Source organism: Cornus florida, unplaced genomic scaffold (assembly GCF_030987335.1).
Source record: "Cornus florida cultivar Cherokee Brave unplaced genomic scaffold, ASM3098733v1 CherokeeBrave_3.0.0_Hap2_Chr10, whole genome shotgun sequence".
In the NCBI taxonomy this organism is placed as follows: domain Eukaryota; kingdom Viridiplantae; phylum Streptophyta; class Magnoliopsida; order Cornales; family Cornaceae; genus Cornus; species Cornus florida.
Genome location: NW_026775580.1, coordinates 77,358,964 through 77,503,142, shown reverse-complemented (window position 1 = coordinate 77,503,142; position 144,179 = coordinate 77,358,964). Strand labels below are relative to the sequence as shown.

Sequence of the window (144,179 nt, the reverse complement as noted above, 5' to 3'; positions counted from 1 at the left end):
GGAGGTGAAATAGGAAAGAGAGATTGTGCAAAGTTAAATGTTAAGCACGAAGGATCAAGAAAGCTTTTTAAACAGTTAAGCAGAGGTTGTATATTTTAGATAACTATTTTTTTAAAAAAATAATTTTATCTTTTTTTTTATATTTTTTTATAAAGACAATCTCAGCCCTTCTTTTATAAACTTACTATTATAAAATATGATAACATTATATTAAAAGATATTATTGTAAAATTAGCAATACAATTGTTTTTAAAAATATTGTTACCAAACAAATTTATAAATAATATAGTTATAAAAAATATTTATTATAATATGTCACCAAACACCTAATATATTTTTCACCAATCACAATTTTTTGATAGCTCTCGTGACAAAAACACTTCTTTTATTCTAACAACAATGTCAAACGGGTTCTTAAAAAAAAAAATTTGTTTAGATGTGTTTGGTAACATTAAAAACACTTCTAATAGTTATGGATTTTTAGCTCAATAAATCTTTTGAGTGAAGCCTTCTACGTACTTAGAATTGAGAGGTAGTATATTTCAACTAATAATTTTTTCTTAGACAATTTTGTCCTTTTTTATTTTTTATTAAGACAGTTTCTTCGATTCTTTTATAAGGTTACTATTATCAAATATAGTATGATTTTATTAAAGGAAATTATTGTAAAATAATAATGTTGAAAGTGTTGAATCGCATTTTATGCTATTTATGTTTGGTTGGAAGGAATGATTAAGAAATGATAGAAGAAACGGGATTGAAGAATTTTTCTGTTGGAATGAAGGGAACAATAAGGGATGAATCATCCCTACTTTCCCATTTTTTTACTAGCGGAATAGAGGAGGGATTGAAAGAAAAACTCATTTACAATTATGTAATACCAATTATAACCTTCAATTATTTAGAAAATCACTTATTAAATCCTATTAAAATTGTCTCACACATAAATAACAATAATGAGGTCATATTGGTAAAAAAAAACATATATAACTCTCATTTCCCTTCCTTCCGCCATTGAGTGTTCTACCTCGGGACATCGACATCCGTTTACGCTGCGCGTTCCCGCTGGACTGGATATCATTTCTTGCTACGGAGCCCGCAAGGATCTCAAATGGTCCACTTGCACTCCAATGATATGGATTAATTGCTCATTCATTCTATGATTTTTCCAATCCACCAACAGAAGAAATCCATGTTCCCAACAGCAGATTTCACGCGCCTGCCTCCCTTTTCATAATTTCATTCTTGATCCAACTCACCCTCTTCTCGAATCTAAATCCATCTCTATGGCCCTTTTCGTGACCTTTAAGCCACTTTCGCGGGGGCCTTCCACCACTTCGACCTAATGCGGACGCGGTTGGGGGGAAGAAAAAAGAAAAAGAAAAAGCACCACGGCCATCCATTCTACCACACCACTCATTTAATCAAATAAAAAGTGTAGGTTACACATTGCATTGTCTAGGGCTTCATTTGGATAATTAGGAAGGAAAATAAAAGGAAAGAATGACATTAGTTATGACATAAAAGAAAAACAATGTTGACTTGTATTCATGTTTGGATAAACTATATAGAAAAAGAAAGGAAATGACAGCATTTTTGTTTGAAAAGAAAAAGTAAAAGAAAGGAAAGAAAAGATACTATTTCAATCAATTCACTATGATGCTCTAATGTTAAGATGGGAACCAAATATCTTTAATTTTACTTTTATTTTTGTAAACGTTAAGATTATCATGCCCTCATGTTAACCAATTAATTATCATTAGTTTAGTTGAAATCTTTAATTTTATTTTTATTTTTGTAAATGTTAAGATTATAATGCCCGTTAACCAATTAATTATCATCGGTTTAGTTGAAATAATAGAAAAATGAAACGGAGAGGGAGAGGGGATGAGGCATTCTAAAAAAGGAAAGGTATATCCCTCACTTTTTATTTGGTGGAATGAAAATGATAATCGAAATGATGAAAGATGTAACACATTTTTTATTTTTTTATTGGAAGGAAGCTAGGAAATGAGAGTTTATATATAAATATATGTTTACCAATTTACTCTTGTTATAAGTGTGATAAAATTTTAATAGGGTTTAACAAATGATTTTGTAAGTAGTTAAAAGTTAATATTGGTGTTACATATTTGTAAGGTTTTTTTTTTTTTTTTTTTTTTCCTCAGACGGATAAAAACTTTTTAAAGACATGAGTTAGGAGGGATGTTTTCCTCCATCTTTTTCTTTCCTTCCAACCAAAATAAAGGAAGTTTTTTCTATCCACACTCGCTTCCATTCTTCCTAAAATCTTCCTTCCAACGAAATTTATCATTTCTATCTAATCTTTTCACTTTTAAAAGAATAACAAATGAGAGATTTGGAGGGTTAAGCTATCCCTCTAAATTTCTCTTTATCTTTTCTTTTCTTTTCTAGTGACAAACAAACTTAAAAATCACTATCCCTCCCTTTCTTTTCTTTTCTTTTCATTTCCTTCCAATTTCATCAATCCAAATGAGGCTTAGGGATGATCCTCATCCATCCCTCACCTCTAGATCTATGTACATATTTCCATGTATTTATTTGTCAAAGAACATTAGAAAATAAATAAGATGGTTGTTTTAGTACAAAAACATTTCGGTTTGGTTAGATGGAAACTAAAGATTAAAGTGAAAGTAAAAAAGATAAAAAGGAAAAGAGTGAAGTTAATAAAAGGAAATAAAATTTTCATCGTGTATTTGATTAAAATTGATTTTTTTTTTTTTAAAAAAAAAATATTATGAAAAATTATGATTTTATAGTTTAAATAGCATATAAATTACCATAAAAGAAAAGTATTATTGTAAGTTTATAAAGCATTATTGAGAAATCAAAATTTCGATGAGTTTTTTTATAGGAAAATTTTATGAGAGAATTAGGTAGTTATGAACAATAATTTTTTCTCAGAATTTTCTCTTTCTTTCTAACTAAACTTTTAACTTGTTAGAAATTTCATTTATTTTCTTGCTATTTTCATCTAACCAAATTGCTGGAAAACATTTTATTTTATTTATCGGAAAACATTTTATATCAAACAAAGTGTAGTGTAAGTTACTCTGTCGTAAATCTTGACGTCTTAGATTGGATTCTCAAGACACGGAATTATCTGAATTTGATATGTGTGATTTGTGAGTTATTGTAAATTGTTGATATAGAAATTTGTACGATCCGGAGCCGAGGGTGTTTGCTGCAAGACAAGAGAGAAGTGACAACCGGCGTGGTGCCGGCCGGCTGCACTCCAACAGTCAAGTTAGTACTTGATGATTGAATATCCAATAAATGATTAAATATAGGATTTATGGCGTACCTTTTTAGGTTGACTGATGACTTCTTTTATAGAAGCATTCACAATAGTAGTCTTCTATCATGAAACAAATTTACTTTCCTTATCCATTACGGATTTAAGAATCATTGGAAAGGGTAATAGTTGTCATCTCTATCTCCTTAAGTTTATCCATACTCTTCGAGTCTCCATGTCACTTGGAATTCTTATATAGTCGAATATTCTGTAGACTTACCGTCGTCTTAATCCTTATCGTAATCTGTAGGCTTAATCCTTATCGTAATCTGTAGAGCCTATCTCAATCTTATGAGATGGTGTGTTAATTTAACAATTTTCTCCTATCCGCGGGTAATTAAATTATATATTCATCAGTTGCCCCCCGTTTCGGAGGATTGCTTGTCAAACCACCGGAACTTTAATTCTCAAATATTACATAATAATAGATATTTAGAATTGTAGAGCCGTTCACCCCATATTTTTACAATAAGTTGGTTTGATTATTACATAGTAGAGCCTTGCCCATTAGCCAGACTCATATTGCCACTTCGCGAACATAGTCGGAGGTCGAGCCTAACTCAAATTTAGCCTGACATAGTCAGGGGTAGAGGCTGACTCAAATTTAGCCTGATACAGTCGGAGGTAGAGCCTAACTCAAATTTATCCTGACTCAAATTTTGCCTTACACAGTTGGGGGTAGAGCTTGACTCAACTTTAGCCTGACACAGTCAGGGGTAGAGCCTGACTCAAATTTAGCCTAACTCAAATTCAGCCTGACACAGTTGGGGGTAGAGCCTGACTCAAATTTAGCCTGAATCAAATTTTGTCTGACACAGTCGGGGGTAGAACCTAACTCAATTTTTTTTTTTTTTTTTTTTTTTTTTTTTTTTTTTTTTTCTTTTAGGACTGTAGATGTCTTTGACATAATTTTTCGTAGTGCCACATTGGCAGCTCGTATATGTGGCAAGCTGCCATGTTGGCAGTCTACCTTTCGACACATAGGCAACTCATGTGGGTCTACCAGTGTGGTTATCCTATTCGAGGATTGACTCCTAATCCTATTCTCTGACCAACATGTCATCTGCAATTCCACCTTGCAGAAGTAAATTCCTACGCAAAATTGCCCGCTGAGAGCTGATTGTCCCTCACGAAGCAGATTTCTATTAGAACTCTACCATAAATCTCTTCCTTATTTGTTTACGTTCTTCTTCTATAAATCGAACGGCTTGAGTAGAATTAATTCAAATTATTTCCATCTTCTAGAAAACCAAGTAGTACCAGTCGTATTGATATTATTTTATACTTGATTTTATTGACATATTTAGTCGGCTCGTCCCTTTAATAAGGAAAGTAGATTAATACGAGTTTCACTCAGCTCGTCTCTTTTAATAAGATAAGTAGATTAATACGAGTTTCACTCAGCTCACCCTTTAACAAGAGAAGTAGATTACTATGAGTTTCACCCAGCTCACCCTCTAACAAGGGAAGTAGATTACTATGAGCTTCACCAGCTCACCCTTTAATAAAGGAAGTAGACCATTTAACAAGGGAAGTAGATTACTAGGAGTTTCACCCAACTCACACTTAAACAAGGGAAGTAGATTGTTATGAGCTTCACCTAGTTCACCCTTTAATAGGGGAGTGGGTAACCTTTCGTCTCTTTACCGAGGGAAGAAGATAAAGTTGACCTTTCGTTCCTTTACGGGAGGAAAGAGGTGTAGTCTTAATGAGGGTGACCCGTTTAATACGGGAGGTAGTCGTCTCGTCCCTTTAGTAAATGAAGGAAACTTGAATTATCTCACCCTTCTGTGTATAGGAAGTAGTCATATTATTGTCCTTTTAATGAGAGAAGAATGTGTTGTTGGCCCCTGGTGTCTTTAATAAGGTGTAATTGGCCTCTCGTCCCTCTCGGGCTGGGTTGGAGCCTTTTCTTCCATTCCCAGTCGTGAATCTGCATAAATGACCCTTACGAATAAGGTTTTCGATCTGGTTTTTGAGGTCGAAACAATCTTCTGTGTTATGTCCATGGTCCTGGTGGAACCTACAGTATTTATCTCGAGACCTCTTTGTTGGATCAACTTTTAACTTTAGCAGCCATTTCAATGATGAGTTATCTTGAATCTGTAGAAAAGACCTGTTTTACAAATGTGTTTAGAGGGGTGTAGTTATTATACCTGCCTGGGCTCACCAGACGACGAGACGATCTGTCAGCCTGGCTGCCTAAGAATTTCTTGTACTTCTATTCATTTTCCTCCTTGTGCTAGGTGATGGCCTCTTTTTATCCGATCTCTTATCTTCACCATCTTTGTTTTTTTGGGCATTCATAGCATCCTCAGCGTTCATGCGCTTCTGCACTCTAACTATCAATCTTGCCATACTCGTAGGGGCTTCCTTTGACAAGGAGAATAGGAACTTAGAGGTCTGTTGTCCTCCCATAAAAGCTGTGAGGGAAAGCTTGTAATACCCCTAATTTTAAAAGGATAGTCTCGATATTTATTTATTTGTTTTAATTGTATTTTTAATTATTTAATTGATTATTTGACTATTTGCTTATGTGTTTAATTGAATTAGGTATTACTTGATTATTTGATTATGTGTTTATGTATTATTTGTATTTATCTATATATTAATTGTTTAATTAGATTATGTACTTAAATGGTGTTTTAATTAATTGTAAATTAAATGTTTTCTTTTCTTTTATTATTTTCTTTTATGGTTATGGTTAGTAGTAATGGGCTAACCAATTGGGTCCCATGAACTACTTGGATAGGATATTGGATGTGTATGGGTTATTACCTATGGATAGTTATGTATGTATATATATAGATATATATTATATACATATATAAAAAGGAAAGTAATTTATTAATTACTTTTATGGTAACTTGGGTAATAATATTTAATCTGATGTATATGTTTTATATTTAAATAATAAAAATATACATAGATTTGATACGTGTTATGTTTTAAGTTACTTTATAATATTATGGTAACTTAAATATTATTAGATAATCCATTAATAAATAATGGAATGTGTATAATTTATTTATTTAATAAACATATACATAAATTATATACGTAACATATTTTACTTACCTTTTTAATATATATAAAAGAGAAAGTAATTTATTAATTACTTTTATGGTAACTTGGGTAGTAATATTTAATCTGATGTATATGTTTTATATTTAAATAATAAAAATATACGTAGATTTAATACGTGTTATGTTTTAAGTTACTTAAGTATTATTAGATAATTCATTAATAAATAATAGGATGTGTATAATTTATTTATTTAATAAAGATATATATAAATTATATACGTAACATATTTTACTTACTTTTTAATATTTTAATATTTATTTTTTTTAAGTTGACTTGGATTGGGAAAAGTGTTAGGATTATTTTATTTAACCTATAAATATATAACTATAGGTTGTAAAAGGGGGATAGAAATATTCACGTGATATATTCTAAAGAGAGGGAGTTAGAGAGGGAAGGAGGAAAATGAAGGAAGAAGGAAAAAAAAAAACCCTGTAGAGAGAAGATCAAGGAAGAAGAAGTTTAACTTTCGATCCGAAAGTTTAAGGCAAGTTCTTCTTCTATCTCTTTCCCTTTGATTCGTGTTTTTGTACATGCCTAGGAAATTTCAGGATTTATTAAACACATAAAATTAAATAATTATGCATATTTAATTGGATTAGAATATAGGTTTTATGAATTTAGTTCATATCTGTTCTTGTGTTATGAATTGATAAATGCATGATTTTGATTTGATTTCCGGTGTGAATTTTTACATGTTTAAATTATGTATTTTTCATATCTGTGGAATGATGGAACGTAGAAACATGCCTAGGATTCCTGAACATTAAATAAGAACTAGGTTTGGGTTTAAATAAATTTAAATAGACTCAATCATAATGATGCTTGCTATTTGAATGTTTTAAACAAACGAATGAATTTAATCTTTTAATATGTTTTAGCAATTGAGATTAAATGTGTAGGATGAATTGGATATGGAGAGTGCTTATTTGACGGTATAATAAAATATCATCATATGTATAAGATTCAGTTTATGTAGGACATATAATATAGGAAGTTTAAATAAATAATAACTCATTCCTATTTTGAGATAACTTGATATCATATTATCATAGTTATTTCTGGATTGTTTGATATATTTCCTTAATCGTTACATTAATTGTTGGATTGTGTGGTTTAATGCACCGGTATGGGACGGTGGCATTATAGGGACGAATTAACTTATCAGTTAAGTCCTACCTATTTTATATAAGGGAATGGATTAACTAAAATGTTAAGTCCTACTTATATTCAAGTCAGGTCAGCTGAACAAGTTGAATGACTTATGGAGGATTAATTTATTATATAAGGGAACGGATTAACTAAAATGTTAAGTTCTACTTATATTCAAGTCAGGTCAGCTGAACAAGTTGAATGACTTATGGAAGATTAATTTATACTGAATAGGATGGTTACTAGATTTTATATATATAAGTATGGTGCCATGATATGAGCTTGAGTCTCAGGATCAATGGTTAGGATGCGTATATCGCCAGGGATGTGTAGCTAGATATAGTGTAGTTGTGTACCCTGGTAGGTCTAGGTACTCATGCCCACTATATGTGTATTTTGCATGTTGCCTACTATTCAGGTTTAGACAACCCTATAGTCTAGTGAGGTTCCTTTAGTGTGTGTATATATATATATATACGAACTACTAGTTACTGTTGGATTGACTAGGATGTATATGTGTATCAGATCTCTGCTTGGACTGTAGTAGAGTAGAACTTGTTTGTGGGCTTGACCCACTATTATTTTTCAGGTATTCGTCAGGAGTAGAGGTTATTCGTGCTGAGTGGGGATCAGTCTACTTCATTCTTCCGATGCTACATAGGAGTTCCTTTATGATTCAATTTCCTGATTTAGACAGTTATTGCTGTCATTTGTTTAGTTTGGATTTTCTAGGGTCCACGCAGTATGAATTCCCGAGTTGTATTTTAGAGAATCAGTTGTATCAGAAGAGTTTATTAATTAATGAAAATATATTCTGAGCTTTATTATTAGATTATCGTTTTAGTTTCTTATTAGCATTTTATTTATTCTTCTTTATTCTTTTGTACTCTGTGTTTGTTTATTGCCGATTTTGTTTTTGATATCCTCGGGTATTCGGGCGGGGGCCTGGCCAACCCGCATTCGGGAATCCGGGGGTATCATAAAGCTTGTCGTCCACCTCTTTTACCTACAACATTTTAGTGTTAAAACGACTTATGTAATCATAAAGCGGTTTTCCCTTCTGCTGCTTCACATTCAATAAGTGTGTTGTTGGTCTTTTATGTCTCTGCCCAGTGATGAAGTGTCCTATGAATTGTTTGCTCAACTCATTAAAGTTTTCAATAGAGCCTGGCTTTAATTTATTGAACCAGAAACGAGCCCAACCCTTTAGTGTGGTAGGGAAAACCCTGTACATAATCTCGTCTGGTACAGCTTGCAAATACATAAAAGGTTTGTAAGTCTCCAAATGATCGAGAGGGCAGCGTCCCATCGAAGCTCTCAAGAGTTGGCATCTTGAATTTGCTAGGTAGAGGATAACTCATAACAGTTAGGCTAAATGCTAGGTTGGTCTTCTCTACCAGATCGTTCACTGCGGCCTGGCTCTTCCCTTTCATCGCTTGCATGACGTCTTCGACCCTAGTTCTCAGATCTTGCATCTTCATTTAAGGTTTAAACCTGTTGTTCCAGCAATGCGTTCCTGATCGTTTAGGACGACGGGGGGTTGCCTCGTCGAGTCCCCTTGATTAGAAGTCTATAACGCTTCGTCCTCACTAGGAGCCAGACCAGATCGCAATCGAACCATGCTTTGTTTAGAGAACTAAATTCGTTTCCCACAGACAGTACCAACTGTTGATGCAGAAATCTATACGGTCCGGAGCTGGGGCTGTTTTTTGCAAGACAAGAAAGAAGTGACAACCGACGTCGTGTCGACTGGATGCACTTCGACGGTCAAGTTAGTACTTGACGATTGAATATCCAATAAAGGATTAAATATATGATTTATAGCGTACCTTTTTAAGTTGACTGATGACTTCTTTTATAGAAGCATTCACGGTAATAATCTTCTATCATGAAACAAATTTACTTTCCTTATCCATTACGGATTTAAAAATCATTAGAGTGGGTAATAGTTGTTATCTCTATCTCCTTAAGTTTATCTATGCCTTTTGAGTCTGTATTTCACTTGCAATTCTTATCTAGTCGAATATTCTGTAGACTTACCGTCGTCTTAATCATTATCGTAATTTGTAGGCTTAATCCTTATCGTAATCTGTAGAGCCTATCTCAATCTTATGATATGGTGCGTTAATTTAACAATTTTCCCCTATCCGCGAGTAATTAAATTATATATCCATCATAAATATTCAAAATTTGCAAATCATCTAAGGGTTCAAAGCACCTAACGAATGAGTTAATTTTTTATAAAAATAATAGTAATAATAACATTTAACTTTTTTTTCAATTGCACTACATTTATCATTTTGTTTTTTTTAAAAAAAAAAAGAAAAAAAAAAGTGAATTACATTAAACCTCCTTTTCTATCTGTATTTTTCACTAAACTCCTCTTCTTTTATTTTATTTTTTTTTTCAATCGAAGAGGTTTAGGTTGAGTATGAGATGATGTTGTGAATCAAGTGGAGCCCGCGAATTATGTCCGGAAGGCGAGTAAAACATAGTAGCGCGGGCCATGGCTTTACAGCTAATGAACCACGTAGTTTCTCTTGTCCTTCAACTACACATAAACTTAATTCCCTCAACTTTATGCCATGTTTGGAGGTATCACTTTGCATACAAGTACATTCTCTATACTTTAATTGCTTCCAAAGTTAACTCCCACTATACTCTATCCACTTTCTATTTTTATATTTTGTTTTGTTTTGTTTTATATAAATTCTTAGAGTATGAGCCCAAATAAATTATGTTATAAATTTATTTTAACCAAAAACCAACTCTTAGTTAATAAGGGTGTCTTCATCATTTAGATGAGATTAATCTCTAAACACACACACCCTTTGTGATTGAGTGGTATCTTCTTTATATTTTAAGATTGAGAATACAAGTTTTTATATGAGCAAAATAAGTAAGTACGATTTGTAACAACTTTTATCCTGTTTAGACACAATATTGTTCATTTTTGGCTCCCCTGGACCATTCTATTACTACCATAGCTTAATTTTGGAGTTTTGGTGGGTTTACGGCCACCGCGGTTTGAAAACACATTGTGTCATAGAAGAGTGATGAATCTACATATATCACTCGTCCCATTCATACCAAACAATACATAATTATGCATATGTAACTCGTTCAGTGTGATAATACTACTAACACACACCGCTCACGAGGTCGCCACAATAGGGTCCTTTGAGGCCCAATGTCCCGTAGGGATATGTTATTGCTTGGCCAAAAAAATGAATAAAAATAAATTACAAGCACAATGAATCCTCAACCACACGTGTCGAGTTATGCCATACAAATATGGCTACCTCTCTATGATTAGTCATTCAGATGCCCATATAAAGAGGTCTAGTGCATGAATCAATGGTCCCGTAGTGATGGGTACCTTACGGTGATGATTATTAAATTTTGAAAAAATATATATTTTTTCAAATAAGAATACTTGTAAATGATTGGTTTAAAAATAAATATCAAATTTAGGAATTTGAATGAGTGACTTTTTATCAGTTGATTTGGTGGTTTAAAGATCAGAATTGTTTGTCAAATTCTTTCTTTTTTTTTTTTCTTTTTTTTTTTTTTAACACCAAGAATTGTTTGTCAATCTGAGACCAACCTTTTGTTGACAAGTTAGAGGTAACGGCAGCCTCAAATCAGTCAAAATCAATCATTATTCATATCATATTTTATTTTGTTTTTCCATGGAAAAGATAGATATAAGCAAGCATGACCTCACCTGTCGTTACCTGAGGATAACGCTTCTTCCTCTTCTATATACACAGTATACACACAACATTCCATCAAAAATATCTTCATTATAAATATCTTTCATTATATTATATTATATATAAATATATATATATATGAACAATGTTTCAACTTGTTAATATGACTCAATAAATTTATGATAAATATATAAATTAAATATAATACCTAACTTTTGTTTTTAGATATGTATTTTAAATTATAATTATAATTTTAAATATTTATTTTAAATTTATTAAGACACATTAATAAGTTAGATGAAACTCAATCTATATATATATATAGATTGAGGAATGAGGATGGGGTTTCAGGTCTAGTAAAAGCAGAGAAGGATCCTCTTTGAGTCAAATATCTGTCTTTAATTTTGTGGTCTAAATTTCACCACGTCATCATGCAGTCAAGGTCCATGTTAAGAATTTCTAACTCACATATCGAGTACGTGTCATTATTAGAGTCAGCTGCGAAATCGTCAAATTTGGTTTTCTTACATTGATTATTATTATTATTATAGCACTAATAATTTTTATTTAAAAATGATTCTCTCTATTTCACTTGCAATAAGTTCAAGAAAAAATAAAATTATTATTTTTATTTTTAAATTAATATATTGAGTGATTTATATGTGCTCAAAACATACGTGATTTACACAATTAAACAAAATACTCTCCTAAACTGAAAAAGTGAACAATTTAGTTATAGTAGTTCTGAAATTAAACATATTGCCCCCTCCAGACGCTGGAATTCACTTTCTGGTCCGGTTTGAATGTGCAATTACATATATACCCCATATAATTAACATTTAAAAAAAAACAAAAAACATAAATGGCAAAATTCACTGAATACCCCTAAAGACTAAAGTGATGGCTTTCCAAAGAATTTCTGGGTGTTGCCACAGTTCCATTCGTTCATTTAGGGAGATTAGAGGTGGCAAATTTGATTTGGGTTTCTGAAGATGCAAGAGATTCACTCATCTTTCTCTTTCTAGAATTCTTACACTTCAACAAAATGAAAATTCCAAAAAATCATCCTCCCCTTTCTCTACTCGTAATGGTCTATAGACCATTACAAATACTCTAACCAACTTATTACATAAGGCTCCTATTCAAGGGGTTTCTTCCTTTTGGGCCTGACTTTCAGTGTTGCATTATGGGCTGGGTTCAACTGTTCGGTCCGATCCTTCGTTCGTGGGTGTTGGGCTTATTACGCTACCCTTTTTGCTTGGGCTCAGACCTACCATCCAACCTGATCATTCACTCGCGGGTCGGGTCTAGTCCAATCCGTCTTTGATATCCTCAATTGCCCCCATAATTACCTCCTAATAAATAAGGGGGTAATTATTATTCGGCGGCCAATCATGACGTTGACGGCTCAAGAAGACCTCGTGGGAAAATGGACGGTCGGATCTAAAACCGATGCTTCGAGATTCCAAAGAAACTCCTCGTTTTCCTGGCGCTTCAACCTTCGGGCCCACTCTGTCCTTATAAGTATCAGAGACGTTCCCTCAAACCTTTTTTACTGTCTCTATCTTGCATCGCTGTTAGCCAGATCTTCGTTCGCCCCTTTTTCTTTTAGTCAAATCAAATCAAATCAAATCTCCTCCAGCGAACCTCTGCGAAAACTCCTTTTTCCAACAACCTTACAGTAATCTACGTTTTCTCCTTCTGAAGTTAGTTTCGTTTGCCTTTTTCTTTTGCAAGATCATTTTTTCTCCCTTAAAATCCTCATTCATATTCACCATGCCTGTAGATCTAGATGTTATTCGCATGAAACTTCATCTCCCTGTCGATATAGAAATTAGAAACTGCCCTAAAGATGTGGATATCAGGACTGGTGCTGGCCTTCTTCCTGGCGAAGTCTTGTTTACCCAGCTTTAGTTGAATATCATTAGGTTCCCTTTGCATCCTTTCTTTAACTATGTTTTCAACAGACTAGGGATCTCCCCTTTGCAAGTTAATCCAAATTTTTTTAGGATCCTATCCGTTCTACTACTACTGACTCGCGACAAAGGTCTAGATCTTGATATCATAAATCTTCTTCTCTGTTACAAGGTTAGTAAGATCCGACTTGAGGAACCATTTTACCACCTCTACCCGATTGAAAAGATGTCCATATGTAGAGACACAATCAAGTCTGAAAAGGGTTGGAGAAACAACATAGTAGGGGTTAGGGGAGCCTGGTCTTCTCCAGCTGCAGAGGGTTATCCAATCCCGAGCGCCTTTGGCGTGTGTTCTATCTCTTCGTATAAGAAATTCAAAACACATAAGAACGATTGTCCTTGTGAAATTTGTGTTCCTCGCTTTTGTACTTTTTTGTGCCGTTCCTTAGGCATTCCTTGTGATGACTTGAGCTACAGTGTTTGCAGGGATATGGATAATTACTTGAAGAAGTACGTTCTGAACGACGTTCCTTTTTGCTCAGACCTCCTTACCTCAGACAACCTTCTCGCAATTTCAGCCCTCGGTAACGCAATGAGCCAGCTCCAGATTCCTTCCTTTGGCAGGAAAAAAAACCCTCCCCGAGTCACTATTGCTGCTGCTGCGGCAACCTCTTCTCCTACCTCGACTTCTTCTTCGGCAACTATTTCTGACACCATTCCTAACGCAGTGGCTGCTGATCCTGCCGTTAGCGTTCCTTCTACCAATCTGAATGCATCTCCTCAGGTCAATACTACTTCTGTTGTTACTGTGGGTGCTCAGGATAAAGAGAGAGGCAAAAGGCCTCATCCCGACAGTGCAGTCAACCTTGATGATGCATCTCTTACAAGGAGGATCCAAATCTCTGGGCCGGGTACACTCTTGCATTGCCTAGTCAGTTCTCCTGCCCCCTCTGGGCCTGTTACAGCTGCTACTTCTGCTTCAGCTTCTGCCTCTACAACGGCACCATGGACTCCTCGATTCGCCTGAACGGATGGGACATTCGCGAAGCCGAACGAGACCATGTTCAAGGATGGTTAGACCGTTATGGCATATTACAGGAACATGTGGACTCCTAAAGACATTGAAGCAGCCAAAGGTCTATCTCAAAAGGAGGTGTTCAGCCGCTTTCCCTTATCTACCATGGAGGTAATTTTTATCTCCCAATCAGCAAATCTTGACATAATCTTTATGCTTAACCTCTTCTGACCATGCGATCAGTTTAACCAGTGTTCATGCATATCTCTGCAGACCCTATTCGGTATGATGGCCATGCAGAAGTAGGTGGAAATAGGGAACACCAAGGCTCGAAAGTTCTCTGACAACCTCGAAGTGGCCCATAAAGAAAATAACATCATCGCCACCAAAAACACAGAACTGTTTGTCCAGCTTGGCAAAATTGAAAAAGAGAGCGACGCTCTGAAAAGGGAAACCGATTCTCTTCAGGATGAAAGGGATGCCCTTCAACTTGAGAGGAGCGTTTGGCAGACCGAGCACAATTCGCTCAAGGATGAAAAAGCAAAACTCCAACGCCTTCTGGCAACGAGTAGTCCGCTTGGATGGCCTTTGAGAAGAGAGTCCTGGATGAGCGTGATACTCTGCTCAACACCATCAGCAAGGTGAATGGTGGCATGCTAGCTCTTCACGCTCGGTTTTCAAGGGTTGGAACTCTTAGGTATGCTCAGGGGTACCGAGAGGGTTTTTCCGACCGTGTTCCTACCGACGGACAGACCGGTTCCACTCCGGACGAAGTTAATAAGGATCTAGAAATTAATCCTCCAGGAGTCTATGTTGATCCTGACTCCACTCCTACTGAACACATTTTTGATGAGTGTCAGGAGATTGCTTCCTCCAGGGTCACTCCAGCCCCCTCTGTCGTTCAGCCTCTGGATGTTCTTCCTCTATGTACTATGGTCCCTTCCTCAACCGCTACTGAGATTGGGCCCCAACAGAACGATTCAGTTGTCAATCTCGACTCCCCATCTCATGAAGATAGGACGACCAATGAGAGTGAAGAAGCGAGTCAACACAATCAGTAGGCTGACAGAACAGAGGCAACTAGCTAGGACTCTTCTAATACTTTAATTTCTTGTTTTTTTGTAGTCATGTCATCTGTATACTTATCTTTTGTAACCTCAGAACATATCATGAATGAGATGACAAAAACATTGACTTTATCTGTGCATGGGTGGTAACAACCAGCTTCACATTTATCTACTTTGCTGAAGTGTCTGGCGCTCAGCTCATAGTGCCAGCTGCCACTTACTTTTTGTTTTTGAGCAAGTGCTTGGCATTCGGCTCATAGTGCCAGATACCACTTACTTTTTGTTTTTGAGCAAGTGCTTGGCGTTCGGCTCATAGTGCCAGCTGCCACTTACTTTGCTTAAGTGCCTAGCGCTCGGCTAGAATACCACTTGCCACATGGCTTTTTATTTCTTAGCAAGTATTTGGCGTTCGGCTCATAGTGCCAGCTACCACTAACTTTGCTTAAGTGCTTGGCGCCCGGCTAGAATGCCACTTGCCACTTGGCTTTTTATTTCTTAGCAAGTGTTTGGCGTTCGGCTCATAGTGCCAGCTGTCACTTGCTTTGCTTAAGTGCTTGGCGCTCGGCTAGAATGCCACTTGCCACTTGGCTTTTTATTTCTTAGCAAGTGCTTGGCACTCGGTTAGAATGTCACTTGCCACTTGGCTCTGCTATTTTTACTTAATCAATCTCTTAAAGAGGAATATTATTTTTATAAATCTCAGAAACTTGTACATTCGCCTGTATTCAATTGAAAATGAACAAAATTCAACGTTGAAACTCAACTTTTTATTGATAATACCTCTTCAGAGAAGTAGCATTCCAAGGCTTGTTAACCAACCTTCCGGCCATGGTCTCTAGGGTATATGCGCCCTTTCCTATGACTTCTGCAATTCTGTATGGACCTTCCCATGGTGGTATCATCTTTTTTACTATCCCCACCTTCTTTTTTAGAATCAAATCACCTGGTGTAAAGTCTCTGTGCTTTACTTTTTGTTATGGCTATTCGCAAGTGTCTGCTGGTAGGATGCGAGCCTTACTGCCGCTGCATCTTTCTTTTCCTCCAGCATATCGAGGTTAAACCTCAACATATTGTCGTTATGCTCTCGGCTCTATGCCAAGCTTCGAACAGTCGGAACCAAGTGCTCGACCGGTATAACTGCCTCAGTACCATACGCCATGGCAAATGGGTTTTCTCCGGTCGATCGCCTTGGGGTCGTTCTGTAAGCCCATAGGACGTTCAGCAGTTCATCTAACCATTTTCCTTTCTTCTTTTCAAGCTTCTTCTTGATACAAGCAAAGATTGTTTTATTTGTGATTTCTGCCTGTCCATTGGCCTGGGGGTGACTTACTGCCGCCAGCTTTCGATTAATTTCATATTCCTCCAACAACTCTTTTACTTGCTTGCTGTCAAGGTTGGTCCCATTATCCATGACAATTGACCTCAGAACACCAAACCAGCAAATAATATTACTCCAAATGAACCGTCTCACATGAGTTTGAATTATTCTCGGGTACGGCTCTGCTTCCACCCACTTAGTAAAGTAATCTTTAGCCAGCAGCACATACTTGTTCTGAGCTCTTGCCCATACCCCATTGTGTGAAAGGCCATGGTGTGGCCATTACGTGCAAGTCCTCAGGTGGTTGGTGAATCAGTGGTCCGAACCTTTGGCACTTATTGCACCTTTTGGACAATTCTTCCGCATCTCGTGACATGTTCGGCCAGAAGTACCCTTGCGTCATTGCTTTGTGCGCTAAAGACCTTCCCCCTGAATCGTTTCCACATACACCTTCACGAATAGCTCGTAGTATCTGCCGAGCCTCTGTGGGGGTGACGCACTTTAAGTACGGCCCAGAAAAAAACCTTCGGTATAACTGGTTATGCACCATGGCGTATTTTGCAGCATTCGATTTGATTTTCCTAGCCTCATCTCGCTGCTCAGGCAGAGTACCATCCCTGATGTAAGTTATGATCGGATCAATCCAACTTGGCTCATATGGAATAACATTCACTTGCCAAGGATCTGGGCCCAAAGGTTCTTCAAAAATGGATGGCTGGTTTAATATTCCTACTGGAATCACCCTTGCCAATGTTTCTTCAGAACCCGAGGCACTACATGCTAGCCGGTCGGCATCTTCGTTATACTCTCTCGGTATTTGAATGAATTCAATTTTTTCGAAGTATTTGGCTTCCCGCATAACAGTAGAATGATAGGCCTCCATTGTTTCATCTTTGGTTTCATACTCGCCATTCACCTGCCGAACCACTAACTACGAGTCACTAAAGACAGTCAAATTCCTGACCTTCAACTCCTTGGCAAGCTTAAATCCTACCAGCAGTGCTTCATACTCCGCTTCATTGTTGGTGGCTCTGAATTCAAGCCGGAGTGCTTGACTCAAGGACGTACCTTCTGGTGTCTGTAGTTTGATCCCAATGCCTGCCCCCATCTGATTTGAGGATCCGTCGACGAATAGTTTCCACAAGCAACCACGAAGGTCTTCCTCCATGTCTTCTGAATCACATTCTAGTAAAAAATCTGCCACTGCTTGCCCTTTGACTGCCGTTCTGGGTTCATATGCTATGTCAAATGAGCTTAACTCTATGGCCCACTTTGTCATTCTTCCTAAGAGGTCTGGCTTGTGCAGGATTATTCTGATAGGGAAGGTGGTTAGAACGATGATATGATGGGATTCAAAGTAATGCCTGAGCTTTCGTTTCGCATGCACTAGCGAGAGTATTACCCGCTCGGCTTTTGAATAACGTCGTTCGGCCTCAGTCATCGTTTTGCTAACATAGAACACTGGATATTGCTTCCCCTCTGGACAACGGATCAGAACGCCACTTGTCGCGATGCTGGACACCCCGAGGTATAAAAATAGTTTTTCTCCTGGTTCTAGAGCTGACAGAACCGGAAGATTCTGCATATATTCTCTCAGACCAGTTAATGCTAGGCGTTGTTCATCCCCCAAACTTGTCTGCCATGATTTCGTATTGTGTCAAAAAATGGTTTGCAACGATCTGACAATTTAGAAATGAATCGGCTCAATGTTGCGATCCGTCCCGTAAGAGTTTGCACTTCCTTAACTGTTGTCGGCTCGACATTCTTAGTCAAAGCTTCTGCTTGGGCTGGGCTAGCTTCTATGCCTCTATGATTAACCACGTGTCCCAAGAATTGACCAGAACTCACGCCGAATGAGCACTTGGTTGGATTGAGCTTCATTCCGTAGTGCCTCAACACGTCAAATACATCTTGCAGATGTTTCAGATGGTTAATTTTCTTCTTACTTTTTACTACCATGTCATCAATGTAAGCTTCCACGGTCTTCCCTATTTGAGCCTTGAAAATTTTGCTAATAAGTCTTTGGTAAGTTGCTCCGGCGTTCTTCAGTCCGAATGGCATGACTTTGTAGCAATAGGTCCCGCGCTCGGTAACGAAAGAAGTTTTCTCTTCATCAGCGGGGTTCATGGGGATCTGATTATAACCTGAATAAGCATCTAAAAAGGTTAAACACTCATATCCAGTAGTAGCATCCACCATTTAATCAATTTTCAGCAGCGGAAAGCTATCCTTCAGACAGGCTTTGTTTAAATTGGTGAAATCAATGCACACTCGCCATTTCCCATTCTTCTTCTGCACAACAACAACATTTGATAACCAGTCAGGATAATACACTTCTCTTATAAATCCCGCATCAAATAGCCTGTCAACCTCCTCGGCTATGATATGGTTACGCTCTAGAGCAAACCTTCGCTGCTTCTGCTTTACAGGTTTTGCATTGGGATTTACGTTTAAGGAGTGACAGGATACAGAAGGATCGATTCCAGGCATGTCTAGGTGGCTTCATGCAAATACATCGGCGTTTTAAGACAAGAACTTAACTAACTCCTGGTTCTCCTCCACGGCGAGTTGTTCCCCCACTTTGGTTGTTCGTTTCGGTCTGAACCGATCGATCTGCACATCAACCAGGGATTCTTCGGTCAAGTCCACTGGCTCCTCCTCCCCACTCTGCTTGGGGAGAGGCTCCTGTAATTGCTATCTCGGGCTTGTCGAACAAATGGGAGCTTTCCCTTTTCCAGCATACTTCAGTGTTACTGAATAACATTCCTTAGCTGCAACCTGGTCCCCATGAATGTCAATCACCTTAGTTCCGTCTGGCCCCAGGCATCTCATTACTTGATGCAGAGTGGAAGAAACACCTTGAACTCTGTGGAGCCACCCTCTACCTATCAAAAGGTTGTAAGAAGGATGAATCTCGACAACTACAAAGGTCTCCATTAGAGCCCTCTCTGCAGCGTGTACTGCTACCTCCACCATACCGATGGGCTCCACTCGTTTTCCACCAAACCCTAGCAAGGGATTTCCAGTGGGCTTGAGTTGATCCGGTTTGATCTCGAGTCGATCAAATGTGTTCCTCGGCATGACGTTCGCACTACTTCCAGGATCAATCAAAACTCTGCATACCAAACATTCGGCTACTGTCAAACTGACGACCAAGAGGTCCTCATGAGGGATCTGAACACGCAATAGATCTGTTCTGTCAAACTTTATCTGTGTTGATGCGCTCTGTTGGTGCAGATTGTTAACACCGCTTATCCTCCTCTTCATCCGTGCCTGGCGAAGGCGTGTTCGAAACAATTCTTCTGACTCCTCAGTAGGCTCAGGCCGACCGTGAATTGCATTGATTAGTCGAACTGGTTGCGTATTGTAAGAGTTCGACTTCTGATTCCTCTTCACGTGCTCCATTGGTTGGTTCTGTTCCATTGCCGGGCTTTGGATATAACTGGCGAACTCCCCTTTGGCTATCAGCATCTATACCTGTCCCTTAAGTTCCTGCATTCATTAGTCTGATGGCCAAAGTCAAAATGAAATGCACAATGCTTAGACTGATCCCTCTGTTCGAGGGGTTGTCTGATCGGTAAAGGAGATCGGAACTTATCTTTATTTTTTTGGTACAGCCTTGCTAAGGTGACTTTCAACGGAGTAACCAGCTCTTCCTCCCTGGGCCTCTTCTCAGATTTCTACGAGGTCTGACGCTGTGGCTGAATCTGCTTTTGTCTGATCTTTGCTTTGGTTTTCTCCTCTGTGGATATGACGGATGTCTTCCGAGCGTTAGCTGCCTCTTCTTCTTCCAAGCGCACAAATCCATCAGCTCTTTCATTAAGTTCATCCATAGTTTTCGGCGTATTCACGACCAAGCTTGTGTGGAATGGAGTGCCACGAGTCATGGCCAGTATAAACGCTTGAACCGCGGTAAAAGGATGACATTCAATCACCATACTCTTAGTAAGGTTAAACCTAGTTAGGAAAGCCTGGAGATGCTCATCCTCATGCTGCTTCATTGTGAATAGGCTCGAAATGTCCTTTGTTGGACGCTTATTTCCATAATATTAGCTTATGAACCGATCACACAAGCTTCGGAAGCTGTCCACTGAGCCCCTCGGTAGGTTCTTGAACCAATTGAGCGCTGGTCCAGCTAGACTTGTAGGGAAGCACTTGCACATCAATGAGTCATTCTCAGTGTTCAGAGCCATTTTCAACTGGATGTGATACACATGATGATCAATCGGATCGGTCGTTCCGTCGAACAGAATGAAAACGGGCATGGAAAATTTCCTCGGACTCGGAACATTCAGAATCTCATCGGTGAACGGTGAATCAACCGTTCGAGCTACTGAGTGGAGCGCTTCATTTTCTCTCTGGAACCCCGCGGTTGCTCACTGATCTACAGATCTTCTCTCTGAGCCGCGATAGTCGAACATCGTCATGGAAGGCCGATAAGTCGGATCGAATGATCTGTCCTCAACAAACTCTCTGTGCCATGGAGGCATAGCTTTGTGACGATCAAACTCCATTGCTTCACCTCAGCTGAGCGTTTCTTGATGTGGATCAAAAGTCATGGCTTCGTTTCGCCTGATCTGCTCACGCCGTGGATCCACGTGAGTTGATCCTTCACAATCATCAATACGACGAGGATTTGGCGGCAAATCGTTTGGCCGGACTTCCTAGCGGTGAAGATCTGTCAGATTGTTCCCTTCCTCCTCGCCGTGATGTGCCACATCAGTACGTGCAACTTGTTCTCCCGCCGGGAGCGGTCGCGGAATCACCGGAACTTCTTGACGCTGCATTTCAGTCCTTAAATCTGCATTCTCTCTTCTGAGAGCTTCGATCATGCTCATCAACTCATCAAGCTTCATATGCTGGACATTCTCTACCGTATTGGAGTGCTCATCCCCAGTCATCATTCCAGAACGGAGTAAAGGCATGAATCGTAAATTCTAAGTTAGATCGGATTCTCGCTGACGCGAATCACGACAGATCTAAACTCCAATTTTACGGGTTTTGCTTTCTCTTCGATAGATCAGAGTTTTTTCGGCGTCTGAGCTTGTCGGATCGGGCCGCGATAGAGTGAATCACGGCTGCGTAAACCTAACGCCAATCTCTCAGAATCAATCAAGAATCCAGAATCTCTTAAAAGCCAACCGCAATATCTTAGATCTGGACTAAACTTCTACAAATCAGGTTTCGTCGTCATCAATCAGTCGGAATCAACATGACGTTGATCAAACATGAATCAGCCTTTAACGTATTCCCACAGACGGCGCCAATTGAAGATGTAAGAGATTCACTCATCTTTCTCTCTTTAGAATTCTTACACTTCAACAAAATGAAAATTCCAAAAAATCATCCTCCCCTTTCTCTACTCGTAATGGTCTATTTATAGACCATTACAAATACTCTAACCAACTTATTACATAAGGCTCCTATTCAAAGGCTTTCTTCCTTTTGGGCCTGACTTTCAGTGTTGCGTTATGGGCTGGGTTCAACAGTTCGGTCCGATCCTTCGTTCGTGGGTGTTGGGCTTACTACGCTACCTTTTTTGCTTAGGCTCGGACCTACCATCCAACCTGATCATTCACTCGCGGGTCAGGTCTGGTCCAATCCGTCTTTGACATCCTCAGTTTCAGTGTGAGAGGGGACAATTTTCTCGAGCTGTACTCGACCACCCGCATCGTGGAAGCAAAGCCTCTTGAGGCCGAAAGTCTTATGACGCGGTGTTTTTCACCGCCGTGGACGGTGATCGTAAAAGGTGCAGAAGCGATAAGGAAGAAGTAGAACAGAAGCCAGTGAAGAAGGAAAGGTCATCGGAATCTGACACTTCTTCATTAAGTGGTCAAACAGCTTGTCCGTTCACACCTTGTTGGAAGGTGGTTTGGGATCAGAATGTCGATGGTATCTTTAATCTCTCCCCATTATCTCCCCACCCACCGTTATGTTATTCTGAGCTCATGGTCATATGAAATTGTAATTTTGAAGTGTAAAATAATTTTCTAAAAATGGCAACCTTTAGTTATTCACTACATTGATATATTTTGCAAAATATCTACGTTGATTAAGTTTTCCTCTTTACTTCTGGAATTAATAGATTAAATTATTTAATGAAAGGAAAAATATAAATTGAGGTTTTTGAATCATCTCCTCTAAAAATGACACAGGATTGCACTCAAGAATTGATATGTTCTAACCCTAACATGAACTAGAACTAAATCTATTTGAACAATTTTACTACGCATAAGAATTGGAACCAAATTAGACAGCGAGAACTACGTTGATTTGGCTGTTAATTAGATCAGTAAATGGCTATGGCCATGTGTATTTGTGTGTGTGAGAGAGTGGGAATAGAGAGAATGGAGTTGGAACATCATTGTAGTACCATGCTTGTTTGTGGGTCTCTGTCTGTTTGTAGTGATCAGCATAAATAATTATTTCTCACGAAAAAAAAAAAAATTCTGACAGACCCAAATCAAATTAAAATATTAGGCACAAGCATCAACTATGGCAATCAATTGGACATTAATTAAAACACTATAATAGATGCATATATATATATAGAAAGAGGGAGAACAAAATGAACTGAGAGCTGAGGAACATACAGGAATAAAATAAAAGGAAGGCCAGAATGATGAATTGATGAGGAAAGAGGAGTGAATTGCAAAACCCTGTTTCAGATTTAGCATGAAACCAGTTTACTCAGTGGTTGGCTGGTTTTAGAAACCAGTTGTTTAGCTCTGTAAGTTTTTCATCATGTTCACAAGAAAAATATTAATTAATCTAATTTTACTTTTTTTAGAAAGTTTTATTTTGAATTTACAAATGTTATTGTTAGTTGGTGATCATGTGTTAGAGTTTTAGCAGAAAGAAGAACTAGATAATTTCATATAGTAATGTTTGTTGCGGAATTTGATGGTTCTAGAGAGAAGAAGAGAAGTGGAAGGGAAAATGGGTTTCATCGGAAAAAAGAGAGGCCAAATGCTATATAAGATCAGAGGGTATAATGGTCATAATGAAGGTCACTTTTGGAATTAATAGTCAATATTTAATCACGTGCAAAAGCTTATGAGTTTTTTGGTGTGGGGGGTGGGGGGGGCTCAGGGGGTATTTTGAATAAGTCCAAAATGCATAAAATTGTTAATCAATAGAATAACAGTTGTATTTATTTGATAATTAATAGTATGAATAATTCAGTAATATATATTTATATAAATATAATTAATATAAAATAAACTTGTATAATTAATATTAATAATTAATATAATACGTACACTCAAGCATAATTAATTCATTAAAAAAATGTGTAACTAATATAATTAGCAGATATGAGGCGTCTTTTTCTCACAATCATTTTATAATGAGATACGAGACCTCTTATTTTATTGTAATCTGTTGACACTTATTTTTGCAAAATTTGTGTAGCATGGCAACTAATTTAGGGATATGTAGCAATTGTTTTAGTGATAATAACATATTCTTAAAGTGGGATGTGGTGCGATAGTCCAGTAATAGAGCATGTGTTGCTTGTGACTAAAGGTCCAGGTTCAAATTAAAAAAAAAAAAAAACAAAAATGTTCTAACAGTGGGTTTAAAATCACTGGACCACCTCATTTACAATTATTCATATTCCAATCATGTTTCATAGTTAATCCAAATTTCCTAGTGTAGTCCAACTCCTTCTTAGTTAATTTTTCTAGTTCAGGTTTTTTTTTTTTTTTTTTACTCACACACACATGTCTCTTCTGAAACTTGAACCCCTAACCTCCCTTTAAGAGGTAAGAAGCCGATCTTACCTCTTAATTAGTTTCCTTTTGCAGTATCATTATATTTCCGGTAATTATTATAGCTTTCTATTTCAAGTCCAAATTTACAATTTCAGTTTCTCTTTCCATTTTCTTGCAATTACTTCTTCGTCCTTTTCACTTAAGGCCGTTTGAACTCAATTAGGAGGAGTTTCATATCTCACACATTGCCTAGTCCGTAATCTTCACAAAAGAGACTCAGTTTGACTACTCTTTACAGTTTAAACCAAGCTCTTTGATTTTGGCACGCCCACACTTAGCAAATTTCTAAATAGACTAGTCTTACGAATTTAAGGGATCATCAATCAACATAATCACCTTATAGTTAAGTCGCCCGAATATTATGCTATTCTCTTGAAATTCATATTACGTTGAGAAGAGTCGTTACACCTACAACGAGTTAAATTTATAAACTAATCTATACCCCCACATGAGATGCATGACAAGATTAATGTGCCTTAAGAAATGTATTCCAAAAGAAATGGCAGATCATAGACCATGTAAAGAGAATGATACTTGAACTGCACATAATCTGTTCATTATTTATCTTATAAGTCACTTTAGAAAAGTAAGATTTGATTTAGTGAGAAGATAGCAAATGTAAAGATTGTTTAAATATAATATGATAGAACTATAGTAATTAAAGATTAAAGTACAAGGAATGAGGAATTGTAGAAGTTCTAGAATAGGAAACAAATTATAGATTATTAAGAAAAAAAAAAAAAAAAAAAAAAAAAAAAAGAACGTGCAGTTACATATAAATAACCAGGGTATAAATCGATACTTTTTTGGCATTGTTAATTCCATTGTTATGTATATTGCTATACACCACAATATTCTTCTTCTTTTCTTTTTCTTTTTTTCTTTTTTTTTTGGTAAATAGTGTTGTAGAAGTCAAGGTTTTCAATTTTCATAGACGAGAAAATCAAATTTGGCATTATATATATATATATATATATATTTTACCCATAAAGCATTTTAAGAGACTTGAACCTTTATAGTTAATCTATAGATATATTACTGTTATTTAAAGGCCAATATAATTTTAAGCTTTCATATAAAAATTTTGTTTTCATAATGTCATGTTGGGCACTTTGAAACTAATTTATTTTTATTTTATTTTTACAGCAAGCTTCAATTACATGCACATACTTTTACTAGAGTGATATGTACAAGTAGAAGAAAGCTATAAGTGGATATTCTTAGGATAAATTAAATTGTACTAAACTAGTTCTTTTTCAAATTCGTCAAAATAATAAACATTAAACAGTTTATTACGTATAATTTGCCCAAATTTAGAAATCTATATAATTTAGTCATATTTTTATCACGAAATGTCCTTATCATCATTGGGCCATAATATAGAAGGGTATTGGTAGTATTAAACAATGGCTTCAAATACCTAGAATATGACAGTTTAACTGTTGCTTAATTTAACGGATATTTTTGGATCTTATGTCCATCTTTTTATATGTCAATTGTCAGATGCTAACCAACCTATTTGAATGGAAACTAAATTCTAAAATTAATCATCAGGCAATAATAATACAAGCACTGCAACACTCTACTTAATTTATATATCATTCTCATTGGGTGGAAATTGAGGGAATTTGGACTGATTTTGAACTCATTATGAATGGGGCGAGCCAATACTGATTTAATAATTCATTATCAATTCACTTATGAGTGATAAAAGAGTAAGGTATTAAATAGAGTAATTAACACACAACCAATCCAATTACTCAATTTTATTTTATTTTAATATAAATTGTCAAATTATTTTAATTGTTGAATATCAAAAAATATATTTCTATTTTTTTTTTTTCCATTATACAACTTATTTTGAGAGTTATCACAAAAAAAAAAAAAAGAGATATTGAATGGCAGAGTTTTCACCAAAAAAAAAAAAAAAAACCGGAGGAGAGAGAAACAACGGAAGAGAGAATAAGAGGAGAGAGAAAATGAGGAAAAGAGAGGTAGAAACACCTACATTTCCAATAATATTATTAATATAATGATTGTTGACTAACAAAAAATAAATAAATAATTGTTTTAACATTAATTTTTTGATTTCAAGTATATAATTTTTTGTTTTTTATGACAGAAAAAGAGAGAAAACAGAAGAGACAGAAAAATAAAAAATAAAAAAATTTGTTTGAGCGGGTTAAGATGGATACCCACTATTAACCTACCATTAACCATTAAATTAAATGGGTAGTCACTTTTTACTCATTATTAATCCACTCACTTAAATTTAAATATCTAAATAATATAATTTTTTTTCCTAATTAATAATATAATATTAATAACCGAATTTAGACGATTTAATAAATTTAGACTTAAATTCACACTCCTGCTCATCTTCAATAACATGTTCTCTATTATTTTTAGGCTACACAAATTGCTAAATGATGCTAGTGAAAAAGTGATGAGACTGTGACCTGAAACATGACCAAGAAAGAGATTTGAATCCATTCAAATGATTCTTTCAATTTTATGATGATTTATGATAAGTACTCCTAATTGGGGATTGTAGGATAGATATGTATATGTGTGTGTGTGTGTATATATATGTTCTTGTTGTATTAATCTTATAATGAAATTTATGTTAAATGTAATTTGTGTGGTTTAAATTGATTAAAAAGTTAGTGGAGTTCCTCTAGGATGGAACTTTTGTCTTGTTAGGGCCGACGGTAATTTTGAGTGATGCTAATGGACCAACCACCACTAGTCAACTTTAAAAAGTGACCATTGTATTAGGACAATTTATGACATTTAATAGGAAAAAAAAAATGGTGCCAAAAAAAAAAAACCAACTATTTAATATGTGCATAAAAATTAATATGTGCAAATTACCCCTCCTATTATATGTTTGACAGTCAATTTTAACCAAAAAAAAAAATTATTTTATAAAAATCCATAAAAACTGAAATCACTGTTTTTTTTTTTTGTTCCTTTTTTTCTTTTTTCCTTTAGGACATACAGAGGTGGAAATTTTTTAAGTAACCATTTTGTACCCACTTTGGAGACTTTTTATATACTAATGTTATTTAATCTAGATAATTTTGGTGTATTAATGTGATCAGAGTGCGCAGTGAAAGCGTAAGACATGATGGTAAGAACGTAAGGTGTGATGGCAGGAGTGTAAGGTGTAATATGTTATTGGAACTCACTTAGAAGTAGATTATATCATATCAGAATATCAGAGAAGTTTTAGGAATCTATAAAGCTTTATAGAATTTTATTAGACATTTCATTTTCTTTAATTTCCTGGAATGTTTTGTATGTCCTAGAAGGTTTCATATTCTTTAATTTCCTGGAATGTTTTGTATGTCCTAGTATAACCTTCTAGGGAGTTAATCTTGTCCCTTCGTTAAGATTGATTTGGCTCTACCCTCGTTGAAGGAGAATTTCTATATATAAGGTCTTGACTATGATTAAAGTAGGTGTGTTTTGGAAGTTGAGTTGATGGATCAGGCTTTTGTTGCGCTGGACCTGGCCAATTTAAGAGGATCTGTTTTGGGATCAGCGCTCCAATCATTTCGACCTAAAAGGGAAAGTTCGAGACAACAGCAGCGGCTGTGAGAGAAGAGAGAGCGCTATAGAAGCTGTATTTGAAAGGGGTCTCTCAATCGATATCGATTGGAAGTCCTAATTTCCAGTTCTAAGATGTCTAGATTTACTAATCAATCGCGTGTTCTTACATTTTGGGATCAGCGCTCCAATCATTTCGACCTAAAAGGGAAAGTTCGAGACAACAGCAGCAGGTGTGAGAGAAGAGAGAGCGCTATAGAAGGTGTATTTGAAAGGGGTGGTCGATTCGATACCTACATGATTTCCATAAATAAATGAGTACCTTGTAAATTTAAATGCAGAAATTTATGGAAAATCGTTACCTGATGAATGTTTGCATTTATGTAGATAAGGGAGCAGAAAGGAGCATTTATTTTGAAAGAGGAAAGGGCTTCAGGTGTATCAACATGTCGTCCTCGTGTTATTATGAGTATTTTTCATACTCAAATAAGCTGTTAAAATTCAGAGTTAGCGTAGGCAATTAGTGACAGTTGTCATTTATTCAAGAATGCTTAATATTTAAGCAATAACATGCCTATAACATAAAACATCAGCATACGTCTCAAGTTATACATAAGAGGGCTTAAAATAATATATATGATGGAACTCTTACCCTCACTATTATTTTCGTTCAAAAAACTTCCATGAAAATTAAACACCTCCTAAACTAAAAGAATACTATCAAGTTACCACATACCCTCGACCCATCCATTTATTAGGTTGTGAAATGACAAAATTAACCTTATAATTTAATATTAAATTAAAAACTAATATTTATTATTGTGAAATTACAAAAATACCCATCTTATATTAAATTAAAAACTAATATTTATTATTGTGAAATTACAAAAATACCCATCTTCTTCTTCCTCTTCACACGCTCTAGAACTTTTACCCCTCTCTAAAGTCAGTCTCTCTCTAGCAATGCAACCAGGCCTCCATTTTTCCTTATCTTTCTCTCTCCCACACTCTCTCACTCCTCTTCTCTGATCTCTTCACATCTTATCGTGGACTCTTGAAACATCATTGTGAAAGCATTAATTGCTTGATCTGATATACCAAATATCATCTCATTCAGAATACAGACCGCTGTGCTAGCTTGGCTCACTAATTGACCTGAACCAATTCTATGATACCAAGACTGCCAGCTTTCCTTATTGTATTCCTTCATCCTGTCAAAATTCTTATCTATAGAATGACAGGAACTGTAGATTGCACTCTGATATGACTAGAGATCCAGATGGTTGAAGGGTGTAGTTTGGGATGTTTTAGATGTCATGGGAGTTTGTCTCAAGGACATTCTTAGACATTGTTTCATTTTGGGGCCAGTCCCTTGTGAGTTCCCTCCTATTAAGGTTGGAAGTGATTTGAGGGTTTCCCTCCTTCGCAATTGTACCTTTATTGACATATTTATAAAATTTTCCCGTCATTTAGGAAAAAGAAAAAAAAAAAGAAAAAAGAGTAAGCCCCATTTTCTGTTATTTACTAATATACTTGTGATTATTCATGAAAAAATAAATGCTTAATAGGCAACAAATAACATTTGGTACAAACGTCTACAATCATGTAAAATATAGCTCGACATCTCTAACAAGTCTGCTACAAAGCATGTCTATCCTAAGGCAATACATTTTGTGGGTCGTTGCACATTACCTTTTTTATATCTTCCCTGCACATTACCCTTTTTATATCTTCCCTCATCGGCATTTTCATTTCAAATATACTGACTTGTACGTTAGCAAATTATTCAGCCTTAGACATGCACTTTGTGGTTTAAATATAAATTTTTTGATTGATTCTACTTTTTGGATCAGGGTCACGTTTCAAGAGCCGTGGACTTTCAGCTATGCAAGGCCAAACTTCTCAAAGGTCCATGTCCTTTTACTGTGAGGAAAAAAGGGGGTTTCATGGATTCCGGTGAAGTACCATATCTGCAGGTATTAGTTTATTCCATACATCTGAATATGGAGAAAAACTTGATTGAGTCTTCTTCTCAAATATTTGTTAATCATCCCATATTCCCTCTATATACAATTGGCTCATTCTATTTTTTCAAACGTTCAGAAAAATCCCATGGAAAAAAAGGCTATAAGAAGAAATCAGATAAGAATTTTGGCAGGGTTGAGCAAAGCTGTGTACTTGTTGTCAGCTCGAGTATTGCACTACTGTTTACTTTTTGTTTTTATCTGCAATCTAGATTAATGTATCTTGTATTGGCAGGTAAACTTAGTTCATTAAAACAAGTAGAACGTTTAGGGTTTACTGCTATAAAAACAAATATTAATGCCGTTAAATATTAACAAAACATTTCAGTGACATGCACTTATGTCAAGTGATTGAAATTAGCGGTGCACAGATGGACTGACTGACCGGAGAATGGAATTAATCTATCTTCACAGTTTGTTTCCGTTCAGTGCTCCATTGAGTTGATCTCGTGCTGCAGTCCAAATTTTAAAGAACCAGTAAGTTTAGTTAGGGTCTGGGTCTGAAAACAGCTCTCTTTTAACAATGTCTTTAATGAAATTTTAATTATCAAAAACAAAAAAAAGGGGAGTGCTCCGAAAGGAAACAAAAGCCGTCCAAGACGACACTGTAACTTTAAGCTATCAAAAAAATCCAAAAGACAATCCACAGAATTACAATTTCCACCCATTGCCCCAAAAGAATAAAGAAGATAGAATATTGTACTTAAGAGACTCCTCTCCCTCAAAGGATAATAAATACATTGTACTCGACATGATAAGTTCTCTCTTCTATTAGCAGCATTTCCTTGATATTTATGTATCATCTAAATACTTGTGTGTTACTATCATAGTGGCTGTGTGGGTTGTGGTTGTGCATGCGTTTGGCCAAAAGGTCCAACATTTGCAACCATTATTGTGGCCCCAAAATGTCACAGGTCCTCCTAAAGCGCTTTATAAGTTGCATTATTTGTGGTAACTTTTATTTTTATTCAGTACATATACACAGAAAATAAAATTTGGAATTATAGTCGTAGAATTAGTTATGGAAAAAGAAATTTTCGTTATCTGATGGTATGGTTGCATGTATGTAGACAAAGGAGCAAAAACGGGCAGCTATTTTGAAAAGGGCGTCAGGCATATCAACGAGTCCTCCTTGTGCTATGGTGAGTATTTCGTATTTGAATAACCTGTTCGAATTTAGAATCAGTGTAAGAAAATTTCTAATCAATTATTTAGTAACATATTTACAATTATTCAAGAAAAAATAAATGCTTATTATGTAACAAATAATGATACAGATTTGGAATAAGCTTCGACTATCAAGTACATGTGTAATGGAAATCAAAATGTTGGATGCTTGTAGCCCAGTATTGCTTCTTTGGAATAAATGTGAAACACGTGTATTGTTTGAAACTGATGCATATGAGACTCTCAAAGTCATTGTTAAAACTTAAACCAAGATCACTCACTTCAAATTTATGTTGTAAATCTTTTGGGGATCAAGTCCACCCTTGTCGCCAAATCCAAAAATAACAAAGTACTGCAAATTTCAGTGCTAATTTGCTTCACTGAAACCCCAGAGATTTTCTAAATTGAAAATACAAGGTTGACCTCAGATCCTTTCTTCTTCTTTTTTGATGAGTAAGACAATTGTATAGAAGCGCAACCTCAGATCCTTTCTTGACCCTCAGATCCTTTCCTTTTTTCTTTTTTTTTTTGATGAGTAAGACAATTGTATAGAAGCGCAACCTCGGATCCTTTTTTCTTTTCTTTTTTTTTGATGAGTAAGACAATTGTATAGAAGCGCAACCTCAGATCCTTTCTTGACCCATCAAGCATCAAGAAGTCAAGGATTGTATCTATCGTGAAGGAATGCATGATTAAAGAACAAGCCCCAGTTTCTGTTCTTACTCTTCTTGTAGGCTCCGTGTCATGCAGAAGATTTTTGGGGGAAATGTGTGAGACTTAACAAATCCAGTGCTTTATAAGTTGTATGGCATAGAGAAAGAAGGGGCATTGTGGCTGTGTGTGTTTGGCCAATAGGTCCAACACTTGTAACAATCATTGTGGCCCTTAAATGTCACACGGCCCCTTAAAGATGATTGCAATTGAAGGAAATGAACCATCCGTCTCACTAGTTATCTACGTGTTCACTGTTTCTCCGTAAATCAGTTGGTAAATTATTCAGTCTTTGACATGTACTTTGTGGTTAAGTATCGGTTTTGTGTCTTAATCTAGTTTTTGGATCAGGGTCGTGTTTCAGGTGCCAGGGACTTTCAGTTGTTAAAGGCCAAACTTCTCAAAGGTCCGGGTCCTTCTACTGTAACCGTAAAGAAAGGAGGGGATATTATGGATTCCGATGAAGTACAATATTTGCAGGTATTAGTTTATTCCTTACATTTGTATAAAATGAGGAAACTATTTTGTTCATCATCCCTTATTTTCTCTGTATACAATGCTCATTCTATATTTTCAAACGTTGAGTTATGTTTTAGCTTTTTGAAAAAACCTATGAAAAAAAGCCTAAAAAAAAAAAAATCAGATACGAATTTTGGCAGGTTTGAGCAAAGCTGTGTACTTTTTGTCAGCTTGAGTATTGCACTATTGATTACTTTTTGTTTTTTCTGTGATGTAGCTTAATGTATCTTGTATTGGTAGCTACACTTAGTTCATTAAAACAAGTAGAACCTTTGGGGTTTACATATATAAAAACAAAAATTAATGCTGTAAAATATTAACAAACGATCTCAATTACATTCACTAAGTCAGGTGGTTGAAATTAGGGGTGCACAAATGGACTGACTAACCTGAGAATGGAATTAATCTGATCTTCATGCTTTGTTTCCATTCGGTGCTCCAATGAGTTTGTCTAGTGCTGCAATTCAAATTTTAAGCAAGAAATGACCCTGACTGAAATAAGGGGGTGCACAAATTTGTAAAATATTAACAAACCATCTCAATTACATTCACTAAGTCAGGTGGTTAAAATTAGGGGTGCACAAATGGACTGACTAACCTGATAATGGAATTAATCTGATCTTCAATATTTGTTTCCATTCGGTGCTCCAATGAGTTGGTATAGTGCTCCAATTCAAATTTTAAAGAACCAATGAGATTAATTAGGTTATGGGTCTGAGGTGAGCTTATCCGCATGCGACCCTGACTGTACAAATGGACCACCACCAACTTATATCCATGCATCGCCCTCTCCTCGTGATTAATTTAATTATTGCAAGTTATAGGCAATGAGGACCTTCTCGAATAATATAGTGACTTAGGATATTGATTAATTATTGCAAGTTTTAGGTAATTGTTGCATAAGGAAATGGTCTTCAAATAAAAAAATCTCTTTTTCATTTTCTGCTTCTAACGTTTACCATGTCAATGTCTAAGTCCTTAGATGGTTAGGATAACAAATACATTGTACTCTTGACAGGATAATTTTACTCTTCTGTTAGCAGCATTTTCTTGATATTTATGTATCATCTAAATACTTGTGTGTGTTACAATAATTGTGGCCCCAAAATGTCACAGGTCCTCCTAAAGCTTTATAAGTCGAATTATTTGTGGTAACATTTATTTTTATTGTGTGCATATATACATAAAAATAATTTTGAATTATATTTGTATAATTGTTTATGGGAAAAATTTACTTAAGCTGACAACAAGTACACAGCTTTGCTCAGCCCTGCCAAAATTCTTATCTGATTTCTTCTTATAGCCTTTTTTTCCTTGGGATTTTTCAAAAATCCTTAACATAACTTAACATTTGAAAAAATAGAATGAGCATTGTATAGAGGAAATAAGGGATGATTAACAAATATATGAGGAGAAAAACTTGGTTGAGCATGGTGCATGGTTCTCCGCACTCATACCAGGGGTGGGACCCACTTTTTTGTGAGTGCGGTTCACCATGCACCGGGCTCAATCAAGTTTTTCTCCATATACAGATGTATGGAATAAACTAATACCTGCAGATATTGTACTTCATCGGAATCCATAAATTCCCCTTTTTTCCTCGCATTTAAAGGACGTGGACCTTTGAGAAGTTTGGCCTTGCATAGCTGAAAGTCCACGGCTCCTGAAACATGACCCTGATCCAAAAAGTAGAATAAATCACAAAATTTATACTTAAACCACAAAGTGCATGTCTAAGGCTGAATACGATGTTTTATATTATATGCATGTTATTGCTTACATATTAAGCATTCTTGAATAATGACAACTGTCACTAAATAATTGGTTACAAGTTTACCTACACTAACTTTAAATTTAACAGGTTATTTGAATATGAAAATACTCACAATAACACGAGGACGACTCGTTGATCCGCTTGAAGCCCTTTTTCAAAATAGCTGACCATTTTTGCTCCCTTGTCTACATAAATGCAAACATGCCATCAGGTAATCTTTTTGTTTTTATCTGTAATATAGATTAACGTATCTTGTATTGGCAGGTAAACTTAGTTCATTAAAACAAGTACAACGTTTAGGGTTTACTGCTATAAAAACAAATATTAATGCTGTAAAATATTAACAAAACATTTCAATGACATGCACTACGTCAGGTGATTGAAATTAGGGGTGCACAGATGGACGGACTAACCTGAGAATGGAACTAATCTATCTTCATGATTTGTTTTATCTTCATGATTTGTTTCCGTTCAGTGCTCCATTGAGTTGATCTAGTGCTGCAATCCAAATTTTAAAGACGGACTAACCTGAGAATGGAATTAATCTATCTTCACGATTTGTTTCCATTCAATGCTCCATTGAGTTGATCTAGTGGTGCAATCCAAATTTTAAAGAACCAATGAGATTAGTTAGGTTCTGGGTCTGAGGTGATCTTATCTGCATGCAATAAATGACCCTGACGGTACCAATGAGATTAGTTAGGTTCTGGGTCTGACGTTATCTTATCTGCATGCAAGAAATTACCCTAACGGTACATATAGACAACTACCAACTTATTATCCATGCATCGCACTCTCCTCCTGATCAATTTAATTTGAATGATTATTTATTGCATAAGGTAATTGCCTTCAAACTTAAGGATTTGATGTTCAATTATGAAGGAAAAAAAGAAACTGATGTTATAAGGAGATTAATCTGCACAATTCTTCTCTTTCTTTCCATAAGTTCCATCTTGGCTTCACATTGTTATACAATTTTAACTTTTATCATTCTGCTTGTTGCTTGTAAGTTCAAGGAGCAAAGGTGCATAGTTCCTCATTGGCAAAACCAGCACCCCACCTCATAGCTCAAGAGGAGGGGATGCTACTTGGTTATGAGGTCATCAAGCTACTAGATTAACTTGAAATAAGTTATAAAACATCCTTTAAAATGAAAACATCTCTCTTTTTCTGCTTCTCACCTTTACCATGTCAATGTCTTTTGTCCTATGATGGTTTAGGAAAATAAATACATTGTACTCCTGACATGATAATCTCCCTCTTCTGTTAGCAGCATGTTCTTCATATTTATGTATCATCTAAATACTTGTGTGTTACAATCATAGTGGCTGTGTGGGTTGTGGCTCTGTGTGTGTTTGGACAATAGGTCCAGCATTTTTTTTTTTAAAGTAGACATATATTAGAGAGCGTTCAAAAGGGGAACGCATCCCAAGAGCTATACAAGGGCTGAAGCCAAGGAATCATCGTGGCCCTAAAATGTCACATGTCCACTTAAAGCTGATGATTGCAATCGAGGGAAATGTACCATCCGTCTCACTAGTTATCTACGTGTTCACTGTTTCTCAGTAAATCAGTTGGTAAAGAACCAATGAGATTAATTAGGTCCTGGGTCTGAGGTGAGCTTATCCGCATGCAAGAAATGACCTTGACTGTACAAATGGACAACCACCAACTTATTATCCATGCATCGTCCTCTCCTCGTGATTAATTTAATTATTGCAAGTTATAGGCAATGAGGATCTTCTCGAATAATATAGTGACTTAAAATATTGATTTATTGTTGCATTAGGTAATGGTCTTCAAATGAAACCATCTCTTTTTCATTTTCTGCTTCTAACGTTTACCATGTCAATGTCTAAGTCCTATGATGGTTAGGATAATAAATACATTGTACTCTTGACAGGATAATTTTACTCTTCTATTAGCAGCATGTTTTATGTATCATCTAAATACTTGCGTGTGTTACAATTATTGTGGCCCCAAAATGTCACAGGTCCTCCTAAAGCTTTATAAGCTGAATTATTTATGGTAACATTTATTTTTATTCTGTGTATATATACATAAAAATAATTTGGAATTATATTCGTATAATTATTTATGGGAAAAAATTTCGTTACCTGATGGCATGCTTGCATTTGTTTGATAAGTAAAGGCATGTTTGCATTTATGTAGACAAGGGAGCAAAAACGGTCAGCTACTTTGAAAAGGGCTTCAGGCGGATCAACGAGTCGTCGTGTTATTGTAAGTATTTACGTATTTGAATAACCTGTTCAAATTCAGAATCAGTGTAGGTAAATTTGTAATCAATCATTTAGTAACATATTTAAAATTATTCAAGAAAAAAACAAATGGACTATCATGGACTAACAATTAGTGATACAAATTTGGGATAAACATGGACTATCAAGTACATGTGTAATGGAAATCAAAAAGTCGGATGCTTGTAGCCCAGTATCGCTTCTTTGGAATAAATGTGAAACGAGTGTATTGTTTGAATATGATGCATATGAGACTCTCAAGTCATTGTTCAACAATCAAATTGGAATGACCACTCTTTGCGGCTCAAGTCTACCCTTGTCGCCTAGTCCAAAAATAAAATGTATTGCAAATTTCAATTCTAATCTGTTTCTCTGAAACCTCCGAGGTTTGTAAATTGAAAATTCAAGGTCGACCTCAGATCCTTTCTTGACCCATCAAGTATCAAGAAGTGAAGGATTGTATCCATCGTGATGGTAGGGAGAATTATAGAAGGGAAGGGGGGAGGGGGAGGTTGGATTAAAAATTTGCATTCATCAAATTTAAAAGTTTGAGTAGGCCATTGTTGCTCAATCGCTTTTAAAGTCAACTTTTGGAAAAGAATATAGATCTAGTTGACGGAAAATGATTTGTTGTTGAACTTATTACTTAATCCAAAACTAGATTACAGCTACTCGACATTCTAATTTCAACACAATTTAATAGTCTAACACACAGTTGATTCATTATCGTGGCTAATGCATATTGTTAATTTTGCTGGTAAATTGTTGAGTAAGTTGTTTTCACTTTTCCAGACTGTCAAAAGACACGTCTTATTCCCTATGTGCAACTATAAATTGTCTTTTTCACATTTCAATTTTTTAAAAAAGATAATATTTCTTCAATATTCATTTATTGAATAATTTTCTTTGGATTCACAGGTTGCTGGGAGGCCCAGCCCTCAAATTTTCATTACAACAGGTACAGACACTAAAATATTTTATAATAATAATTGCTTTATCAAAATTTCAATCATTTTAACCTAGGTGTTGATGTGTTTTAGACGTCAAAATTTGTTTAGGTAAATGAACATACTGTTGCACAGGAAGGATCCTGATTTCATGCGAATTCATTTCTCTTCGGCTTTATCTAGAACGTTCCGTGTATGTATTCAAGGATTGAATGGTTTTTATATTGTGCTGCTGGCTAGTAGCTCTTAACCTAATATGTGTACTAGATCTTTTGAATTTGCTGATTGGGGCAGTCAATTCGGTAATTTTGAAATCTCTTTTTCCTGGATACTCTGACTTGAAACATGTTTCTGAATTGAATTATATACTGAATTATATACATGTTTCTAAATATTTTTTTATTGTTTTCCATAAAAGCTTAACCAAACGCGTTTTTAAAGCTTTTATTCTTCTACTCAAACACCTTTTATTCTTTCATTCGATGAACAAAACACCTTTTATACTTCTACTCAAACACTCCATTCCAGTCCACTTCAATATATTTTACAGTAACATTTTTAGTTAATAGGAGTATAATTTTTTCATTAAAAAATTTAGTAAACACATAAACCTAACCCTAGCCCTAAGGTAGCCACTATAGATTAAAGAAACCCCAGTAAACCACCCAAAATGTCTAACCAGAAAACCAAGAAAAAATACATTAAGAGGAATTTTTCTTCAAAAATAAAAAACTAAGAAGAAATAATGGGCTCTTCAATTGTTATTTAAAAAAAAAAAAAAACTCAAAGGATATTTTCTTCTAAGAAGAAATAATGGGCTTGTTGAATTGCTAAAACACATCAAAGATTTAGAAATCAGAATTCCAAAATTAGTAATTTTTAGATTCTAGAAAGAAACATTTTTTTTAGGGAAACACAAAGATAGAGAGTAGAGCGAAGTATTGAGAAATCGGAGTTCAACAACCATGCACAAAAAATAATAAAAAATAAAAACATACCTTAATTCGATGGGAGAGAGCAGGAAAGAGAGAGACAGGAGAGTAGATCTGAAGTGAAAGTGAACAAAAAAAAAAAAAAATGCTTCAATTGGAGGTTGGGGATTGGGGGTGGGGGAAGAAAGAGAAAAGTCAGAACGTAGAAGACAGAGAGGAGCGGCGGTGTGGTTGTCAAGGGGTGGGAGAGGATAAGCGGTGCATAACGGGTTGTTTTTACCTAAGAATCCCAAGCCCGGCCTTTGGGCTTTTAGATGGCAGGCTACGGGTTTAGAATGGGCCAGTTTGGAACGGGTTGTTTTTACTAAATACTTTTTTATTGTTTTCCATAAAAGCTTAAACCAAACACGCGTTTTTACGCGTTTGGTTAAGCTTTTATTCTTCTACTCAAACAGTCAAAACAACTTTTATTCTTTTATCCGATGAACAAAACGCCTTTCATACTTCTACTCAAACACTCCATTCCAGTCCACTTCAATATAACACCGCCGCCTACACCACCACAACACCACGACCACCAACCACCACTTTCTATATACTTTCACTCTCATCTGCAACACCCAAACAAATCACCATTAGAAAAACCTTAATCTTTGCCGCCGCCACGGTCAACGCGGTACCATCAAAACACCACCATAAAATTCAAGTTATATACTTTCACTAAAGGTTATGTAAGAGATTGTTCTGTCTTCGACAGATCAGTTAGGGCTAGAGCCGAGACGATTCAAAAGCAATCAATGGGAGCCGAGACGGTTCGACAGATCGCTGCAAATTGGATTTTATGCCGCCGAGTTCGCTACAGCTAGTTCCCCAACTTTTTTATGGAGGAGGAGAAGAATATCGATGTGGCAACAGTGATTTGCAGCGATTGTTGTGTCATGATCGATGTGGCAACAACATTGATCCAACTTCTGGGTTGGTGTACATATATATATATATATATATATTTTTTTTTTTTTTTTTTTTTTTTTTGAGAAATTAAAGATCAGGAAATGTGTTGGTTTGATTTTTAGGACAACAAAAACGAGGACTTCCACAATCTGCATGAGACTCCGGCCGAACCTCGACCCGCAAGCAGGGCCGGCCCTGAGTCCCTGACCCAAGGCGGTCGCCTAGGGCCTTAGAATTTAAGGGGCCTCAAATTTTATAGGCCCATGAATGATGGGCCACCAAAAACAAAAAATAAAATAAAAAATTATAACCAAATTCAAATTATGTAAAGGGCCTCAAAAAAACAGTTCGCACTTTTATAATTTTTTTTTTTTTTTGTGCATGTGTAAAACTTGGGCCTCATATTTAAAATTCATCTAATGCCTCTCAAAAAAATTTCAATTTGAAGCCCGGCCCTGCCCACCAGCATCGTCACCGGCGACAAAACCAGTGAGCTAGAAGACCCAAGTGCGGTAAAGCTTAAGCATAGCTCGAAGCTAGCAACCACGCGCGAGGTCCACGACCCAATTCAGTCCGGTGGCTTTCAGGGCCGACAAGCTTCAGTTTTAGCTCCGGTGATCTGCTTAGACCAAATTGCAATGATCAAACCGCAAAAGGCATTTAGAGACCTCACCTTGTCCAGAGTTGCATTCGATGTGACGCCAACTACAACAGTTAGCTCCATTTAAGAAGAACATAACTGAGCTGAGCAGAATCTTCAACATTGTCAAGATTGGCAAGACCACGTAACTTTGGTGAGTTCAAGAGACGAACAATTCTGAAGACGGCTTCTTTCATCGCACTAGGTGCATGAAGTGACACTAATGAGGGAAAAATATCTTTAGATGTGTGTGTATATATATATATTATACAGGAAGATATAAAGGGGGAGGAATATATTTGGGTTAATTGCTGTGACACCTGTTTACAGTTCCAGTTTATTGTTCTCATATTAAACCTTACCCAATTTTGCTCTCACACCCACTTTTTAAAGAATGAAAAATGTGAGTTTTTTATTATACCCTGACTTTATTTAATCATGAAAAATATATTGCAGAAAACAAAATGTGAAATGACAATATTACCACCTGTACTCTACTGTTGTGAAACTTCCCCATCCTCTAAAATGGTTCCCAAGGCCGAGAGAAGAAGACAGCTGCCAAAGGAGGCCACGTCCTAATAGAAGAAGAAAATGTCAGAGAAGAGTGGAGGACCAGAGACCGTGGGGATTTCTCAATGAGTTTCAGAACGGCGAGCATGGGGATTTCTCGATGTCCGGTGAAGTGAAGTACCAGAGATTGATTGGGTGTGAGGACCAGAGAGTTGGCAGTGGCGACAAGGATGGCAGGGTTTGATGACTATTCTGGTGATGGGTTGGTTGACAGAGGCCAACCACATGTTGTTGCCGACGATGATGATGACGGTGAAGTGATCGGATTTAGCAAGAAGAAACCCGGCCAAACCCGGACCCATCCATCGTATAACGGCGTGCCCATACCTCACAAGATCTACAACGTCGTCGAACACCAGTAGCCGCTGCTACAACCGATTTAGGGCCTCTCTAAGCATAAATCCAGTCATCGTCCCATCAAATTATAATTAACAAATGAAATTCATGATTTGACTAATTTTGCTGCTGTTGTTGGTACTGTAATGAGTTGGAATTAGAATTAACAAATGTAATTCATGAAGTGAGTAATCAATTGTGCTAAATTAGGTGAGAAACGTATGTGAATTCTAACTTGATCTGTATTAATTTTTACAATAAAATCGTTCGGTGCTCTTTTATGATATTTTAGTCCTTGCTACTTGGGGACCGATTAGTGTTCTTCAAAACTATTTTTTTTTTTTGTTTTCCTTCCGCTTTTGAATTTGTAATTTTGCTTTCATTTTGTTGGAATTAGGTAAGGATAGCAGTTGACGTAAGTACCTTCCACTTTTTGAGCAAAATCCTCAATCCTCGTGCATCAAATACAGATTCTCGTTGTCATCGGTGGCGCGTACAATTGCTGGAGACAAATGATAGAGATGGATCTTGAACAAAATAGTGGATGTGGCGACCGTAGAAGTCGTGAATCGTGATCATCGGTCATCCCCATGGTCGTGATCTCCTCTTTCAGCCCTTTCCTCTCTCTATTCCTTCTCTTTGAGCAAACCATCAAAAGATTAGAAAGAGAGTATGAAAAAAATGAAATCTTCTAATTCATTTGTTTAGGCTTGTTTGGATGCAAGGAGAGAAAATAAATGAGAATTATAAGAGAAAATAAATGAGAGAAAATTATAGTTATAATTTATATTTATGTTTGGGTAGATAGGAGAGAAAAGAAAGAAATTGACAATATTATTGTTTATATGACACAAAGAAGAGGCAAGAAAGAAAAGGATAATAATAAAATTATCATCTTACCCTTTTTCTTACAATATTGGTGGAAGTAATAACAGTTTACTTTAGTAAATCTTGTTTGCTTTAACGTTGTGAAAGGAAACTTATTTTAAGTACTGGTCAATGTTCTCTCTCTCCCTGAACTTGACTTTCATCGCATATCTATAGCCATATACATAATTAGTGCTTAAATTGGATTATTTTCAAGATTGCAAATCTCAGCCAGCTTCAAAACCCAGAAATCCCTAGCATGCTCATTGGACTGGAGAGCCAGATCATTTACATAGATAGCAGCCATTCATATACATACATAAATACATACAAATGCCCAAAAATGCTGAACAGATAAACATGAATCATAGGGCCGAATTCATAAACAAAGCTAATTCACTCTTATTAAAAAAATGTATTGTTACACTTGACCTGGAAAAATTAGCATCATCTGGATGTTAGATATTCATAACATACTGAAATTGTTGAATTACATACAGAACATAGCCACCTAACCTCCAAGACACCAACTCTCGAAGCAACAACATCGCCCAACCTGCCCATTCATCCTAGAAGCTTCCATTCATAACTAATTGAGTGATCTTCGGACAAGGCAGTCTAGTGATAATCTCGTTCTTCAGCCCAGTGCAATAGCAGTACAAACTATAAGCCCATAAGATGGGCTCTTCAAACTCGGTCATTGAATGGAAATGACTATAAATACTTGACCATGCCACGACCCTCGACACTGAGTTTTGTAGCTTGAAGTTGCTTCTTCTTTGGTGCTTTCAACTGTTGCAATTTCTTGTTCATCTGCCAATAACATGAAATCAAACCTTCGTATCTACAACTTGTCTCGGATAAGGAAAAACTAAAACAAGAACACATCTTCAAGAATAGCACACCATACAGGTAACTTGGAAAAATTAGAACACATGATCCAATAAAACAGACTACAGGGAACATTGAAGAAAATTAGAACACAATCTCCCAAAACATACACACCACAGCCTAGGAGGCCAAAAAAGAATAAACATGCCATTGTGGTTTAGTCTTTAAAAGAATTTATCTCCAATTGGATCAGAACATCTTCACTGTTATGAAAAAATGCAGGACAAATATCCGAGCATAGCTTGGTTGAACTAAGCTTACAAGCAAAAGCATGATCCAATACCATCTTAGAAATCCTATAGCACATTCACAACAAAAAAAATTTAATAAACAATTCAGTATATTATTTTTATTCAGTTACTATAAAGATGTAAAATGAATCATTTTTATAGAAGAAAGGGTTTGTATGAAGAAAAAAGAAAAAAGAAAAAAAAGTCCAAACAGATATTCTTATTCACTTGGGTCCGACAGCACCCAATTGATGATCCAAAAATCAATTAATATCTCTCAGTCTCTCTCTTTCTAGAGAGTACTGCTACTTTTTGTATTAGTGAATTCTTGAGCTTCACTTTCCAGAAATAAAAAAATAAAAAAAAAGTAAAGAAAGAGAAAAAAAAGATATTATTGAGCTCGTCTCTCACTCAAGATCAGGATCCTAACTTGTTCTTAGCCTCATTGCCTCCCACCTTTTTTTCATCTTATCTTTTAGGGTTTCTTCTTTAATTTCTTTTTGTTTCACAATGTTAAGTTGGTTCTCTTTGCTACCTAAGCTTCATCTTTACCCTTTTTGAGTCCTCTGCATTCACACCCATCTCAACAACTTCAATAACCCCAATTATCAATTTTTATTTATTTCTTTGTTTTTGTTTTTTTTTTTTTGGTGCTTTGTGTAGTATATATCTACAACTAAAATCTTGTGTTAACCAGTAGGCTGTATAAAAATAAAAATAAAAATTCAATGTGCTCAAATCATTTAATATTGATGACAAATTCAATGTGCTCAAATCAACCCATTTTTTTTTGATAAGTTGTGCTCAAATCAACCCATATGATGGTAATCTTTAATGAACCCATTTTAGCTCATCTGATAAAAGCACACAACCACCACATACTACTGTATCACGGCGAGCAAAGAAGAGCGAGAGCGCTAAAGACTTTAATAGAGATAGGAACTTAATCCACTAATTAACTGAAATCCAAAAATTGATTAAGACAGCAAATTCATATTAACCAATTTCTTCAAATTTTCAAACTAAAATTTCCATTCACTAGCTTCAATTCAAAATGCCAAATTGAATATGAGAAACACCAAATAATTACTAATTAATTTACTTATAAAGAACAGAGAAAAAAAAAATGAAAACAAGTGAGTACCTTATATTTGCAAAAGAGAAGTCTTCCAACTGAAATCTAAAAGTGGCGAGCTGCTCTTTCACATGATCAATTCGTATATTGATTCTGAAATCAGAAAAATAAGAATCAAAATTGATGAAGTCAGATTCATGCGTTGGCGCCAAGCCCTTATGCCGAGGTTCCCCTATCTCGGCAACTCAATCTAAGCCGGGGATGGATAGAAACAGAGACGACGAGCGGAGCGAACGATCAAAGTGATCAACAAAGGATCGACCAAATGTACAAACCCAAAGACACGCATATATATACTTATATAAATAGAGAGAAATAGATTGGAAACAAACCTAGCAGCAACGGCAGTCTGCAAATCGCCTAGCACACCTTCGCGTCTCCAATGGAGGATTCCAGACCTAGGGTTAGCGTTTCTTCTTTGAGCCGTGTTAAAGAGCCGAAGCCGGAGACGCGAGAGAAGAGGAGATGGAGACGCTGCTGCGCCCTAATTTTGTGTATAGAATTTGGAAGGCTAATTTTGTCTTTTGATTGCTTTCTATTCCTTTCCCCTCAAATCTTCTCAATTTCGAGGAGTTTTGATTTTATTTTTTTCGAAGAAAAGTCTATCCCTCCAAATTCTTTCAAATCATTTAATTTCTCTTTTATTCCTTCCATCCAAACACACTTAATATTATCATTCCTTTTTTTTTCTTTTCAAATCCCTCTAAATCTCTGAATCCAAACGAGATCTTACTGATTTTCTAAAAAGCTTCTTTCTGGGAGAGGATTTTGAGAGAAACCCAGTTGTTTACTGGTCATTATTTTGCTTCTTTCAGTCCCAAAGCCTCTGTTTACGGCATTGCATTGTTGATAAAGGGAAAACACATTGGTTTATTGGACTTTTCCTTCATTTTCCTTCAGTTTCTCTCCTTTTAACTCCTGGGTTCATCTGATTTTTTTCTTTTTCTTTCAATCCAATGAGTCTTCAACACATCAAGAACTTGAAGATTCCAAGCTCAAAGACTAGTTTAGTCCTCTTTTAATCATGCACTCTCCGGTATTGATCTGTGAGAATGGACCGGTGATGAATCCGCCATAAGAGCAGTGCATAAGAAATAGAGGAAACGATTTTTAAGAATAATAATGTATTTGAAATAATTGAGGGTAATTTAGGTATTTAATTTTATCATTTTAAAAAGAGGGATGTGAAAGCTAATTAAATCAAACCTCACAGGAGTGCATTAGCAACTTTTGCTCAGGTTTAATATGAAAGCAATAAATTAAAATCTCAGGGAGTGTGAGAGTACTTAACCCATATATTATATAGGAACATATAAAGGGGGAGAAATATATTTGTGTATAAAAAATGGGACAATACTTGGGTCCAACCCAAGTTGTTCAAAAATATAAATAAGATTAAGTTGGGTATTACCCAACTATTCGGGTCTGACCCGTTGCTCTAACATATGTAAAGGGACCAAAATAACCCTATTTTCTCCCTCTTCATTCTTTAGCTAATCTGCGCCTTCTTCTTCCTCCTCTGATCTGTAGCCGCAACTATGCTCAAAAGCCTAATCTTCATATATAGAGACACACAAACACACAGTTGTACGCACACAGGCAGGCATATAAAGAACCAAGAGGAAAGAAAAAGAACCCATAATTTGTTCATACCCTGATTTTCTCTCAATTGAATTCAGAAACTCTATTTTTTTAATTCAGGCTTTGTTCCATTATCTACAACATCAACAATTCCATCAAACACACTGAAGCCAATTTCGCATCCAAACACAATCAACACTAATTACCACTACTGCTCACCCACCAAGCACAACCCCGTCACCAATTATAAACAAGAACAAATTAATCCAAGATCGTACCAAATTAGCATTCCCGTTCGCCCAAATCAGAGCTTACCTTCGCCCAAATTAGAGCTCATCTGCCAATTATAAACCCAAACACAACCATATCACTAATTACCGCCAATAACTCCCTCGTTGAAGGGATACCCATCATCGCCATTGGCCGGTGACATCAACGGCTTTGATACGATTTTCGGTATACTCGACAAAAAACTCTACCGACTCACTTTCCACAGGATTGAAAAAGCCCCCATCTCGGATAGAGGACATGTAGACCACGAGATCGTCGTCGCCAACACTCGAAGCGATGAACCCAAAGCCAGTCACATGATTGAATCATGAGGGGATGAATCGGGATAATTTTGAATTCATCCCTCTCCCTTACTGTTTTTCCCTCTCCTTCACCTTGCTTAGCCAATAGCCCTGGAGGGGTTTCCTCCACAACACACTCAATTTCATTGATTTAGACGAGCCACCAGTAGAGAGAAAATGAAGAGGGAGAAAGAGAATATAGGGTCATTTTGGTCCATTTAAAAATGTTAGAGCAACGGGTCAAATCCAAATAATTGGGTAATACCCAACTTAATTTTATTTTTATTTTTGGGCACGTGTCGTATATTCATTAGTCCACGTAGCCAGGTTGGATGAACTTCATCCAACCTGGGTTAGACCCAAGTATTGTCCTTAAAAATGAAGATTGGTTATATATAGAGCCAAAGATAACAGTTGGAAGGGATGGGATTGACGATAATAAATTCATTCTAGTATATATATGTTGTATGCTGCCAAATATGATCACCAGAGGGCAATTTGGATTTTTTATTTTTTTTACATAGTTAAAGAGTGTCTATGACCAACATTGACCATAAAGGGAGATGGAAACTGACGTGTTTAGAAAAAAGTAGGGGTGTGATTGAATTTTTTCAAATGTGAGGGTCTATTTACCTAAGTCACACAATCATTTTCAACATGTGTCGCTCTCATGTTTCGAATACGCTCCCGCTCTCACGCTCCGCGCATTTTTTCTCTCAAATTCTCACTACTTATAACTTAATTCTGTCGCTCTTAAATTCGCTTTCGCTCCTGCTCCCGCTTTATGTGACTTAACTCCTTACATTATTGACAAACTACAAGTAGTCTAAATAAATTAAACCCTAGCCTATTATATATTTGTATAATGATTTGTGATGAAAATACTTTCAAACATGTATTAAATTTAATATGGTACTCCTTCCGTCCCAAAATAAGTGTCATACTTTTTTTATTATTATTATTATCTGTCTCAAAATAATAGTTCACTTTCTTTTTTCAAACAATATATTTCATATCTTTCCATATATGTCCTTTAAGTTTAAAATTTCCAACTTGAATATTCAAAACTTAAAAAGGTAAGTTAGTAATTTCAGACAGACAATGCATGTCTCACATGTCCCCTTAAAAATTACTATTCCCCATGAGTGACACTTAAATTGGGACGAAGGGAGTAGAACTTTTTCATTCTCAAGAGGAAGGGGAGGGAATCTAAGTCGTATAATTCTTCTCAACGGGTATCGTTCTTACGCTTCGAGCGCGTTCCCGCTCTTACGTTCTCCGCGCGCTCTGACTCAAATTCTCACTATTTATTACTTAATTATGCCGCTCTCATGCTCACGCTCTCAAATTCGCTCTCGCTCCCGCTCGCGTTTTGTGTAACTTAGAGAGGGATTCGATGTATGTGTGAGTTGTAAGGTGTGTTTTTTGTCATGAAAAAAAAAAAAATTTGATTATAAATTTAATATTGTATGTAATTTTAATTACTATATTTCTTTTTGGGTAAGTATATTTAACTATTTACGTAATATATTTTTAGTCTAACAAACCTAAATTTGAATATATTAATGCCCGTATATATTCAAACACTCGATATATATATATTTATAGGGATTTTTACCAATACATGGGCTTAAAGCCCAAATACTACAATATAATGATGTCAAAGTCTTGAACCAACAAGAAAATGGGAGGACCACACAAACTATTTCTTGATAATGGAAGGGCCACACAAACTATTTCTCTAAAATAAACTCATTTTCTATTTTGGACCACATAACAAACTATATTGTTATAATGACCCAAAACAATATGCTATTATAACATAAAAGCTTTAAAACATGAAATAAATATACGGAAAGATCCTTGAAAAACTATTTAATATTTTTCTAACTTTTTAAATTTTTTACAATAAATTAAAATTTCACAGTAGATTAATATGGACTTATTGACTTCTTTAAACTAAAGATCTTATATATAAATTTCATTTAACGAAATAATATGGTTCTGATACCAAAATTAAATTCAATCGAACCAGATTGAAGCATGCAATAACATAGAGATAAAATTAACAATTAAATCACATAAATGACTGCCGAACCTGATAACGCTATGACAACGCCTTGTAAAAACATCTGAACACCAGCAAGAACGGGCCAACAAGCTAACAGTTCGAGTCAATTCACAGAAGAAATTGCTAAATTAAAACTAAGGCTGCTTGTGTATTGGTTGGATTCAAGAAAATTCTAGGATCTACAGTGTCTAACTAAATAAAATCTATATATTTGATCTTTTTGTCGACTAAAGTCTTTTGCTCGAAAATACTGAAAATATTAAATAAGGAAAAGGAATTTTTGAATAAGAACAAATTTGATGATTTATTTCATGGGAAATATATACATAAATACATATTGTTTATACATGGATACACTCTCACACAATATTTTACAAAAGGAAACACAATGAAATAAATCACAAAAGAAAGCACACTAGGAAACTATAGTTGAAGGTTGTAATGCTTAATGGAAGCTAAAACTTAATGGCTCTAAACTCGATATTGCTAAGACTCGATGATCTTCTCTTAGGCTGAAAGCCTCCTTTTATAGAGTGATCTGAGAGATGGATCAACACTTGAGATTGCAGATGCTGCATAGATAGCTGAGATGTAAGATGCTTTGGAGATAAAGTTCTTTGAATTATTGTGGGGCACCTTTATTTTTAAATTGTTGTATTTTAGAAATTTGTGGCTTCAAAATCTGTTTTCGGTAGATTCTTATCTTCAAAAGTGAATTATTCTGTGGACTTTTTGACTCGAAGCGCTCTCTGGATTCTTCTGGCGAAATCATTACACTTCTAGCATATTAAATAGATTTCTCTCTTCAGTGTTGTCTAGTGAGCAGTTGTTTCCATCTGACGGATTATCTAACTGAACATGCAGTCCTCTAACGCATTATTCTTCTTTATCCATTATAGCAGCAACTTCTGGTGAGATTTCAACTTCTGGGGGAGATCTGATGACATATGGAATTCTGGTTTTGATAAAAATCTCCATATTAATATTATGATCTAAAAATCTGAAACCATGGTTAAAACTTGGGTTAAGGTGTCAATAGGCTTTGTAGTACATTAAATGGTCATATGTGGCTTCTTTGATATGTACACGAAAATCAATTACAAAAGAGGTATGTTGCAACTAGTTTTGGACTTTAACTGGTTCTGAATTAATGTAAATCCTATGTTGTCTGAGAATTTCAACTCCATCTTTTACCCATTATGGGGGAGTGCTATGGATTTGAAGGAGAATTGGACTTTCTGGCATGTAGTTTTGGATATCAACCATTCTTTGAATCCATCATACTTTGCTTCTTTAAGGATTAATTTTTTTATGTCTTCAGGAAAGAACTCGACTTGTTGTCTAAGGATTTATCTGTAAATCGGAGATAAGATGGGTAGTAGATTGGCATATTTTGTTTGTACCTGTATAAATTGAACTTTCTGAAGATTTTCATCTTCATTAGTCCTTTATTCAGAAAAAGGTTAATTTAGCTGTGGGATTTGCTATTGCATTTTGATAGGCTAAATTTAACTTTTTAAAATGAGATATGAGAATCTGGTGTTCTTCCTGGAGATTATGATATGCTTGGTTAGATGCTACAAAATATTCACTTAAAGTACTTAAATTTCTGACGATAGATCTATCGGGTGCATTTATTTTAAATCAAAGATTATCTAAAATAAGTTTTTGGCCTGGAAAAAGATTATGTCTAGCGCGAAACTGTTAAGCTGGGTTATGGATAATCAAAAGCGGGTTAGAAGTGCCTGGTATAAGGCTATAAATGTTGTTGTTACTTTTCTCCATACCTGCAAAAATTTAACAATCAATTAGTAAACGGGATAACATATCTGCTAAATAATTGTCCCTTCCATTGACATATTCAAATGTGGGTCTAAAACCTCTTCCAGTAATACAGTCAATAAAGGAAATCTATCTTTTTGCAGACATCCGCTGTTATTTTGCTTGTTTGCACATTTAACTATATTATCACAATCTGTTCTTATAAGAAATTATTTGTTAAGGAATATTTGAAATATTTCAATAAAGTTAATTACTCCTAAAATTTTTAGATTTGCTAATGGTAAAGTATATTGTGCTTTATTAAATGTTCCGCTTGTATGGCGACAAATTTGTTCTTCTTCTCGAGAAGATTCTTTTGTAGGTCTTTGAATAATTAAACATGACCATCCTTGTGCAGATGCATCTATTTGAATTATTTTGTAACTATTTTCAAGTGAGAGTTGTGAGGGTTATAACTGAGTGACTAGAGATTTAATTTTCTTAACGAGTTCTGTGTCTTGAGCATTAAAATATTTTTGACTATTTTTTCCTAATTTAGAGTATAATGATCCTACTAATTGTCCTAATTTTGGAATAAAATTGCGACCGTAATTTAATAATCCTAAAAATGCTTGTAATAATTTGGTTTTTCTAATTTATCAGAAAAATTTAAAATCTTTTGAACAATATGTGATTGTAATTCTACTTTTCCTCCTTTTATGAATAAGCCTAAAAATTCGATTTCTTGTTTTTCTAATATCATCTTTTTACTACTTATAATGAGTCATTGAGTTATAAACTCGTTTGGTATAATTTCAAGATGTTTTTTTACGTTCTTCTTTAGTTTGACTGAAGACTAAAATATCATCCATGTAAACACAGCTGAATTTTGAATGTTTATTAAATATGGTATCCATTTTTCATTGGAATTCTTGTGATGCATTTTTTAATCCAAAAGGCATAACAAACTATTCATAATATCCTTCATGATACATGAATACAGTCCATTCAATGGATTCGTCAGCCATACAGATTTGTCAAAATCATGATTTAAAGTCAAATTTAGAAAACTATATTCTATCTTGTATTCTATTTATTAAAACATCTTTATTATATCATTTAATCTTTTATAGTTGATGACCATACGAGTTTTTCCCCTCTTTATCTCTGCATGATTTCTGACAATAAAAGCTGGACTCCTATGTCTACTATTGTTTTTTCTTATTACCTTTAATAATAAAAGTTCTTTAATCTGTCTTTGGAATTCTTCTTGGTCGTCTAGGGTATAAGGATTATCTTGAATTTTTATAGTTATAAAATAATTTATTATATTTAGTTTCGGTTCGATTTTATTTTTATACCAGTGTTTTTGGGGATCCTCTCCTAAAATCTCATTAGTTTCAACTAAACTTAAAAGATTATCTATATTTAGTTTAGGATTTTTAAGTATAGCTTTGTTATTAAGGAAAATCTTAGGTTCATCTAAATGACTGAGAAAACATTAATGCTTCGGAAACATCTTCTAAAAATTCGGTTACATCAAATAAGTTTTCTGTAGTTTCTTCTGTCATAGGTAAAGTATTGACATACGTAATAGTTCCTTTTTCTTTCTAAGGAATATAAGGAGGATGGAATAAAGGTTCCTAATTTTTTTTTTTTCCCTAGTTGGTACTCACACACACTTGTCTCTTTTGAGACTTAAACCCTTGACCTCCCATTGGGAGATAAAAGGTTGATACCGTTAGGCCACTGGCCCGTTGGTATAAAAGTTCCTTTTTTAAAGAACTGTAAACCCGTAGGGATATACATAAATCGTCCGGTGAGTGAATTTATGAAATTTAATCATAAAATAAAATCATAAGTACTAGAAATATTTTTAACTACATAAGTTTGTGGTAGAATAAATTTTTCATTATTAATTAATATAGGAATACTTTGAACACAATGAGTTATTGGGAGCTTTTGATTATTATACTGACTCATATTAACATTATAGTTTAATTTTATTAATGATTCCTCTGGTACTAGATGCTTTTGAATTATGTTTTTAGATACTCCAGTATCTAACATAACAGATGTTTGGACTAATTTTTCTTTAAATTATAAGGTTACTGAGAATTGGATTAGACTAGATGATTTATATATTGAATTTAAGGATTCAATTAGTGTATTTTTCTGCTGATTCTCTTATTTTGAGTAACAGTCGTGACATAATAAAGTTTTACAATGATCTCTACAATAATGACCTTCTTTAATAGATGCACTACATTATTTGCAATCAAAATATGAGAAATGAAAATTAACAAAAGTATAATTACATGACGGATTGCTTATAATGTAAACAAAATCTTCAATTGAATGAAGCCCTTGCTTAAAGTCTTCGTCATTATCGAATTCGTCATATATGCTTTCAATACTATATATGATTTCATTATCATCATCGGAATCATAAATACTTTCTAATTCAAATAATTCTTCTACTTGTTTTTCAATGTCTTCAAATATATTGATTTTTTCTTATATTCTTTTGATAGGATTCTGTTTGTATCTATAGGGCAGTTTGGCCTTATATGATCTGGATCTCCACAAATAAAACATTTGTAATTTATTTCTCTTGTGGGTAGTGTGTTAACTTTATTATCTTTGTTATCTTTATTATCCTTTTTTTATTGTTATCTTTATTTATTTTTTGTCTTTTGTACAAGGGCGCTTTCTAAATTGTCTGGGGTTATTTTGAAATAGGATTTTCATTTTTTTTTTTTTTTTTTTTTTTTTTTTTACGATAATTCTTGTAGGTTTTGCTTTTGCGTAGATTATATTTTTTAGATTTATTACGCTTATAAGTATAATTTTTCTGAGACATACAACCATACTGTGGTGGAAAGTCTATTTGCCTACACGTATAATAAAATTGTTTCTTAATTTGTTTAAATTTTTTACGTTGTCTACATTCTGCTTTTAACATGTTATAAACATGGTTTACTCTATCTCCTATAGTTAATATATCTCTTTTGGGATTTTCTAACCATTTTCCCCATATCTTAGTTCCTACACTTCCTCGTAATTTTTGAAGATACTTATCGATTAAGGTTATATCTCATGTTTTGTCTGTGGCTGCATAATACGCGAAAAACTTATTAGTGTAATCTCTTATATATCTAAAATCACAAATCTGTAGTAATTCTAAATTATGTAAAGTTTCGGTTTGTTTTATTTGGGTTTCGTCTGATAATCTATCTTCTCCTACTAATATCTTTTTATTAAGCTGGTAAAATCTTGAATTGTAAAATTATCACGTAGGAGGGCATAATCATTAGGATAAGTTACTTTATAAGATTGCCACCAATCATGGATTGTTCCCTTTAATAAGGTTTCACAATAAGTCAGGGCTTGTGTTTTATTATCAAAATTGGTTAGAATAGATTGCCTAATACAATCTTGTTCTCAATTTTCGATTACTTTTCCCCAATCTTGGGGATCGTGTCGTGATATATCTAGTATTGTTCCTGCTTGTTATGCTGGTATATTATTGCAACGTCTACGATTTTATGTCCATATGTACATATCTGGTATATTTATGTTCTCGACATAAGTTTCTAGTATGGGATGTCCAGCGGTATAATCGTCGTTTATTGTATTAGTACTTCCTGTGGCATTGGCATTGGCATTGGGCATTTTTATTTCGCCTGAACCTGTAGGGTGGTTTTGAGAAGTCGAGGTTTCTATTTCTTTCCCTTCTCTATGCTCTACTACATTTAATTATTCTTTTAAGGTGTTTAATTCATTCTTTATGTAAAAAGATTCAAATCGTACTGTTAAAATATTTCTTTTAACGTCTTAATTATTTCATTGTCCTGGATAAATGCTTTTTCACAGTTGATACTTAGGTTATGAATATTTATCGTTCAGATCATCTATTTCTAAATTATCAAAATCGTACATAATTTTATCTCGAATTTCATCTTCTAATCTATCATAGAGAACATAATTACTAAAACGTATACTGGCTTTTCCAATATGTTTTACATATATTTTATTATTTTCAGGAATCTTCTAGATTGTCTTATTAAGATTTGATAATTCCCATTCGGTTCCTTCGTAGGTTTCACTACTTACTTGTCTAACTTCAATCATTTGAACATATATATATATTTTTCCTGAATGTTGTTATATATATATATATATATAGATAGATATATAGGATATTCTACAATTACAAATAGAAGATTAAAACCTCCAATAAAACAAAACAAAATGGACTAAATCCATTAACCAAACGCAGCAAACAAAATTCAGACTAAAAAAAAAAAAAAAAAAAAACTTCCAGCCCATTAAGAAGACCAATTGTTACACTTGAAATTTCTTGTGACAAAGCACAATAGAAGCATTAATCTTCAATCAAATCCAAATAAACCGGCCTGCATAACCAATTGCACAACTCTACAACTTGAGTGCCACTATAATGAAAACACAGTTATCATATCTTGTAATGTAACACTGAGATATACAAGCACATCCCAAACTATGGCTTGAACCACATATGTAACATCACCCTTGAATCCATTATACAGAGCTGAATTTCTCATAATCCAAATCTTCCATATTGTAGCAGCAAAAAGAGCACACATAAACTTAGATTTGGTATTGTGTACACTGGTTTGTATCACAAACCAATCTATAATGTTATTTAAAGAAGTAACTCTCGGCCACTGTAACTGAAGTAGGTTGAACAAGTTGATCCAAATTTCCTTGGCATACACACACTTGCAGAACAGATGATCATTGGTGTCTGTATTATCAAAACAATTATGACATATTGTTGTTAATGTAAGTCCTCCTTTCTGCAAATTCACAAAGGAGAAATTTCCATTATGAAGTATGATACTAATTCCCACTGAAACTCTTGGTCTGTAACCAGTCCAACACAATTGACACCATTTAACTTTCTGCTTGTTGACTCTACACACATTCCATATAGATTTTAAAGAAAATCCTCCATGCTACCAAGATATTCTGTCACTACCAGTATTCAAAGAGATTTTGTGAATACCATTCCTCACTTTAGCATTGTAATGTGAAGGGATACACTAGTTTCCATCTGCAATAAAATTAATCACAGTACCTTCTCTATCAATTTGTCTGAACATTGTAGCACCAAGCCTTTGAATCAATGTCTGATTATCACACCAAGGATCAGTTAATAACTTGAAAGTCAAACCATTCCCCATCTTGAAATCACTATTATCCAACACAATCTATCTCTCTTCAAGCATTTGTTTCCAAATTGGTGAATCTCCAACCCTTCTAATCACATTCTAAAATGAAGACATTTTTAAATAAATAGCCTGAAGCCATTGTATCCACAATTTATTCTTTTTCTGTAGGAAATCCCAACATAAAGTGACTTTTGCAACAAGATCAATGTCTTTAATTTTTCTGATATTGAAACCCTCTTCAGCCACGGGAACAGTAATTGAACTCAATTTTAATTGAGACATTTTCTTCAAATCTTGTTTGCCACTCCAGAGAAATTGTTTAAACCTCTTCTCCAACTGGTTTTTAATCCCCCAAAGAACTTTGAAACCAAACAACCAATGATACAAGTAAGAGTAAAGGACTAATTTTATCAATTATACCCTCCCAGCCAAAGATAGATTGAAAGTATTTCAGTGATTTAATCTAGCATTTACTTTGTCCAGCAAACTACTGAAAGATAGATTTAATTCAGCCTTGACCACCATTAAAAGGTCATCAGCATAAAACACATGAGAAATTTGCAAGCCAGTACTCACCACTGATTTACAAAGCTTTATCCTTCCATTATCAATGCACTGGTCCATTATTGTACTGAAGTATTCAGTCACAAAAGCAAATAATAAAAGAGATAATGGGTAACCCTGTCTAATTCCTCTAGTAGCAGAAAAATAACCTACAGGCACACCATTGCTCATAGCAGAAATCTTTGGAGTGATAATGCAAACTTGAATCCAAATGATCTACTGATTACTAAATCCACGAGCCTTCAATCTGCTTAAAATGAATCCCCATTCAACTGAATCATAAGCCTTCTTTAAATCAACTTTCAAAGTCATGTTAGCTTCACCAAATTTCTTTCCAAAATCCTTCACTAAGTCAGAGACCAATAAAATGTTGTTATGTAATTTCCTATTTTTAATAAAAGCCACATGTTCTTGACCAATTAAATTGGGTAACACTTCACTTAATCTATTGGCCAGAATTTTGGCAATAATCTTATAAACCAAATTGCATAAAACAATAGGTCTATAATTTATAATTTTATCAGTATGATTCATCTTAGGGATCAGGGCAAGGAATGTGGAATTAATACCTTGAGGAAATTTGTTATTGTTGAAAAAGAATAGCACAACTTTTAACGCATCAACCCCAACCACAGTCCAATATTTCTGAAAGAACCTAGCTGTAAAACCATCTTGTCCTGGTACTTTGTCTGGATTGAATCCCATGACCACTCCCATGATTTCCTCAACTGAAATACTACTATCCAGAACACAACTTTCCTCTTGAGATAAGTTTTTCCTAGCAGGCATGTCCTCTTGCAATATGCCCCCTCTATGATTATAAAGATCAGAATAAAGTTGGACTAACCATTCTTTAATGGTATACAGATCAGAAGAAACTTCCCCATCCACATTCACAATCTGAATAATAGCATTTTGCCCCCTTCTTTGTTTAACAATGTTGTGGAAAAAAGCTATACACCTATCCCCTTCTTTAATCCATTTAACTCATGATTTTTGAGCCCACATAATCTCTTCAATGTCAAGCACATGTTGTAAATGACTAGAAGCTTTTGATACCCCTTGGATCCGAGACAAGGGTTGATCAGGCTCAGGCCCAAATCCGAGGAAATATCAAACAATTAAAGTATTTTAAAGCGAACACAGATGACAAAATGAAATAATAAAGATGGAATAAAACTGAAAGAAACATTAATTATAAAACCCTCCATGCATAACTGAATAATAAAACTCCAATCATCCAAAACTTCAAGGTTACAACTTGGGAATCCACTGGTGGACCCCTAACCAAAAGTTCAACTGAAACAGAAACTGGAAATAGATAATTCTAGAAACGTCGAGAGAAATCCAACGTAATCAGATGAATGTGAGACTGTCCTCAACAAGCACGATCAAGCTCTAAGGCTGGAACCGTCCTGTACCTGAAAAGAATAATAAAGGAGTGGGTCAGACCCACGAGCAAGTTCTAATCTAACTGCAATCCATACAGTGACCCGATACGCAGATACACCGTAGACACCTCACAATATCTATCTAGTCCATACGTATAAATATATCCACACTAAGGGACATTCACTAGTCTATAATAGGGGTCTCAACCTGAATAGAAGGCAACATGCGAATACGCATCCAAAGGTGGGCATGAGTACCTAAACCTAACAGGGTATACCTCAACCTTTTATAACCAGTTACGCATCCACCGCATATACGCACCCTAACCAACGAGTCCGAGACTCAAACTCAGCTCGTGGTACCATAAACATATATATAAAGTCCGTCCAAATCCAGGATATGTAGTTCAAATATTTAATAAACTGGCATACAACAAACCAACTAGTTAGACACTCAACTTATTCAGTTGATGTGACTTAACTACCGTCCATTAATCCAGAAAACCACTTAACTTAGTTGCAATTGATATGACTTAACCAAAATTAGGATTCAATATTTATAAATCCACTCCTTTAATCCGTTAGGTTAGGTTTAGGCGTTTTGAGTTAAACCGTTCCTAGTATGTCACCGTCCCATACCGGTACATACCATCCTCCATATCCAGGTAAATTACAATGTATACATAATGAACAAGTAATCTACAGTTCAAAACCACTATCCAAATAATTACAGAAAAGTATTTAAAGTTTCAGCAATTTAAATCCAAGAATTTAACCATATAGTTGCAGGAGACGATTTAATAAATCAACAACTAACACCCAGAGCATGCATAGACCAAATTTAATATGTCAATGACTCCATCATGCATGTGAATAGGTTAAATAATCCTATTATTAGCCAATAAATTGCTAAAACAATTTCAGAAGATTGTTTAATGTTTCAGTAATTTAAATCCAAGCATTAACCATATAGTTGCAGGAAACGATTTAATAATTCAGCAACTAGCCTCCCGAGCATGCATAGATCAAAATTAATAATTAAATGACCTTATCATGCATTTGAATGTATTTTAAAACAAGTTTTATAAACACATTACATTCCATCAAATTGCTGAAATTTATTTCGACAATTAATTTAACTTCCATTTGTTAACAACATAGGAAGTGACTTAATTTTTACACTGTTTGTTTCGACAAATTAGAATTAAACTTTAATCAATTTAGGGTCTTAATAACACTCAAAATTCATTCCTTAATCCCTCTGTAAAGTTTCAGATTCACTCAATTAGTCTCCATGCTCCAACAGTGTTAAACAGTACGTAGAAAACTAAAAAAAAATAACAAAAAAAAAAAACAAAATTGAAGATGGAGCCTGCTCCAAATCTTGGGAATATGTTCTTTCAGCCTAGAGCCGGCTCTAGGAGTCCTTAGAGCCAGCTCTACTTGTTGTGGGAGCCGGCTCCCACATCCATGGAGCCGGCTCTCACCTCCTTTGAGTGCCTCTGTCCCCGTTTTGCTTCTTTTCAGTCCGTTTGCTTCCTCTCTGATCAATTCCTACCACTCTGTTGGTTTCTAAAACTAATCTTAGGAGTCTTAATTGAGTCTAGAAGCATCCCCAAGGTTGCTTACAATAAATTTGGAAACAATTACAGAGTTTAAACAAAACCATTAAACTAACATGCTTGGAAAACAACACTGGAACATGTTTAAGAAAATTTCAGTTCTCTTCCAAACCCTCTGTTCCTCTTCACCACTAAACCTAAGGATCTTATATCAATCCCAATAACATCCCCACGGTTCATTTACAGAGATTAAAACAATTCCAAAGACTAGAGTTACAACAGAGCAACATGCTTAAAGAACACAAAACTATAACGAGCCATGCATGAACTGTAACAGAATGGTTTTCAACATAAACAGATCATTCATATGACATATATTAAACATATATCTTCCAGTTATTGATTGATTAAACCTTATAGATTATCTAGGTGCACAGAACACGAGCCAGAGAGAAGGAGAAAGAGAAGAATTTGCCTGTGATTTCAATTATGAAATCCCTGTGTCGTCTCTAAGTTTTCCAGCAATTCCGAACGCCGTCAAGCTTCCTATAACTCCATCTCTAATCCTTACTCAACCTCCTTGGTCCTCTCTGTACAATTCATTTTTAAGCCTCACTCTGTTTTCCCACAACTGCTCTATGTTTCTCTCTCTGTATCTTTGGTATGTGAATAGGGTTTTTCCAACCCTTGATACAGATTATAACCGTGTATATATAGGCGTAAAAATCCTAAACCCTAATCCTTGTTCAATTAGAGACAGAACCCTAATTCTAAGCCTAGTCGGCCCATCTCTGTTACCATATTGCGGCTTACCTATACGTGAATTGCAACCCAGAGCTAACTGTAACTTAAACCATAATTAAATTTTTAAAAAAATCCAATTAAATAGTTAAATATACTTAACCAATTAATTCCAATTAAATAATTCAATTAAACAATTAAAAACACTTAAACAATAAATGCCAATTAAATAATAAAAGATTGATTACTTAATTCAATTTAAATATATGTCACATAGGTAAACAATTAAATCAAATTAATAAATAAAAATAATTAAACCAAATAATCACGCAAAAATACAATAAAAATAATAAATAAATGCCGAGACTATCCTTTTAAAATTAGGGGTATTACATTCTTCCCCCCTAACAAAAGGAATTCCGTCCTCGTAATTCGCTCTTACCTTCTTCCAATATTTCAGGAAACTGCGAGCGAATGCCATCCACCCGTTCCCAAGTGAACTCAACCTCATTGTGATGACTCCACTGCACACGAACCAAAGGGATAACCTTATTGCGAAGGATTTGATCTCGACGGTCAACAATACGACATGGTGGCTCCAAATAAGTTGTATCCGGCTGCAACTCAATCTCCCCAACATCTATATGCTGATACCGATCCTCATCTCGCATAAATTTTCGCAACATGGACACATGGAATACGTTGTGTACGCGGTCCAAATTATCCGGCAGTGCCAACCATTATGCAACAGCGCCAACTCGATCCGTAATCATGAATGGACCGATAAATCGTGGAGACAACTTCCCTTTCTTCCCAAAGCGCATAACACCCTTTATAGGAGACACTTTGAATATAACCTGATCCCTAACCTGAAACTCCAATGCCCGAGTACGACGATCAGCATAGCTCTTCTGCCTACTTTGGGCAGTACGCATGCGATCTCGAATAAGAGCTATCTTCTCAAAAGTATCCTTGATGAATTTAGGACCCAAGAATCTGCTCTCACCAACCTCCATCCAACAAACGGGCGATCGATACGGCAGCCCGTATAACGCCTCAAAAGGTGTCATCCCAATAGTCTTTTGGAAACTATTGTTATAAGCAAACTCCACAAGTGGCAAATAATCCTCCCAGTGTCCTTTGAAGTCAAGAACACACGACCGTAGCATGTCTTCCATGATTAACCCTCTCAGTCTGTCCATCAGTCTGAGGATGATAGGCAGTGCTAAGGTGCAATTCCGTACCCAAAGCTTGTTGAAAACTCTTCCAAAAACCAGACACAAAGCACGAATCCCTGTCTGATATAATAAACAATGGAATGCCATGCAGCTTCACAATCTCTGAAATGTAAAGCTTTGCCAACTGCTCCGAGGTGTAGTCAGTGCAAATAGGTAAGAATTGCGCTGATTTGGTCAACCTATCCACAATGACCCAAATGGAGTTATGCCCCTTGAAATAATTTGGCAACCCTTCCATAAAATCCATAGATATGCTTTCCCATTTCCACTCCGGAATTGGTAGTAGCTGTAGAGCTCCTGGCGGCCTTTGATGATCAATCTTAACCATCTGACAAGTACTACACTGAGAAACAAAAAAAGAAATGTCCCTCTTCATACCTGCCCACCAAAACTGCCGCTTCATATCCTGATACATCTTATCGCCTCCTGGATGAACAGAGAACTCAGAGTGGTGATAAACGCCGAATAGTGCATATTCAAGCGCCCTTAATTGCATTATTTAAGTCCATTGTTTGTTTAATTATGTGGATTACCTTCATATGCACATTTTTGCGTATTTTCAGGTTCATTGGCCAAAAAGAAGCAAGAAGGATGCTTTGTGGAGTTTTGAAGATCAAAGGTCACAATGCTGAATTTCTAGCAGCAGTGGAACCTGGACTTTTCTCGCCATTTTGACCTTGTAAACTCAAGAACTAGACTTCCCTTATAACATGACATATTTAGAGCTCTGAATCAGCTTTCCAAATCTTCAAGCAGTTCATCATTCAGAGTTCGGACCAGAGAGTTATGATCTTCTTATCATAGGTGCTTAGAACTGCCTGGCAGCAATGAATTTCTGCCTTGCTCTTCAGTTTTGACCAACCATCCTTGAGAATTGGATCTTTACCAAAACATAAAGTTTTTAAAGCTCTGAATCAGTTCTCCAAATCTTTAAACGGTTCGTCATTTGGAGTTCGGAACACAAAGTTATGGCCGTTTTACCAAAGTAGGTCCGGGCGGAGCAAACCAAGCATAAGGCATTCTGGCCAATTTTCGAGTGCTCGAGGCCTTATTTCGAGTGCTCGAAATTAGGGCAGATTACTTCACGAGATCAGCAGTGGAGTTAGGACTTTGTTCACCATTTTGACCTAGAAAGCTCGAGAACTGGACTTCTATCATAACATGAAAGATTTAGAGCTCTGAATTAGCTTTCTAAATCTTCAAACGGTTCATCATTCGGAGCTCGGAGCAGAGAGTTATGGCCTTATTACCAGAGGTGCGCAGAACTGCCTGGCAGCACTGAAGTACTGCCTTTCTCCCCATTTTCGACCAACCAGACTTGAGATTTGGGTCTTCATCAAAACATGAAGTTTTTAAAGCTCTGAATCAGCTCTCCAAATCTTTAAACGGTTCATCATTCGGAGTTCGGAGCGCAAAGTTATGGCCATTTCATCAAAGTAGGTCTGGGCGGAGCAAGTGAAGCATGGAGCTTTTTACACTAAATTCGAGTGCTCGAGGCCCTATTTCGAGCACTCGAAATTTGGGCAGTTTGCTCCACGAGACAGCCCACTTGTGCTCTGAAATTACCAACTTTGGATTTTCCTATTAATGAGGTGGTTGGGGATGTTTTTTGGAGGAGAGAGAGGGTTTTGTTGGAGGACAAAAGGCAACCAAAAGCCACACATTTCATATACTTGAATTTTTGGAAGATAGAGGAGAGACAAGAGAGCAAGAAAGGTGTGTTCTTGGAGCTAGAAGAGGGGAGCTCGAAAATGGAGGTCAAGGCTTTGCTTCCTCCTTTCTCTAGTGCATTAATGGGTAACTAAACCTCCATCTAGGGAGGTGATGAAGCTCTACCTTGTAAGCATGTCTAGTTTTTGATTTATTTTGGGGAATGAAATGTATATTTGGCTAGTTCCATGGTCTAGAGCATGTTACAAATTGTAATGAAGATTTTGAATGTTTGAATGACTATATTGATTTACATACTCTTGTCTTAGATTATTTAATCTCATAGTTGTATGGCTTATAGTTTCATAGTGACAATAGAACTAAGATTATGGAACGGTTTTAATGGCATGGTTTTGAGTAGCTTGTTAATCCATAGCTTAAGAATTTCTTTTGATGAGTTAATCTTGTGACTTGATATCATGTGTTTCCACCAATTGATTAATTGTTTGACAATCTCTAGCTTAGTGAGCATGTCTAGGGTTGCATCTTAGTTTAGGTAACTCAACCATGTGAAGCTTTGATAGGTTGTTCTTACTCTTTAATTAATTGAATTTCTTGAAGATATTATAGTAGTCATGTATTATTATATATCAAGGTCATTTCTACATTAATTCCCCAAATTAATCATATAATTAGCTTGTGTAGAGGTTTGGAGTGGACTCACTTTCCTAGACTTCCTTCTCTAAATCTTCTCTTTTAATCTCCTTCAATTTATTGTTTTAGGCATTCTGAATTTGTAGTTTAATGACAAACAAAACAAACCCTCCATGAACACCCCTTCATCATTCTAGAAAGATTCTAGACACTAAGGTTGCCGTAAGACTAGCGCAGTCCCAGTGGTTCGACTTACCCGACCAATAGCCCTATTTTACAATGATTCGTGCTATTGCGAAGGTTGATGTATAGTTGATCAACCGATCAAGTGGGGAGTCTCAGTCATCACATCTTTCCTCAAACCATCCGCAGAAGGTACCACTAACCGTCCCTTGTACCTCAAACCCCCGTCAGCCTCAACATAGTAAAATGGAACATCTCTAGAAGCTATCTCTGCAACTTTGTCAATGCACTGATGATCCGTGAGTTGTGCTTGTAAAACCTTGTGAATGATGGAAGGTGTAACCACCATGCAAGCAATAAAAGCATCCGATAATTCATCCACATTCTTCAAAGCATTCCACTTAGTAGTGAATAGAGCAGAAAGACTACTAACAGGTCGACGACTGAGTGCATCCGCCACCACATTCGCTTTCCCTGGATGGTATTGTATATAAAAATGAAAGTCTTTTACAAACTCCAACCACCTGCGCTGTCTCATATTCAGCTCCCGCTGAGTGAACAAGTACTGCAGACTCTTATGATCACTAAATAATCTGAAGGACTCACCCAACAGATAATGCCTCAAAATACGCAAGGCAAAGACCACTGCTGCCAATTCCAAATCATGTGTTGGATAATTAAGCTCATGAGGCTTAAGTTTCTGAGATCCATAAGAAATTGGTCGCTCCTCTTGCATCAAAACACATCCAAGACCCTGCAACGAAGCATCCGTGTAGACAATATACTCTATCCCGCTCTGTAGAGTAGCCAGAACTGGTGCAGAAGTCAACTTCCTTTTTAGCACATCAAAAGCTCGCTAACAGTGCTCATCCCACACGAAATGTACACCCTTCTTGGTCAGATGAGTGAGTGGTCCTGCTATCTTGGAGAACCCCTGGATGAACCGACGATAATATCCTGCCAAACCGAAATATTGGCTGGATCAACCGCTATCCCCCCTTCTGACACTACGTGACCCAGAAACTTCACTTCCCGCTGCCAAAATTCACACTTCTAGAACTTGGCATATAACTGGTGCTCACGAAGCGTCTGCAAGATTATACGAAGATGTCGAGTATGATCGTCCTCCGACCGAGAATAGATCAAGATGTCATCAATAAAGACAATAACAAACTGATCTAAATAAGCCCGGAAAACTCTATTCATTAAGTCCATGAACACTGCAGGTGCATTAGTCGTCCCAAACGGCATAACACGAAACTCATAAGAACCATATCTCGTGAGAAACGCTGTCTTAGGAACATCCTGCTCCCTACCCCTCAGCTGATGCTACCCAGAACGCAGATCAATCTTGGAGAAGTATGTGGCTCCCCTTAACTGATCAAACAAGTCATCAATCCTGGGCAAATGATACTTGTTATGAATCGTAACCTTGTTCAACTCCCTGTAATCTATACACAAGCGGAGCGAACCATCCTTCTTCTTCATAAATAATACGGGTGCTCCCCAGGGTGAAGTACTCCTGCGAATGAAACCCTAGCTGAGTAGATGCTGAATCTGATCCCTCAGCTCGCGCATCTCCATCGGTGCCATCCTATAAGGTGCCCTAGCAATAGGCGTAGTGCCTGGAGCTAAGTCTATCACAAAATCAATCTCGCGACTAGGTGGCACCCTGGAATCTCCTGAAATACATCCGGGAAATCCTGTACAATTGGTATGTTATCCAATGATACAGTAGCCCCTTTATCCGTTTCCTCCTCCACATGGAATAAATAGGTGCTACCGCCCTCTTTTGAACGTGGCATAGCTACTACATACATATCCTGACCAGGTATGGTAAAAATAATAGATCTAGCAAAATAATCAACTTGGGCATGGTAGTGAGACAACCAATCCATCCCAAGTATCACATCATAAGTGTGCATGTCCAGGACCAATAGATTGATTAGAAATCTGAGCCTGCCAATATCTAATGTCACAGGCCCATCACTCTCATGTATAATGGCTGTATTGCCAAAAAGGTGTAGAAATACCCTGAGGTCTATTGCATACATGTGTCACCAACCTAAATCCCAACTGTTCCGAATACTCCGTAATGCAAAACACGTAAAGTAAACAAAATACTCCGAAATCTACTCAGAGTTAGAACGTCGCTCTATTTTGAGCATCTTCCTTCTATGCCAAACCTACCATATTAAGTTTACATAAGTTCTTTTATAACTCCTTGGTAATCATCCTATTGTAAGACAATGAACTTATAAGCAAAAATTTGTTTGCTTGCCCAAAAACCAATCACCCTGTTGTGACTGACTTTTCTTCCTTATCGCAACGTACATATTCCAATACAGTTTAATAAAACCATTCATGTATACATCACAACACAGCTTCCAATAAACACAATTGAAATAGCCAAAACCACAAGTTTACTTTATTAAGAACTTTTCAAACCAAAACTGTCAAACAAATAACCGTAAGGTGTTCTTTAACATAATCCTAATGTACGTAATTAAATCCGTACAACATTCTTACTAATACCTCCTCCACTACTAGTAATTAAAAGTACTCTTAAAAGAGCAGTCATCCTTGAACTCCGGTGCCCTCCATCTCGGATGCTCCGGTATCTCCTCCATCCTGATCTTCTTCGGGGTCTTCCTCTCCACTTGGCTCAGCTTCGAGCACCACCGAAGTTGTGTTAGGTCCACAGTATGGTGGCCAATCCCGCACACAAGAAACTTTCTTTGACTTATACTCCGAAGCAACGCCTATTGGAATCAACTCCCTAGTCTCCAATTCCGTCTTCTTGGTCAGCCTTTGTAGGGGAATTACCAGAGTAACCTTCCTCGGCCTTGGGCCCTTCTTTGCTTTCATCGCAGCCCTCACCCTCCTCCTAGTGCCCAACATTCTGCAATTACAGAATAAACTTGACATTAATAACCTCTAAACGAACCGTAAAGGAATACGACGAATCCTAAACTTAAGCTCTAATCAAGAGGAAACGTTACGCGGAAGACTTAATACGAAACATCCTAGAGACACTTGAACCTGGAGTGCTCTGATACCAACTATGACACCCCTCGGATCCGAGACACGGGTTGATCAGGCCCAGGCCCAAACCTGAGGGAATATCAAACAATTAAAGTATTTTAAAGCGAACACAGATGACAAAATGAAATAATAAAGATGGAATAAAACTGAAAGAAACATTAATTATAAAACCCTCCATGCATAACTGAATAATAAAACTCCAATCCTCCAAAACTTTAAGGTTACAACTTGGGAATCCACTGGTGGACCCCTAACCAAAAGTTCAACTGAAACTGAAACTGGAAATAGATAATGCTAGAAACGTCGAGAGAAATCCAACGTAATCAGATGAATGTGAGACTGTCCTCAACAAGCACGATCAAGCTCTAAAGCTGGAACCGTCCTGTACCAGAAAAGAATAATGAAGGAGTGGGTCAGACCCACGAGCAAGTTCTAATCTAACTGCAATCCATACAGTGACCCGATACGCAAATACACCGTAGACACCTCATAATATCTATCTAGTTCATACGTATAAATATATCCACACTAAGGGACATATATTAAACATATATCTTCCTGTTATTGATTGATTAAACCCTATAGATTATCCAGGTGCACAGAACACGAGCAAGAGAGAAGGAGAAAGAGAAGAATTTGCCTATGATTTCAATTATGAAATCCCTGTGTCGTCTCTAAGTTTTCCAGCAATTCCGAACGCCGTCAAACTTCCTATAACTCCGTCTCTAATCCTTACTCAACCTCCTTGGTCCTCTCTGTACAATTCCTTTTTAAGCCTCACTCTGTTTTCCCACAACTGCTCTATGTTTCTCTCTCTGTATCTTTGGTATATGAATAGGGTTTTCCCAACCCTTGATACAGATTATAACCGTGTATATATAGGCGTAAAAGTCCTAAACCCTAATCCTTGTTCAATTAGAGACAGAGCCCTAATTCTAAGCCTAGTCGGCCCATCTCTGTTACCATATTGCGGCTTACCTATACGTGAATTGCAACCCAGAGCTAACTGTAACTTAAACCATAATTAAATTTTTAAAAAAATCCAATTAAATAGTTAAATATACTTAACCAATTAATTCCAATTAAATAATTCAATTAAACAATTAAAAACACTTAAACAATAAATGCCAATTAAATAATAAAAGATTGATTACTTAATTCAATTTAAATATATGTCACATAGGTAAACAATTAAATCAAATTAATAAATAAAAATAATTAAACCAAATAATCACGCAAAAATATAATAAAAATAATAAATAAATGCCGAGACTATCCTTTTAAAATTAGGGTATTACATTCTTCCCCCCTAACAAAAGGAATTCCGTCATCGGAATTCGCTCTTACCTTCTTCCAATATTTCAAGAAACTGCGAGCGAATGACATCCTCCCGTTCCCAAGTGGACTCAACCTCATTGTGATGACTCCACTACACAAGAACCAAAGGGATAACCTTATTGCGAAGGATTTAATCTCGATGGTCAACAATACGACATGGTGGCTCCAAATAAGTTGTATCCGGCTGCAACTCAATCTCCCCAACATCTATATGCTGATACCGATCCTCATCTCGCAGAAATTTCCGCAACATGGACACATGGAATACGTTGTGTACGCGGTCCAAATTATCCGACAGTGCCAACCGATATACAACAGCGCCAACTCGATCCGTAATCATGAATGGACCGACAAATCGTGGAGACAACTTCCCTTTCTTCCCAAAGCGCATAACACCCTTCATAGGAGACACTTTGAATATAACCTGATCCCCAACCTGAAACTCCAATGCCCGAGTACGAAGATCAGCATAGCTCTTCTGCCTATTTTGGGCAGTACGCATGCGATCTCGAATAAGAGCTATCTTCTCAAAAGTATCCTTGATGAATTCAGGACCCAAGAATCTGCTCTCGCCAACCTCCATCCAACAAACGGGCGATCGATACGGTAGCCCGTATAACGCCTCAAAAGGTGTCATCCCAATAGTCTTTTGGAAACTATTGTTATAAGCAAACTCCACAAATGGCAAATAATCCTCCCAGTGTCCTTTAAAGTCAAGAACACACGACCGTAGCATGTCTTCCATGATTTGATTAACCCTCTCAGTCTGTCCATCAGTCTGAGGATGATAGGCAGTGCTAAGGTGCAATTCCGTACCCAAAGCTTGCTGAAAACTCTTCCAAAAACCAGACACAAAGAACGAATCCCTGTCTGATATAATAAACAATGGAATGCCATGCAGCTTCACAATCTCTTAAATGTAAAGCTTTGCCAACTGCTTCGAGGTGTAGTCAGTGCAAATAAGTAAGAAATGCGCTGATTTGGTCAACCTATCCACAATGACCCAAATGGAGTTATGCCCCTTGAAATAATTTGGCAACCCTTCCACAAAATCCATAGATATGCTCTCCCATTTCCACTCCGGAATTGGTAGTAGCTGTAGAGCTCCTGGCGGCCTTTGATGATCAATCTTAACCATCTGACAAGTACTACACTGAGAAACAAAAAGAGCAATGTCCCTCTTCATACCTGCCCACCAAAACTGCCGCTTCATATCCTGATACATCTTATCGCCTCCTGGATGAACAGAGAACTCAGAGTAGGGAGTCTCAGTCATCACATCCTTCCTCAAACCATCAGCAGAAGGTACCACTAACCGTCCCTTGTACCTCAAACCTCCGTCAGCCCCAACATAGTAAAATGGAACATCTCCAGAAGCCATCTCTGCAACTTTATCAATGCACTGATGATCCGTGAGTTGTGCTTGTAAAACCTTGCGAATGATGGAAGGTGTAACCACCATGCAAGCCATAAAAGCATCCGATAATTCATCCACATTCTTTAAAGCATTCCACTCAGTAGTGAATAGAGCAGAAAGACTACCAACAGGTCGACGACTGAGTGCATCCGCCACCACATTCGCATTCCCTGGATGGTACTGTATATAAAAATGAAAGTCTTTTACAAACTCCAACCACCTGCGCTGTCTCATATTCAGCTCCCGCTGAGTGAACAAGTACTGCAGACTCTTGTGATCACTAAATAATCTGAAGGACTCACCCAACAGATAATGCCTCCAAATGCGCAAGGCAAGGACCACTGCTGCCAATTCCAAATCATGTGTTAGATAATTAAGCTCATGAGGCTTAAGTTTCTGAGATCCATAAGAAATCGGTCGCTCCTCTTGCATCAAAACACATCCAAGACCCTGTAACGAAGCATCCGTGTAGACAAGATACTCTATCCCGCTCTGTGGAGTAGCCAGAACTGGTGCAGAAGTCAACTTCCTTTTTAGCTCATCAAAAGCTCGCTGACAGTGCTCATCCCACACGAACTGTACACCCTTCTTAGTCAGATGAGTGAGTGGTCCTGCTATCTTGGAGAACCCCTAGATGAACCGACGATAATATCCTGCCAAACCGAAACCTTGGCTGGATCAACCGCTATCCCCCCTTCTGACACTACGTGACCCAGAAACTTCACTTCCCGCTGCCAAAATTCACATTTCTCGAACTTGGCATATAACTGGTGCTCGCGAAGCGTCTGCAAGATTATGCGAAGATGTCGAGTATAATCGTCCTCTGACCGAGAATAGATCAAGATGTCATCAATAAAGACAATAACAAACTGATCTAAATAAGCCCGGAAGACTCTATTCATTAAGTCCATGAACACTGCAGGTGCATTAGTCGTCCCAAACGGCATAACACGAAACTCATAAGAACCATATCTCGTGAGAAACGCTGTCTTAGGAACATCCTGCTCCCTACCCCTCAGCTGATGCTACCCAGAACGCAAATCAATCTTGGAGAAGTATGTGGCTCCCCTTAACTGATCAAACAAGTCATCAATCCTGGGCAAAGGATACTTGTTACGAATCGTAACCTTGTTCAACTCCCTGTAATCTATACACAAGGGGAGCGAACCATCATTCTTCTTCACAAATAACACTGGTGCTCCCCAGGGTGAAGTACTCCTGCGAATGAAACCCTAGCTGAGTAGATGCTGAATCTGATCCCTCAACTCGCGCATCTCCACCGGTGCCATCCTATAAGGTGCCCTAGCAATAGGCGTAGTGCCTGGAGCTAAGTCTATCACAAAATCAATCTCGCGACTAGGTGGCACCCTGGAATCTCCTGAAATACATCCGGGAAATCCTGTACAATTGGTTTGTTATCCAATGATACAGTAGCCCCCTTATCCGTTTCCTCCTCCACATGGAATAAATAGGTGCTACCGCCCTCTTTTGAACGTGGCATAGCTACTACATACATATCCTGACCAGGTATGGTAAAAATAATAGATCTAGCTAAATAATCAACTTGGGCATGGTAGTGAGACAACCAATCCATCCCAAGTATCACATCATAAGTGTGCATGTCCAGGACCAATAGATTGGCTAGAAATCTGAGCCTGCCAATATCTACTGTCATAGGCCCACCACTCTTATGCATAATGGCTGTATTGGCAAAAAGGTGTAGAAATACCCTGAGGTCTATTGCATACATGTGTCACCAACCTAAATCCCAACTGTTCCGAATACTCCGTAATGCAAAACACGTAAAGTAAACAAAATACTCCGAAATCTACTCAGAGTTAGAACGTCGCTCTATTTTGAGCATCTTCCTTCTATGCCAAACCTACCATATTAAGTTTACACAAGTTCTTTTATAACTCCTTGGTAATCATCCTATTGCAAGACAATGAACCTATAAGCAAAAATTTGTTTGCTTGCCCAAAAACCAATCACCCTGTTGTGACTGACTTTCCTTCCTTATCGCAACGTACACATTCCAATACAGTTTAATAAAACCATTCATGTATACATCACAACACAGCTTCCAATAAACACAATTGAAATAGCCAAAACCACAAGTTTACTTTATTAAGAACTTTTCAAACCAAAACTGTCAAACAAATAACCGTAAGGTGTTCTTTAACATAATCCTAATGTACGTGATTAAATCCGTACTACATTCTTACTAATACCTCCTCCACTACTAGTAATTAAAAGTACTCTTAAAAGAGCAGTCATCCTTGAACTCCGGTGCCCTCCATCTCGGATGCTCTAGTATCTCCTCCATCCTGATCTTCTTTGGGGTCTTCCTCTCCACTTGGCTCAGCTTCGAGCACCATCGAAGTTGTGTTAGGTCCACAGTATGGTGGCCAATCCCGCATACAAGAAACTTTCCTTGACTTATACTCCGAAGCAACGCCTATTGGAATCAACTCCCTAGTCTCCAATTCCGTCTTCTTGGTCAGCCTTCGTAGGGGAATTACCAGAGTAACCTTCCTCGGCCTTGGGCCCTTCTTTGCTTTCATCACGGCCCTCACCCTCCTCCTAGTGCCCAACATTCCGCAATTACAGAATAAACTTGACATCAATAACCTCTAAACGAACCGTAAAGGAATACGACGAATCCTAAACTTAAGCTCTAATCAAGGGGAAACGCTACGCGAAAGACTTAATACGAAACATCCTAGAGACACTTGAACCTAGAGTGCTCTGATACCAACTATGATACCCCTCGGATCCGAGGCACGGGTTGATCAGGCCCAGGCCCAAACCTGAGGGAATATCAAACAATTAAAGTATTTTAAAGCGAACACAGATGACAAAATGAAATAATAAAGATGGAATAAAACTAAAAGAAACATTAATTATAAGACCCTCCATGCATAACTGAATAATAAAACTCCAATCCTCCAAAACTTCAAGGTTACAACTTGGGAATCCACTGATGGACCCCTAACCAAAAGTTCAACTGAAACTGGAACTGGAAATAGATAATGCTAGAAACGTCGAGAGAAATCCAACGTAATCAGATGAATGTGAGACTGTCCTCAACAAGCACGATCAAGCTCTAAAGCTGGAACCGTCCTGTACCTAAAAAGAATAATAAAGGAGTGGGTCAGACCCACGAGCAAGTTCTAATCTAACTGCAATCCATACAGTGACCTGATACGCAGATACACCGTAGACACCTTACAATATCTATCTAGTTCATACGTATAAATATATCCACACTAAGGGACATTCACTAGTCTATAATAGGGGTCTCAACCTGAATAGAAGGCAATATGCGAATACGCACCCAAAGGTGGGCATGAGTACCTAAACCTAACAGGGTACACCTCAACCTGTTATAACCAGCTACGCATCCACCGCATATACGCACCCTAACCAACGAGTCCGAGACTCAAACTCAGCTCGTGGTACCATAAACATATATATAAAGTCCGTCCAAATCCAGGATATGTAGTTCAAATATTTAATAAACTGACATACAACAAACCAATTAGTTAATCACTCAACTTATTCAGTTGATGTGACTTAACTACCGTCCATTAATCCAGAAAGCCACTTAACTTAGTTGCAGTTGATATGTCTTAACCAAAATTAGGATTCAATATTTTTAAATCCATTCCTTTAATCCGTTAGGTTAGGTTTAGGCATTTTGAGTTAAACCGTTCCTAGTATGTCACCGTCCCATACCGGTACATACCATCCTCCATATCTAGGTAAATTACAATGTATACATAATGAACAAGTAATCTACAGTTCAAAACCACTATCCAAATAATTGCAAAAAAGTATTTAAAGTTTCAGCAATTTAAATCCAAGAATCTAACCATATAGTTGCAGGAGACGATTTAATAAATCAACAACTAACATCCAGAGCATGCATAGACCAAATTTAATATGTCAAGGACTCCATCATGCATGTGAATAGGTTAAATAATCATATTATTAGCCAATAAATTGCTAAAACAATTTCAGAAGATTGTTTAATGTTTCAGTAATTTAAATCCAAGCATTAACCATATAGTTGTAGGAAACGATTTAATAATTCAGCAACTAGCCTCCCGAGCATACATAGATCAAAATTAATAATTAAATGACCTTATCATGCATTTGAATGTATTTTAAAACAAGTTTTATAAACACATTACATTCCATCAAATTGCTGAAATTTATTTCAACAATTAATTTAACTTCCATTTGTTAACAACATAGGAAGTGACTTAATTTTTACACTGTTTGTCCCGACAAATTAGAATTAAACTTTAATCAATTTAGGGTCTTAATAACACTCAAAATTCATTCCTTAATCCCTCTGTAAAGTTTCAGATTCACTCAATTAGTCTCTATGCTCCAACAGTGTTAAACAATACGTAGAAAACTAAAAAAAAATAACAAAAAAAAAAAAACAAAATTGAAGATGGAGCCTGCTCCAAATTTTGGGAGTATGCTCTTTCAGCCTAGAGCCGGTTCTAGGAGTCCTTAGAGCCGGCTCTACTTGTTGTGGGAGCCGGCTCCCACATCCATGGAGCCGGCTCTCACCTCCTTTGAGAGCCCCTGTCCCCGTTTTGCTTCTTTTCAGTCCGTTTGCTCCCTCTCTGATCAATTCCTACCACTCTGTTGGTTTCTAAAACTAATCTTAGGAGTCTTAATTGAGTCTAGAAGCATCCCCAAGGTTGCTTACAATAAATTTGGAAACAATTACAGAGTTTAAACAAAACCATTAAACTAACATGCTTGGAAAACAACACTAGAACATGTTTAAGAAAATTCCAGTTCTCTTCCAAACCCTCTATTCCTCTTCACCACTGAATCTAAGGATTTTATATCAATCCCAATAACATCCCCATGGTTAATTTACAGAGATTAAAACAATTCCAAAGACTAGAGTTACAACAGAGCAACATGCTTAAAGAACATAAAACTATAACGAGCCATGCATGAACTGTAACAGAATGGTTTTCAACATAAACAGATCATTCATATGATATATATTAAACATATATCTTCCAGTTATCGATTGATTAAACCCTATAGATTATCTAGGTGCACAGAACACGAGCAAGAGAGAAGGAGAAAGAGAAGAACTTGCCTGTGATTTCAATTATGAAATCCCTGTATCGTCTCTAAGTTTTCCAGCAATTCCGAACGCCGTCAAGCTTCCTATAACTCCGTCTCTAATCCTTACTCAACCTCCTTGGTCCTCTCTGTACAATTCCTCTTAAGCCTCACTCTGTTTTCCCACAACTGCTCTCTGTTTCTCTCTCTGTATCTTTGGTACGTGAATATGGTTTTTCCAACCCTTGATACAGATTATAACCGTGTATATATAGGCGCAAAAATCCTAAACCCTAATCCTTGTTCAATTAGAGACAGAGCCCTAATTCTAAGCCTAGTCGGCCCATCTCTGTTACCATATTGCGGCTTACCTATACGTGAATTGCAACCCAGAGCTAACTGTAACTTAAACCATAATTAAATTTTAAAAAAAATCCAATTAAATAGTTAAATATACTTAATCAATTAATTTCAATTAAATAATTCAATTAAACAATTAAAAACACTTAAACAATTAAAAACACTTAAACAATAAATGCCAATTAAATAATAAATGATTGATTACTTAATTCAATTTAAATACATGTCACATAGGTAAACAATTAAATCAAATTAATAAATAAAAATAATTAAACCAAATAATCACGCAAAAATACAATAAAAATAATACATAAATGCTGAGACTATCCTTTTAAAATTAGGGGTATTACATTCTTCCCCCCTAACAAAAGAAATTCAAGTACCTCATCGATCACATCTTTATTTTCTTCTAACAAAGCAAAAGAGTTGTTTGTAGCAACTAGCTTCTCTATTTGTCGGCCTTTCACAGGCATTTTGTCAGCAATCTTGTCCACAATCCCACCATCAACCTCTTTTCCTTTATGTTTGATCACCCATTTTTACAGGGTTTTTTTAGGTTTGGCCTGCTGAACTTTCATTGGACATTTATCTTCTGTGTGATCCATTCTACTACAACATTTGCACACCACTTGGGATGTCAACGGGGGTGAGTTTGTGCGGGTGTACACCCCCCCGCCCCCGTAACCGTTTAGAAACTCCACCCTTGTCCTCGCCCAAAACAGCAAAAACGGGGGGACTTTCCACCCCATCCCCGCCCCCGTTTAACATTTTTTTCCCCGCGGGTACCCGCTCCGTGATAAGCGCCGAATATTGCATATTCAAGCGCCCTTAATTGCATTATTTAAGTCCATTATTTGCTTATATTATGTAGATTACTTTCATTTGCATGTTTTTGTATATTTTCAGGTCCATTGGCCAAAAAGAAGCAAGAAGGATGCTTTGTGGAGTTTTGGCCATCAAAAGGCACAAGGCTGAATTTCTGGCAGCAGTAGATCCTGAACTTTGCTCGCCATTTTGACCTTGAAAACTTGAGAAATGGACTTCCATCATAACATGACATATTTAGAGCTCTGAATCAGCTTTCGAAATCTTTAAGTGGTTCATCATTCGGAGTTCGGAGCAGAGAGTTATGATCTTCTTATCATAGGTGCTCAGAACTGCCTGGTAGCAATGAATTTCTGCCTTGTTCTTCAATTTCGACCAACCAGACTTGAGAATTGGATCTCTACCAAAACATAAAGTTTTTAGAGCTCTGAATTAGCTTTCCAAATATTCAAACAGTTCATCATTCGGAGTTTATAATGCAAAATTATGGCCATTTTATCAAAGTAGGTCCGGGCAGAGCAACTCAAGAATGAAGCATTCTGCCCCATTTTCAAGTGCTCGAAGCCCTTATTTCGAGCACTCGAATTTTGGGCAGATTGGTCTCCGAAAATGCTCAATTTCAGCCACTTGCTTCTTGGTTTCCTCAATTGTAATTTTCCTCTTTAATGGTTGGTTGGAGATGTTGGTTGGTGGCCTTTTTGGGTGGATAAGATGTCTACAAAGGAGGGGAGTCACACATATCTTAGCTAAGCTTCATTTTACAAGATAGAGGAGAGAGAAGAGAGAGAGAAGGAAGTGTTCTTCAAGCAAAAAGAAGGGAGCACGAAAATGGAGTTGGAGGCCTTGCTTCTTCCTTTATCTAGAGCTACCATGGGTAACTAACTCTTCCTCTAGGGAGGTGATGAAGTCCCTCCCTTGTAAGCATGTCCTAGGGTAGTCTATTTTAGAGGATTGAAATGTATATTTCTATGGTCTTTTTCATAACTAAGAGCCTTTCATTTGTTGTAATGAATGTTTATATATGTATGGTTCATTTCTTCAAGTTCATTATCTTGATTGTTAGGTGATGTCTTGTATGAATCTTATTGCTTGAGTTTTCATGGTGAGAATGGGAACAAGGTTATGAAATGGTTTCATGGCATGTTGATAGGTGACTTTGATAGACCATTGCTTAGGAAATCCTTTGATGGTGTATGCTTAATCTCTAGCTCCATGTGCTTCATCATTTTGTCAAGAACTTGATAGTCTTTCATTTAAGTAAATGTGTATAAGCTACACCTTAGTTAGGTAGTCTAAGCATGTTTATCCTTTTGATAGATTATACTTGTTTGAGACTTAATGTACTTCTTGATCAATTACATGGCAACCATGTGTTGTTATGTAATTCTTGACCATTATATGTTATTTTTTCCCTTAATTAGTTCTAATCTAGCATGTGTATAGGGATGGAGACAGATTCATCTCCCTAGTCTTCTCTACTTGCATTTCACCTCTTTACATTCCTTGCAATCTACTAGTTTATGCATCTCTACATTTCTAGTTTAGTGATAAACAAACAAACCCTTATTACCCCTTATCATTCTAAGAATGATTCTAGACATTTAGGTTGCCTTAGACTAGCGCAGTCCCAGTGGTTCGACTTACCCGACCAATAGCCCTATTTTACAATGATTCGTGCTATTGCGAAGGTTGATGTATAATTGACCAACCGATCACCCCGCCCCGTTTAAGATCAAAATTTCTCTTACATTTAATTTTTTTTATCAACTAAAATTATATAATTATTGAACAAATTCATTAAAAATGGAAAATAAATAGTTAATTCAACATTAAAAACATTCTATAACGGCAATTTCATAAAAGATAACATACCAAAACTAGACAAGTCAAATTACATTGTTCCAATGTGAATATATATACTAAATAAAATAAGGATAATTAATTAATTACCTATTGGGTGACGGGTAGGCGCAGCTGAGAGTAATGATGTGAATGAGAGAGTTAAGAAAACCTAGAGTTTCTAATAGGAAATATATATATTAATTAAATAAAGGTACTTAAGTAATTTCCATATCTAAACGGAGCGGGGCGACCTCCCCCCGCCCCCGCACCGAACCCGTGCGGGTTTTTGTTATATCAAACCATCCCCGCCCAAATTAGCTAAATGGTCCCCCAAAACCGCTAAAAACGGGGCGGGGCAGGGCGGGTAACCACGGGGGCGGGTCAAATTGCCATCCCTACACACCACAAGTTTCCATTCATATTTAAAAGCGATAGCACAGTTAATACCATGAATGTCGACCACCATCTCTTCAGGTAGTGTTTCCTTGACCTCCATCTCTACCATGGCTCTAACCTAGCTTAACTATTTCATCGAATTGTGCTTTAAACTTTAGGTTATATTGTTTAACTATTTTCCCATAAATAAAGTATTAATTAATAGGTTTTCGTATTGACCTGCCATATTATATCCTTTTGTAGATATTGCTATCTTAATATGTTTACTAAATTCTCGAGTGGTCATTGTGTAATTAGGATACATCCTACAATGCCTGCGTTAACTGCTAAATCTACTTTTGCGCTAACTATTTGTGTTTGTTGATGGTTAGTCCATTTATCATCATAAATACAAACAAGTGCATTAGTTCCTACTTCTGATCTATTTAATCCTACTATGCCTATCATTATAACACCTAAATGCATGAGATCGATCTAATTTAGTTTTTTCTAATTCATGATAAGCTTATGGTGTTGTGAGATCTAATACTGCTTGGTTATTAATTACACTTATTATTCTTTGGCCAAGATGATTATATATTTTACTTTAGAAATCTAACAGATTATTGGAATAAAGATTAACTTTATTGAATACTTTCTTCATTCATTTTTATATATAATTTTGAGCATCTTGTTCATTATCATATAAATCTTCTACACGCATTATTTCTTTGGCTTTTCTAAGAATAATGGCCATTCTTTATATGGCTGTAATAGATTTATTCGCTTGGTGCTTTTTGTCAAGAAAGGATTAGTTGATAATTTTAAATATTTCATTTTATTTGAGAGCTCAACTATTTCTTTAGAAGATTCTCTAGGAATACTTTCTTGAAATGCTTCTAATTTTTCTTTAAGTTTATTAACTTTTTCAGATAGCTGGAGTAATAATTGGATTAAAAAGTTATTTTGTCTAATATATATATTGGTTGATTTTACGTCTGTAGTAAAAATTGTAAATCCTATAGGATCTTTATCTATTTTATAAAGCTCAGCTAATGTTTGTAAGTAATCAGGATTAGTAGTACTATTTAAAATTATTGCAATAACCTTTGGAGATCTTCTTTTAATGATTTTAAATAGTCTATAATTATTTTTTTATTTTCTGCAATATCTTTTATATCATTATTTATATCTTTAATGGTAGAAATTATAATTTTATTGTCTAACTTTCCAGGACTAGTCATTTGTTCAACTATTGTTTTAATATAATCTAAGTTTTCTCCGAGTTGTTTTACTGAGGTATCTAGGTTATTAAAATATATTATGTTCATAAATCTAACTAAAATATTTGTCGTCTAGCTTCTAGAATATTCTGTATAAGAATTATTCTAGATCTAAGTTATTCTATTCGTCGTTAAAGGCTACGGGTTGTATTTCCGGATTCATGTGAAGTGTAATAGTTTCTAAGTACTATTTGAAAGTAATCTAGAATTCCTAAAAGTTCTTCTTTGGATAAATTGTGCATAAAAAAAACTTTAGGGGTGAAAATATAATTTTATCTTAGAAAAGAGATTCAAATAGAAAGACTTCACTTTTGGTTCATGATATAGTAAATATACAAACTACGTTCATGATATAGTATTATACTTTTACTGCCACCACTTATATGTAAAAGTCCCTATATTTATATGAGATATCGGTGTAAGAATACAAATACATATAAAAAGAGAAAGGTGGAGAATTAGAGGAAGAGTAAAAGGGACTTTTCGGGTAACGAAGGGAAGGATTCAGGGAATCAAATTAAATAAATTTTAATTGTTTGCCTGTTTAGTTTTATGCAAGTCTGATTATGATATTAAAATAGTAATTATAAAAAGTGGGCTTTCTTTTACATTATTTGGTTGCAAAGTTTGACACGAATACAACACGAGTTAAACGAATTTGAGTTGACTTTAAACGAATTCGGGTTGTAAACTGATCGACACGATTAACTCATTTAGTTAATTGATGTGTGTTTTCAATAATAAACCACTCCCAATAGAATGAAGCATTGTAAGATAGGGCTATATTGAGAGTGTCAAAACTCAAGGATTGTGGTGGATTGTTAAGTTTAGTTTCATTAGAAACTTCGCTTCGGGACTATCGGTGGGGTCTAATTTGTGGTCGTGAGCGATCAATTTATGAATATAATTAAGATTAGGTTCGACAATCTTAAGATTTCCGGAACCAGAAGCGTTGGTGATGGGACTGAGAATGAGCTCAAAGTTGGCAAGGGGGAATTAAGTGGCACCGTCGTCGGGGAAGGATGAGGTGTGGGCTCTTATTTTCGTTATTAATGATATTTTCTAAGGTTGGGATTATGAGCTAATTGAAGGTACTTGTGGAATATTCATGTGGCCTAAAAAGAAATATGCCTTTAAATGGTTTTGATTTGTTGTTATTTGGATGGTAGTTGGTGGTTGTGGTTTTGGTTTAGAGAGAGAGATAGGGGTAAAAGTTTATGAGAGATGGGTTGAAGAGGAGGAAGAAGACGTGGGTAGTTTTGTAATTTCACAAATTATTATTATATTTTTCAATTTAATATTAAATAGTAAGGTCAAATTCGATATTTCATAGCCCGGTTAACGGGTCAGACTTGAATATTAGGGTAATGTGATTACTTTTTAAAGTGCATGAGGTTTTCTGAAATAAGTTGGGTGTTTATGATAACAAATTAAAAGTTATGGAGTTTTTTTAAAATTAGTGCTAAATAATATAAATAAATATAGATATAGATAATAATATAGGTATAGATATATATGAATGTATTGTAAACCACAGTTTATCTAATCGAGTTGCAAAGCCCGGTTCAAACTTTTTCGAACACGATCATGCCAAGCTCAGATACCAATGTGAAAGCTCAAGCTAAACTCAAGCAACATCGGTACATGACCGACCCGACCCAAACCAACCCATACTCGTCTTGGCTCGAATTGATTGCAGCCCTTTTTAGGGGGAATAGTGTTACAACTTGGGTGGGCCAATCCGGTCCAACCTGAACCCAGTCTGAAAAATTTGGGACTTGGATTTCTAAATTTACAAATCAGACTCAAATTGGGTTGAGTTTTTTCAAAACCCAGCCGTGTTCGGGTTGGTCTCGGGTTCAACCCGAACCCAACTCGAAACCCGAAAAATTCCTAATTTTTTTTTTTTACACCTACTAAGTGGAATGATATATATACACATATATATTATCTATATATGTGATTATACGTAAAGAAAACCTGATTGGAGAGATTTAGAGATAAATGGGTATCAAGGAATTGACAATGAGTTGTGGCTTATGGAAATGACGTTGCCGCCAAGGGCATTTTTTGTCTCTGCCCGCGACCAGCGACCACTTGTTAGCTATTAATCAAATTCTCCCCTCCTTGCTTTTGTGGAAGATCTATTACACTTTTTTTCTTTCTTCCTTTTAGGCCAATTATTTTCCAGCCCAAGATGGTGACTTTTGTAATTACTTTACATATTTATACATTAAACATTCCAAAAAAAATCTGCAAGTTAATGACTGGCTTTTCTCTCTTTTACCTTTTGTTCAAAATATATTTGATTTGATCTCTGGTAACTTGTGTTAGGGTTTCCTTATCAATATATGTAAAAGTTATTTTAGGGTTCCTTTAGAATAATTTGGAAATAAAAGTTTATTCAATAACAAACAAAAGGAATTTTTAATTTTAAAAGAAAATAAGACAACTTTTATTTTTATTGTTGTTGATGATGGATTCTGCGCAACCCGGATCTGATCTAACTTCTTAAACAAAGAGAAGAAAAGGTGATCTTACAGGCACCGGTGTGTTACCGGTGGAGTAGACTCCAACAAATAAGTCAGTATACAAAGTAATCTCTCTGAAGAAATCAAGAAATTGAGTTAGGATCTATTGCATACATTAAAACGTCGATTAGCCCCTTTATCTATAGGGCTTAGGTTAAGATGTAACGTAGACCTACCGTCGTCTTAATCCTTATCGTAATATGTAGAGCATATCTCAATCTTATGAGATAATGCGTTAATTTAACAACATTCCCCTATCCGCGGGTATTTAAATTATACATCCATTAGTTGCCCCCCGTTTCGGAGGATTGCTTGTCAAATCACCGGAACGTTAATTCCCAAATATTACATAATAATAGATATTTAGAATTGTAGAGCCGTTCACCTCGTATTTCTACAATAAGTTGGTTTGATTATTAGATAGTAGAGCCTTACCCATCAGCCTGACTTATACTGCCACTTCGCGAACACAGTCGGGGGTTGAGCCTGACTCAAATTAAGCTTGACTCAAATTTAGCCTGACTCAAATTTAGCTTGACACAGTCGGGGGTATAGTCTGACTCAAATTTAGCCTAACTCTTTTTTTTAATTAATTTTCTTTTAGGATCGTAGATGTCTTTGACATATTTGTCGTAGTGCCACATTGATAGCTCGTATACGTGGCAAGTTGCCATGTTGGCAGCCTACCTTTCGGCACATAAGCAACTCATGTGGGGTTGCCAGTGTGATTGTCCTATTCGAGGATTGACTCCTAATCATATTCTCTGACCAACATGTCGTCTGCGATTCCACCTTATAGAAGTAAATTCCTACGTAAAATAGCCCACTGGGAGATAATTGTCCCTCATGAAGCAGATTTCTATTAGAATTCCACCATAAATCTCTTCCTTATCTGTTTACGTTCTTCTTTTATAAATTGAAAGCCTATTTGGACGACTTCGAAGATTTTTGGAATCATGCTGCTTCTGAATTTTCAGACCAAGACTTCTCTGTCATTCAATTGGATGAAACGAGTGACTCTGAGTAGGATAAATGCGTAGCTATTCATTTATTTGCTCCCACTTTTCTCTTTATGGTTGAGACTTCTCTTTCTTTGCAATTAGTTTCCATTTATATGTGTAGGGTTGATGAGTAGGATGGACAGTTATGTTTTGCCATTTCGATTGTCACATTATGTTATTTTATACTTGAGTTTATTGACATCTTTAGTCGGCTCGTCCTTTTAATAAGGGAAGTAGATTAATACGAGTTTTACTCATCTCACCCTTTAACAACGGAAGTAGATTAGTATGAGCTTCACTCAGCTCGCCCTTTAACAAGGGAAGTAGATTAGTATGAGCTTTACGCAGCTCGCCCTTTAACAAGGGAAGTAGATTACTATGAGCTTCACCCAGTTCACCCTTTAACAAGGGAAGTAGATTACTATGAACTTCACCCAGTTTACCCTTTAACAAGGGAAGTATATTACTACGAGCTTCACCCAGCTCACCCTTTAACAAGGGAAGTATATTACTATGAGCTTCACTCAACTCACCTTTTAACAAGGGAAGTAAATTAGTACGAGCTTCACTCAGCTCACCCTTTAACAAGGGAAGTAGATTACTTTCATAGTATTCATGGTTGTCCTCCCCAGGATAATGTTGTATGATGATGGGCAGTCCACCACTAGAAAGTCCAACATCATAGTGACCTGCTTTGGATGTGCTCCTGCATTGATTGGAAGGGTAACTACCCCTAGTGGATATACTTTGTCGCTTGAAAATCCCACCAGTGGTGACTTCGTGGGCCGTAGCTTCTTTCGGCCGATTTTCAATTTGTCGAACACCCCAAGAAATAGTATGTCAGCAGAGCTACCATTGTCAACCAGTATTCGTCGAACAGTGAAATTAGCGATGACCATGGAAAATACCAAAGGATCATTATGGGGCTGGTGAATTCGCTTGTCATCTTCTTCAAAAAAAGGGTATGTCCGGTTCCTCAACTCGCGGTAATTTTGTTGGACTAATTGGTTAATTCCCTTATTTAAGGTTTAAACCTATTGTTCTAACGTTGCGACGCGTTCCTGATCATTTGGGACGACGGTTGGTTGCCTCGTCGAGTCCCCTTGATCAGAAGTCTGCAACGTTTCGTCCTCGCCAGCAGCTAGACCAGATAGCATTTGAACCATGCTTTGTTTAGAGAACTAAAATCGTTCCCACATACGGCGCCAACTGTTGATGATGGATTCTACGCAACCCGGATTTGATCTGACTTTCTGAACAAAGAAAAGAAAATGTGATCCTACAGGCACCGGTGTGTTACCGGTGGAGTAGGCTCCGACGAATAAGTCAGTATACAAAGCAATCTCTCTAGAGAAATCAAGAAATTGAGTTAGGATCTATTGCATACCTTAAAACGTCGATTAACCCCTTTATTTATAGGGCTTAGGTTAGGATGTAACGTAGACTTACCGTCGTCTTAATCCTTTTCGTAATCTATATAATCTATTTCAATCTTATGAGATAGTGCATTAATTTAACAACCTTCCCCAATCTACAGGTATATAAATTATACATCCATCAATTGTATTAATGAAAATAAAATTAGAGTTGGAAGCACACAAAAAAAATTGAATAGTAATTAATTGAAAAAAAAACCCCGAAAAAGTAGTAATGAATTGAAAATCTAAAATTTGATGTTTTCAAACAAGAATGTAATTTATATATTTGTAAAAAAAAAAAAAGAACACATGCGAAACCTGTTTGACCCGTCCAAATATTTAGATTCAGGTTATGGACATAATCTATTTTTGAATAGATTTCAGGGTGGTCTAACCCAACCCGATTTCGAGTTGAGATTGAGTTGGGACTGAACCCATCACCTGGACCTCCTTCCCTGCCCCCAACTCAACGAGAAATTATTGTATGAACCAAGTCCACCATCTCATTTTGCTGAGTTAGTGGACTACACCAATCAATTGTTGACAGGTGTAATAAAAAATTATTTTTTTATTTAATTTGCCAGCGCATAGATGAGTGAAGAAACAGAGAGAAACAGACTTTTTCTCTCTCTTCTTTGGGTTTCGTTGCCGCTGCCGTCGCTCCATCAAAGCCGAGCTCTGAGAAGCTCACAGCCGAACCACCGTGGACGTCGTCGTTGGCGATAGAATCATGGCAGAGAACTCGAGAATGTAATGTCTCATTGACGGCAGTTATGGAATTGGTCATGACTGTTCTGATAGTCAGAACGGAACGATGAGCACTCCATTATCCTCCGCCTGATGTTCCCGCTACCATCGTCACCTTCAATAGAGTCTTCCCTTATTGTCACCAACGCCGATCTCTGTTCAACGCCGATCATTGGCTTCGTAGTCTAGCTCTGCCATCGCCCGATCCCAAAATCGACGATATGAATCTTCATCGCTCTGTAGGTGGCTTCGACGATTGCTTGGTTTGCCATCAAATGGGCGAATTTGGAGTACGGTGAACTGGAACGGGGAGGGAATCTGCAATTACCTGAGAGGGCTCGCCGGTGATGGTGGCTGTGACTTGGAGTGGTGCTGCCTCAATCAAATTTTATTTGTTTGTTTTATCTTCTTTGTCTGCTAGTGGACTTCAATTTTCAGATTTTGCTTATGAAAATCAAATCCAAGATGCTAGCAAAAGGCTTGTCCTTCTCTCCCTCCCTCTATATATATATATATATATATATATATATATATATACACGTGTATGTAAACGTGTGTAGGTTACGTGTGTAGGTTACAGTTTCTTTCTTAAAAGTTTGGGGATAGGTTACGTGTGTAGGTTACAGTTTCTTTCTTAAAAGTTTGGGGATAATATATATATATATATATATATATATATATATATATATATATATATATATATATATATATATATACACGTGTATGTAAACGTGTGTAGGTTACAGTTTCTTTCTTAAAAGTTTGGGGATAATTTTTGAGCTTACTCATCATTCGTTTCTAATGTATATTGTCGGTGATTTTGTTTGACGACGTCCATGGTGGTTCGGCTGTGAGCTTCTCAGAGCTCGGCTTTGATGGAGCAACGGCAATGGCAACAAAAAAAGGAAACGAAACCCAAAGAAGAGAGAGAAAAAGTATGGCCTTGCTTGGATTGCATTTCTGAAAACTGTTCTTGAGAACAATTTTCAGAGAATCAGAAGAGAGAACAGTTTTCAGTTTTTTCAAATTTTAAACCTACTTGGTTAAGAGAATTTACAAAACAGTTTCCGAAAAATAAAAACTCATAAAACTACTTGGTTGTATGAGTTTTTAAAATTAATTTTCTGAACTAATAAAATAAATAAAAATATTATTATACCTCACTCTTTTATTTTTTTAATCTATGAATTTTTTTCTTCCTAAATTTTAATCTATGAAATTAACTATTAATGTAAATATATATATATATATATATATATATATATATATATATATATATATATATATATATTTAAATTAAGTGCATTCAGTACACCAATATTTAGTATTAAGACGTGTGTATCATGCATGGATTGGGATAGAGACATTTTAATAAGATGTGTAACCCATTCATTTATAAATTGCAACCATAAAAATAAATAAAAAATAAACTCTCTAAAAAAGAAATTGAATCCAATATCCTGATATTCAAATACAATTTTTTTTTTATTTTTTATTTTTTATTATTATTTTTATGAAGATATTATATTGAACCAAAAGATCAAGCATTTAGTACATACTTAAAGAGAGCATACCCTCTATGAAAAATCAACATGGACTGCCTAACAGACCACTCAAAACGGCAAAAAAGCTTGACAAATGATGATGATGCATCAAGAGTAGTGAACCGTACTTTCATTTTTTTGCCAAATCCCCCAAGAAGAGAACAACATTTTCTGAACTTGTTTGATATTATTATCAAATTATATCACCAAATCATTGTGATACCCCTCGGATCCGAGACACGGGTTGATCAGGCCCAGGCCCAAACCCGAGGGAATATCAAACAATTAAAGTATTTTAAAGCGAACACAGATGACAAAATGAAATAATAAAGATGGAATAAAAGAAACATTATTTATAAAACCCTCCATGCATAACTGAAATAATAAAACTCCAATCCTCCCAAAACTTCAAGGTTACAACTTGGGAATCCACTGATGGACCCCTAACCAAAAGTTCAACTGAAACTGAAAACTGAAAATAGATAATGCTAGAAACATCGAGGAAGTCCTACGTAATCAGATGAAGATGAGACTGTCCTCGACAAGCACGATCAAGCTCTAAGGCTGGAACCGTCCTGTACCTGAAAAGAATAATGAAGGAGTGGGTCAGACCCACGAGCAAGTTCTAATCTAACTGCAATCCATACAGTGACCCGATACGCAGATACACCGTAGACACCTCACAATATCTATCTAGTCCATACGTATAAATATATCCACACTAAGGGACATTCACTAGTCTATAATAGGGGTCTCAACCTGAATAGAAGGCAACATGCGAATACGCACCCAAATGTGGGCATGAGTACCTAGACCTAACAGGGCACACCTCAACCTATTATAACCAGCTACGCATCCACTGCATATACGCACCCTAACCAACGAGTCTGAGACTCAAGCTCAACTCGTGGTACCATAAAAATATATATAAAGTCCGTCCAAATCCAGGGTATGTAATTCAACTATTTATTAAACTGACATACAACAAACCAACTAGTTAGTCACTCAACTTATTCAGTTGATATGACTTAACTACCATCCGTTAATCCAGGAAGTCATCCAACTTGGTTACAGCTGATCTGACTTGGTCACAATTAGGATTCGATATCTTTCAATCCATTCCATTAATCCATTAGGTCAGGTTTATGCGTTTTGAGCTAAACCGTCCCTAGTATGTCATCGTCCCATACCGGTGCATACAATCCTCCATATCCAGGTAAATTACAATGTATACATAATGAACAAGTAATTTACAGTCCAAAACCACCATCCAAATAATTGCAGAAAAGTATTTAAGATTTCAGCAATTTAAATCCCAGAATTAAACCATGTAATTGCAGGAAACAGTTTAATAGTTTACACAACTAGCATCCAAAGCATGCATAGACCCAATCCAATATATCAATGACTCTATCATGCATTTAGAACAAATTCTATAATCCCATTATAGTCCAACAAATTGCTAGATTAACCTAAACAATTTATTTCGTCCCATCCGATAACAATGTACTAAGTCATTCGCTTTTATACTGTTTTATCCTTTATCTTATAGACTTAAACCATGCATCAACTAGTTTAATCACACTTAGAATTAAGTAATTAAATCCTCTGAAAAGTCCCCACAATCCATTAGAAGCATCCCAAGGCTCAAATAGTGTCCAGAATACCAAACAGTGCCTTAAAACTAAAAAAAAATAAAAATTTAACGTATATTGCAAAAGGGAGCCTGCTCCAAATTTTGGGAGCAGGCTCTTTCAGCCTAGAGCTGGCTCTAGGAGTCCTTAGAGCCAGCTCTACTTGTTGTGAGAGCTGGCTCCCACATCCATGGAGCCGGCTCTCACCTCTTTTGAGAGCCTCTGTCCCCGTTGCTTCGTTTCAGTCCGTCCGCTCATTCTCTGATCAATTCCTACCACTCTGTTGGTTTAAAAACTAATTTTAGGAATCTTAATTTAGTCTAAAAGTATCCCCCAAGGTTGTTTACAATAATTTTGAAAATAATTACAGAGTTTAATCAAGCCATTTAAACTAGCATTGTTGAAGAACAACACTGAAACTAAATTGCAACATCAGTTCTATCCCAACCCCTCTGTTCTTCCTCCAATTTAAATTTGAAGGTCTTAAATTACATCTAGTATCCATTCAGACCTTGGTTGATTTCAGTAAGATTCAAAATAAAAATTAGAACAGTGGGACGTTATGCCAAAACAGAGACAAGAAAAACATACGTGCTATAATTGTTTTGTCAATAAAATTTTTCACAGATAAAACGATCAAGTAAAACATATATAAAACATGCATGGTTCAGTTTAAGGCCAATTAATCTCCTAGAGACTATCTAGGTGCACAGAACACAAGCCAAAGGGAAGGAAGAAGATAAGAACTTGCCTGTAGTTTTAGACTCAAAACTTGTCGCCGTCGTCCTAACTTCCGGCAACCACATACTACCTTCTAGCCTCCTCTGGTTTTGGTTTAATCCACCAAAATCCTCCCTTGGTACTCACTGTTCTTCTCTTTGATAATTCCTATAGTGCCTCCGTTCACAACCCTCTGTGCTAAGAACTTACTTCACGTTTATGTAATCTGAATTATGATCGTAAACCCTAGGCTAAAGCATAATGGTTGTATTTATAGGTTTAACTCTAAAACCCTAATCCTTGTAATTTTAGAGACAGAGCCCTAATCCTTAATCCTAGTCGGCCCATAAACAAAACCTATGATTAAATTCTATGTTGATGCCCAAAAGAAATTGTGAGTCAATTAATGTATTTTAAAACTCACGTAACTTAATTTTTAACATTACAAGATTTATAGTAAGTTAATTTCCTAAGTTTAAAACAGTGAATTACAAATAATACAATTAATAATTTACGAAAATAGACACAACAATTAAGAATTTAAATAAACCAAATAATGCACATGAAACCAATTTAATTCAAATTTCAAATAACCAATTAAATAAATGAAAAACGATAAAATAAATAAAAATGCGATAAAGACAATAAAATAAATAAAAATGCTATACAATAAATATTAAAAATGTCGAGACTATCCTTTTAAAATTAGGGGTATTACATCATGAAGAGTTGAAAAGGAAGGTCAGGCCCAATGAAGCAACTGACATAACTAAACCCAAACAATTGGTTTGTATCATCATTAATAGCCTCACCACAAATGACACAAATGGATGCCAGTTGCAAAATGCTCCACCATAGTTACAAGCACAAGCATGCCTAGCTGCAAAAAATAAATAAAAAATAAAGAAAAATAAAATCATGCAAGTCCAGCAATAAACTAAACATAACACATTGATACCAGATGATAAAACATTCCTAAATTGAAAACTACAAACTCAATCCTCAACTTTATCCCCTGAACTAAACCAGATCACTTGATCCAAAATGAATGGACACTCTTATGGTAAACAACATCCTCAATCTTCATATTTTGAACAGAATAAAATTCATTGAATCAAGATTGACTAAATGTGAGAGCATAGTTAGATGTACCAAATCAAAGTAATAAAAAAGAGGGATGTGTTTCCTTTTAAATAAGATCAAATAGAAAAAATGCTAACATACCATAATATCATGTAACGAGTTACCTCTGCAAAGTCCAAAATTTTATATGAAACAATAAGAACACATTTTTATAAACAATAAGAAAAGAGTACATGACCAAACAATCTAACATACCAACCAATGAGTTAGGATACTCAAATTGAATATTTCTACATTCTCATAACTAAAGTCATAACCATAAAGTACTGTGAGTTTGATCCATTCAATGGTTTAGGATATGGGGAGGAAGAAATCAAAAAATCCCAAACTAAAAAATAATTGACACATTCCAATCCAGTAAAAATTTTCAAAAAATACCTAGAAAAAAAGTTAATCGGAAGCAAGATCTTTTAAATACAAACAAGGCAAGACCAATTTTGAAGTGGTGATGACAAATTTGTATTTTATTAAGTCTTGAAAATGTCAAAGGTAGATAATAGGAATCACCAATAGAACATATAAGGTTTATTTGTCAAAAATAAAAGTCTGAACAAGCTATCATATTCACTCCTAATACACATCAATGTGCCAAACAAAGGGAGAGAGAAGCACTTAGAATAAACTCAACCAAAAAAAAGTGATGCCCTCTGTAATGAATTTAGATATTTAGAATCAATTTTCTAAAGAGAGAAAAGATTCAATACTAAACAAAATGAGATCTAACCAAATTTGTCATTTAAAAAGTGGTGTAAACAGAAAAAAGTCCTTTTGACAACATAGAATAGAACACTAGTTTAAGTTTCATTCTTCAGAATAGCAAGAGGACCACAACAACTATGTAGAAAGATCAAATAAAAATTGCTCATCAAATTAATAGGGAAAAAAAAAAGAACTTTGAGTCCAAGATTGAACAAATAGAAAATAACAAGGACTGGAAATCAAAAGCCAATAAACGATGCAAATTAATTAAAAAAATAAAAAAAGAAAATTATCCAATTCACATTCAATAGAGAACCCAAATATGGATAATCCGATACCAATATCAAGAGAGATTGGGGAGAGTTCAAATCCTTAATGGGTTTTCAGTGTTGTTTGTTATCTAACCCTAATTAAAATTAGAAACAGTTGAAATTGTAGACAATCAAACCAAATTGAAAGTGTTAACAACCAAAGTAAATAATCAAACCTCAACCCAACACAATCCAATCCAACAGGTCAAATAATCAACCCTTAACCAAATTACACAAAATCGGAAGTGTAAACAACCACAGAAAATCCAACACAACCAAAGAAAATCATCAACCCTCAACCCAAATCGGAAGTGTGAACAACCACAGAATATCAATGAATTTGTGAGAGAGTTTTACCCGAACGAAGAGAGACAACCGCAGAAGCGCAGATCGACCATCATGAGCTTCAAGAAATTGAAAGATGGGTTGAAGAGAGACCGTAACCAAGAAATCTGAGAGAAAATGCTTGAAGAGAGATTGTAAGGAGGGCTTGTACGGCTAAGGTTTTAAACGAGAAGGGTTCTGTCATTTTTTTTAAGCGAACAAAGTGTTCTCCGTGTTTTCCCTCAACAGAGAATAGGTTTTAGAAAATTCAGAAAACAGCCCAAAGTTGTTCTCCAAATACCTTTACTCATTTATCTCAGTTTTTCAAAAACAGAACCAAGTAGACCAATTTAGGAGTTTTCAGTTTTTTGCAACTATTAAAACAGAAAATTGTTTTGGAAGAATCAAGGCAAGCGGGGCCTATGTTTCTCTCCGTCTCTTCACTCATCTGTGCGTTGGCAAATTAAACAAAAAAATAATTTTTTATTACACCTGTCAACAATTGATTGGTGTAGTCCACCAACTCAGCAAAATGAGATGGTGGACTTGGTTCATACAATAATTTCTCCTAGCTCAACCCCATTCGCCTTCCATCCGTCAATCAGTTCTTGGCCAAACCCTAACCACTACCACTAGTTTTCCACAAATAGTCACAATGACAGAAACAGGTTTGCAACTCTGAACTCGGAAAATTGTTTTTAAAAAGTATAAAACCCCCCCCCCCCCCTAGATGCAAAAATGGCATCAAGAGCTCTATACCCCTCCTCTCTCTCACACCCAGAAACCCTAGATGCAACAATCGCATCGAGAGCTCTCACCACAATCTACTCGAAGCTCCTAAATCGAATGGCTGTCTGTTCCCTCCGCACCTTCGCTTCTTCCGACTCCAATTCCGAGTCAGATATTCCAACTAACAATTTGGATTCGGACTCGCTCTCGAAACAGCTTCATCACGCCGAGGGTACGAAAAACAGAGCATTCAACCGATTTCTGAAAGAAGTGCCAGCATTCTCCAGCAAGTCCTGCAAGGTGATGAAAGACAAGAAATATGCGAGGCTGGACATGGCGGGGACCCGGAAGCGAGGGCTGAACCTGAGGGTTTCAGGCAACTCTCTGCAGGACAAGGCAGTGGAAGAGGTGGATGATGATCATCTGTCCGCGGAGGAGTACCGGAGGAGTTACTACGGTAACATCGACCTCCCTCAGAGCCGATACAAGATGGGAGAGGTCGTGACGGAGCTCAAGAACATTATGTTCAACATGAAAGTAAGTATTATTTTGGTAGAATCAGATATTAAGTTGTTTCCTTCTATACTTATAAAAAAAATTTGTTTTCTTGAAAGTAAGTATTTTGGTAGAATCAGATATTAAGTTGTTTCCTTCTATACTTGTAAAAAAAAAAAAAAAAAAAAATTGTTTTCTGAAATCATCATTTTCACAAAAGGGGGCAACAGACATGTATTTAAAGATTTAAATAATCTAATTTCATGGATACAAAGCTGAACAGTTAGCTATACATATAATCCATGCTAAAAAGGTCACATGTCGTAGAAGTATGGATCACATTTTCAGAATCAGTAATCTTATTTTTAAATTATTTTTCAGAATCAATAATCTTATTTTTAAATTATAAAGACATTCAATAAATATTTGTTTATAACATGTACAAGTCTGTATCAACTTTCGCTAGGGAATCTGCTCCATGGAATAGTCTGTGGTTTCTCAGGTACCAATAGTCAATAGATAAATGACATGGCAATATTAAATAGATGAGCGGCAACATATACACACACACACACCAAGACATACATATACATACATCCATATATATATATATTGATAGTATAGTATAGTATTAGAATGCATGAGTCTATTAGAAATTAAAGGTGACACCAATTAAGGATAACTGTGAGTGATCTTAAATTGCTCGATTGTGTGCAACATAGAGAATGAATTCATCAAGGAGTAATATGTTTTGATCTTGGAGGTACTGTGAGGACAATAAAAAGGCCAAAAAGAATGCAGGTTTAGGCGTGCAGGAATATTGATGGTATATTTTCTAGGGGAATCACCTTCTTTTGCGTTGTCCAGTGGCTCGTGATTGCTGGGCTTTGTTTTTGGGTTTGTTTGGGGTTCACTGGGCAGGCAGTGTTATTAAAGGCCCAAGGCGCTAGAGGTTCTTTGGAGCCTAGGCGCGAGGTGCGCGCCTGAGTGAAGTGAGGTGCACAATGAAAATTTAAAAGACCTTAATAACATTCATATCTCATAAGTCATATCAATATTCTAAAAATTAATATCAAATATAAAAAAGTAAATCCATCAACTATACAAGCATCCAAAAACCATAAAACATAGCACAAATTTGTTTTCTTGAAAGGCAAAGCAAATTGTGTTTTTCTGAATGACAAAACAAAGCACAAAAAGTAATAAATATGTTAACGAAAAAAAAAAAAAATTGTTAACAAGAAAAGAGAAAAGAAAAAACAGAGCAAAAAAAAAAAAAGAACAGAGAGAAGAGAACTAGATGAAGAGAGAGATGTAAACAAAGATAAGAAGAGAGGAGAGATCTAGAGGAGAAGGGAGGAAGAAGAAGAAGAAGAAAGAAAGAACTGACGTGGCTTCGTCGTTCATCTCTGCAACTAGGGCTTCGTATTCGTCTCACAATCTCATTCTATCGTTGTTCGGTTAACACTTTGACTCTTGGGCATTCTTATTTTTTTATTCTTTTGAACAAAAGTTCCTTCTATAATATGATTGGACTTTCTTTTTGTTTATTAAGTTGCCAAAAGTATCCTTTTTGGCTTAAGAAATAGAATAATCGTTTTTTTTTAAACAAATATCAGTGAGGCGCGCCTCACAAACAGGACGAGGCGCAACCGAGGCGCGCGCCTAGTAAACATCAGTGAGCCTAGGATGACAACAGGCGCTAGGCGTGCCTTTAACAACACTGTGCCCAGGTATTCTAGAGGCTTAGTTGAGGCTTGGAGAGGTTGTATAGTGGGGCCCAAGTTCGTGATTTCTGGAGGGTCACGCTTTTGTGCGTTTGGTGGTGTTTATGGCTTGAAAGAAATAGGATATTCTTTGAAGGAAAGGAGACTCCTATTGGTGTGCTTAAGTTCTCCATCATTAGTAATCTTTTTTGTTGGGTTCTAGGGACATATTGTAAATCCATGGAGGAGTTAATTGGTTTTTTTGGACTCTTTGAGAGTTTAAAGGCCCTATGTGGCTTTTGAGGAATGCGGTCCCCTCTTGAACCTTTTTTAATACAATCTTACTCATTAAAAAAAAAAAAAAAAAAAAAAAAAAAAAAAAAAAAAAAATTCCTAGGGGAAATTATAGCTCTAGATGAATGATGGCGGCAAAAAGGATTTGTGTAGTTGATGCCAAGTTTTAGGACTTTAAAACTTCTATGAAAAGAAAAAGTCATGCTGCAAACTCCTTTTTCAGTGCTGCTGACAATTTCTGCTTCCATAATGTAAACATAAAATTGTGTTTGTCATGCACTAATCTGATACAAAAAGTTGTTATACTTATGTAGCAAGTGGACAATTTAACATGGAAATGCTGATTGGCTTGTGTTAGTCATGGTGCAAATTCAGGACCTTTTCCAAGGCATACTTTGTATTTGCTTTATTCTGTTTTATATTGAATCTGTTGTGACATCTCTATTGTAGCTCATTTAATCCAAGGAATTTGGATGTAAATCCATTTGGGATAGTTGTTAAGACTTGCTATGTAAACCACATTGGTTCTTTTTTGTCTAGTAAATATGATGTCCCACAAATAGCAAGAGGCAAGACTTTTTACATTGTAGAATAATGGGAAATTATAGATTTGGTTGTATACTGAAGTAAAGTATCCTTTCTTTCTTTCCAATTTCTTGGAAGTCGAAGAATGTAGGTCATAATAGATATTATTTTGATGGAAATTTAGACAGCTACACGAAATAGGCAAGAGGTCTATACTTAAGCATCGGTTGAACTTCTAAAGAATTTACGGTTGCCTAAAACTCAAAAGAGGTTATAAGAACTGTTAACTTGTGTGTCCTAAAAGCATGACCATTATTAAATCAATAGAGTTATTCAATTAGATAATGATTGTTTCACAAATTATTAAACCATCAATGACAAAGTAAGATGTTTTATTCTTTAATCTTCAAGGATTTGTCATACTGTGAAGGAAGTCCTTGTGAGAGTTTTTTAGTGGTAAACATGAAAAGATGTTCATTTGAACTAGACTTGGTTTATAGCCTGACATTGTAAAGAATTGATGACATGTTGTGTTTACATTTTTCTTAAGGAAAGTGGTATTGAAGGTTACAATGACAGAGAGCTCTTTTTGTGGTGTGGTCCTATTTTCATATAGAGCAAACTAAGGAGAGGAGTCCTCTCATTTTGAATTTTATTTTCTAAGGACCAAACCGTACGAGGGAAGCCATTTATTTATGGGAGAGACGGACTCACAAAAAATGGAATTTTGCCAGCGTTGGGATTCATGGGCCTAATTGGAAACTGTAGATGATAGTTCGTGATGATGTGAGGAGATCGTTCCACATCTGTCAAGAATGCTGATATCAGAGGCTGAGTGGAGCTCGAAGCTAACACAAGGGATTCTTCGTAGAGGAGATTGAGAGAGAGAAGGCAAATTTGTTTAACACCCTATCAGAGGCTGAGTGGAGCTCCAAAACTTTATGTTGCTATTTCGATTTCCTTCAGAGAAGGAAGCGCATAGGGTGTTATGATGGGGGAAGAAATCTTGGGGGGATGCAGAGCTGCTTATAGATCCGTGGTGTTACAGAGTTGGGTGGTTGGGGATGAGGAAAATGACAAGGCAGAGATGGATAGTGTTGTTTGGCCTTCCACTCCATCTATGGTGCCAGGAACTCTTTGAATCAATAGGTTAATTATGTGGTGGGTTTAGGGAGGTTGAGGTCTCTGAGAGCGAGACAGAAAGGATAGTCATCACGGTGGACGACTGTGGGGTTCTCCCGAAGTTTGTGATCGTTGAAGACAAAGATTGGGCTTTCAAGATCTCAATGACGGAGGAGATTGCTTTTTCTGTGGTGGCGAAACCCATGGCATCTTTGAATTTTGAGAAGAAGGGATGTGTGTCGCGTAGATCCGATGCTGGTTCAGTCCGTTCGGCGAGCTTGGTTAGATGGAGAAAGATGGATGGCAGCCAAGTCAGGGACAAAATGAATTGTACGCGCAGATGGCGAGTGGGGAAGGGGTGGAGTGGAGGCGTGCATGTGTAGGGGATAGGGTTTCGCATATTACGGATAAGGTGCTGGAAGGGGCTGGGCCTGGGGGACGTGGGCCACTTAATGGGCCGCGCAATAGGTTAGTTGGTCCTTATATTCATAAGCACCAGCCCAATGATGGGTATGAGCCTAATAACTTGGTCCAGTAGAAGAGAGATAGGGCTGTATTTTGGGGCCCTAATAAGATCCTGTCCGTTAAAGTTTTGGGTTTGGGCTCGAAGGAAGAGGAGAGGAGATCTAGAGTGAATGGGTTGGGCCAAGCCCAGGTGGGGAATACTGTAATGGGCCTCGGTGAAGTTTATAGACACTGGATGCGATCAGAGAAAGAGAACTGGGTTAGATCTAGTTCGTATAGCAGTCGCAAGGGGAAAAGGTTTCGCCATGGGAGTTGCTGTGTGCAGATGGCTTCGGACAATAGCTTTTGGTCTCTGCCATTAACTTCTTTTGAGGATGGTGATGCCACAATTAGAGATAGGAAGCGTTGGTCACGAAAGGAGAAACAAAAATGAGTTTGCCCAAAGGAAAGCTAACCTGGTATGTCTTTTTTCTCTAATTCTTGGAGCTTTCTGTCTACTTCTTCTTATTCTATTCCTTCTTGTGGGGTGTTAAGGGAGGAAATGGGGGTGGAGGCTGACCGACAGTCGGTGAGAAATGGGGTGTTGTCTCCAGTGGATTCGGAGGGGATGGGGCTGGATGCAGAGGTAGAAGATGAGGTGGGACAGTTGAGGAATCATACACTGGATATTCTGTTGAGTTCTTCTCCTGAGTTATTAAGGGAGAATATATCACTGATGGTAGCGTCGGTAGGTCTGGATGGAGTTACGGTGTGTGTGGGATGTGACTCAAAATTTCAGTTAAGTTAAGAGGCTGCGTCTGTATTAGTGAAGGAATTGAGAATGTATAAAGGGTTGAAGGAATTGATCCGTTTGCTGGATTTTGGCTCAGAAACAGTAGGGGAGGACTCTGAAGGGGATTTTGGATCACCTTTGGCTTTCTATCGGTTTGAGGCTTCGAATGATGATGGTGGGGACAAATTGAGGGGAGGGGGTAATGATAGGAATGCTATGGAGATGGTTCCATGGGAGGATTCTACCTGTTTGGAGATGTAATCGTTATGTGTATTATGGCCTGACTGGGGGGGGGGGGGGGGGGGGGGGAGTTCTCTGTAGTAGAGTGTGAAGTTAGAGGGGTGGAGTGGGTGAAGGATAACATTGACAATGTGAGCAGTATTTTGGGACTATCTTTTTAGCCAGATGAGGAGCAGGCTCGTTTGGTGCTGCATTCAACTGTTATGTACTACTGCTATATTACATATGCAAAGTATAGAGCCAAGTTAATAATAATATGTACATGTGTGTGTCTATATATATATATATATATATTAGCATTAAATTCAGTGTTGCGACTTTACCACGTCTCAACCTTCATGAAGAAATCAAAAGTTGCTCTATAGGCATCGATCTGGTTTTTAGGGTTGATCATCAAAGCATCAAGGAGCGAGAATTTGCCTTGCGATCATGCCTGGTAGGTCGCTTTGATAGAGACGTGGGGAGTATTGACGGGATTGAGGCTTGGGTGTTGAAAACTTGGAAGGTATCTAGCGGAGTGAAAGTTTCTCCTTTGCCCGACGATCTGCTTTTATTCAGGTTTCCATCGGAAGTTGAGGCCTTAAGGGATTTGGATGAAGGGAGGAAGAGATGGGGCGAAGTTTTGTTATCCATCGACATTTGGTACTTCGCGGCTGGATGTTCTGTTGTAAAAGAGAGAATAATACGAAGGGTGATCTTGTTTGGTTTGCCTCTCCATATCTGTTGTAACAACCTATTTTAAGCAGTTGGGAACTTATGTGGTGGATTTCGAGGTGTCGAGGCAGACATCTCAGCGAATGGACAGAGAATCCTCCTCTATGTTTCCGTCGGAAAAGTGATACCTGAGTATGTTTTTGTTGAGGACCTACGTGTGGCCTTTATGGTTAATCTGATAGAGGAAATCACACCTTGCATCCTTTCGAAATCCTACTATGGTCTCGGAGAAAGCCCTCACATCTTGGCTGTTGCAACTGCAGGTAGTCGCCGGAAACCACAGAACCACCAAGGCGTTGAAGGAAAGAGGCGACTGCCTTCTCACGCGTAGGTGTGATAGATCTAAGACTCTTGTCAATCAAGCCCCCAGTCATCGCCTTTTGTTCCCTCGTAATATCTGCGCTAACGGATACCAACCACGTGGCCATAATCGTGGCATTGAAGATGATTTTTATGCTGCGGATTCAGCTGGGCCAAAACGTGGATCTACAAAGGCCTATGGGCCAAACATGACAAGTGGGCCGCTAGTTAATCATGGCCCATAGGAGTTTAAGAGGGCTGTTCAATAGGGGCCCGTTTCCTTTCAAAACAAGCCCAACTCACATTCTTTAAGCAACTTGAAGAGAAAGGTTTTACGGGGCCCAATAATAAAATCTTAGTTTCTCTTATTAACTCCAAGCCCAGCCCACCTACTTCCACTGAAATAAGCCATTCACAGAGCCGTCGTTCCAACGAAACCTCTGCAACTTTCTAGAATTCACCGGAGAAGAAGAGATGGAGGGATTTATCTCTTGCCGCGGCTGGTGGAGGTCCTGTTAAGAAGGGATCTCGTCACTCTCAGTGTTGTGCAGGTATCTCATCTTCATCCCTCTCTGATTCTACACAGACGAAGGGATGAATTTTCAGATCTTCATCTCGGGACTTTCACAGTGGTGTTAGATGGTCCCGAAAAGAAAAGCAGAAGTGGTCTTCAACTTCACATTCTTAGACCTTTAATATTCCATCCTCTTCTTCTACCCCTTCTAGTGAGGTGTTGAGGAGCGTCGGCGTTGTGACTGAAGTGGAAAATAGGTGTGGGCTATCGGTAACGGACAGTGGAAATGGCCTTATGCATGGGCTGAATACATAAGGAAAAGAAGAAAGTGTTTCTGGTGTTTCTAGGCAGATGGAAATCACTGATTGTGCGGTCAGGAAATTTTATGAAGGGATTACAGTCTGTGTGGGTAGAGATTTGCATTTTTAGTTATCCAATGATGAGGCTGTAGCTCTGTTCAATGAGCTTTGATTAAATGCAGCTTTGAATAAATGCAGCTTTGAAAGGCCTTAACTGCATGCCTTTTGCAGCGGTTGAGGGGAATGATTTTGCTACAGATTCAGATTCTTTTTATGAAAATGACAGACTTTGCAGAGGAGGCGGTTGATGATTCCGGACTTCTCCAACAGGTTAGTTCCAAAGAGCTTGGACCCTGGATGGAGAATGGTTCTGAAATTCTAGAGGAGGAACCACTGGCCATGGTGCGACCTGATGAAGAGGTTGCTGATTTGGGGAAAGATTGGGTTGTTGACAATATTGGAGTCACTAGTGAGCTGTTGGGAGTCTCTTCAAAAGGTAATGAAGACCAGACGTTATCTATCCTTTGAGCAATTGTGGAAGGGAGAGAGGTCGCAGTGACCAATGAAGTTTTGAACATGAGGCCTTTATCGTCTTGGAAAGGGGCAAAGGAGATAAAGAATCTTATTTCAGAAGTCAACTATGAAGGGAAAAGAGGAGTGGTGAAGGAAAAGGGAAGCACCAGGAGTAGGAGTCTTAAGAAGGGTGGAGGTGAGATAATTTTATCAGGTTTTTAATGAAGCTACAAATCATTACATGAAATGTTCGAGGTCTCAATGATCCGAACAAAAGAAGGGTGGTGAAGGTAGCTTTAAGGAAGTGGGGTGCCCAGGTTGTTTGTTTACAAGAAACCAAGTTGGCATCCATTTATGACGGGGTGGTTAGGAGTTTGTGGGGAGGAAGGTTTGTGGAATGGGAGGCTTTGAATGCCATAGGTACTTCGGGCGGGATCTTAATCATGTGGGACAACAGATGGTTATCTAGAATGGACGTGTGGAGGGGGAGATCTTTTGTGTCTTGTCTATTTAATATGGAAGAGGATAATTTCAGATGGGTTTTTACTGGAGTCTATGGACCGGTTATTGATGATGAGCGACCCATCTTTTGGGAGGAGCTTAGTCATGTCCAAGGATTGTGGTCTCTCCCTTGGTGTTTGGGAGGAGATTTCAACTCTGTCAGGTCCCCGTTAGAGAGGTCTACAGGGGATAGAAGGTCACTGGAAACGGATCAAATTTCTGATTTTATTGATGAACATCTTCTAGTTGACTTACCAATGTAAGGTGTAGCCTATATTTGGTCGAATGGTAGGATCCAATCACTCTTTCAAGACTGGATAGATTTCTAATTTCTGGGGCGTGGGAAGAGAAATTCTTGGATGTCATTCAGGCGGCGTTAGCAAGGGTCATCTTTGATCATGTTCCTTTGGTCTTGGATTGCGGGGGCTTGTGTTCTCGAAGAACCCCGTTTAGATTTGAGAATATGTGGCTACGTGCAGGGGATTTCCAAGAGCAAGTCAGATCTTGGTGGGAGGGAGTCATTGTTTCAGGATCGCCCAATTTCATAATAACAAAGAAGTTAAGAGCTCTCAAATTCGCTCTTAAGCAGTGGAACAAGGATGTTTTCGGGAATCTGAAATGGAGGAAGAATAGAGTCCTTGCTGATTTTTCCGAGATTGACCATCTTGAGGAGGCAGGTGGGGATGTGGAGTCTCTACGTTCTAGGAGAGTCTCCTGTCAGGCGGTTCTTGCTGAGATTGCTTGTATGGAGATCTCATGGAGACAAAAATCTCGAGCTCTTTTGCTAAAAGAAGGGGATAGGAACACAAAATTCTTCCACAGATTAGCTAACGCTCATAGGAGGAGTAATCATATTGGAAGAATTCGGGTGGAAGGTGTGGAGCTGTGGAGAGAGGAGGAGGTCCGTAACGGGATTACTTCTTTTTATCAGAAGCTTTACACCGAGCCTTTAGTTTGGAGACCCAAACTTGATGGTCTCCATTTTGAGGCCATATCTGAGCTGGATAGAGATAGGATTGAGAATCCTTTTACTGAAGAAGAAGTTGTAAAGGCTTTATCAAGTTGTAATGGGGACAAAGCTCCAGGGCCTGATGGTTTTACTATGCGTTTTATGTTGGAAAGTTGGGCGATAGTAAAATATGAGGTAATGGGTACTTTTCAGGAATTTCATTCTTCTGGCGTCTTTGAGAAGTCGCTTAATGCTTCATTTATTGCCCTTATCCCCAAGAAGGGAGGCGCTTCTGACGTAAAGGATTTCCGTCCAATTAGTTTGGTGGGTTGTATTTACAAACTTATTGCTAAGGTGCTTGCTCTAAGGATGAGGGAAGTAATGGATGGGATTATTTTAGACTCCCAGAACGCCTTTGTTGGAGGACGATAAATTCTTGATTCAGTTCTTATTGGTGGTGAATGTGTGGATTCCAGATTGCGTAGCGGTATTCCTGGAGTTTTATGCAAACTTGATATTGAGAAAGTATACGATCACGTGAATTGGAATTTCCTACTCTATTCGTTACAAAGAATGGGGTTTGGAAGCAAATGGAGGAAGTTGATCGAGACTTGTCTCTCATTTGTCAAGTTTTCTATTCTTGTGAATGGCTCTCCCGCTGGTTTCTTTGGTTGCACCCCGGGCATAAGACAATGTGATCCTTTGTCATCTTTCTTCTTTCTTGTTGTTATGGAGGGTTTAAGCAGACTTATGCGCAGGGCAGAGGACCTTGGCTTTATTAAGGGTTTCAAAGTGGGTAGAGATTTAGCCCATCAGATGGAGATTTCTTATTTACTTTTCGCAGACGATACCCTTGTTTTCTATGATGCTGATGTGTCTCAACTTCGTTATTTGAGGTGCATCCTAACTTGTTTTCAGGCGGTCTCCAGGCTAAAGGTCAATGTGGTTAAGAGTGTGCTTGTCCCAGTAGGGAATGTTGAGAATATCTCCTCCTTAGCTGCAGTTCTTAGATGCAGGGTGGGTTCTTTTCCTATTCCTTATTTGGGGTTGCCCTTAGGGGTCTCTTCAAGGATAGTGGGGAGTTGGGATTCAGTGATTGACAGGTATGCGAAGAGATTAGCAGGATGGAAAAAGCAATATTTGTCCAAGGGGGGTAAAGTTACTCTCATTAAGAATACGTTATCGAGCCTTCCCATTTATTTTCTTTCTATGTTTCAAATCCCTTGTTTCGTTGCGGATAGGATTGAAAAAATTCAAAGGGATTTCCTATGGGGAGGAAGGGGAGATGAGTTCAAGTATCACCTTGTCAGATGGGAGCAAGTTTGCAAGCTTGTGAAATTGGGTGGACTTGGCATAAGACGAATAGTTCCTTTCAATCAAGCCCTCCTGGGTAAATGGTTATGGAGATATGGAAGGGAAAGACACCGTCCTTGGCGCAGGTTAGTTTCCTGTCGGTTTAGGGAAGAAGATGGAGGCTGGTCTACACATCCGGTTACTCTTGTGGGAGGACTAGGGATGTGGAAGTCTATTCGGAAGGGTTGGGACGCCTTTTCTGCTCATATCAGATTCAAAGTTCGTGATGGACGCCGTGTTCTGTTTTGGGAAGATCTTTGGTGTGGTGATCAGCCATTATCTCGTTCATTTCCTAGATTATTTGGTATTGCAGTTGATAAACATGCCTTTGTAACTGATTGTTACCGTCTTGATAGTAGTGGGATTACGTGGGATGTGCACTTTTGGCGCTCCTTTCAGGATTGGGTGATGGATAAGGTATGTGTTTTTTTGGATCTTCTGTATCGGCAGGAGGGTGTTGGCAGAGAATATGATGATTTGATTTGGGTTCCTTCTTCCCACGGTCGTTTCGAAGTAAGATCCCTGTTCTCATGTCTGTCTCATTTTGTTAATTATGATTTCCCATGGAAAACTATTTGGCGATCCATGGCTCCAACTAGGGTGGCTTTCTTTGTTTGGACTGCTGTTTGAGGAAAGATTTTGACAATTGATAATTTAAGGAAATGGGGCAATTGTATTGTTAATCGGCGTTGTCTATGCAAGAAAGATGGGGAGTCTGTTGATCACCTCTTTCTGCATTGCCCTGTGGCGAATGACTGTTGGAATCTTATTTTTGGGTTTGTTGCATGTGTTGGGTAATGCCACAATCTACTAAGGAGTTGATTCATGTATGGAGAGGATGTCGTGTGAGAAGGGATGTACGTGATTTCTGGAGAGTTGTCCCATATTGTGTTTGGTGGTGCATTTGGAAGGAGAGAAATAGTAGAATGTTTGAAGATAAAGAGTCGTCTACGGCAATGGTGAAGCATCACATTCTTCGTTCTCTTTTCAATTATGTGAAGTGGAGTCCTTGCTCTTGTTTTGATGATTTAATTATTTTTTTGGATTCTTTGAGGCCTTAGTCCCGGTTCCATTTTTGTATAAGGGACGCGTTCCTCTTTTGAACGCCTTTTTTATGTTATAATTACTTATAAAAAAAAAAAATAAAGTTACGTGCATAAATAGTGAAAGGAAAAACAAGTGATTTATCAACCATCAAAAGCTTATGCAACAATAATAAAAGAAAGAGATTTAATTTTCACTGTTATTATTATTTTTAATTTTTCTTTAATTATTATGCTGTAGCTTTATGGAGTTGTTGTTGGCTATAAATATATAAGTTTTGAAGCAAAGCCGAGGTGCGTACAATATTTGGTATAGCTGCCTATATGGTGTAATTAGCTTGCCTTGGTCAGTTCATGATGTGACTGGGTCAGAGTAGCAATTGTCATTTTAGCACATGCAAAACTGTGCGCATAGGGTAATGGGCAGACCAACAAGGTAGTACAAGCTACAATGCAGTAAGTGTCTAACATGTGTCAGAGGTATTATCTAATTTATGTGCAAAAAAGAAGTTAGGTGATGTTATGTAACAATAATAATAATAAAAGAAAAAAGTTATTTATTATAATTAGAGAGATGAAAATGGGACCTCAATGACTTCGAATATGTGAGTCTTTACATGATTAAAGACCTTTAAAATTTTGTGCCGCAGGACAGTTTAAATAGCCAACGGATAAAAGTTTGTAGGGTGAGTGACAAATGAGATTCTTGTGGAACTCTTTATGTTTGAATGGGCTGTCAACTGTGTGTGGGATTTATTGATTTCCCTTCAAATTTTATTTATTTATTTATTTTTTTAATACTATGGTGAGCAGACAGACTAGTGAAAAGTTGCACTATAGAGATACATATATCTACGCATTCTATTTTTATATGCGAAGAAATTAGGACGACAGTAAAACCTTTGTTTATCATCGTTATGGGTGAAGGCAGATTGATATACTGGGGCTTTCAACCCTCCACAGGGCCACTTTACAAAACTTGTTTTAAGTCGAGGACTAGGGGTAACAAAGGTAGTGGGTTGCTTAAAGTGTCATGCTTCTCTATTTTTATTATTATTTCAGAATGCATTTGGCAAGCGATAAATCAATGAGAAAAATATGAGTTTTCAGATAGACGGGGGTACTATAAGAATCATGGCATTCAAATTATATTCTTGAACGTAAATAACATGGCATACTATACCAGCAGAGATTGAAATAAAAATTTAAAGATGGGTGTGTCAGTTTGAAACTACAACAAGCAACAAGAAAGTGAGCTAAGAGCGAAATCATCGGTTATGAAGCAGTAGATCCATGGAGGACTAATCTCTCGCAAGCTCGACATCAATGGTATGCTCCTCCCCAGTGGAGTCGCCAAAATGTAGATGATAGTTCGTGATGATGTGAGGAGATCGTTCCACATCTGTCAGGAATGCTGAGATCAGAGGCTGAGTGGAGCTCCAAGCTAATACAAGGGATTCTCCGTAGAGGAGATTAAGAGAGAGAATACAATTTGTTTAACACTCTATGATAGCTCGGGTTCTAGAAGACCATTATTTATGGTTATGGTCGAGGCGGTGTATATGTATTTCAAAAAACCCCTTAAATGATGAAAGTTCAGTCCTATTTATACTACTTTCATTTGGGTAAGGACTTGGTCATGAGAGCCAACTCCTTCTTTATCCAATGGTCGCTTTACCTAGGTAAAGACCCTTGGTTACGAGGGTAGCTCCTTCTTTATCCAGTGGTCATTCTACCTAATCATTGACAGATTGGTCATATAGCAGGCAGCCCGAGGCACGCCGCTGCCCTTTTTCGAGGTGGTGGCGATTGCATGTATTTTACGTAGGTCTTATAAGTCAATCAACTTATATTTAATGTATTATGTGGTCTCTAATACTTGAGCTCAGTTATTGGGTATTAAGTATTCTCTCCCCCTTGTGTAGACCTCGAGTTGAGGCGAATCCTTGGAACTTAGCTGTCTAAACACTTAGATTCCCGCGATCATAAAGGGAAAGCAGAGACTAATCGAGGGCTTGCCTTACGAAATCTCGGTCTTTCGTTTTTTGTTCGCACCTCGAACCCTCCTTTTTACAAAGGTTTGCTCGAGGCGAGAACTCTCTTCCAATGAATATAAAGGAGACCTCTTCTGCAGAAGAGACATCACCACAGGAGGGCAAAGGATAGCAACCCCTTGCCCTTTGCAAATTCAGTATTCGCCAAAGACCTAGTAGCTCGAGAGTACTGGTGTTGCCAGGGAGGTGCCAATTAGGACTAGATATGGTCCTATCAGAATTGGCCAGGTGTATTTTTAGTAATAAATAGTGCCACATGGCGTATGGCGTGGTGCGATCATCCACATTTATAATAAAATAGTGCCACATGGCGTATGGCGCGACGCGATCATCTACATAAACTATGATTTTGTTTGGACAATGGTTTTGGATAAAATCTTGACGCTGGATAACTTGAGACGGAGGAGACAGATCATGGTCAATTGGTTCTGCTTGTGCAAGAGAGATTAAGAGATTGTTTATCATCATCTGCTCCACTGCCCTGTGGCCTGGGACCGTTGTGGTTTTCTTTTGGGGTTGTTCAGGGTCCAGTGGATCATGCCTTGGTCCTTAATAGCCTTGATTGATGCTTGGAGAGGGTGTTTATTGGGCACCCAAGCCCGTGACTTTTTTGAGGGTGGTCCCTTTTTGTGTTTGGTGGTGCATTTGGAGGGAGCGGAATAGAGGATCCTTCGATAGAGACGAATCTCCTATTGTGGCCTTGAAATCCTTTATTATTAGCTCTGTTTTTTATTGGGTCAATGGGAGAAATTGTAAATCTTTAGTCGAGTTTATTGATTTTTGGATTCTTTGGGTCCTTGGGGCCTTTTTGTTGGTCCTTGTGTAGATTTTCTTGGGATGCGTTCATGAACGCCTTTTATACAATCTCACTTGCTTATATATTAAAAAAAAACTTCTGTTTTCGCATCATTTTCTTTTTGAATATTGGAGATTATAGCAGAATAGGCAGTTTATTTTTGCAGTATTTTAATGAAGCTCAACATTTCTTGAAGGGGATTGTAGCATCAAGCTAGATTGTTTGACATGAATCTTTTATTATGATCCCCATAGTTTTGCCAGTTCCATTCAACAAGGTTATGTGCCATGTAGACCACTTGCGTGTTTATTTGTGGTTTTTTCCATCACTTATAATGAATATGCTTACCTGTTATAGGTTGAATATGAAGCAGTCCGGAGTGAGCTCTTGGTAGAAATAGCTAGGGTCACTTCCAAACAGGACCTTTGTGCAAGGTTAGCAATAAAGTCAGAACCTCTCTCTCTGTCTCTGTCTCTGTCTCTCTCTCTCTCGTGTTTTCAAAAAACACTCGTGAGATGATGGGTAATAATTAGGAAATATGAAAACATCGAGAGCCCACTAAGTGACACTGTCAGTGGTCCATGGGCTTTTTCTCTTCGGCAGAACACTTCCATTGATTTCAAAAATAGTGGATGATAAATTGGTGGATGAGATTATTTTCACTTACTACATAGTAACCCAAGTAAACTTTATGCAGCGTTAGGCTAATTTTTCAATTTCTATCTACTGACTTTTATCTCTATGTTGGGGCCTTTTCTTGGTTCGCTTCTCCAAACAAAGCTCGTGTGTTAGTACAAGTAGGGGTGCACATGGTTTGGTTCAATCCGATTCTGGACTAAATGAGAACTGAACCGATCCCGACAGTTCCTAGAAAATTATAATCTGCACCGGACCATAGCAACCGTAAAATCGAACAGAATCATGAAAGACCGGTGTGGTGTGGTTCTATCCATGATTGTGGACACTAGTAATGGAAACCTGTGCCACCATAGAAACATGTGATTGCATACCTGCCAGAGATTTTATAGTTTTGTTGCCTATTTTCACTTCTTTTTCATATACGTTTTCAGCAAGCATGAGATTGAGTGTAACAGTCCACACCCTACACGACACAATATTGTCCGCTTTTGGCTCCCACGGACCGGACTTCGCAGGAGGTCACCCATTGTGGTACTACTCCATCATAAGTATGCTTAATTGCGGAGTTCTAATGAGTTCACGGCCTTCATGGCTTTAAAACGCGTTGTGTCGTAGAAGGGTGTTGAACTTACATATAGCACTTCTCCTTCACCTTCCCCAGGCGATGTGGGATCATGCCACCCATAGTGTGCCGTAGTAGCTCGCCTAGTGTCTCGCACCCGCCCGCATAGGTCGTCACATTGAGACTCAAACTACGTAACATAGTGGCAAAAGCTCTATTGGGTGCATGTATTATAAAACTAAGAACAAACTTAATAGATGTGAAGAAATTATATAAATTAAGCAAAAAGCCGCAACATATATTTGTATATATATTTATTATATATATATATAATTAATGGTTCAGTCCTAATGGACCCAAAATAGAACCAAATTGTGAGTTAGCGGTTCTCAATTTTTGGAATCGGACCAGTTCGAACAGTAACAATACTAGATTGAACCATACTGTCTGGTTTGGCTTGGATCGATTCACCAGTTCCACCGTTTTTCTGTGCACCCCTAAGTACAACAAGTGATGCGAGTGACTGTATAATCAGATCAATTTGGGTCTAAATGTATTAAGATGAAGTTGCTAACTAGTGGAGCAGGCTTGTCAGGTAATAAAAGCGAGTATGAAATGCATTTGTGTAGCTGAAATAAGAATGCTTAGGTACATGAAATGAGTAATTAAAAGTATTATGATTAATAATTAACGTGTGACATAAATCAAGAGTGACACTCGTTCCTAATAAAATAAGAGGAATGCTGGCCTAGGTGGTCTAGATATGTATAATTTAGACCTGTGGATGCACTGTTAAGAACTAGAAGATTAGTTTCAAGAGAAATAAAAGAAAAATAGGCTTACCAATATGGGATAGAATAATTAGACTTGATTGAAAAATCAAATGGAATAGGAGGAACGGATTTCAATAGAAAATAATGAAATAAGAGAATAGACATGGTCGATTCCATTTATATGGGATAAAGGGAAGGATAATGAAAAAAGAAAAGAAAGAGATGATGATCCCAACTTGATCAACGTGATTATTTGGCTTGAATAAGATTTGCCCTTTGCTACGTTCTTTATATACCATATTTAACAACAAATATTCATATTGATGTAGAAGACTTTTTGGTTTACCTTAAAATTTGGGTTGAGCTTCAATTTGGATCTTCTGTAGGAGTTCAAATTTAAATGAAGATTACATCTTTACATCTTCATCTGTCATATCACATTTGGCTGACTGAATTTTCGTATTGTTAGCCGCAAATGATGATGAGGAACACTTGCGACAGTCGGCGATGGTTTACGAGTTGTGGTGCTGCAGTTAGTGATGCAGCCAATGTTGAGAGTAATGCCTTTTCTACTAATGCGGCTGGTTATGCAATCAACGGTGAGGGTCCAGGTAAGTGTGTTTATGATGCATATGTCCTCATTTTTCATGACTTTTCGTTCGAATGATAATTTTAGTACAAGTTATGTGATCCAAAAGCTCTATTTATAGCTCATGAGCTTAGAGCCTAATGGAGTTTTATATTTTCATTGTTTTAACCTTTAGGTCTGTGTTCATTGCATTATCCTCATAATATGTTGCACATTTTTTTATATATTATATGTCATTTGAAAAAATCCAATTTTAATTTGGGTGGGAGCATCCTATATATTGACACCCCATATTAAAAAAAAAAAAAAAAAAAAAAAAAAAAATACAAATATGGAGGGGGGAGATCTATAAATCTTATTATCTCTAGGTATCCTAGTGGGATTCAAATGAATACATAAACATGGATTCTATCTGTTCGGAGATTTGGTATGTTCAATCTATAGTTGTTGCATAATATTACTTTTTTTTTTTTTTTTAATTTTAATTTTTATAAATTTTTAAATTTTTTTGGGTTAGTGTTGCATAATATTACTTTTTGAGGTTTCAGGTTACAATTATTAATTCATTCATAAAGTGAATTAGAAGGCAGTGCAAATATTAGTTGAAATTGCATCTTCCATCCATTATTAAAGTGCTTATGCTTTTTTGGGGTAAGTAGCATATCATAGAAAACCGCTCAAACGGGGAGCACATTCCAACTACAAATCTCACAGCCAAAACAGTATGCTATATCCTCAAACTATCCCCAAAATCATCATATCCTCTTAAAATTTACAATTTCAACCATTTGTCGTAACAACTAACAAAATAAGAATAGAAAATTTGAGTGCCTAGATAGGAGTCTCCTCTTCCCCATCAAAAGATCTTCTTTTACTCTGTCTACCAAAAACCCGACCACAAGTAAAGAGGAGCAACCATCCAAGCATCTTGTGTACATCGTCTCCAAGTTGGAAGCATGGTCTTTGTAGTAGTATGCAGCATGACCCAAAAAAAAAAAAAAAAAAACCCAAAACAGGCAAGAATAAAGCCGGCAATGCAAGAGTAAATGGTTCCTTGACTTCTCATTTATCTTACACATACAACACTAGTTGATGACCAGCTACACGACCTACACCTTCTCCGGAGGTTGTCAAGTGTCAGAATCCTCCATAAAGTTGTCCACCCAAAGGAAGCTATTGTTAAAGGGGTTTTGGTGCGCTAAATAGCCTTCCAAGGAAAAGGCAACCCCTTCACGTCCACGTTCAATAATCACTTATAAAAAGGCGAACATCAAATCTCCAATGAGAAGCGGCCCCATGCTCACTCATCTTCCTCCTCCCCACCGATCTGCTGATTGTATAACATCCCCAAGAGCTTAGCAAAGTCCTCTACCTTCCAATCTTGAGATGGTCTTATGAATTGTATATACCAAATCGGCCTCCTGTTATAAAGGCGATAGCAATCGGCTATTGTGGGAAGTTTGTGTGCTGTAATTTGAAACAGTCTCGAAAAAACCACCGGTAACGGTCTCGCTCCACACCAGTCATCCACCCAAAGCCATTACTCCCACTATTCACTCGAAACATAACATGTGTTGAGAATTCTTTCAACCTTTCTTGATGACTTTCTCACCCCACCCCTGCCTCCCTTCCCCGAATTACAACCAATGACCCTCCTCCATAAACTGTGCCTCTTGATCTCGAATCTCCAAAGCAACTTCCCCTACAAGGTTTTGGCTTTGAATCCCCAAACCACCTGCTTGAATCGGCCTGCTCCCAATTGAAAAGGTGATACTTGAACTCGTCTCCCTTACCGCCCCGCAAGAAGTTCCTTAATCTCTCCATCCTCTGAACAACGATGGCCGAGAGAAAGCAAGTTCCAAAACTCAAATAGTTACTCTTCAAGAGAGTAATTCACTCCTCTTCGATAGATATTGTTTCTTCCACCTTGCAATTTTCCTCTTGAACCTATCTAATGAGTGGATCCCACGAAGCCACCCTCCTAAGTGGAGCTCCCAATGGTAAGCCCAAATACGTTACTTGGAATTCCCCCACTGTATACCTCAGTATATCAGCCGAAAAAGTTTTATTTCCCTCACCTTCCTACTGGCACAATGACACTTTTCCCTAGATTGACCTTTTGGCCAGACAAAGCGAAAAAGCACACAAAATACTTCAAAGATACCTCAACTGAGCCCCATTCGCCTCCCAGAAGACAATCATGTCATCAACAAACAAATGATGGGATATCTCCAGCTGCAAAGATGTATCCCTGCCCACTCTAAAGCCTCTCCAGATCCACCGCAGCTTGCTGAATGCCTCCGTCACATTAATGAACAACAAAGGGGACAACGGGTCCCCCTGCCTCAACCGTCTAGAGCTACCAAAGAATCCAGACGGGACCCATTCATCAAAATTGAAAACCTCGCTAAGGAGATGCAAAATTAGATCCACGTCCTCCACCTCTCTTTGAAACCTATCCTCTCTAGCATATATTAAATTATCATTGTACTCTCAGGAGTTTAGGAAAAAGGTGTTTGGGAATAATGGAGATGAACAGGCCGATGACCTGGTTGTGGGGAAGAAGTGAGAAAAAGGGTTCTGGTAGTAGGGGCAAATCGAGATCTAAATTTAGACCTCATAAAGATACTGAATGTTATTATTGTCACCAAAAAGGGCACATTAAGTGGAATTGTTCAAAATTGAAAAATAAGAAGAAAGATAAAAAAAGAGTTTAAGGATAAATCCACTAGTAATTCTTTCGATGTTGCTAGGGAGAGTTCCTCGGATGTCGAAAATGTTCTTTCAGTTTGTGTAAGTGATTGTCACTCTAGTAGTGAATGGGTTCTTGATTTTGGTTGTTCTTATCATATGGTTTTCTACTTACCGTTCTGTTGATGGTGGTGTTGTCTTAATGGTGGACGACAATCCCTGTAAGACTATTTAGCATAGGCACAATCCAAATTAAGATGCATGATGGTATTGTTAGAACTTTGAGTGATGTCCGGCATGTTCCAGATTTGAAAAAGAATTTGATTTCTCTTGGTACTCTTGACTAACGGTTGCAAGTTTTCAGCCGAAGGTGGAATTTTGAGAGTTTCTAAATGTGCTCTTATTATGTTGAAAGGAAAACAGAGAAAAAGCTTTTATTTTTTGCAGGGTAGTATTGTGATAGGCTCTGCTTTAGTATCTTCTTCAATTGATCTAGATTCAGAAACTACTCATCCGTGGCATTTGCGTTTAGGGCATATGAGTGAGAGAAGTTTGACAAAATTGGGCATACGGGGTTTGCTAGGTGGATAGAAGACGGGAAAGCTGGACTTTTGCGAGTATTGTGTCTTTGGCAAGCAGAAAAGACTCAAGTTCAGTGCAACTGTTCACAAGAGCAAGGGCATTGTTGATTACATTCATTCAGATCTTTAGGGTCCTTCTAAGGTTCCCTCTCTTGGGGGTTCTCGATATATGTTGACTTTTGTTGATGACTTCTCCAGGAAAGTCTCGATTTATATCTCGAAACACAAACATGACGTGTTCCTTAAGTTTAAGCAGTGGAATGCCATGATTGTAAAGCAGACCGGAAAGAAGATTAAGCGTCTGAGAACATATAACGGTTTGGAATTTTGCTCAGGAGAGTTTGACAAGTTCTGCAGAAATGAAGGCATTGTCAGACACCATACAGTTCGGAAGACTCCACAGTAGAATGGTGTAGCAGAATGTATGAATAAGACTCTTTTGGAGAGAGCTCGTTGTATGCTTTTTAATGCTGGACTGTCTAAGGGATTTTGGGCTGAAACAATCAACACAGCTTGCTATTTGGTGAATAGATCTCCATCGACTATCATTGAGTGTAAAACACCTGAAGAGGTATGGTCTGGTACTCTGTTGATTACTCTAATTTAACAGTTTTTGGATGTCGTGCTTATGCTCATGTTAATGAAGTAAAGCTTGAGCCTAGAGCCAAGAAATGTATTTTCATTGGTTATGCATCTGGGGTGAAGGGATACATGTTTTGGTGTCCTGATCCTAAGTCACCTAAGTTTATTACTAGCAGGGATGTTACTTTTGATGAGTCTGCTTTATTTCACCCAAGAAAGGAGTCTTTTGATATAGGTGAGTCTCAGGATGTCAAACAGTTGGTGGAAGTAACGTGGAACATGACTTTAAAGCTCCAGAGAAACAATTTAGCACTCCAGTTCAGCCCAATGTTGAAGAGGTGCAGGATGATCATGTACCAGAAGAGCAACAGTAAAATATTGCTACACGGAGACCAAAAAAAAGGCAAATTAAATCACCTTAGAGGTATGCTTATGCAGATTTAGTTGTTTATGCTTTATCTGTGAAAGAAAATATTGAAGATCGAGAGCCTTCCACCTATAAAGAAGCTGTTACAGGAAATGAATTTGCCAAGTGGACTGTTGCTATGACTGAAGAGATTGAATCTCTTCACAAGAATCATACATGGGAGCTAGTATAACCTCCTAAAGGCCTAAAGATTGTTGGGTGCAAAATGGTCTTCAAGAAAAAGGAAGGAACTCCAGGTGTTGAAGATGCAAGGTACAAAGCACTCTTGGTAGCCAAGGGCTACAGTTAGAGAGAAGGTATGGACTTCAATGAAGTATTCTCACCAGTTGTGAAACACACCTCTATCCGCGTGTTGCTTGCCATGGTTGCTCTATTTTACTTAGAGCTTGAGCAACTTGATGTCAAAACAACTTTTTTACATGGTAAGCTTGAAAAAGAAATATATATATGCATTAGTAAGAGTGGTTCGTTGTTTAGGGAAAGGAAGACCACGTTTGCTTTTTGAAGAAATACTTGTATGGATTGAAGCAATCTCTCAAGGCAGTGGTACAAGAGGTTCGACACTTTTATGGTTGGACATGGCTATGCGAGAAGTAGCTATGACAATTGTGTCTACTACAGGAAGCTCTCAAATGGTTCTTTTGTATACTTGTTGCTATATGTTGATGGCATGCTTATTGCTGCAAAGGACACTTTATGATTAAAACACAACTTGAACTGGCAGAATATTAATGGATCAGTCACCGGAGAGAGCTTGACGTGGTAGAGATGCGGCCGGAGTCTACTGCTCCGACTAGTCACCGGAGTCATTAACTTCGGTGAAATCCTCTGCCACTTTTCTTTTTTGCTTTTCCTTTCTCTGTTGGCTTCGTTTTTTGGTTTGCTGTTGTGTGCTTGATTGTCAGAAGCTGTCTTACTTGGAGGTTGCTCGCCTACCTTGCTTGGATCTGAAAGGGGAGGTGGGACGGATTCCTTCCTCGAGGGATCATGTGTTTAAGGTGGATAATCTCAGTACTTCCTCTCGTGAACGTGTTCTCAGGGCTTGTCTTGTTGGGAGATTTGACAGAGGTGGGGTCAGTGGAAAATATTGAAGATTGGGCTACGAAGACTTGGTTGATTTCGGGAGGAGTTAGGGTTAACTCTCTGCCGGACGAGCTTTTGTTGTTCCGGTTCCCGTTGGTGTTGGAGGCTCATAAGGTTCTGGACTGGGGCAAGAAATCTTGGGGTGAGGCTCAACTTCTTATCGATCCCTGGTACTATAGGGTTGGGTGTTCCGGATTGAGATTGAGGCACAACTTTCGGCGAGTCATTTTATATGTTGCATTTTTGGTGTCAGAAGCTCTTCGTCGCCATTGGTGATGCGTGTGGCGGTTTTCGGGATGTGGAGGCCTTTGAGATAAGTGACACGGAAAGAATTGTGCTCACTGTGGCTGGCGGTGGTGTGATTCCGGCGAGTATCGTTGTGGAGGATGGAAGGTGGGCGTTCAGAATTTTGTTATCTGAAGACATTGATCCGACCATGGTTCCGTTTACTGGGACATGTTCCGGAAAAGGTGATTTGGGCCCACCGGCGGCGTCGGCTAGCGTCCCTTGTTTATCATTCAGGTATGGAGGTGGGGTTGGACCTAAGCTGGATTTCTAACAGGTGGAGGTGCAGAACAGCCGGGTTCAAGGTCAGGGACGTGTGAATCGCCACGCGCCTAAGGCGAGTGGTAGTGGGAAGGCTGCGTCTGAGACATATGGTTGGAGGAGAAATGACGCCTGTTATGAGCGAAAGACAACTGCCCTTCCTCGTGCCGAGTCACGTGTTTCTCAGGATTTTTTGAATTCAACTTCTGTTATGCCGGATGGTGTTGGGCCTAGCCTGCGTGGGGCTCATGCTGCGGGCTCGAAAGTGACTGGGAAGGACTCTTATGAGTGGGGTGGGCCTGGGCCATCCTCTGGGCTGGGGCGTTTCACTAAGTCCGTTAAGCGGGATGGACGATCTAAGCATTCTGGGCTTCTCTTTTCTTTTGGACCAGCTCAGGTGAAGCCAAGATTGGCCAAGGGTAGGATGGTTAAATGGGGCCCAAACAATCATCTCTCAATTTCCTTTCAAGGTGGGCAGCCCAACCCATCTTTAGAAGCGGTGCAAAGCCTTGTCATTCAAGAACCTGCTTCGGACACGTCATAGAGAAGATTGACCTCACGCTTTTGGTCGTGGAAGGAGAAGGTGAATTGGGTGAAGGTGAGTTCGAGCATGACGAAAAGGGCTGGGGCTTGTCCGAAGACGTTCCGACATGGGTCGTGTTGTCAGAATCGGCTCTCGGGTAATAGATTTGAGCTTCTTTAGTCTAGATTTTTGGGTGATGACGAGAAAGGCGACTGTGTCTCCATGAAGAAGGATGGTCCCTCTCGGAGTTTCTCGAAGCAACCTAGTAAGAAATGGGCTAGGAATAACAAACAGAAGTGGGTTGCTCGTAAGGATCCCCATTCGTGTCCAGGTGTGTCGGTTCCCTTTCAAGATCGGAATTCTTCATCTGCTTTTACCTCTGCTTCTACTCCTTCTTGTGAGTTGCTGAGTAGTGTGGGGGGGCGGGGGTGGGAGGTTCTTGATGGGAGACCCAGTGGCTTGTTTGAAGGATCCCGTGCCTGATGCGGTGACTGTTTGTGTGGGTAAAGGTATCCGAATTTCCCTTAGCGAGGAATCAGCTTCTCTTTTGGTGAAGGAGTTGCAAAAGCACAGATTTTTGCATGATGATCAAACTGTTGATTGTAACCCGGTCCCGGTCACCCAGAATGGTGTGTTGGATTATGGAGAGGACTGGATGTCACCTGTTGAGGAGGCAGTGGAGGCCAAGGGAGGTGTGGCAGATGGGAGCAGGATGGAACAGGGCAGTTCTCTTGATATGATTTTGTGGGAGGAGGAGGGTCTTGCTAATCTAGGGGTGGTGGACCCTTTGGCTGTTGTTCACCTAGAGGAGTTGGGCAGCAAGGTGTGTAGGCAGGAAGGTGAGGACACTGGAATGGAATGGGTCAAGGCTAATATTGGGGTTACTAGTGATCTGTTGGGTGTCTCTTGCAAGAGCAACTGTGATCAGGCCTTAGCAATCCTTCAGGCCACGGCAGAGGGGAGAGAAGGGGAGATGATTCAATTTTCCAGGAGGAGGAGTAGGAAGAAGAAGAACCTTACTCTGGGGAAAGGGGAAAGGGAGCTAAGGAATCTGTGTTGTGATGTGAATTATGATAGGGTGATTGGGGGGTAGAAGGAGAGGGGTAATGTTAAGGGAGGAGGGAGGGGTAAGGGGGTGAAGGGGGTGATTGTTTCCTCATGAAGTTTCGAATTTTATCGTGGAATGTTTGCGGTCTAAATGATCCGGGGTGAAGATGGCGGTGAGGAAATAGGGGGTGCATTTGGTGTGTCTTCAAGAAACAAAGGTTGATTCTATCTCTGATCGTGTGGTGAAAAGTTTGCGGGGTAACTGGTTTGTTGAGTGGGAGACGTTGGATGATGTTGGGATTTCTGGAGGTGTTCTTATTATGTGGAATAGGAGATGGTTGGCTAAGGTGGATATTAGCAGAGGGAGATTTTCTTTGTCTTGTGCCTTTGTGATGTAGGAGGATGGTTTCACTTGGGGTTTTTCTGGGGTGTATGGGCCGGTTGACGATGGTGTGAAGGATGGATTGTGGGAGGAGTTGAGTGGGGTAAAGGGGAGGTGGTCTCTTCCTTGGTGCGTGGCAGCATACTTTAATGTGGTTAGATCCCCGGCGGAGAGATCTACAGATGGTCCGTGACTCAGGCTATGATGCACTTTTCTGATCTTATTGATGGCCACCAGCTTATTGATCTCTCTCTTGAGGGAGCTTCTTTCACTTGGTTCAGTGGAAGGGAAATTCCAACTCTCTCGCCTTGATAAATTTTTGATTTCCGGTGAATGGGAGGAGAAGTTCCCGGATGTTGTTCAGGCTGTATTGGCTAGGGTGACGTCGGACCACATTCCTTTCGTTTTGGACTCTGGAGGTTTGAGATCTCGCAGTACTCCTTTCAGATTCGAGAACATGTGGCTTCGTGCGGATAATTTCCAGGAATTTGTGCATTCTTGGTGGGAGGAGAACCTGGTGGTGGGTACCTCGAGCCATATTCTTGCAGGAAAGCTTCGACTCCTAAAAAATAATCTCAAAAGGTGGAATAAGGAGGTGTTCGGGAGCTTGGTGTGGAGGAAGAATAGGGCTTTGGTTGATATTGCTTAGATTGATAGATTGGAAGGGGAGGGTGGTATTTTTGAATCTCAACGCAGTAGGAGAGTAGCTTGTCAGGCAGAATGTGTGGAGATTGCTCTCTTGGAGGAAATCTCGTGGCGCCAGAAATCTCGGGCATTGTGGCTCAAAGAGGGAGACCGGAATACGAAGTTTTTTCATAGAACTGCTAATGCTTATAGGAGGAATAATCATATTGGGCGGATGTGTGTAGATGGTGTGGTCTTGACTGCGGAGGAGGAGGTGCGAAGCGGTATTGTCTCTTTCTACCAAAGTCTTTTTTCTGAGCCTTTTCGTTGGAGGCCACGTCTTGATGGTCTTCACTTGATTCTATTATTGCCTTGGAAAGGGATGGGTTAGAAAGTCCTTTTTCGGAGGAGGAGGTGCTGAAGGCTTTAAATAGTTGCAATGGTGATAAGTCTCCTGGCCCTGATGGTTTCACGATGAGATTTTTGTTGGAGAGTTGGGAGGTGGTTCGGTACGAGATTATGGGCACCTTTCATGAGTGCCATTCCACGGGGCGGTTTGAGAAATCGCTTAATGCATCTTTTATTGCCCTTATTCCTAAGAAGGGTGGTGCTTCTAATATCAAGGATTTTAGACCTATTAGTCTGATTGGGTGCATTTACAAGCTCATCGCAAAAGTCCTTGCCTTTAGATTGAGGGAGGTCCTGGATGGAGTTATTTCTGAGTCTCATAATGCTTTCATTGGGGGTAGACAGATCCTGGATTCCGCCCTTATTGCCAGTGAATGTGTGGATTATAGACTTTGTAGTGGGACTCCTGGTGTTCTTTGCAAGCTGGATATCAAGAAAGCCTATGATCATGTCTGCTGGAATTTCCTGTTCTATCTGTTGGAGAGGATGGGCTTTGGTGAGAGATGGAGGAAATGGATTGTTTCATGTGTTTCCACTGTTAGGTTTTCGGTGTTGGTGAATGGGTCTCCCTCGGGGTTTTTCCGCTGTTCTCGTGCGTTGAGGCAGGGAGACCCTCTCTCCTCATTCCTTTTTATTATTGTTATGGAGGCCCTTAGTAGGTTGATGAGAAGGGCGGTGGATTTAGGTTTTATTAGGGGTTTCAAGATCGGCCCTGACTCAGCTTAGCAGATGGAGATCTCTCATTTACTTTTTGCGGATGTCACTATCGTTTTTTGTGAGGCAGAGGTGTCCCAGTTAAGGTATCTGAGATGTGTTTTGGTTTGTTTCCAGGCTGTTTCTGGCTTGAAAGTTAACGTGGGTAAGAGCGTGCTTGTTCCTGTGGGGGAGGTTCAGGAGGTGGACACTCTGGTTGCTGTTTTAGGGTGTGGGACGCAACGCTTTCCCATCTTGTATTTGGGTTTGCTGCTGGGGGACTCGGCCAGGAGGGTGGGAAGTTGGAACCCGGTGATAGAGCGGGTTGAGAGAAGATTAGCTGGTTGGAAAAAGCAATATCTGTCAAAGGGTGGTAAAGTTATGTTAGTGAAGAGTACTTTGTCAAGCCTCCCAACGTACTTTTTTCGCTCTTTCGGATTCCAGCCTCTATTGTTGAAAGAATTGAGATGCTCCAACAGAACTACCTGTGGGGGGGTCGCGGAGAGGAGTTCAAGTATGATCTTGTCAAATGGGAGCAGGTTTGCAGGCCTATTCAGTTGGGAGGGCTTGGAATTAGAAGAATGGCCCCTTTCAATAGTGCTCTTCTTGGCAAGTGGCTTTGGAGATTTGGCAGTGAAAGACACAGATTATGGAGAAAGGTTATCTCGTGTCGATTTGGGGAGGAGAGAAGAGGGTGGTCAGTTAGACCAGTCAGGTTTGCTAGCGGAGTGGGGGTGTGGAGGGCCATTGGAAAGGGGTGGGATGTTTTTTCCAAACATATTAGATTCAGAGTTCGGGATGGAACGAATGTCCGGTTTTGGGAGGATTCATGGTGTGAGGATAGGCCATTGGCTCTTTTATTCCCCAGGCTTTTCAGGATCGCTGTTGACAAACATGCTATGGTTGCTAATTGTTATCGTCTTGATAGCGGAAGGTTGTCTTGGGATGTCCGTTTCCAGCGAGCTTTTCAGGATTGGGAGTTGGATGATGTCACTGGGTTTTTGGCTCTCCTTTACAGACAGGAGGTGGAGGGTACTGGTGCAGATTCCTTGATTTGGGAGCCTTCTTCTCAGGAGAAGTTCCAAGTCCGGTCCTTTTTTATGTGCCTCTCTGGTTTTCATGGTACCACATTCCCATGGAAGACGGTGTGGATGTCGAAGGCGCCTCTTAGGGTGGGCTTTTTTGTATGGACTGCAGCTTGGAGTAAGATTTTGACTTTTGACAATTTGAGGAAGCGAAGGCATATCATTGTTAATCGGTATTGTCTTTGCAAGATTAATGGGGAGACAGTGGATCATCTTCTGTTGCATTGTCCTGTGGCTCATGATTGTTGGAGTTTGATTTTTGGCTTGTTTGGTATTCATTCGATCATGCCTCGGACCTCTCGGGAGTTGTTGGAAATTTGGAGGGGCCAATGGGTGGGGGCTCAGGCGAGAGTTTTCTAGAGGGTGACCACTTTTTGCATTTGGTGGAGTTTTTGGTAAGAGCGGAATGGAAGATCTTTTGATGGGAAGGAATCCTCCATTGGGGTGCTGAAATTTTCTATTATTTGTACCCTTTTTTGTTGGGGTCGGGGGAGAGACTACTCTTCTCTTGAGGATATTGTTGACTTCATGGGCTCTTTGAGTTATAGGTCCCGTTTTGTCTTTGTTTAGCTTGGGACGTGTTTCCTTTTTGAACGCTTTTTAATACATTTTACTTGTAAAAAAAAAAAAAAAGTCATGCTTATTGCTGCAAAAGGCATGTCAGAAATCAACGGGTTAAAATCTCAGTTGAATACTGAATTTGAAATGAAAGATCTCGATGCAGCGAAGAAGATTTTGGGCATGGAAATTCAAAGGGATTGCCAAGCTGGCAGGTTAAGCTTGTCACAGAAGAGTTATTTTGAGAAAATGCTTGAGCAGTTTAGCATGCAGAATTCGAAGCCTGTGAGCACACCATTTGCTGTTCATTTTTCGTCTTTATGCATCTTTATCACCACAGTCCGAGGAGGAGAAGGAAAAGGAGCACATGTCACGTGTTCCTTATGCTAGTGCAGTTGATAGCTTAATCTACGCAATGGTTTGCACCCGCCTTGATATTTCACATGCTGTCAATGTTGTTAGTAGATATATGGATAATCCAGGGAAATAGCATTGGCTAGCCGTGAAGTGGATTCTTCGGTATTTGAGAGGTATTGCAGATATTGGTTTAGTTTTTCAGAAAAACAATGATGATTTTGGCAGCGGCGTTGGTTTTGTGGACTCCGACTACATTTGTGATTTTTACAGAAGATCTCTGACAGGGTAAATCTTTACTCTCTCAGGTTGTGTAGTTAGTTGGAAAGCAACTTTACAATCTACAGTTGCTCTCTCTATTACAGAAGCCGAATTTATTGCAGCCACCGAAGTAGTGAAGGAAGCCATTTGGTTGAGAGGTTTGATTAGTGATTTATTGTGACAGTCACAACGCTATAGATTTGACAAAAATCAAATGTATCACGAGAGATCCAAACACATTGATGCCAGATATCATTTTATTCGGGATGTCATATGAAGGAATTACTATATTGAAGAAAATTAGCACAGCTGAAAATCTAGCGGATATGATGACAAAGTCCATTCCGGCTTTCAAGTTCAAGCATTGCTTGGACTTGGTTGGTATTCTTGAATGTTGAAACTGCCCTTGGGGGCTTTGTGGAGAAGACAATTTGTTTGGCGGAGATATAATGGCTCATTCGAAATTGTTTGCCAAGGTGAAGATTTGTTGGATTATATGGACATGCGTGTAATTGCATTCACAGTAATCTGTTTTGGCTCAAACTTTAGTCAGCTGCCCATGCTTGGAGAACAAGTATTTGATTGATGTCTTCAGCTCACTTATTGGAACTTGTGCCAAGAAGTTCATTCATTTAAGCTGGTCATTTGTTTGGTCAACAATTGCTGCTGTTATTGCAAACAAGGAATCCATTTTAATTGGTTCAAATTGCGGCTTTATATTTACTTGGACAGCAAGGTCAGTTCACCGCCTCATAGTGCCAACTTTTGGTGAAGCAAACACAGCTATATATGCGTGATTAGCAAGCTCAATAGCTGACTTGCTTGGCTATAAATATAGCCGAACTCCACCATGTATCGTCAATCAGATTGTAGAAGTATAAAAAGAAGAAAATGAGAGAATTGTGTAAAGGCTTGAATAAGATATGACAAATTAGGAGTGGTAATTCGTGTTCGTGTCGATGTAAGGGTATTATACTAAATAGGTAAACCCAAACCTAACCCATTTAATAATCGTGTCTAGAATACTCAACATTAACTCAACTCGTTTATTAAACAGGTAAACGTATTAACTCGTTTAATGACCTGTTTATCAAAACGAGACATTTAATATTTAATCAAATACTAAATAATAGAAAAATTTTGTCATAATTAACCCAAATATTCAAAATAAAAAGAAAAATCATAAGAAATAGACAAGGTTTATGTTGAAATGACTTAACTATCCATATTAATTAGGTTTAAACATGTAACATATTACATAGGTCATATTCACGATTATAACATGTTGAGTTAAATGGGTAATGAATGGGTTACGCGGGTTGAACCCTTCAACCCCAACTCGACACGGTTAAGTAAACGGGTTAATCGTGTCGACCCTTTTATGACCCAAACTTGTTTATGCCAAACCCAAACCCTTTTAACTCGTGTCGTGTCATAATTTGCCACCCCTAAGATAAATTACTCATTCACAGCTCTAATATTTATAGATAAAAAGAGCACATGCTCATATTACAAGAAAGGAAACTAAATCAAATCTAAATCAAATCATAGCATATTCTAAAACATATTCTATGGCATATTCTATAGCATAATCAAATATTTGCTAATATGGTAAGTCATTCCATAAATTGTGGTTATCATATATGTTAACATATACATAATCAAATACCTGCTATTATGGTAAGTCATTCCATAAATCGTGACTATCATATATGCTAACACTCCCCCTCAAGTTGGTGCGTGGATATTTGAAACACCTAACTTTGACAATGCATTCTCAAACACAATCTTGCTGACGTCCTTTGTAAGAATGTCTGCAAGTTGTTGAGAGCTTGTGACAAATGGAGTGCTAATTTGACCGGAGATGATCTTCTCTCAAATGAAGTGACGGTCCACCTCTATATGCTTAGTCCTGTCATGCTGAACGGGATTTGCTGCTATGCCAATGTCAGATTTTTTGTCACAGTAGAGTGAGAATGGAAGCGACACTGGAAGGCATAAGTCTGTCATCAAGGTTTTCAGCCATAGCAACTCACATACCCCCAGAGCTGTAGCCCTATACTCTGCCTTTGCACTAGATCGAGAGACAACATCCTCCTCCTTACTGCGCCAAGTAACCAAGTTACCACCAATAGTGGTACAATAACCCAAAGTTGACTCCTATCTCAAACTGATCCTGCATAATCAACATCTTTCCAAGCCTCAACACGTAAGACCATGACTGGCAAACAAAATACCACGGCCTGGACACCCTTTTAAGTAGTGAAGGATCTGAATAGTTGCATTAAGGTGAGGGGTACGAGGAGAGTGCATGAATTGACTCACGACACTCACGGCATAAGCAATGCCAGGTCGAGTTATGAATAAATAGATGAGCTTCCGCACAAATCGTTGATACTGACCAACATCTGACAACAACTCCCACTTAGAATCAGCCAACCGATGATTCTGCTCAATCAGAGTATCAGCAGGACGAACGCCAAGCTACCAGAAGCAGAAAGCAAGTCAAGAACATACTTGCATTGAGAGATGAAAATACCAGCCTTGGAGCGGGTCACCTCAATCCCAAAGAAGTACCATAGGGGACCAAGGTCCTTAATCTCAAACTAACGGCCAAGATAGCTCTTAACCTCAACAATTCCGGTAGTATCATCTCCGGTAAGAACAATATGATCGATATACACAATGAGAGCAACTGTCTTACCGCCTAAATGATGTAAAAACAAGGTATGATCAGCTGCACTTTGATGGAAACCAAACTTGAGCATGGCAGTGCCAAAGCGATCATACCAAGCTCGAGGAGACTACTTGAGGCCATGCAAAGAACAACGAAGACGACATACCATACCAGAATGAGCAGGAGAACGAAAGCCCGGAGAAGGAACCATGTACACTTCCTCCTGCAAATCACCATCGAGAAAGGCATTCTTGACATCTAACTGAAATAGAGGCCAAGATCGAATCGTAGCAACGAAAAATAATACACGGATGGTATTCATCTTCACAATAGGGGCAAAAGTCTCCTTATAATCTATGCCATAAGTTTGAGCATAACCCTTGGCAACCAATCAGGCCTTGTTACGAGCAATTGACCCATCTGGATTATGCTTAACTGTAAGCACCCAACGTCAACCCACCCTTTTGTCCAATAGGAAGCGGAACCATACCTCAAGTTTGATTTTTCTCAAGTGCTTATAGTAAGTGCTTGTAGTTCTTCTGTCATAGCATCACGCCATTGAGGTTGTGCTAGTGCATCTGCAACACTAGAAGGAAGAGGAACCGAGGCAACACAAATAAGAAAACTCCGATAGGAGGGTGAGGAGCACAATCATAAACAAATTTAGAAATAGGTTATGTACAAGAACGTTTACTCTTTCGAAGAGCAATGGGGCGATCATCAAGCGAAACAATAGCTTGAGAAGGCAGAGTTGGTGCCGAAGGAACAGAAACTTGTATCTATTGTCTCTGACTATAAACCTGTGGAAAAGGAACAATTCCCCCTGCTGGAGGGGTATCACGATGAGGAATCATAGAAGACGAAACAAGTAACGGTAGAGGAGTTGAAGATGGAAGAAGGTGATCATCCATTTGTAGACACTAAAATTTCATTGGCTTGTCTTGACAAATTGGTCTATCAAATATGGGTCTTATGTTTAATTAAATTATTTAATTAGCCCAACCTAGGTGATTAAATAAAAAGATAATTATTTTTATTAAAATATATTTGGAATAATTATTTTTTTTGATAAGTACCACAATATAACCGGCCCACCCAGTTATAATTATGTCCTTATCAAGAAAGGACACATGTTATCATCCTATTAATCCAAGAAACCTATAAATAGAGGCATGGAGGAAGGAGGAAGGTGTGCAGAAATTCAGAGGGTCCAGAAATTGAGAGACTCAGAGACCCTAGAGGTCCAGAGGAGGTCCAGAATATTCAGAAGTCTAGAATTCTAGAGTAAAATACAGAAGTTCTGTCGACATTCATCCCCAACACTCGAGCCTTGAAGAAGAGGAGTAACAAACACAACCAAAGCTGTGCCGTTCTTCCTCAAATTCAACAAAGAATTGAACGCCTTTTAATACATTTTACTTATAAAAAAAAAAAAATTCAACAAAGAACAACAAGTACATCAAAATCATGCCGTTCTTTGTCAGTGATTTTTACAAGTTTGAAGAAGCACAACCAAAGTCGTGCCGTTCTTCCACAAATTCAACAAATTCTCTGAAGACGCAGAACAATAAGCACATCCAAAGTCGTGTCGTTCTTTTTCAAGGATGTGTTTGGTAGGGTTGATTTGGAGGGATAGAGAGAGAAGAAAAGAAAGGATAGGGTGGGAGTGTGTGTGAGTGGATTAAGTGGAGAGAAAAGAGAGGATAGGGAGAGATAAGGAGGGATAACTTCATTTGGTTTCTCTCCTAATTTGAGAAGGCAGGGAGAGAAATGATAGTGGAGTAAGTGATTAATTAGTAATACCAAATATACCCTCCATTAATATACAGAAAAGTTATACCATTTATGTCCCAAACAAGAATAAGTATCCTTTCTTTTCTGAAAGGGTAGGACAGTAATTTAGTCATTATCCTTTCTTTTCTTTCTCTCCTCTATCTTATCCAAACAAGAATAACTATCCTTTTTTTTCTTTTCTCCCCTATCTATCCAAACACGAATAGAAATTATTATTATCCTTTCTTTTCTTTTCTTTTCTTTTCTCTCCTAACTAATACTATCATTTCTTTTCTTTTCTTCCCTATCTATCCAAACACACCCTAAATTCAACAAAGAACAACAAGCACATCATAATCGTGCCGTTCTTTCTCCGTGATTCAACAAGTTTGAAGAATCTCCAAACGACACTATTCGAAATCAAGCTTCGTCAGCCCTTGATCAGAAATCATTGGCGGTCTTCCTCAAGTGCAAATTGAGGAAGATTGTCAACAAATCAATTCAAGATCAAGTTCCACCAACCCTTGGATCCAACTAACAAAAGAGATCGAATCAGAGGATATATTCTTTCTTCAGTAAAGAATATCTTAGAGGATTGTACTCTATTATTATAAATCAATGAATTATTATTTGCCTCATATTTCGTTCTTTAATTGCAGATACGAAATTTGTGTGTGCACCATTATATTCAATGGGAACCATTCACTTTGAGAACCAACTGAACCACTATAGTATGGTGTATGCTCAAAGAAAGAAACATCCATGTATATAAACTGCTGACGACTTGGAGGATGGTAACACCTATAACCTTTTTGAGAGTGAGAATAGCCCAAAAATACACACCTCAAAGCTTTGGAACAAAACACACACCCGAAGACTTGCAGAGGAATCAAACAAAGAGATGAATTGGGATGTAAAATTGAGAGTGCTGCTGCAAAGTTAAGAACCCTAGAAAGAGTCCTATTAATGACGTAAACAGCTGTAAGAATTGCATCTCCCCAAAATGACTGGGGAACATTCATACCAATGCAAATTGCTCTGGCTAAGTCAAGGATGTGACGATTCTTTCTCTCAGAATGGCCATTTTGTTGAGGAGTTTTAACATTAGCCATCTGATGCTCAATCCTAAATTCTGTACATAATCGCTATACCTCCCCATAAGTGTACTCCATACCTTGGTCAGATCTGAATTTTTTAATGGTACGAGCATATTGGGTCTGAACTATTGTTATAAATTTTTTTAAAATGGTGTACACCTCATTTTTTGTTTTCATAAGATAAACCCATGTAACACGACTATGATCATCAATGAATAACACGAAATATCAAAATCCAAGATTAGAAGTAACTTGGTAAGGACCCTACACATCTGAATGAGCAAAATCGAAAGGTGTTAAAGCAGATTTATTACTACTAGCAGGATAATTGGAATGAACATGTTTAGCCATATGACATGTCTCGTAGGATAAGTCTGACACTGCCACGTTACAAAATAAGGAAGGAAATAAATATTTTAAATAACCGAAAGAAATATGTCCTAAACACATGTGCCAACGCATAAGCAAGACTTAAATAGATGAAACAAAATTAGAAAATGAAGCTGAATGCATAGACCATCCACTTCACGCCCATTGCCAATTGTTCGCTTCGACACTAGATCTTGAAAAATATAATGAGAGGGAAAGAACGTTACACTACAATTTAATTGTTTGGTAACGTTACTAATAAAAATAACTGATATGTGACCCTTTCTAGCAATGGAAAATGGAGAGCCATCCGCAAGGTGTACCTTGCGATGGTCGGAGCAGATATTATAAGATTAAAAGAATGAGGACATACCAGTCATATTGTCTGAAGCACTAGAATCAATGATCCATGGTGTCGAAGATGTGGATACGCTATATGCAGATGCAGTAGTACCTGAGTGGGCATAAGTGGAGGTTAGCTGCGATGATGCCTCCATTTGGTTGAAGAATTGTTTGAACTTGTCCAAATCAGCTTGAGTCAAGGCAACTGTGGTAGAAGATGTAGAGGCAGAGTTGTCAGGAGTTGACAACGAGACTGGTTGTGTAACAGAATGTGCAGAGGATCGAGGCTGTTGTTTTTGTTGCGGTGGGCTTCCATGTAGAGCATAACAACGAGATTTGATGTGACCAATTTTTCCGCAATGGTCACACTGTCCACTTTGTCATCCTAGAGGAGGTCTGGTGGTAGAGCTCTGAACTGACTGGGATGGTGCAGTTCCTGAAAGGTTGGGAACCCGAATTGCCATAACAGAATGATCAATGGAAGCAACACTTAGTGGATGAGTCCGACGACTCGCATCTGACAACACATAGGAGTATGCATCCTGAAGAGTAGGGAATGAAGATAAGCCCAATAAATGAACACGAGTAAGTTCAACTCGGTAAGAAACTGAAACACTCTATTCTTCTCCACAATCTCTGGATAAAAAACTGCATCATCTGGATCCTTCCAAGAGTGGAAGGAATCATAATATGTCATCTCTTCCCGAATAGCACGAAGCTTGGTGATGTAACCTGAAACTGTCAAGTCACCTTGAGAAATCCTGGTGATATCTTGCCCCAGCTGGAAAATCTGTGCATTATTCTGTCTGTGAGAATAAGTGCGTTGAATTGAATCCTAAATCTGCTTAGCACTCTTCATAAACATATAGCTAACAGCTATGTTTGGTTGCATCGAATTGACTAGCCAAGACATAACCCCAGCGTTATCTGCAAACCATTGTGGATATGCCTTCTCTGACTCTGCTGGCTCTTTCTCAAAACCAGTAATACAGCCAATCTTGCCTTTGCCACCAATGAACATCTTGGCAGACTATGCCCAAATCAAATAGTTGGAACCATCCAACTTCACTATGGTGATTTGAAGTCTTGGATTTTCTAATGAGTTGGTGGGAAAAATGGCACCACCATCTACAGAACTTGAGCCAAGAGAATTAACAGTCGAGGACCCTGAATTTGCCATAATCTGTCACACAACAATAAAAAAACTCCAAAAACACCACAAATTCTGTTAATAAATCAAAGAGTCTCCCCAGACCATAAACAATAACAATGTCTTCTCTGAATATTCCCGAAAAATCCAAAATGCTGACTTTTTTTAAGGAGTGCTGTTTGCTTACATATAGTCAGATAACCTTCTTCTTAATATCCGGAACCTCTTTGTAGACAAATTTTTTTTTTTTACCCAAGCCCTTCTAGGTGTTAGAGACCAACTATCCCAATTTACCCAACCCTAGCAGAGTAAAAAAGAAATTGTAAAACTTAAAAATACTTGTTCTCAATCACAAAACAACACAGAAAAACTTGTGTAGGCAACGTCACACGATGTCACAAACAGTCTAAGGTGGCTGTCGCACAAGTAGAAAGGCTACTGAAAGGTGTTGGCTCTGATACCAAGTAGAAATATAAAAAGAAGAAAAAGAGAGAATTGTGTAAAGGCTTGAATGAGATAAATTACTCATTCATAACTCTAGTATCTATAAATAAAAAGAGCACATGCTCATATTATAAGAGAGGAAACTGAATTAAATTACAGCATATTCTAAAGCATATTCTATGCCATATTCTATAGCATAATCAAATATCTGCTAAGGGTGCGTTTAGTAACATTTTTCGTTTTCTGTTTTTGCAGTCTTAAGAAAGCAGAAACATGATTTTGCTTTCTTGAGTGAAAATAGAAAACAGAAATGATGTTTATTAACACTTGTTGTCACAAATTTGAAAATATAAAATAATAACTGTGTTTAGTAAATACAACATATTTGTTACAAAATGTACATATTATTCTTTAATTTTTTATTTTTTAATTTCTATTTTATTTTTTTCATGGCACGAATTTTCGGAGTTAGTGATTAGAGAGGAGGGTGACGGGGAGAGTAGATGACTTGAACACAAACTCTCGGATACTGGGAGCTACCCAACCACTCAGGCATGACACTTGCTCCCATTAATATTAAAAAGCCATAAATCTATAAAATCTAATTTTAAATTATAAATCTTAAGAATACCCAATACATCATAAGTACAAAATTAGATATACCAAGACAGAAACATTCCCACCGATTATGCATATAAATACATGTATATGCATGATGTATACATTTATTATGTGATATATAATATATTTAGCATATGATAATTTATTATGAATAAAAAATATTAAATAATATATCTTATATGTAATAAAATATATATTGTGTTATAATATTGTAAATTAATTATAATTTAATATTTACATATAATATAATATAGATATGATATATAATAATATAAACTATCTATTGCTTAATAATTTAATAACATTATATTCTATATCAAAAATTATTTTGTCACAAAAAATAATTTACATTATTATTTAATATATTATATATTAAAATGTATTTTTATCAAATAAAAAATAATATACAATATTTAATTTATTCTATATTAAAAATATATATTTTTATTAACATTTAATATGCAACTTAGTATATAACACAAATAATATGAATTTTATTTGAAATGAAAAGTGACTATGCAGTAACATTAGTGAAAACGTTTCTGTGCTACAGTGTCGAAAACATAAGAAACATCATTTTGATGTTTTCTCTTTTCTTCACAAAAATTGAAAACGTTTTTTGTTATAGAAAAACAAAAACATTTTCTTAAATGCGATTTTTGTTTTCGTTTTGCCTTTTTAGAGGTTGACAACAGAGAACAAGAATCGTTTCTTGTTACTAAACGCAGCCTAATATGGTAAGTCATTCCATAAACCGTGGCTATCATATATGCTAATGATCAAATATCTGCTATTATGGTAAGCCATTCCATAAATCGTGGCTATCATATATGCTAACACAGATGGAGTGTGCGTGGTTTCAATATTTGTATTGAGAATTGAGTGAGAGCTTGTGGGTGTAATTGGGTTTTGGGTGTGAGACACTATGCCTTGTATCTCTTTATTTCCATAGTGAAATATTTGTTCTGCCTTCTCCCCGTGGACGTAGGCACAGCTGAACTGCGTAAATTCTTGTCTCGTTTGTGTGTGTGCCAATTTTATTTTCTTGTCATTATTTTTCTCAGTGTTCTCATAAACTCTTATTCGATCCTTATTTCATAACACTTTATTTCATTTTTTTTTTTTTGAAAAGTAAAATTGTATTAGAATGCGTTTAACAGGGGAACGCGTCCCAAGATCAGTACAAAAACAATAATAGAACAAAAAAAAAAAAACATAAACAAGCAAAAAAAGAAAAAAGAGGAAACCTATGGACCTAAAGACCCCAAAAAATTCATGATTTCCTCTATAAAAGAGCAATCTCTCCCCATACCCCAACAAAAAAGAGAACAAATGATGGAGTACTTTAACGACCCAATAGATAACTCCTCCCCAACAAAGGATCTTCTATTACGCTCTTTCCACAGGCACCACCAAATACACAAGGGAGTCGCCCTCCAGAAGTCACGAACACAGGTCCCCACCCTTTGCCCCCTCCATATATCAATAAGACCCCGTGAAGTCTGAGGCATAACCCACTAGATACCAAAAAGGCCCAGCATAAGACTCCAGCAGTCATGAGCCACGGGGCAATGCAGGAGAAGATGATCCACAAACTCACCATCAGTCATACACAGACAACACCGGTTGACAATAATATGGACGCTTTCTCAAATTGACCAGAGTCAAAGAAAGCCACCCTAGTAAGAGCCTTCGACTGCCAAATCGTTTTTCATGGAAAAGAGGAGGAGGTCTGAAAACCGAAAATGCAGAAGAAGGACCGGACCTGAAAAATCCCCTGTGAAGAAGGTACCCAAGTCAAAATATCCATCCCTGTACCATCCACCTCCTGTCAATACAAAAGATCCAACAAGCCATAGGCATCATCCAATTCCTAATTCTGAAAGGCTCGCGGAAACTGAACATCCCACGAAAGCCTGCCGCTATCAAGGTGATAACAGTCGGCAACCGAAGCATGACAATCGACAGCAATCCTAAACAACCTTGGAAACTGACTACACAATGGACGTTCCTCACACCAGGGATCCTCCCAAAACCGGACATAACGACCTTCCTGAACTCTGAATCTATTATGCTTAGCAAACACATCCCAACCCTTCCCAATTGAATGCCACACGCCTACACCGATACGAGATCTAGCAGACCATCCCCCTCTTTCCTCCCCAAACCGACAGGTAATAAGCTTCCTCCATAATCTATGTCTTTCTCTACCAAACCTCTAAAGCCACTTGCCAAGAACAGCCCTGTTAAATGGTGCCAATCTCTGAATCCCAAGGCCTCCCAACTTAGTAAGTCTACAAACCTGCTCCCACCTAACAAAATAATACTTAAACTCCTCCCTCCTACCACCCCAGAGAAAATTGCGTTGAATCATCTCAAGTCTCCTGACCACGGAAGAGGGAATCTGGAAAAGAGAAAGGAAATAAGTAGGAAGACTGGACAGAACACTCTTTACCAACGTGACCTTTCCTCCTTTCGAAAGATATTGCTTTTTCCACCCAGCCAATCTTCTCTCGAAGCGCTCAATAACCAGGTCCCAACTACCCGCCCTTCTAAAGGAAACACTCAATGGCAAACCCAAGTAAGAAATAGGGAAGGAACTCGTCCTACATCCAAGCACAGCTGCAAAAGAAGCCACCTCCTGAACCTCCCCCACAGGAACAAGCACACTCTTACCCACATTAATTCTTAAACCAGAAACAGCTTGAAAACAAGCCAGTACGCATCTCAAATATCTCGATTGGGACACCTCTACCTCACGAAAGACCAAGGTGTCATCCGCAATCAGCAAATGAGAGATTTCCAATTGACGAACTGCCTCTGACCCAATCTTGAACCCCCATAGAAACCCCAAGTTCACAGCCCTCCTCATTAGCCTACTCAGAGCCTCCATAACAATAATAAACAAGAAAGGGGAGAGGGGGTCCCCTTGCCTCAAACCATAAGAACTGCCAAAGAACCTGGATGGAGACCTGTTAACCAAAACTAAAAATCTGACAGACGAAACACAAGTAACAATCCATTTCCTCCATCTTTCACCGAAACCCATCCTCTCAAACAAATAGAACAAAAATTTCCAGCAAGCATGATCATATGCTTTCTCAATATCCAGCTTACACAGAACTCCGGGATCCCCTCTATGAATCCTAAAATCCACGCATTCACTAGCAATAAGAGCGGAATCCAGAATCTATCTACCCCCAATAAACGCATTCTGAGATTCTGAAATAACTCCATCCAGAACCCTCCTCAACCTCGATGCCAGGATACAGACACCCAATCAAGTTGATGGGTCTAAAATCCTTGATATCAGAAGCTCACCCCTTCTTAGGAATCAACGCAATAAAAGAAGTGTTCAGCGACTTTTCAAACTTTCCGTTGGAATGAAACTCATGAAAAGTGCCCATAATCTCCAGTCTGACCACCTCCCAACTTTCCAGAAGGAAGCTCATAGTGAAACCATCCGGGCCTGGAGCTTTATCACCATTGCAACTCTTTAAGGCCTCGAGAACCTCCTCCTCCGTGAATGGCCTTTCAATCCCGTCCCTATCCTCCACAGAAATCGAATCGAAGTGAAGGCCATCCAACCTTGGCCTCCATCGAAGTGGCTCAAAATATAACCTCTGATAAAAAGAAACCATCCCCATTCGCACTTCCTCATCAGAAACCAACAACAAACCATTCACATGAATTTGGCCAATATGATTGCCCCTCCTATGAGCATTAGTTGTTCGGTGAAAAAACTTAGTGTTACGATCTCCTTCTTTGAGCCACAATGCCCGAGATTTCTGCTGCCTTGAGATCTCCTCCATCGCCGCTATCTCAGCACACTCGGCCTGACACGCTATTCTCCTATTACATTGAGACTCATCCAGACCACCTGCCGCATCCAATCTATCCAACTCTGCAATATCAGTGAGAGCCCTATTCTTCCTCTACTCCAAATTACCGAAAACCTCCTTATTCCATATTTTAAGTTTATCCTTCAGATTACAAAGCTTTTCTGCAAGGATAAAACTCGAAGTTCCCACCACCATGTCTTCCACCCACCATTTCCGCACCAACTCCTGAAAATTCGCCACTCTAAGCCACATGTTTCAAATCTGAACCAGGTGCGATGTGGTGTCAGAGCACCACAGTCCAAAACTAAAGGAATGTGATCTGACGTCACCCTAGCCAACATAGCCTGAACTGTGTCCGGAAACTGCTCCTCCCACTCTCTGGAAACCAAGAATCAATCAAGACTTAATAAGTAGGCAACTCATTGGACCAAGTAAAAGGAGCTCCCTCCAAAGGGAGGTCAATAAGCTGATGATCATTGATGAACTTTGAAAAGAGTCTCGTAGCCGGAGTCCATGATCCACCCGTAGACCTCTCCGATGGGGATCTGACCACATTAAAGTCACCTGCTACACACCATAGAAGCGACCACTTCTCCTGAACCCCACTAAGCTCCTCCCACAACACAGGCCTCTCACAGTCATCCACCGGCCCATAAACACCAGAGAACGCGCAAGGGAATCCATCCTCTTCCAGCACAAAGGCATAAGACAGAGAGTAAGATCCCCTACAAACATCAACCTTACCCATCCATCGCCTATCCCACATAAGAAGGATGCCTCCAGAGGTCCCCACCGAATCCAGCGCCTCCCACTTAACGAACCTACTACCCCAAATACTCTTAACAACTCTATCAGTCATACAATCAATCTTCGTTTCTTGGAGACACACCAAATGAACCCCCCATTTCCTCACCACCATCTTCACTACCTTCCTCTTACTCGGGTCATTGAGTCCACGGACATTCCATGATAGAAGTCGTAGCTTCATGGAAAACCAACAACGCCCTCATCCCCTTTACCTCTCCCTCCCTCCCTCACGCCTCCCTTCCCCTCCCCCCCAACCACATGAATCCCATCATAGTTCACATCACAGCGAAGCTTTCTCAGCTCCCTTTCCCTTCTTGAAAAGGAGTAAGTCTTCTTCCTCCTGTTTCTCCTCCTAGAAAACTGAATCAACGCCTCTTCTCTCCCCCACCGTAGCTTGAAGAATTGCTATAGTCTGCTCACGGTTACCTTCGCAAGAAACTCCCAACAACTCACTCGTGGCCCCAGTATTATTCAAAACCCAATCCTTGCCATCGTCATCCCACCCCTGCCTGTCAAGATCATTGGCCATCCCCGACGAACAACTGCCAGGGGATCAACAATCCCCAAATTGGAGTAACAGTCATCGTCCCACATGATCATGTTAAGGGACCTATCTTGTTCCTCACAGCTCCCATCAACCTCCCCTCTCTCACCCTCCTCGACCACATCCATACAGGTTTTCCAGTCAGCAACATTATTCATCCCCCTAACATAAGCCTCAGTGAAAGATTCTGAACTACATGAGGACACATCAAGGCACCTATGTTTCTGTAACTCCTTCACCAACAAAGAAGCAGATTCCTCATTGAGTAAAATGCAAATATCCTTTCCCACACAAACAGTCGTCAAACTTGGCTCACACATTGTTGGCTCCAATTCATCACCCTTAGGAAGGCGCGAATCCACCTAAGACTTCACCAGCCCACCCACATTGCACCCAGCCAAAACCAACTGATGAGAAGAAAAATCCACATCCTCCAGCCCTGCACTGGCATAATCCGAACTCCCATCCACCACCGAATCGACCGCCCCATCCCTTTCTAGCGGTCCAATAGTCACACACCCCAAAACATCCGTGTCCACAGTATTATTCCCCACCTCAGCCACTGGTGATAGCATTTGTTTCTTAACAAGTAAATCATCCCCCACCTCTTTCCTCATCAAACCACCAGAAGGAGTAGAGATGGAAGAATCAGTATAAAGGGAGCTCAGAGTACCCGGAAAAGAGGACTTACCCGGTTCAGGTGATACAGTGCGGGGAACCCATTTCTACTATTCCTTTCTAGACCATCTTCTCCCGGGCTTGTACGACCAACTCGAGTAGTATCCGTCGTTATTAAATGAAGCTCGACTGCCGTTATCTTCTTCAAAAGCCAAATCCGACTGAATCATTCCAACTTTATTCCGAGAAAGCAGATTCTGGCAACTGTCACCATGTTTGAACCTTTGTGATCTCAAACCCGTGTCCTTCTTGGTCTTCATACTCACATTAACCCAGTTCTCCTTTTCCACATTAGACCAAACTCGCGGCATCTCCTTCGCCATTAGAGGATGATCGTGAGCCTCATTTTTGTGATTCAGAACAGAGTTCGGACTGGGCTCAGAGCTGGGAAGAGAAATGGATAGAGATCTATTTGGGCCCCAACTCACATCTCTTACCTTGTGTTTAATTGATGTGGGCTGAGAAAAAATTAGACCAGTCAACTTGGACATGTTACGCCCAACTTCGCTAGATAGCCTTGACCCGCTCTTTCTTAGCCCAACAGAAGATCCACGAGACTTGGGCCTGATCTGCCCCGTCCATCCCTTAGTCTTCGAACCCATCTGTGCTGATCCATGCTTATCAGGCCCACTCCCAACAGGCCCAACAAGACCAATATTCAACTTACACCTACCCACATGTGTCTGCTCCTGTGCACTATTAGCTGTCCTCCACTCACAGCTGGAGACAGCCGTCCATCGTCCACCTGTCCCGCCGATCTTCTTTCCTCCAACACTCGCCTCTGGCACGTGTCTTACCACTCATCCCTGACCTGGAGTTCGGCGACCGTGCCGATTCGCCCTCTGAATCTCCAATCTAGTTGTCGTCACGTTTTCAGATCTGCTATACGGCCGAATCTTTCTACCCATCTTCTCCAGTAATATCTGGAGCTCACAATCGTCACAAGCTAAGGAAGCCGTCACAAGGGAGGGATCAATTTCCTCTGTTATAGAAATACGAAATGTCCACCGTCTGTCCTCCACGAAAAAGAACTCTGGGATTACACCACCTTCAACCATCGTGATGACAATCCTCTCCGTATCACTCATCTCATATGCCTTGACATCACAGAAACCTCCGCAGAAGTCCTCAACAACAACAAAAAGCTTCTGGCACCAAAGGTGAAGAGGGAGGCCATACACGATGATACGCCCAAGATTAAACTTCTTTCTCAACCCGGAGCATCCAACTCTGTAGGTTCAATGATCGATGAACAACTGTGCCTCTCCCCAAAATTTCTTCCCCTTATCCAAAACCCTTTGTGCCTCCATAATCGATGGGAGCCTGAATAACAGAAGACCATCAGCCAATGTCGAGATTTTAACCCCACTCCAAATCCGCCAAACCTTTGAGGCCCACTCCTCGATCTGCTCCAAAGACCCCACCTCTCTGTCAAATCTCCCAACAAGGCAAGATCTAAGCATGGATTCACGAGTAGAGGTACTATTCTTATCCACCCTGAACACATGGCCTCGACGGCGTTGCACACGCTCCACCTCCACCTTACCTTTCAGATCCAGTTGAGGGAGGCTTGCAACCTCCAAAAAAGACAACTTCATTTGGTTCAAAGAATCATCTCTCTTTTGGAACTTGCGAAGAAACACAGCCAAACCAGATCCAACAGAGAAAGAAAAACAAGAAAAAAAGCGTAGCAGAGGATTTCACCGGAATCTATGACTCCGGTGATTGATCAGAGTAGTAGACTCCGACCGCATCTCTACTACGGCGAGCTTTCTTCCGTTAGATCTATGGAGTTTCCCCGAGTGGGTTTGTTATATGGTGTGTTTTATTAAGTACGTAGGAGAGAAATAAACCTAACACCTTTCATATTAAAGCTCCGGTATCATGTTAGAGAACAAAATGCTCCAAAAAACTGGTAGAGACTGTTAGGTCCAAATGTAGACCTCCCTTGAAGGCGGAAATTAATAAGAGGAAAAGCAAAAGCAAAACTTTGATAAGCAAAACTTTGAGGAGCCCTTTAATGAAGATCTAAAAACGATTGTGTGGATAAACTTGGAAAATTCCATAGTTAAGGTCCACCTCCCCTTAGTTGATCTCTGAAAAGGAATCTAACCACATTAAAGTTACCACCAAGCACACCACAGAAAATTCCATCGCTCACGAGCAAAAGCTAATTCATTCCTCAAAAGAGCCTGCACCCCTGTTAGGGAAATGGAGATTTTCAAAAATCTAAAGAGGGACTTTTCATTCCATGACCTTGATATGTAGAGGCCATTATCAAGCCAAAATATGAAGATTCATGTAAGAGTTAGAATATTCACATCAAAACTTGAGATTGCGGTCAATCCACAAAGGGAATGTTCTCCCTTGTGAAGATCTCTTTAGCTCCTTCTTCCTTGGACCACCATCTTCAATTTGGTACTCTTGCCTTTAGGAATCACCCATATGACCTCCATTGATGAACTTGGAAGCTCTAAACTTGTGGGAACCTCTAAGAGATGAGAACACCAAACCCTAATGTAGAGAGAGTGTATATCCATATATCACACTAATAGTGCACAAAAGGCTTATTCTCATTACATTGCCTTATAGTATATATATGCTTTTCTTGGAATTAGTAATTCTCAATCTCTACAAGGAAAAGTGCTATCTCCAATCTCATGGGCCTTCACATCAATTATGGGCTATAGGTGAGAATCCCTTGGGCTTACAAACTTTTGGCTTTAATGAATTAATAATTGACCTGGCCACTACCATGGACCCAATTCAATTAATTGATAAATTAATTTTTACTCCACTCAAAGAAATTAATTGCACTCCAATCGGATAGTAAATAAGCACTAAGTCAATGTTGCAACTTGACCCCTCTGTGCAAGATTAACTATCGGCTATGTTACATGGACTCAGGTACATGTGTCGGGTGCAAGTACGTATCCAAGTTTTGGACATTTCTAATCTTAAATAAAAGGACACTGCTAAAAATTCATATTATTTAAATTTTTTTTTTTCTATTTCTAGACTAAAATAATGTCTATACATAGCATAGTGTCTAATATAGGCGTTTTACTCATTTTGAAACGGTAATATAATGAAATTGAAATTGAAATATATGATATACTTTTTAGTTTCTTGTCCGACAAAAAGTGTTGGACACATATCCTATACCCATGTCCGTGTAATGTGTGTCCGACGTTGGTACTTCACCTACTTTTGAAGAGTCCGTGTAACATAGCTTATCGAATAAGTAAAGCCGTCAATTGGACCACTTAATTAATATATATTTTATATGTCTTAATTAATATATTTATTTTGGTTTATTGATTACTTCGAGTTCGATCACAATTAAAAAAAAAGGTACACGGAGGCTTCCAAATTTTACTTTGTTAACCATAATCAATACAAAATAAATACTAGTAGCACCGATGCAAATATTGAGAATATGACCCTCTAACTATTAATTAACCAATTACCCAAAGAGCTGATCATAGGCAGTGTTACCTGGACTTGCCGGTGGTGTTCGTGTCGTCAAGACAGGACAGGGACATGGGATAGGAGTTGGATCCTTTATTTTTCCATCGGACGCTGCTGATGCTTGTGAATGATTAGGAAAACACACCAAATGATGTCTTGGTTGATGCTCCTAAAGGATAAAGAATTTTTTTTTCATATTTTATTTGTTAAATCAGCAGCCAATCGTGGTGTTTGAAAGCTTCCTGTTTAAAAAATGGCGGAAATGGCTGTCTGAGTTGAAATTAGGGTTACAAAGAAGATGATTTTTTTGTTTCCAAATATGCGTTGTCTTGCACAATTTTGTGTGCTACACCGCGCGTGGTTTCACACTATGTTTGACCTTTGACTATACTTTTAATACCGTGCCTTGATGAGACATCTGGGTTTTGTTTTAAAAATTGACAGCTGTAAACAACTACCTACTCTTGTATAATGATTTACAGCTGTCACTTTACGTTTTTTACAACCGAATAAAAATGTGTACTACCTAACGAAGCACCAGTATAATAATAGTGCTTGAAATAGCTTTAATTTGATCAGTAGGTGTGGGTGTGTGCATATATATATATATATATATATATATAGGAGTATTATTGAGCCTTGTTTGGTCTTCCTTTTTAATAGTAATACTTTGACTTTGCAAACTAGTAAACAACCACACTAGAAAAATAAATTTCCTTATAAAAGAATACAACTTATATATATCTATATTTTATTATTGGAAAATTAATGTCTCAACCATAAAAAAAAACCTCATAATTTTTTTTCTTTTTCAAAGTGTCCACGATCCCGTGTCGAAATATTGGACACTTTTTAGCTGAGTCCCCGTATCCTGTAAATTGAGAGATTGCCGAATCTGTTTCCTAGACGCGCACCCGTGTCCGACACCCGTATCCAAGTTCGGTAACATAGGTCATACGTTCCGTTGAACAAATTAAAGTAATTATTAATTAATAAAATAGTCTATACTTATATCATGCTTGAAAGTCAAATGATATGACAATGGTGGAGAGTAATTGTAAACAACGACTATCACAATATATCTCAACTTATCGCGAATCCGGTTCATATCTTAGTTAATTTGAGTCCATCCGTAATTACCTACTATGAACCATTTATGGTTGTGATACATATTCTTGTATTAAACGCCATCACATATGTATAAATCTCTAGTGTAATCAAGTGGACAATATCAATTTCATAATGAATTGAACCTTAATACATTGCATTCACCAATTGTATAAAGCATAAATATAATTTCAGATAAGCAAAGAATATATGTCTCTACAATCCAAATAGAATTCGCTATGCCAGGCGCTTGCAAAGAGCCTTGTCCCTACCTTTCTGGTCCCACTTTCGTATACTTCTTAGACTTCACTTTCCAGCGTACTTTTGTCGCACACTGGGCTTCGTCCTTCTATGGCCACTAATCCTTCTTTTGAGTTAAGAACTTCTCATCATCTTGATCTCTGAGTAATGCTACCATCTCAGTCAGTTCTGACATGGTTCTTACGACACAGCTACCCGATTCCATGCCTGAAATGATTATTTTTTCCCTATCTACCATGTCATTAGCTTTTATGCCCTTAAAATCACCACACATCCCCAATTGGAACCGTGGATGACACCATAGATGGAGTTGCAGACCTTACAATAGAATTCGTCGCTCCTTGCTCTTCCTCAGAATGCTAGAGCATCCGACTTTGTACTGTATTTAAAAAAGCCTCTCCCCAGTCATGTCCTCCCTCTTTCAAGACCCTATTTGCCTCATTGTGAGAAGATAGCCTGAATAGATGTATTTATTCCAGGAGTAGAGTCACCCATGTGACCCACCCACCCCACTCATCACCTTCCTTGCCTTTGTAGCCCAGCCTTCTGTCTTCTCTAGGCTTTCCACTTCTCTGTCGAAACGAGCAACTAGGCAGGGTCGCAAAGTCTCTTTCCTTCTCTCGACACTTCCATCATCCACTTTGAACGTGTGCCCTCTGTCCGATGACAACAGCCTCGAAACCTCGGTCGGTGAGAATGCGTGGTCGTCTTGCTACTTCCAAAAGCTTCTCCTCTCCATACCAACTTGTCACGGACCCAAAATCACACTGAAGATAGGTCGACGATTATCCTTGCCCTCTCTATCGCACAGAGAATATAATGTAACCCTCTATTGTTGAAGATATCTTCTAGTGCTAATGCTCAGTCTTTATAAGTAACATTACACCATCTATCAATGAAAAGGATTACATTACTTTTCATCCATACTTTAGAGTGCTAATAATGCCCAGTTGCAAAGGTCAAATTGCAATCTTTTATTGCTATGATTCCCGAACATCAATTACATGCCTGTCGTTGCTAGTTTTAAAATGAAGAAAAAAGTCCGTAATGAAAGCATATTGTTCAGAGCTTGAAATAGTTTCAAAGATGTAATTCTGTTTGAATTTTTGCGTTGTGTTTAGCTATAGCTTCCCTCTTCTAGGGATTTTTATTATCATTTCTATTGTTGTAACTGATACTTAAAAACAATCAAGAAAGATTGTGGCTTCATGTGATTAAAATATTTATCTATTTGTTGTTATATTTTTGCCGACTTCTTCGGAATGCTTCATCCTATGGTGCATGCAGAAGGAGAATTTCCAAACATCAACATATATGCTGTAAGTTCAATATCTTTATAATTTTTAATTCTTATATAATTCAGGTTATTCTTTTAACAAATTTATTGTTGGATCATTAAACAACAGGCGGATCGACGTCGTTTTTTTGAACAGAAGCACAGCATAATGTTAGAAAATTTTGGGTTGTTCAGAAAGGGTAACATTGATTGGTATGTAGCTCAGGGTTCCAAATTTAGATACATCTCCATAGAAGACTTCATTTGGTGGTTCGACCGGATTCCTAAAAAGTCCGAGGAAACGATTTATAATTACATGTATAACCAGCAAATTTATGTTTTGGAGAGTTGTCCGGAGCCTTTACTAAAACGCCCAGTATTCATGTGTTTTTGGGAGTTGCCACGCGAAGGGTGGTTCAAGTTAAACGTTTCTGGGATTTTTAAGGAAAAACTTGGTGGGACCAAAGAAGCATTTTGTGGAGACGTATTGAGAGATTGTAGTGGAAGTATTTTTGGAATTTTCCATAAGCCTTTTCCTGATGCGACATCTAGAGATGAAGTATTGTTACTTGGACTGCATCATGGGATAAATGAAATTCTCCAAAGGAGATCGAGAGCAAAGAGAATAATATTGGAGTTTGACCATAAAGAAATGGTCAAGGTGCTACGTCGTGGTAAGCCTTATGCAACAGGGGAATACATGGAACTTTATCAGTAAGCTTTTAGTATAAAGTTTGAATTTATTCTTTAAATTTAGATTCCAGTTTCCAATTATATTGATATAAAAATTATTGTTATGCAGCAAAATTTTTGATATGTTGCTAAAATTTGATGAATATGAAATATCTTTTCAATTCCCTCAAGGAAACGCGGTAGCTTATAGAGTTGCATATATAGCTTCACATTTGACCGTGGGACAGAATTTTCCCAAGAATGACAGATGTTTTGAAAAACTAGTCTGGCAAGATCGATGGAATATTCCACGATATGTGTTCTTCCCGAAAGAAAGATATGGAATTGAAGAATTGTCTGATGATGATGATATATTATTCTTCCTCACTGTTGGGGAAGTGCCTGCCAGGTACTTTTACTTTGCTTTTTAAAATGTTTTTAAAATTCCTGAAAGGAGAAAGTAGTCAGCCGGAATTTAAAAAATTATATATATAGGGGGGTAATCCTAGTAAGTTTGTGCCGTCTATATGTTCTAGACTCTACATCATGACAATCACACTTATTTGTGCGCCTATTTCTATGTAAGCCTATTTTTTACTACTACAATTTTCTTTACCTTTATTCTACTAGTATATTATAAAGTTCACTCGGGAGAAAGAGAAGAATTGTTGGCTGAATATATTTTCTGCAGATTTTTATCTTGTTCATTATACCAGCAATGTAATATGATATTGTACATGGTGTTGGCTTACAATGTAACTTTGAATTGCATCAATTTTTGTTATTTATTTGTTTCTATACTTTTAACCAATTTAGTTTAAACCTTCTATGAGAGTTATGCCATTTGCTCACATTTTATCACTTTTGATATTCCTTTTTTTCTTTTTTGTTGAGAATTTCATAATTGTGTTGGAATTGATGATTCAACTTTCTTCTTCTAGGTGATAGGGTCAGAATGGTATTAATCGGATTGTGTCGCTCTTGACCATGATGATCGCAAATTGTACAAACACGTTGAAGAGTTGGATGATCACTTCCGAGTATGGAATATTTAAAAATGCAAGTGTTGTCTCCTCGAGGTTACTGGGTCTGGGTATAAAATTTGTCCAAACCTCATTATTTAGAAATTAACGATTTAGAAATTATTTGTTCATCAATAGTTTATTAATATTTCCCACCATATTTTCACTTTTATCTTTCTTTTCTTCCCATTATTTTCACTTATATCTTAACAAGACCTTTTGCATCACAAATGTCATTACAATAATATCTGCTGGTGCTTGCAAACATGGTTATCTATACTACTGTCAATATGTGCATATTTGATAATGTTTGCTGTGATTTGACTCTTTTTTTTTATATTAAAAAATAGAGTAAGAAAGGATATCATAGAGATGAAAAGTAATGTTAAAAACATTTTGATATTATATAAATAGTATCGATGGATAGATGGATATAGTAGAATTAGATAATATATGTATGGCATGTAAGATATTATATTATGTCAGATTGCACTGTTCAAGTTATATTGATCATGATCCCCATCTAATTTGTTTAACTAGTAGATTGTTGTTTTACAATTGTTGATGGATTATTGAATTAAATATTCAATTTATATTTGTGTTCACAATTTAAATTCGAATTAATTAACCAAAAAGCATGATCACAAATTCCCATCTAAGACAAATTGGTGATTTCATTGTTTTGAGAGTGACTAAAAGAGGGACTTAAATGGACCTTTACTGTGGTTTAGAATGATGGGTTTTAGGAACATTGCCAAGTTCATGTAAAATATTAATCAAGTTATATGGTACTAAGTTTTACAAGTGGGCTGGAAATATAACTAGTGGGCCAAGTCCATGTAAAATTTGTTGGGCCCAATTGCATGTTAATCTAATTTGGCCCAATAAATTGCAGATTGGACCAGAAGTATTCATTGGACCTTAAACATGGATCCATGATCTATCTCAGCAACATTCTAAATTCTAAACAGGTGAAAGGTAGGTCTACAAATGAACCAGTCATGCCAAGTTTTAGGATGGTCTGAATTTGGGTTCGGACCATTATTCATTGGTATGTGTCTATGTTCGAGTCTCCCTAATTTATTAAAGAAAAAGAAAAAAAATAAAAATAAAAATAGAATTTCAAGGTCTACCTTGTCAGGCACGGATCTACTGTAGGCTCAGTGGGGGCACCTGCCCCACTGAATTTTTTTATTATTTCATTTTACACCCCTAAATTTATATTTTTTTTGTATTTACTCATAAAATCTTGAAATTACTCCCACTGAAATTATGAAAATTTACCTCTCCTCATATGAATTTCTAGATTTGTCCCTACTTGCCGTTCAAGTTTGGCTAGTCAGCTATGAGACTTTGGCTTGGAGTTGCGGTAAATGCGGTCATGTGTAAGTGAGGCATTTGTTCTCAAAGGAGTTTAAAAGGCACGACATCTTAGCTCAAGTGATATGTAAAGGGTTAGTTCAGTGCGCGACAGACATTGTAATGTTTAGGGATAATTAAATACACAGTTTTACCTTACTTTTATAT

At 37.7% G+C, this 144,179-nt stretch overlaps 2 protein-coding genes and 3 long non-coding RNA genes across 11 annotated transcripts; 1 reads left to right on the top strand and 4 right to left on the bottom strand.

Annotated features, from left to right (window-relative positions):
- Positions 1-19,278: 19,278 nt before the first annotated feature.
- LOC132277902 (uncharacterized) lies at positions 19,279-20,055 on the bottom strand. Its single transcript, XM_059779741.1, has one exon. It carries the CDS (start codon positions 20,053-20,055, stop codon positions 19,279-19,281), a length of 777 nt encoding a protein of 258 aa, XP_059635724.1.
- A 10,459-nt stretch (positions 20,056-30,514) lies between these two features.
- On the bottom strand, positions 30,515-38,560 carry LOC132276994 (uncharacterized). Of its 6 annotated transcripts, none has more exons than XR_009470973.1 (7): positions 38,310-38,560; positions 36,224-36,372; positions 34,520-34,783; positions 34,113-34,291; positions 33,886-34,008; positions 32,722-32,789; positions 30,515-31,101 (listed from the first exon to the last, which is right to left on the bottom strand). It is a non-coding gene; the product is annotated as an uncharacterized LOC132276994 (long non-coding RNA). The 6 variants fall into 6 exon arrangements; XR_009470968.1 differs by having other exon boundaries at positions 34,219-34,291; positions 38,310-38,548; XR_009470969.1 differs by having other exon boundaries at positions 34,219-34,291; positions 34,520-34,695; positions 38,310-38,542.
- A 3,425-nt stretch (positions 38,561-41,985) lies between these two features.
- On the bottom strand, positions 41,986-44,483 carry LOC132279146 (uncharacterized). The gene is made up of 3 exons (XR_009471223.1): positions 44,196-44,483; positions 43,873-43,956; positions 41,986-42,420 (listed from the first exon to the last, which is right to left on the bottom strand). It is a non-coding gene; the product is annotated as an uncharacterized LOC132279146 (long non-coding RNA).
- A 41,704-nt stretch (positions 44,484-86,187) lies between these two features.
- LOC132276963 (uncharacterized) lies at positions 86,188-91,237 on the bottom strand. 2 transcript variants are annotated; one of them, XR_009470966.1, is made up of 3 exons: positions 90,741-91,099; positions 88,949-89,110; positions 86,188-86,457 (listed from the first exon to the last, which is right to left on the bottom strand). It is a non-coding gene; the product is annotated as an uncharacterized LOC132276963 (long non-coding RNA). The 2 variants fall into 2 exon arrangements; XR_009470965.1 differs by lacking the exon at positions 86,188-86,457 and having other exon boundaries at positions 88,862-89,110; positions 90,741-91,237.
- A 94-nt stretch (positions 91,238-91,331) lies between these two features.
- Positions 91,332-142,824, top strand: LOC132276961 (uncharacterized). The gene is made up of 6 exons (XM_059778628.1): positions 91,332-91,973; positions 108,535-108,676; positions 140,970-141,001; positions 141,089-141,672; positions 141,761-142,039; positions 142,572-142,824. The coding sequence occupies exons 1-6, from the start codon at positions 91,446-91,448 to the stop codon at positions 142,573-142,575; spliced, it is 1,569 nt and encodes a 522-aa protein (XP_059634611.1). The 5' UTR covers positions 91,332-91,445; the 3' UTR covers positions 142,576-142,824.
- The last annotated feature ends 1,355 nt before the right edge of the window (positions 142,825-144,179 follow it).

Excerpts from the sequence above, each read along its gene's own strand:
- LOC132277902 (XM_059779741.1), bottom strand. The coding sequence starts at position 20,055 with ATGCTGATAGCCAAAGGGGAGTTCGCCAGTTATATCCAAAGCCCGGCA.
- LOC132276961 (XM_059778628.1), top strand. The coding sequence starts at position 91,446 with ATGGCATCAAGAGCTCTATACCCCTCCTCTCTCTCACACCCAGAAACC. Across the intron at positions 108,677-140,969 it reads AATCAACGGTGAGGGTCCAG|AAGGAGAATTTCCAAACATC; the intron begins GTAAGTGTGTTT and ends TGGTGCATGCAG. Across the intron at positions 141,002-141,088 it reads CAAACATCAACATATATGCT|GCGGATCGACGTCGTTTTTT; the intron begins GTAAGTTCAATA and ends ATTAAACAACAG.